The sequence below is a fragment of the Strix aluco genome, chromosome 1 (genome assembly GCF_031877795.1).
Source record: "Strix aluco isolate bStrAlu1 chromosome 1, bStrAlu1.hap1, whole genome shotgun sequence".
In the NCBI taxonomy this organism is placed as follows: domain Eukaryota; kingdom Metazoa; phylum Chordata; class Aves; order Strigiformes; family Strigidae; genus Strix; species Strix aluco.
This window is the reverse complement of record NC_133931.1, coordinates 65,381,593-65,483,002: the sequence shown is the minus strand read 5'-3', so window position 1 is coordinate 65,483,002 and position 101,410 is coordinate 65,381,593. Positions and strand designations below refer to the sequence as shown.

The 101,410-nt window shown below is 38.3% G+C and overlaps 1 protein-coding gene across 10 annotated transcripts; it reads right to left on the bottom strand.

Moving 5' to 3' along the window:
* Positions 1-3,042: 3,042 nt before the first annotated feature.
* Positions 3,043-99,456, bottom strand: ZNF236 (zinc finger protein 236). 10 transcript variants are annotated; one of them, XM_074823213.1, is made up of 33 exons: positions 99,394-99,456; positions 87,846-87,988; positions 86,420-86,584; positions 81,934-82,112; positions 78,667-78,791; positions 68,834-69,006; positions 66,273-66,419; positions 64,263-64,334; positions 55,883-56,086; positions 54,732-54,960; positions 52,777-53,049; positions 50,448-50,651; positions 47,124-47,268; positions 44,022-44,282; positions 43,527-43,777; positions 42,737-42,838; positions 37,584-37,735; positions 36,330-36,433; positions 36,083-36,234; positions 35,755-35,967; positions 34,987-35,266; positions 34,456-34,559; positions 31,228-31,593; positions 29,179-29,324; positions 27,673-27,916; positions 27,020-27,199; positions 25,576-25,728; positions 24,897-25,087; positions 23,096-23,227; positions 17,079-17,276; positions 11,387-11,516; positions 5,219-5,395; positions 3,043-4,790 (listed from the first exon to the last, which is right to left on the bottom strand). In XM_074823213.1, exons 1-33 carry the CDS (start codon positions 99,452-99,454, stop codon positions 4,663-4,665), a joined length of 5,784 nt encoding a protein of 1,927 aa, XP_074679314.1. In that variant the 5' UTR covers positions 99,455-99,456; the 3' UTR covers positions 3,043-4,662. The 10 variants fall into 10 exon arrangements, with proteins under 10 accessions (XP_074679314.1, XP_074679340.1, XP_074679324.1 ...); XM_074823239.1 differs by having other exon boundaries at positions 24,897-25,027; XM_074823223.1 differs by having other exon boundaries at positions 29,179-29,294.
* Positions 99,457-101,410: the final 1,954 nt, after the last annotated feature.

The window sequence follows — 101,410 nt, the reverse complement described above, 5'->3', positions numbered from 1 at the left end:
CCTTCAAAAATGGGAAAGAATATTTAAGGCAAAAAAAAAAAAAATTGAGAAACGCATCTTTCAAAACACTGCACTGTAGAACTATGGAACTTATCCAAAACGTCTTCCTTGCCTTCACCACTCTGCCTTCCCCTCAGTCACCTTTTCCAGAAGCTGGAAGTGGCTTTTTTGGATTTACTTCCTATAGAAGAAAAGGTATGGTACTTTAAAGCATTATTTTACCAACACAAGTCTCAAAAGAGATTAAAACTTAGACTGAAATTTCTTATAATTACTCACTAGTAGTTTTGCTGGAAAATAGTTTAAGTGGCTATCTGGTTTGTAACCAAAGGATTTTTCCTGAAACAAGAATGCACAACCAGTACTAGGAGTGTGTCATTGCTTATACTGAAGGAATGGACATAAACCAAAAAGAAATAAACCAAAAGAAATACTTGAGCAGACACAAGCCAAAAAGCCTGAGACTAGCATAAGCCTACTACTGCATCAAACCAGAAAGAACAGACATTCCTAAGCACTATTCATTTACCCACTATGCAATGTGGCTCTTCATTTCATAGACTTCATAGAATGGTTTGGTTGGAAGGGACCTTAAAAAACATCTAGTTCCAACCCCCCTGCCATGGGCAGGGACACCTTCCACTACATCAGGTTGCTCAAAGCCCCATCCAACCTGGCCTTGAACCCTTCCAGGGAGGGGGCAGCCACAACTTCTCTGGGCAACCTGTTCCAGTGTCTCACCACCCTCACAGGAAAGAATTTCTTCCTTACATCTGATCTAAATCTGCCCTCTTTCAGTTTAAAACTGTTACCCTTTGTCCTGTCACTACACTCCCTGATACAGAGCCCCTCCCCACCTTCCCTGTGGGCTCCCTTTAAGTACTGGAAGGCCGCTATAAGGTCTCCCCAGAGCCTTCTCTTCTCCAGGCTGAACAACCCCAACTCTCTCAGCCTGTCCTCATAAGGAAGGTGCTCCAGCCCCCTCATCATCTTCATGGCCTCCTCTGGACCCACTCAAGCAGGTCCGTGTCTTTCTTACATTGGGGGCCCCAGAACTGGACACAGCACTGCAGATGGAATCTCATGAGAGTGGAGTAGAGGGGGAGAATCCCCTCCCTTGACCTGCTGGCCACACTTCTCTTGATGCAGCCCAGGATACAGTTGGCTTTCTGGGCTGTGAGCGCACATTGCTGGCTCACAGTCAGTTTTCCATCCACTAATACCAAGTCCTTCTCCATGGGGCTGCTCTCAATCCACTCATCACCCAGCCCGAATTTGGGATTGCCCTGACCCATGTGCAGGGCCTTGCCCTTGGCCTTGTTGAACTTCATGAGGTTTGCACAGGCCCACCTCTGAAGCCTGTCCAGGTCCCTCTGGATGGCACATCCCTTCCCTCCAGCGTGTCGACTGCACCACACAGCTTGGTGGTGTTCCCAAACTTGCTGAGGGTGCACTCAATCCCATTGTCCATGTCGTCAACAAAGACGTTAAACAGCACTGGTCCCAACACCAACCCCTGAGGAACACCACTCCTCACTGCTGTCCACTTGGACATCGAGCCGTTGACCACAACTCTCTGAGAGTGACCACCCAGCCAATTCCTTATCCACCAAGTGGTCCATCCATCAAATCCATGTCTCTCCAATTTAGAGACAAGGATGTCGTGCCTTAGCACAAGAGTTCTTTCTGCTACCTAAAAATGTAATCTACTTCAGTATTGCTTTTGAAAATATCAACATATTGGTTACAGTGTATTTGTACTGAACATCAACAGATGCACTGATCTGAAAACCTCTGACTCAATCGTATCCAGGAAACTGGGCTGTAAAAACCTCTGTTGTCAGGATACTCAAGAGTGAATTCTTGAAGTTCATGGTGGAAGAGGATGCAGGGAAGCAAATCAAATACCATGTTACAAAAAAGATTTTTAAAAGTCTATTTACTGTAAGTGACCAGACTCCAAGCACTGGAGGAGTAGCAAACCAAATTCAGGAAAAATGTCAGCTGACTCTGTAATTCATGTTGCTTATTTAACACTTCCAAGACTTCCAACACACACTCATTGCCTCTAATCAAGACATAACAGTTTGAGAAGTGACCATTTAAAAATTGCATCTTTTTACTCATGAGATCTGCTTTTAGCACATGCTCACCCGAGTATCAACCACTACCAGTTTTTACTTGCTGGCAAAACAATCACAACTAGAGCAGACTGAATGCTTTCAAGTATTCAGGAATCACTTTCCCATTATGAAGGATGGATCTGCACCTGGACGTAACCAGCTGTAAATCAACTTCTGTCAAACTGGATTTGGCAACCTCTGGAAAGAGTCATCTCCTGTGCAGCAAATCAACTCCAAGAAACTTTGCTGTGCATTTACACAGTATTCTCTGAAAGAATGGGGAAAAGGTTTTATACATGTGTGGGAGAGAGGCAAGTCGACATCGGCCTGTCAGCTCTGCGAAGCCCCTGATGAGCAGCAAGGCTCTGATGAGAAACAGGCCTTGTGAGAAGAAACTGCCAAGTTGTGCCAAGGTGGCAGGGAAAAACAATGGACAGCTGCAACACTGAACTGTGGAAAGTTACCGCTGCGTGAACAGCGCGTGTTAGAGTGGTCTTATGCTGATAGGAGAAAAGGTAGATAGCTGTCTAATTGCTGATTTGCTAATTATGAAGTAAGTGGTTTAACCAGAGCATAAGTATGTACTATTGTAATAATAAAGGGTCTTTCCTTTTGCACTTCATGAAGAATTCGTGCCTCAATTGCCACATACATGGTACAGGCAACGCAGGACATTGTACTGGATTATTACAGATAAACAGGGTGCTATGCCATGGGGCCACTATGCCTTCAGACAGCTGTATAATATAATGTCTTTTTTAAACAGCTGAAACACTAACAGGCTGTCCAGAAGGAAAGGCACTGCTGGAAGAACTTCACATACATTCTTTACATTCTATATTGAGACACGCAATATTGTGGTGAAAGGAGTTTTTAGAATTTCCTAGCCAAATGCTTAAAAAAAATACACAAAACAGAATTTGGAAAAAAGTAATATTATTTAACATGTTTTTGAATTAAATATTCCACATAACAAAAGTGTTATTTTCATGTCACCAACTATATTACTTATATACATATGCCAAAGAGTTAACAAAAGAATTAAGAGATGCCCTATCAAAACCAACAGTGACTTCTTGCTTCAGCAATCTGAAATAACTAGTTTGTATCATAGACAAAGTATAGACAATATTTACAGAAAAGGGCTTTTTGGATCGGAGAGCAATTATCTTTCAGAAGGTAAATTAAAATCCAGCTCTGTATTATAGTACAACAAATCCACCACTGATCTAGAAGTACTTGCAGCAAACCGAAAAGATGAACTTCCTGCAACTGGGATTAGTATTTACAAAATATACTGATCAGCCACACAGAGGCTCATATAACTTTAAATATACATATACATACAAGCACACATATATATATATCTATATATATGTAACATATAAATAAAATTCAAAAGAACAAGGTAAAAATAAGAGCTTCTGTCTTTGGAATGTCTAAAAGATGACTATGTTTTTACTCCAGTGTTTCTTTGTTATGAATATACTTAACAAGTGGCACCTTTCAAAGCATTACTTAGTCAACTAGGTAGTTTTGCTGAAACAATGACTTAACAGCAACAAATAAAAGTAACATTTCCAAAATTCACAAATAATGAGGAATTTACAGATTTAAAATGATAACTGTTTACAGCACTGGGGAATATTGTATATTATAGGTGACCTAGTGTGCATTTAAATTTCTCACTGCTAACACAAAATTGTAGGTTTACTTCCCAGATTTAGTATATGGCTGCGTTTTCCACAGATACTGAGAGATGTACCTGCTGATCCAATACAGCAAACATAAAAGAAGGCTTTCGCTGGAACTTCTTCTAATTGGGATTCTCTTTAAATAATTATTGCTGAGTTTAAAACCTCAGACTTTTAATGTAAAAACAACTAACTGCCTCTACGGTTGGAATGGAAATGAACATGCTCCCTCGCATGAGTTTAACTCAAGAAAAGCTATAAATTCATGGCATTTTATTTTTTTCAACAAAATCTCAAAATGTACTAAAAAAAAGCTTAAAACAGAAATACAGAGCTTTCTTGTGCCTTGTAAAAAAACCAAAACTATCTTATACTGCATGCATCTACTGTGTAACATTTTGTATCCAACCTCAATTATTTCTCTAAGCACATAAGAAAGAAAGCTGACCGACAGTTTCATGGTTTTCCCACAGTTATTCTTCACCTCCTTTAAAAATGGGAATCATTCTAGTCTGATATAAAGTTCCAGTTTATTTTTCAAATAGATATACTGGCTGTGAATTAGAAGTTGAAACTGTATACAGTATTACCTGAGTTCATTGATTCACAGACAACTTAGCACACATTAAATGATGTTTTCCCAATATTCTTCTACAAGCTTAAAAAAAGAATGATTCTTTTAGGTAATTTTTGTAAATAATTAAAAAAACTATAATATATTATTCTATTGTTAATATTTTCAATGCTTGAAGCTTTAACTGTAAAAGCTATCTTTTACTTTTCTGAAAACTTGTTTTGAGAAATTCGAGTCCCAGAAACATTTTTAGTTTTCAAATTTTAAGGTGTCATCGAAAAACATTGCCTATACTTTGCCATTCATTTGAAGATTCTTGTACCACTTCTTCTAAATTCAAAGCACGACTAATATCTTCCCCTTCTTGTTCTTGATGACTAGCAGGCTCTTGTACAGGACCTACCAAAGTTCAAGAGAAAAAGATAAGTGAGTATGATTTGATGTATAGGCTAAGAAAAATGCAAATACAGCACTTGGGAATAAAGGAATCATGCTGGGAAAGGTATTACAAAACTACTTCAGATTCTGTAAATTCATGAGACGCTCTTTGAAAAATTTCCAAAAAAATCTAATGATTGCCTTTAATAGTTTTTGAACTTTGTATTTCTGTACTACAGAGCTCCACATAGAAAATAAGGAACCATAAGCAGTAAACCAATCTCTGTTTCAACCTGCTTTTTGGGTTGTATGTGCAACTACTAGCTCTTCAACTCTGGTCTTTGACTTTTAGTGCCTAATTCCTCAGCAACCTAAGGGAAGTGCTTTGTGCTTTCCTGGTAAAGCATATGGTTCTCTGCACTCACCATTACTATCATTATGCTACATACCAGTATAACCATGAGCCCGCTTCATATGCAGTTTCATATTGCTTTTCTGTGTAAATCCCATTGCACAGTAATCACATTTATAAGGCCTCTCCCCTGTGTGCTTTTTCATGTGGACTTGAAGAGCACTCTTCTGGTTAAAAGCCTTTTCACACAGTGTACACTGAAATGGCCGTTCACCTTATAAAAGAGAAAAATGTATTTAATAATTTCTCATTTCAACATAAAAATACAGCTCAGAATTCAGTAAAAATCATCAAGATGACCTAGAAATTAAGTAGACATGATCTTTTTCCTTGAGACTTTCTCAAAACAGTGCTATGGCTCCATATCATCAGCAAAACATCCCAAATTAAATGTCAGAATATTTACATAAGTCATAAACCACTTATATTGTTATCTTTCCTACCCGATTTATTATCTAAGTAAATTATTTAATAGAGGTGCAAAAATCAGTTTACCAGTTTCACTTTTCTGTACCCAAGGGAACCATCACCTTTTTACATCATTCAGAATAATGTAGATAAAGCAATATTCTAGAATTAACAAAGCTGATGTCTGTAAGAAACTAGAAAGTCAACTGTGTTAAAAAAGTTCTGCTAATTCTACATGGGACCTGTGGCCTCCTGTGCCAATAGCTACTAGTGATTCCCATATTTTACCAAAGCAGGCATATTGTTCTTAATCTGCTGGAATACTAATAATTTCTAAATTAAAACTCAGGAACATATTCATTATAAAAATACTTAAAATTCAAAAATACCTACTTTGCAAAACCAGACTTTTGCTTCAACACTCAAGACCACAACCCTCTGACATCAACAGAAGACACACTGCTGTATCTTTAAGGACTTCTAAAAGCATCTGCTGAACTTACAAATACACTTTGCTCTTAGTCAGCACCATAAAGCACAAGCAGGAGTATAAATACTTTTCCACAGTTTTCCTTAAAGGACCGATTTCTCTCTTCCTTCATTACCTGTATGTTAGTGTCGCCACACGCATTGTAGCTTCCATGCTAAAATCAACTTCTCAGACAACCAATAAAAGGTCCTTTAAAGCACAGAAATGTTCTTTTGATTTTTGTTAACAATGGTCTCAATAGTTTGAAGTGAAATCTATGTTTCCTCAGATACTTTTGACTCCAGGTTTTCTACTCTGTTAAGATGAACAGCCTTTTTGTGGTGTGTAATAAATTACCACATGTTCTTTTTGTAGAATTGGAAGCATCAGCTTCCCTCTAATTTCGGCAACGTTTCTCCAAACTGCTCTTCACTGATAAATCTGAATGTACAAGGTATTTAGAGCTATTAAGAGAAATAATGTGTTTTCCTTCTGGCCACTGACTCAGTAGGTATTGACCATTATAAATTGTTAAAAATGTTTAATCAAGATAGAAATCACAAACACTTTCTCACAGACAAGGTGCATACATTTAGGAAAGTGAATCAGTTCAGACTTACATTAGCCTTTTCTATCACCATTTATGTAAGAGGACCCATCTAAAAACTTTTGCGCAGCACGTTTTCACTCTTTTGGTTTTAAGGGATTTTTAAAAGAACATTCTCTTCTGAAAGAATGACTATCACATGGATTGATTTGCTGTTTCAACAACATCAGACAACAGTAATATAAAAATGAATTTAGCAAGGATTGTTACAGTTTGTGGGCATTACTAGCACATGAGCACCCGAGTACAAGAGACCCAAAAACATTTGAGGATTTACTGAGTAAATTACAAGTCATTCCAAAATACAAAGAATTTTTCCTATGATGGCGCAGATTTATGAGAAACAGATGCATAAAGGGACTCTGCTCTGCTCTCAGCCTTCCCAAAGTGCTCCGTGTCTATTACAAGGGGTGGCATGAATCAAAGCAGGAGAAGGGAAACCGGCCTTCTTCTGTGCTTTCAGATTATTTTGTGGAACTCTTAACTAGAACACTGCCATTCTTTAAAGTCTGTAATTCTTTAATTCTTTAAATCAGTTATGCAGAAAGAAAATTATTGGGGAATTCTAAAGACTTTTAAACTCCTTGGACTGTAATTCCTGCCTCTCTTTTCCTGCCCCCAGTATAACCAGAATGTTCCTTTCTACCACAGTAACCTCAAAGCAGCTCTATGCCCCTTCCTCAGTTCTTCTCTCAAGAAGAGCAATCACCATTTCCCTTGGGGCAGGGGGTGAAGGGAAGAGAAGCATATACATTCCACCCATTAAGTGAGAATACACAGGGTCAGCAGAGACCCCTAACCCATAAAAACAGCCCCAGTAGATCAGATCTAAGTTTCCTCCCATGCTCAGATGAGAAACCACCTTCAACCAGTTGGTATGAACACCCCTTATAAAACATGCTTATACACACACCCATCATACGGTAATTGCAACTAGCAGCAACCAATCAGCGATGAATGCTGCTAGCTGACACATGGCTGCAAATACCCATTATCCTTATCAAGAGTTATTGCTTATCTACCAGAAGTTCAGTTTTGCTGAAAGTGGATGACGCAGACCACTAAAATTAAAGTCTATCCTACCATAATAACTTCCCCTCCTGTTACAATACTCTCTAGTCACTGTAATCGATACGTATCACCCACACTGCAGTATTTCACAACTTGATCCATAAGGATCTCATCCCTTCCCAGCTAAATGATCGCCCATGTTCTTCACTGCTTTTTACGCTCATTGCCTCTCCTGTCTATCCATGCCTTCCCACTGCAACATCTCTAAACATGCTCTTAGGATTCCCAAATCTCAGAATTTCCTTAGCAAAAGAACTCAAACCATAAATTCACCAAGTTCATGAATCCTCTCTATCCAAACTCCTATCCTTTCCTGCTAGAGAGTTCTCAGCAACTGAATGAAATGTAAAAAAAGAGTCAGGGCCTGGACCTGGGACCTCTCTGGCTTTCAGCTGCTGAGCAAACCCTAACACCTCAAAGCGCAAACACTCATGAAATGAGGTGCTCCTGCAATTACTGTTCCTACTTTACCTTTGACAGTATACAAACCGTGTGCTGAATTAGGCAACCAAAATGAGCCAAATTCATTTTACCAGAACAAATCAAAAAATGCCACAGTAGGCTACACACTGTATAGGCCTCATCTAATTCATTCACATTTGGAATCACTGACTAATTATTCTCCAATTCTTCTTTTTTTCCATGCTAAAACAAGTATCAGACTACAAAAACAAGTACCGGACTACATTAATTTCTTTGGAAACCTTGACTAGCTGTCTCAGTATCTGCTTATGTGCAATGGTCAGTATGAACTAATTTAACTCTAATGGAAGACAGACTCATTCATCACCTAACAACGACTTCTATATGGCCACTCCTATACGGGACATTAAAGCAGTTTCCTAGACTGTGACAATCTTAAAATGTTTTCAGCCGCATCTATTTTTTTTTCCCTGTCTTCCCTGGAAATCCTTTTAACATTTATTATTCATAACATCACAGTATACAGCCTTAGACACAGACAGAAACTCTACCATATAACTGCTTCATGAAAACAGAGCAAAGAGACAGACCCTACCTTTAAGAACGTGACATAAACATAATGTAAGAGAAAATAAATTAACCGATACACAAGTATATAAGGACATATTAAGATAATGTAAATTATCAAGACATCAACAGCCTATCAGATGTCATACAGACACATAAAAGAATTCAAAGATACTACTGAATAAACATTTACAATCCTTCCAAACATTTGGAACAGCAAGGTAGAATGCATGTGAGAGCATGTGTCTGTTTATAAAAGACTGCATTTGTCAAAGACAGAGAAAAGAAAGTTTTGATGCATGAAATAACAGCATGCACAAGACACTCAGATATAGACGAGTCTATACTTCAGAGATGCAGTCCTAAAAAAACTGCAAGGACTTAATCTGAAGATGCAAAGTGAAGGTCCATTCAAAGATGAAACTCAAATTACATGTCACAAGACCAGCAAGTGATGCTAACCAAGGAAAAATGACAGGGTTAACAAGATAACTTGAAGGAAGAGATTAGGAACTTTGCTTTAAATGAACAAAGAGCAGCCAAAAGCTAACAACCAGAAGTTGACACAGGGGAAAGACAAAGCTCTGGCTGACTCACTGAAAGAGAGTTACCCTTTTGTGGGAGTCTTCTTATGCTATATAGCACATCCAGTCAATTCCTTGGTGCCCTCCAGCTTTGTAGCAACACAGATAACCTTCCCCTGTCTTTAACTCTAGCAGCCATGACAGCTCTTAATTGGTAGCAGTGGTACGGAAAAGAGAGAAGTTTCAGAGAACCAACTCCTATATTTAGAACTCATGTTCTTAAGATACAGAAGGTGAAGGGGAAGGCAGTTGGGCTATCCCATGTACAGCTTTCAACTTGTAGCAGGGCAGAAGCTGCAACCTGAAAAGCACTTCTATCACAGAAAATGTGTGCTCCCTAAAAGAAATCAGTATAGTCTTTTTATACAGTAACAGTGGAAGAAAGTAATTAAGCAGAAAAGAACACAAAAAACTAAAAGCACTGGCATTAGAACCAGATGAACTGAGTAGCTCAATGACAATGAAGCACTGCATACAGCAGTCAGTATCAGCAGTCAAGACTGTCCCTTATTTAACATCACTGAGCACACCCAGTCATTTGTACATTCTCCTATAGACTTGAAGATGATCATATCCAGTGTCTTTACACCACTTTAAATAATGCTTTAAAATATGCTTTTATTAATCTGCTTCAAAGACGACAAACTTTTAGATACAAGCCCATGCATTCACATAACCTCAGCAGTACTGCCAACCCCAAAATACAGAGAACCTTAGTGAAGTGTGATGTTCTGGCTTTAAACACAGTTTCTGAGATTTCAAGTCTGCTGTTCATTTTAATTTCACAGAATCACAGAATCATTCAGGTTGGAAAAGACCCTTGGGATCATCGAGTCCAACCGTCAGCCCTACTCTACAAAGCTCTCCCCTACACCATATCCCCCAGCATCTCATCTAAACGACCCTTAAACACATCCAGGGATGGTGACTCCACCACCTCCCTGGGCAGCCTATTCCACTGTCTGACCACTCTTTCTGTGAAAATTTTTTTCCTAATGTCCAGTCTGAACCTCCCCTGTTGGAGTTTAAAGCCGTTCCCCCTTGTTCTGTCACTAATCACCTGTGAGAAGAGACCAGCACCAACCTCTCTACAATGTCCCTTCAGGTAGTTGTAGAGAGTGATGAGGTCTCCCCTCAGCCTTCTCCTCCTCAAACTTAACAGTCCCAGCTCCTTCAGTCTCTCCTCATAGGATCTGTTCTCCAAGCCCTTCGCCAGCTTCATTGCCCTCCTCTGCACTCGCTCCAGCACCTCGATATCCCTCTCGTATTGAGGTGCCCAGAACTGGACACAATACTCCAGGTGTGGTCTCACCAGTGCAGAGTACAGGGGGACTATCACCTCCCTACTTCTGCTGGTCACACTATTTCTAATACAAGCCAGGATGCCGTTGGCTTTCTTGGCCACCTGGGCACACTGCCGGCTCATGTTCAGCTGTTTGTCAATTAGAACCCCCAGATCCTTCTCTTCCAGACAGCTCTCCAGCCACACCTCCCCAAGCCTGTAGCGATGCATGGGGTTGTTGTGGCCCAAGTGCAGGACCTGGCACTTGTCCTTGTTGAAGCTCATCCCGTTAACGTTGGCCCACTGATCCAATCTATCCAAGTCTCTCTGTAAAGCCTCCCTATCTTCATGCAGATCGACACTACCACTTAACTTGGTGTCATCTGCGAACTTACTGATGATACACTCTATGTCCTTATCAAGATCATTGATAAAGATGTTAAACAGAAATGGTCCCAACACCGAGCCCTGAGGAACACCACCTGTGACCGGCCACCGGCTGGATTTAGCTCCATTGACCATCACTCTCTGGGACTGTCCATGCAGCCAGTGCTTGACCCAGCAGACTGTTTGCTCATCCAGGCCATGGGCAGCCAGTTTTTCTACGAGAATCCTATGGGGAACTGTGTTGAATGATTTTCTAAACTCTCTGGGTTAGAAATTTACTTGGGTTTTTTTTAAGCTTAAGTTGATATTTAAATGCAGTTACCTGAAACCCTGAGCAAGGAATCCAAACATAACACCCATTTATTCACAAGAAAATCTTGCAAGATAAAAATAATTTCTGGTATTACCTGTGTGAATGCGACTATGTCTCTCCAGCTGACTTGGCTTAGCAAAAGCTTTTTCACAAGTATCACACTTAAACACTCTAGGCTTCTGGGAACTCAGTGAAGGTCCAGCCTGATGGGTTTGCATGTGTTCCTAAGCCAGTATAGAAAAAAAATACATTTCAGACCATTTAAAAGAACTTCAGTATTTAACATAAAAATGTATTCACACTTTGAAGACAAAAACATAGGATCTTAGTCATCACCAGACAAGCTGGAGGAAGATGGAAGCCTGCAGGTTTTTTTCTTTTCAATGAGAGATTGTTTTTGTATATCAACTCGTTGTAAGGCTGATGCAGCAGTATCTTTAAATTTCTGAAAACCTCTGTCAATAACTGTATGCATTGCTTTTTTTGCATACATTAGTCCCTTCACTAATTATCTGAAGCAAAATAAATAAATAAAAAAAAAGAGCTCTTGAAATGCTTTGTTCACTTACAAACACAGATTTTGGACAACTGTGCACACTGTAAGTTAACGCTGACCTTTTTCCCTCCCCTCTGCAGTATTCATCTCCCCTCCCCTTGCCTGATACATACATAATTCCTACTCAGCACCTGAGTATCACTGTAAAACTGTACAGGCCTCAGAGGGGACTATCACAACATACACACAGGCAGCTGCACTGTGTCAAAGTGCGAATAGAACCACTTCACAATGAACTCAAATTAATAATAATTTAAAAAAAAAAATCACTAAGGTCCTTGCAGACAAGAAAGCAGAATGAGGGTATGACATGTTTCATCTTTATGAAGAACCACTAGTAACAGTTCTAACTTCAGTGTTTTTAATTCACTGATGCTGGGCCCATAAGTTTTGCAAATTTAGAGTATCTTATGTAATCTATTAACTTCTTCATTTAAATCTCTTCAGTAATACCAAGATACAATTCAAATTACAAAAGAAAGCAAATGCAAACATATTTAATTTTAAAAACTAATCAAGAACTGTATGTGAAACAGTACTGAGTACTTGTCCCCTTTCTAAAATGCATGTGGATATTCTCTTCTAGTCTGTCCATTACAGACTAGACTATTAATTAGTCTTTACTACATCTAAACAATAAGTCTTTACTACACCTAAACAATAAGCCTTTTTGATGTCTATGAAGTCCTATTCCTCACTCCATGAACTGAAGCAAATTGTGTCTGCAGAATTTGTTTTCATTGGTAAATCAGCAAGACAGTTACAGGGAAGAATATTATTATCATAGTAATTATAATAATATAGTATTATAGGGAAATAATAAAAGGTCTTCTAAGAAAATCACAGAGGAATCATAAACCACAGCTTAGTTGGAGATGAAGAAAATCTTTTGCTTTTATCTTGTTCATTATCTCCTGAAGCACTGAAATTGTAGAAGTAGGCTATGACCTACTCCAGAAAAATTATCTGAAACTGGCTGCTTTTTTCTGTCCACCACAAAAAAAACCCCAATCCAAAATAACAAAAAAAACCCCCAAAACCCTAACAACACCTCATGCTCCATTTTTTACTTGAAAGTAATCAGGAGAGCATTCAGATAGCTGCTATAAAATTTTCTCTGCCACCTTTCTCTGAACAAACAGTTTCTGATGCAATTCTGTTCCACTGATCTGCCAAACCCTTACATCTTACCTGAAAAATATATGCTTTTGAAAATATTTCATAGGAATACAATGCTCTGAAGTGCAAGCACTTCTTTATAGACACCCTTAGTATTTCTTTGATTGTTCATATGCTATTTACAAGTTTATTTGTGTAATTCTCATATTTTTCAGACTGGAAATATCTTGGGGTCCCAAACAATCATTAAAAATAGGAAACATCTGAAAGGGCCCTTTACCCCCCAACTCATGTACTAGTATGCAACTCTCATGCCCCACCAATCTTGAACCATTAATTATAACCACCTCAAAGTATCACACTAAAAAGTTTGTTTCATTCCATTGTTTTAATAAGATCACAACCTCATTCTATTTTCATTTTAGAATGATGTCCGTCCTTTATGTACTATCTAAAGTCCTGCAGGTATTTCCACTATCTAATGATATGGAATTGGACTGTTTAGTAACTGTGGATGTCTTTTAAGATTCTCCTCTCTGAAGCTCTAAAATCAGGACAGTCACCAACACCAGAAGGGGAACCGAAAACACTGCACAGAAAATTTTTGACACCAGGGCTGGGGTAGGTGGTGGGGGTGTTCATACATAATTTCTAAAGAAGCTTTTCTTGCCGATAATTGTGAAATTGCTGGTGCTGATGCCTTTCGAGAAAACAAATACAGTTAAGTATTGTCATCTAAACATTGGTACCCTTACCTCCTATTGGGTTTTTCTAGAAAGCCTGAAATTTGGCAGTGCTCTTAACATTTTTGGTGATCTCCAGAATACCATCAGTACAAAATGAAGATCTTGAGTAAGAGATCACTGAACACTGAACGCTTCCCCAAACCCTAAGCCCTAAACCCTAAAATGAAACCCATGGTTTCATTTATCTTTGTTGAACTTCCTGTTAAAGACTGCTCACAGCTGATGTTCTGGAACACCTGATGAAGAGGACGAATCTGTTTTAGGACATGATGGCTAAGTACTAAATGAAACTGTCTTTTTGTTTAAAACACCCTCTCCTCCATCTCACCAGAAGTGAAAAATGATGATTTGGAGATTCATTTTGACTTTCATCATCAGAAATCTTGGATTGGGTTTGTACAGGATACTGAGAAAACCCTCCTGAAATAAGATTTATCAGCTTTCATAGCCACTAGTTGGACTGACAAAGATCAAACTGTTATGCTGGTCAAAAGAGAGTAATAGTGCTTCCACAAGATCAGCCGTATCAAACTGTAAACTTCTGCCCCATTTTTGATGAATGTTCCGAGAACTTAGCTGGTCATTCTGCTGGTTTGTATGTGTCTGTATGTGTATACGGGAAAAGAAACTGTTGAAACTTCACCATCCAGTGAGGTTCACTCTCCAATTTTTACATATACATGCAACATTATCCTCCTTTCATAGAAACTAATAAATGTGATCTTTTGCAAACGCTGGTATCTGTGGATCTGAAGGTTGAAAATGGTCTACTGCAGTGAGCAGGAAGTGCTTCCTGGTACAAAGCCATGGATTCAAGAAGCATCCCAAATAAAGCAAGTAAGACTGTCTTTTACATCAGAAAGTACCCATTCAAGAAATCAACTTTTAAATATAAATGCTTTTCTATCATCACCCTAGCCTTATTTAAATAGCAGGTTTTTGTCCACTTTGTTTCTGATCTGAGTTGGACTGCAAATTTTTTTCAAATCTCTTTTGCTGAGAAAGTTCATAGAATCATAGAATCATTTAGGTTGGAAAAGATCCTTAAGATCATTTCGTTCATCTAACACTGCCAAATCCACCACTCAACCATGTCCCTAAGTGCCACATCTACATGTCTTTTAAATACCCTCAGGGATGGCGACTCAATCACCTCCCTGGGCAGCCTGTTCCAGTACTTAACAACCCTTTCAGTCAAGAAATTTTCCTAATATCCAACCTAAACCTCCCCTGACACAACTTGAGGCCATTTCCTCTCGTCCTATCACTTGCTACCTGGGAAAAGAGACCGACACCCATCTTGCTACAACCTCCTTTCAGGTAGTTGCAGAGAATGATGTCTTCCCTGAGCCTCCTTTTCTCCAGACTAAATAACCCCAGTTCCCTCAGCTGCTCCTCATACGACTGGTGCTCTATAGACCCTTCACCAGCTTTGCTGCCCTTCTCTGGACTCACTCCAGTAATTCAGTGTCCTTTTTGTAGTGAGGGGCCCAAAACTGAACACAGTATTCAAGGTGCGGCCTCACCAGTGCCAAGTACAGGGGCAAGATCTCTTCCCTGTCCCTGCTGGCCACGCTATTTCTGACACAAGCCAGGATGCTATTGGCCTTCTTGGCCACCTGGGCACACTGCCGGCTGAAATTCAGCAGACTATCAACCACCACCCTCAGGTCCCTTTCTGCCAGGCAGCTTTCCAGCCACTTTTCCTTGAGCCTGTAGCACTGCATGTGGTTGGTGTGACCCAAGTTCAGGACCCAGCACTTAGCGTTGTTGAACCTCACACAGTTGGCCTCAGCCCATCGATCCAGCCTGTCCAGATCCCTCTGTAGAGCCTTTCTACCCTCAAGCAGAGTAACACTGCCACCCAACTTCACAGAATCACAGAATCATCAAGGTTGGAAAAGACCTTGTAGATCATCCAGTCCAACCATTAACCTAGCACTGACAGTTCCCAACTACACCATATTCCTAAGCACTATGTCGACCCGACTCTTAAACACCTCCAGGGATGGGGACTCCACCACTGCCCTGGGCAGTCCTTTCCAACACCTCACAACCCATTCTGTAAAGAAATACTTCCTAATATCCAGTCTAAACCTTCCCTGGTGCAACTTGAGGCCATTACCTCTTGTCCTATTGCTTGTTACTTTGTTAAAGAGACTCGTCCTCAGTTCTCTGCAACCTCCTTTCAGGTAGGGCTGTACCAGGGTAGGAAGTTACCTTGTATCTTTAACCTGGGCCCAGTATACAATGGAAGGTTAATAGAAGGTTAAGGTTTAATTATGAACAAAATGTAATACCAGCCAGTTCTAAAAAAACAAATTGAAGAGAGACTGATATTTACGTTTTGTTATCATTGCTTAAGGAAAACAAGTATCAATATTGTATTTCTCTTTTTTTTTTTCCCCCTGGAAAATTTCTCCTAAACCACAGGCTAACAGTTTCAGAACACCACATTTTATGACAGTTTCCCCAAGGACCAAGAGTCTGGTTGACACACAGGATCACTCCAAAGGAGTAAACTTCACAAACTGGGCATATTTCCTCAAAATATGATACTAGAGTGAAAGGAAATCTATTGAAAAACTCTCCTAAGAGCTATTTAATATAAAGACATTGCCTCTGGCTCCAGAAATTTCCTCGTAAAAATTCTGGGAAGCTGGCAAAATTCTGGACAAGTTACATGTTTGCTCTTTCCATAAAGTATTTCTTCACATCACTGCCTCTTAGTATCTCTCAGAGATAGCATACTGGCCTGGACATACTACTTGTCTAGTACAGCCCAATATTCCTAACATGAACACTCTATAATCTCATTAAAAAATTAAACACACCACTGATTTTTTTTAAAAGACTTGGAAGTATTGGGTTGTTCATAATATAGAGAAAACTGCATCAAAAATATCACTAAACAACAGCAATAATATAAGGATATTTAAAACAAATGCTTCCTCTACAGACATCACTTGTACTCACAAGACAGAGCATCTAAAAATCAAGTGATAGAGTGCAAAGCAAATAGCTTCCTATAATTCCAAAAGCTTGTCTGGAAATCAGGACTAGCAGTGATGACATTCATAAGCAAATAAAGTAACTGAAATCTTTCTCTGGCACTATTATTTGCATGACAGGCATTCACATTTTTCATTCTGTGGTCAATACATTAAAACCCTTTCCATACTCCAGGAGAGAGTCCTCTATCTGTGTATACGTTATCACTTCGACTCCCTCTCTCAGATGCACACCCTTCACACTGTAAAAGGAAAGGAAAGGTAAAGGGATAATAGGTACCTTTCATTAATATCATGAAAAGTCCAAAACAAAAGAAGGAGTTAACAGAACAATCAACTGTTATTACCAAATACCTTGAGATGTGTGGCCCGCTTAAAGGCTTTATTGCAGACATGGCAAACGTGTATTCTCTCCTTGCCATGAACCTCTTTACTATGGTGCATCAACATGGTGGCTGAAGAAAAGGTTTGACTACACTCAAAACACTGGTGTACACGACCTTCTTTTTCTGCTTGACTGCTTTTAGTCACATTGGGAGAAACCTCTGTCACCTGAAACAATTTACAAAAACGCTATCAAATAATCTCATAGGCACATCCACAATAGTGATTTATTTTTCAAAATCTACCCCAATATGACCAATTTTTGGAGAGTACTTGTAGGCAACTTACCAACACAACAGAAATTAGTGAGTTGTATATAAATATGATCATGTATTTCATTGATCTTAAGAATGACACATATATGTATTTTAAGAAAACAGAAATATTATAACTATGATCAAATTCATGTACACATTATAAATAGAATGTGTTTGTATCAGTATTTTCCTACATTCAGTTTTATATTCCTGACCATCTCAGATGATTCTCACATTTCTCACTGAACAAAATTCAAAGCCAAAAACATTTCAGACAAAAAAGAAAGTATCTCTGATTTTACAGAGGAGAAGAATATTTTCTATTTGTTTAATTTTCATATGGAAGTAAAGCTCTGAGCTACCAATGCAAAGTTCCAGAAGTACTGAAACACAATAAAAAGTTGATAGACTTTGGATGGAGTTGTGCTGCATTTTTGTTTTGCTTTAATCAATGACAAGTGTTTGGAAAATTTCACTTTCTTCAAATAAAATAACACAAAATTCCTTCAACTTTACAGATACAAAAGAATCTTAAATACAATAACTTATAGAAAGGAACAAATGAAGATGAAGATAAAGGAAGCAGTACTCTACATGAATTATTCAGGATGAACTAAAAAGACACAGAACATAGTAGGATATTATCCATACTAGAAAGCAAAGAAGCAATATAAGGCACATTGAATGAAAAAAATCCTGTGTGTGCACACACATGCATGTGTTTGTTTCCAACTAGTTGGAACCTCTCAGGAAAAGGGTGAAATGTTGAAAGGTCAATCAACGTAGTCACCATGATTAAATGAAACACACATTACAGGGAATGACAGAAAACTAGTTTAGTGTTACATCTTGACTGTTATTACAGTAGTGCTACTCATAGTCACACTTTACAAGTGACTTTAATAAGTCTTATGAAATGGCACCCTGATTTATGAGAGAATATAAATTGAAAGACACAAAAAATCTAGTTTTAAATTCAGAAGAGTAAGAAAATATGTTCATATTAAATTTTAAAACACCCGTTTTCAGAGAGTATTTGAACACTAAAATTGTTAAAAACTCACACTCATAAGCATCTGCAAACGTAAAAATCATATGCACAAGATGTTATTAGAAACATAAAATAGTTCAAGTTGGAAGGGATGGCTTGAGATTGTCTAGTCCAATGTCCCTAGAGCACACTCAGGGCCATGTCCAGACATGTTTTGAATGTCAGCAAGTATGGAGACTCTATAAGCTCTCTGGACAACCTCTTCCAGGGTTCAACCACCCTCACAGTGAAACCGGGTTTCTTTGTGCTCAGATGGAATTATTTTAATTTGTGCCCATTGCCTCTTGTCCTTTCACTGGGTATCACTGAGAAGAGCCTGGCTCTGTCTGCTTTACTTCCTCCCATCAGGCACATATGGACATTGATAACAACCCCCCGACCCAGAGCCTGCTCTCTTTTAAACTGAACAGTCACAGCTCTCTCAGTCTCTCCTTCTATGCTGGATGCTCCAACCCCTTAATCATCTTTGTAGCCCTCTACTGCACTCACTCCTGTATATCCATGTCTTTCGTACCGGGGGGCCCAGGACCAGACACAGCACTCCAGATGATGTGTTCTCACTGCCACTGAGAAGAGGGGAGGATGAACCCTCTTGATCAGCTGGCAACGCTCTTCTTAATGCATCCCAAGATGTTGATGGCCACCTTTGCCACATTGCTGGCTCATGGTCAACTACTTGTCCACCAGTGCCCCCTGGTCCATCTTTGAAAAGCTGCTTTCCTGCTGCCCTCAGTGCGTACTAGTGCATGGGGTTGTCCTTCTCCAGGGACAGGACTTTGTAGGTCCCTTTGCTGATCTTCATGAGGTTCCTGTCAGCCCAGTTCTCCAGTCTGTTGAGGTCCCTCTGCATGGCAGCACACCCATGCAGTCTGTTAACTACTTCCAGTTTTCTACCACCTCTAAACCTGCTGAACATGCACTCTATCAGGTACATCACTTAATGAAGAGTATCAATTAACAGTACTAGCCCCAGTATGTGAACCCGGGGGTAACACCACTAATGACTGGCCTTGAGATGAACTTTGTTCCGTGGATCACAACCCTTTTGAGACCAGCAGTTCAGCTAGTTTTCAATCCAACTCACTGTTCCATTTTGCTAACCCATACTTCATCAGCTTGCCTATGAGGAAGTTAGGGGAGACAACATCAAAAGTCTAACTAAAGTCAAAACAAACCACATCCACTGCTCTCCTCATCGACCAAGCCAGTTGGATCTCCTCATGGAAGGTTCTCAGGTCAATTACGCACGATTTCCCCTCCACAAATCCATGCTGACTACTCCCAACAATCTTCTTGTCCTTCATGTGTTTGCAAATGCTTTCCAGGATTATTTGCTCCATCACCTTCCCAGGGACTGAGGTGAAGGTGACTGACCTGTACTTCCCCAGGTTCTCCATCCTGCCCTTCTTGAAGGCAGGAGTAACTTTTGCTTTCCCCCAGTCCTCAGGAACCTCTCCCAGTCGCCCTCACCTTTCAAAGTTAACAGACAGTGGTCTCATGACAACATCAGCCAGCTCCGTTAGTACTCATGAGTGTATCCCATCACCAACGGATTTGTGTATGAACCTACTCTACTGAGGGCAAGTATTCAGTGCTCCACCCTTTGCCACTGATCCTGGTGATCTGGGATTGAAGAAGACAAATCTTACCAATAAAAATAAAGCAAAGAGACACTCAGTACATTGGCCGTTTCCAAATCTCCTGTCACCAGGTCCTCTGCCCTAATCTGTAGCAAGCCAGCTCATCTTCCTTTTGCTGCTGATACACTTGTAAAAGCCTGTCTTACTACATTTTATGTCCCTTTAAGCTCCAACTCCAGGTGGGCTTTAGGTCTCCCTAACTCATCCCTATCTCCTTGAATGATGTCTCTGTACTCCTTCAAGGTCATTTGATCTTGCTTCCAATAACGTATGCTTCTTTTTTGTCTTAGTTTTGTCAGGAGCTTCTTGTTCCTTCACACTGACCTCCTGTCACCTTTGACTTCCTACACATTGGGACTGATGATTCTTGAGCTTGGAGGAGAACAACATTTAAAATCAAGCAGCTCTCCTGGTCCTTCTTCTCTCCAGGTCCGCTTACCATATGATTATTTCAAGCTGTACTGGGTTTGCACGGCAAGGTTTTGGTAACAGGGGCACTACAGGGGTGGCTTCTGTGAGAAGCTACTAAAAGCTTCCCCTATGTCAAACAGAGCCAGTGCCAGACGGCTCCAAGATGGACCCACAGCTGGCCAAGGCCAAGCCCATCAGTGACAGTGGTAGCACCTCTGGGATAACATATTTAAGAGGAAAAAGCTGCTATGTAATAGCAATTACAGCCGAAGAGAGGAGTGAGAATATGTGAGAGAAACAACTCTGCAGGCAAAGCTAAAGTGAGGAAGTCAGTGAAGGGAGCTGTCAGTGAAGGAGGAGAGGGAGGAGGTGCTCCAGGAAGCAGAGTAGAGAAGCCCATGGCGAAGACCATGGTAAGGCAGGCTGTCCCCCTGCAGCCCATGGAGGTCTATGATGGAGCAGATACCCACCTGCAGCCAGGCAGGTGGGTGCCTGAAGGAGGCTGTGACCCTGTGGGAAGCTCACGCTGGAGCAGGCTCTTGGCGGGACCTGTGGACCCATGGGGAGAGAAAAGCCCACGCTGGAGCAGGTTTGCTGGTAGGACTTGTGACCTGGTGGGGGACTCAGGCTGGAGCAGTCTGTTCCTGAAGGACTGCACCCTGTGGAAGGGACCCACACTGAAGCAGAGGAAGAGTGTGAGGAGTCCTCCCCCTGAGGAGGAAGGATTAGCAGAAACAATGGGTGATGAACTGACTGCAACCCCCATTCCCCATCACCCTGTGCTGCTCAGGGGGAGAAGGTACAGAAATCAGGAGTAAAGTTGAGCCTGGGAAGAAGGGAGGGGTGGGGGGAAGATGTTTTAAGATTTAGTTTTTATTTCTCACTATCCTACTCTGATTTGACTGGTAATAAATTAAGTTTCCCCAAGTTGAGTCTGTTTTGCCTGTGAGGATAACTGGTGAGTAAACTCTCCCTGTCCTTATCACGACCCATGAGCTTTTCGTTATATTGTCTCTCCCCTGTCCAGCTGAGGAGGCAAGTGATAGAGCAGCTTTGGTGGGCACCTGGCGTCCAGCCAGGGTCAACCCACCACTTAAGTAGATCCCTGAACAGACCAAAGTCTGCTTTCCTGACGCCCAAGGTTGTGATCCTGCTGTTTGCCTTAATTTCCTCCCTCAGGTTCCTGAGCTCCACAATCTCATGGTCACTGCAACAAAGTACGTCCCTGACCTTCATATTCCCAATCAGGTCTTCCTTGTTTGCAATTATCAGGCCCAGAACACCCCCTCCACTTGCTGGCTTCTTAGTCATTTGTATCAGGAATTTATCATCAATGCACTCCAGAAATTTCCCAGATTCCTTGTGTCCTGCTTGTTGCCCTTTCAACAGATCTTAGGCAGGTTGAACCCATGTGGACCAGGGACTGCGTATCACAAATTTGTTCAGGTTGCAAAGGACCTCTTGAGATCACCTAGTCCAAATCGTCTACTCAAGAAGGGTCAGCTAAGGCAGGCTGCCAAGAACAAGGAGAAAGCCTCATCGTCATTTCTTCCTGATCAGGCGATCTGTAGCAGATGGCTAGTATTCACAAGTGTCACCCACGTTGGTCTGCTTGCCAACCCTTACCCATAAGGTCTCAGTTGGCTCACCATCCAGGCAGAGCTCCATGCATTCCCACTGCTGTCTTGCCAGTCTGTCCTTCCTAAAGATCCTGAATTCAGCCTTGGCAGCGCTTCAGTTGTATGAGCTGTAGCATCTTCTCTCTCTGATTCCAATGAGATGGCAGCCCTGCAACTGCATTCCTCCTGTTCATCCCCCATGCTGCATGCATCAGTGTACAGGCACTTCAGAGAGACACCCAATTGTGACAATTTTTCTAAGAACAGTGTTGAAGTTTCCTCTATTATATTGTTGTCTCGGCACCTTTATTGATACGCATACACTTAGGTGGGCCCCCTCCCTTCAGTCATTATTTTTGAGGTTTCTCATGCCCGTATCAGTCACAACTTGCCCACATCTTGCCAGTCCAGTCCACCACTTCTTAACTTGATTGTGGGTCACCATCTGACTCATTTTTCCTATTTTACAGCTTTCATTACCAGGTTGGTTGAAAACATTCATTTTGCCTTCAACAAGAGAAGTCTAAACTACTTTTTCTAATAGTAATACTGTATTATATATGTAAAAGCTTCTACTGAAATTCAAATACACAGGAGGTTGAAGAGACTTTGTGATGCATCACTATTAAAGCACTTTGGTTACAAAAAGAGAATGGAAAAGGTGTAGCAATAGGTGTTACTTTTTTCCACATCTCAACTTTGTCTATTTTTATTATCTAACTACAAACTTACTTGGAAATTTTTTGAGCAGTCTGTGTTGAGAGCAGGACTATGTAATTTGTAGAAAGAAACACATTATTACTTGCATTTCTTTTTTGTATATGAAAAAGTGTTTTTAACTCAAAACTTAGAATCTAGGTGACTAGGAAGTCACAATGAACCTCTTCCCAATACTCTTATTTGGGAATGACATCAGCATTCCTGCTTCAGGATATAGCAGGATGATTCCAGTATTTTGATTAAATAATGTCCTTTACCTATAAAAGATACAGAAATATATTGTATCTACCTGATACGTTATTTCATCGGAGTTTGCAGACGCTGAATGGGGTGTATGGCTCACCAGTATGACTTGCTGTGAGCCTGACCCACTTTGGCTAGCAAGACTGGAATCTGTGAGTATAGCAGGGAACTGCTGACCCTGTTGAAGAGGAGAAAAAAAAAAAAAGGTAGAATAACTACATTTAAACAACTAACTGTAGTTCTGTAAGTTATTTTTACACCTCAAAACTACTTTATTTTTCCTTGCAAAATACCATTCCAGAATCCTATCTGAACAAATGCCACTGTTTTCTCTCTTCTCCTTTCATCTAAGTCTAACAATTTAAGGGTAACAACAGCTGGAAGTCTGTAAGAGTAGAGATTCAGTTCTGATTCATTTTTCCCAGCCTTGAATCAACTGCTGAATGTTTCAGTCTTTCCTTGTCTTTGTCTCTCCAGCTGGTACTTTCCTTAACCCCTATATTCTGCTTTCTGCATAGTCTTCCCACAATATTTTCCTTTTTTTTTTTTTTAATCTTTTCATTAAATCTAATTTCAAACCACATGAAATCAAGGCACAAAATTACTACTTAAGATATAAGATTGCTAATATGATACGACTACTTCTATTTCTACATTATTGTAAAAGACTTTTCAATTTCCCCAGGAAATGCAGTATCTTCATGTACTACCTGTCTATTCATCATGATTCCTATAAGACAGACTGTGTTTTCATAGTGCCCAAAACAATGTTTGATTTTTATTTATGCCTGCCTTAACATTAGGCACAGTGTCTTATTAATAAATATCAACACTCCCAAATGTAATTGCTTAAATTATTACAAAGTCTGAAATGAAACAACATGTTGCTTTGTTACTCCGTGATGCCAGATATCAAAAATGTGTCATAAATCTATTTAAGTCTTTTCTTCCCCATCCCATAGCAAAACTGCAGAGGGAAGCATATAATCATCCTCATGGACTTTGCTTCACCAGGTTTAAATCACACATATGATAGACAATCTCATTTATATACAATTACTCATTGTAATTCAGGTCAAAAATTAAGTAAAAATCAATCTAAATCTATTTAAGCTAAGAAAGTAGAAGAAACAGCCCAAGTTTTCATATGTAAAATCTACACTGAAATGCCAACCACACAATGACCCTGAATTTTCACTTTCCAGTCTTCTAATATTATTTGATTTTTTTCCTCTCTCCCCACTCCATACATTCTATTTGCCAACATGGTTTTGGCTCCTGATGACACCACAAAAGTCTTAAATTATACTAAAAATTAATCTAATGCTAAAGCTACTAGGGAGATTATAGCCCATAGAGCACTATTCTTATAAAATTTCTTATAATGCTACCTGTTATTAAATAAGTCAATTTAGTTTAAATTCTGTCCTTTTATTTGCTGCGAAAGGAACTGTCACAATTGCTCCTCAACTCTCATGTTCTCAAGGAGGAAAAGAAAAATTCACCATAATAAACAAGTTTAGGAATACTAAGCTGTATTACTGAATAGTAATGATGAAGTACACAGTTTAGTTTATCACTAAAAATTGATCTCAAACGTTTGAAACAGCAGAACCTATCTGTTCACTGAAAAAACCACCCGGCAAAATTTACCTGTATTTCTGTTTAACTAGTTTATGCTTCTAGACGCCAGCATGCACACCGTTGGCAGAAAGAAGGAAATTTAACTGAATTTTCAGATACTATGTATTTACAGGACAAAATTATTTTCTAAGCAAAATCTCCAACTCCTGCCCTGTAAAACAGTAACATAAACTGATCTGTCAGTTCAGAAAAGCATTTCTTACCTGTGAAGTGATATTAAGTGTAACTGCATCAAGACCACCTGACAACATTCCCTGAGTGTCAGCAAGAGTCAAGGTGACACTACCATCTCCTCCAACTCCTGATGAAGACATTACCAAATTCTGGGCAGAAACTGTAGATTGAGATATGGGTGTTGTTGAAGGAAGGTTTGTTCCACCTGTTGTACTAAGTTCTGAAAATATGCAAAATAGTAAAAATAATAACCTGTTATACATAAACTCCCAGCTGTGAAGTTATTTTAATTGAACTTAATTTCTTATTTGCTAGGCCTTTCTAATTTGGAAGCAAATAAATCGGTGAAACAGCTAATCACATGTCAAAAAGTGTCAGAATCAGATGATAAAATTAGAAAAATTACATCTAAATGTAGCTTGATGGACATAACTCTGTAAAATGGGACATGGGAAATGACTCATTGCTGAAAAGACACCTGAAGATTTTAGATATGTCGTCTTGTTTTCATTTTTTTTTTAGTATGTGGAGTAAAGTTCATTTAAATTGGCATAACAATTTAAAGCTAGTGAGAAAACACACAAAGCCATGTAGTTCCTGAATCATAATGTATAAGATTATACTATTTCATATTTAGTTACCTGTTCTAATATTTATTTTTTAACAAAATGTTGTTATTTTTAATTAGAAAAATCACTGTATGCATACCTGGAGCATTTAGTGAAGTGCCCTGAGAAAGAAGCTGGTCGTTGCTTATAGTTAATGTAGCACCTGAAGTCTGACTGTTGATGGTTGGCGCTGTCAGCCTTAAGCCATTATTCAGATCACTGCTTCCAGAATTATGCTGAATAAGATCTTGGCCTGAATAGGAATTAGTCCTGTTATAACTGGAAATGTCTCAACATAGTCTGTTACTGTACTTAGAACTCTAAACAAGTGATCATAAAATAATAAAAGGAGCAAATACAACCAAAATACAAACTTAATTTCTACACATGCAGATTTTTATGCAGAGGTTTGTCAAGTTTTTAATACAGCTGTGATTATGCATATCTAGATACTAACATGTAGAGAAATACCTGAGATTATTAATAATTTAGACAAATATTGATCTTACTTATCTAGATTCAAGGAACCAACTTTATGAAACTACAAAAATCTAGCAAACTAAAGGCTAATGGTTAAAAATGTGATTTTTTTCAATCTACTATATGAATAATGAATTGCATTGAACCGGTCCTCTTTTGTAGAAACATCACATGCTGTTAATTTTGTGGAACGGTCAACAAGCATAGAACATATAGAAACTGAAAGCAGATTCTCTCAGTTGTTGGACACCTATCCTCCCTTTTTCTTAGATGAGTGAACATCCATTAACAAGCAGAAAAACAGAGGTGGGGGACCCGGACACCTTAACACAGACATTATTGTCATGACACTTAAAAACACTGAACACATTATAGAAAATGGAAAAAGAGAAAAAGAAAAGGAAAAGAAATTAATAAAGAAGAAAAAAGGAAGAGAAGACCACTAAATATTATACTGAATCGATCAAATAAATGCTATGATACAAAATACAAACTGTCTTTGGGGGAAATAGGAAGATATTTGTATATAGGATTGGTCTGTTAGAGGCAGTAAGAAAGTCAGTCTAAATTTATTCAAAGAGACCTGAAGTATTAATTTACGTATTATAAAGACTGTATACCTCAAAGAATGATCAGAATATCTATCAGAACACTTCCACAGGCATTTAAAGAAAACTAGATTATAAAAGCTCATTGCCAGTGCCTGCCCTGATTGTTCCCATCCCAGTACTACCCAGGAGTTGAACTACCCCAAGTGAAGGGGTAGGTACAGCAAGGAAACAAGAACTGGTTATACGGGCTTTGCCACTAAGATAAACATCTGCTGACTCAAGGCAATGAATAAAATAGGGAACCAACCTAACGTGCGTCCTCAAAGCAAACATATTTGGTTTTCAAAAGCAGATTTGTGGAATATCTTTTAAAGATGATGAATATAGACAATACACCATGGGAAAGCTGTGGGCTGTGAAAATACCCTCAAGATGCTACTGTAATGTTACCTTATAAATGCTACCTTACAAAATGGAGATCTGGTACCATTAAAGATCATTAGAAATACCAACCAGATATTGTAAGAGTGATTTCTTGAGGACTTCCTGATGAGCTTGTAGTAGTAGAACCTGAAGCATGAGCTAGAACTTGACTCAAACTGGAATTATTTATGGTCAACATTATCTCATGTTGTCCATTTGAAGATGATACCATACCCTGTGAAGTCATGACTTGAGAGATGTCCTGTGCACCTGAATATAAGCAAGTAGAACAAAAAAAATTTCATGAAGATCCTTTCTTTATAATAGACACAGCTTTTTAAAGCAATTAATACATTATTTTCTGAACTACTATAAAAGATGTAGCCACGGTATGATGCTAGAATTTCTACACTAAAGAAACAATTATTTTCATATCGAATTTACTCCTCTGTAGGTTAAGACCTTCAGAACAAAGATTTTATATTTTTCTAAAAACTATAAACATTCTTCAATATTTTCTGAAAAAATATATTAAAAAAGGTAACACAAAGTTGTATTATATTAAAAAATGCTAACACAAAGTCATAAAATTTGCTGAAGATGCTCATATAAGAACTGTATGCATATTTTATTAAATGAGGTATTTGGTGAGGGGGGCTGGGGGCAGGATTTTCTCACTGTGGGTAATACCATAAGTAAAACTAAGAAATTCAAAGCACAATACAATTATTGACACTGCTTACCACTAGCGCTGGTTGTCAACACAGACTCTTGATCAGATAGGGATCCTATTGTCATATTAGCAGATGATGTTACTGTGGGCTGCAAAGACAGGCCTGATATAGGCTGAATAACTACATTAGCTGGCACTGCATTTTCTGTTGCCTGGAGGGAGGGATTCTGTGGAGCCATACTGGGATCTCCAGTTAGCTGCTGAGCAAGTAAATTGCTCTGCTGTAATGTCTGCTGTAGAATACTTGGATCGATCTGAAAAGCAAGTGATCAATCTGAAGTGAACAAATGCAGATTATGGGAATATTTTTAACATAAGAATTCACATTCATTGCACATATATATACATATAAAATATTTACACTTTATAATTAACAATTTTGAACTTTAAAATTTAAAGTATCTGTATATAGCCAGTCTCCAAAGTCACTATCTAAGCAGTCTATTAAGCTTCACCTGTAGTTTTGTCCCTCACTTCTCTCAGCAAAATGTTTGGGAACTCATGATCGTAGTTACCTATGAGCATTCTGGGCACCACATACCCACACTGCTGGAATTCTGTACTGTCCTACTGTTGTATGTAATGCTTATCACTATCTTCAGGTCTTTGAAAGGGAAAAGGTATGGAGCAGAGAGAAGACTGATACCAGAAATTATCTATTTTTTTCAGCTCCTAGGGCTCATTAAGGTCCCGGTTCACAGTCAAACAGCTGTTCTTGAGAGTTAAAAGACAGACATTTTACTCTTTAGGGATGACTGGTGATTGGGGAAAACAAAACTAAAATATAGTTTTCTTCGTTTTACCCAAAGAACTTCTTGAGTAAAGAGCCTCTGAGGAGCCCAATGCAACTCTGAAGACGTCCCTTCCCTGACCTTGGGGTTGGACCTGGTGACCTCCAGAGGTCTCCTCCAACCTCAATGGTTCTGTGAAACTAATCAAACACAACCAAGACCATGAAAATCATTCTTTCACATAATTTCAAATATAAATTTTTAAATGTAATCATCTCACCTTTTTCTGTCATGCATTTTACAAGCTCAATGGGAATTTAAATTGTGAATCCAAATATTAGAAGCTTGCCAAATAACACAGGTGCCTTATGTTAAGGAAAAGAACATTCTGTGCAATAATTTGGGTTTGTTTATTTCTAGAGGGGGGTTTCTTCTGGGGGGTTGGGTGGGGAGCCTAAAATGTTTTTGGAGTAAAAAGACAAAATGTAATGAAAAGGAAAAAACCTCACATTTTAAAGCAATCTGTCAAAATCCTAGAGGGGTGAAACAACCTGAAAAACTGAAAAAGAAAGAAACCAAACCAGAAAAACAAACAAAAAAAAACCAACCCACTGTACAGCTATGCTTCAAGCCTTCTAACATGATACAACTTATGCAGCATGGCACTGCCGTATGCCTCACTCGACTCAAGGGATCTCTTTCAGAATTATGTATGCTCCTTAAACTTCCTTCAGCCCTCAAAGTGACTCTATAAAATTAAAAGCAAGAAACTGTGAGCAACCTACCTGTAATGTTATGTTGTTAATACTGGTGGCATCTATTCCAGAGATTTGAACATTTTGTCCAACCAGATTAGCAGCAAGTTGTAACTGTATTCCTTCAAGAGTGGCCAAGCTACCATCTGTCAAGGACACAGTTAAGTCACCTCCAGCTACCAAAGAAAACAGTTATATTATAATGTTTTTCTTTATCATTACTGACTGCCTCTTTTAGCTTATTTTTATAAATTAATACAAAAGCTATACACACACACACAGAATTTATGCCAAGAAAAATAATTTTAAGTAGACGATTGCCTATTTTAAAGCTTCATAAACTCTATGTAATTTAAGGATTATTATTAACATCTTACAAAACAAGAACCACTCCAGAGTAGCTTTGGAAACCTGGAGAAATTTGGTATAAATTTCCTTGGAGAGTGTGCCGTGTGTAAATACAAGCAGCACTCACACATGATATGTATACTCTGACTCTGAACATACACATGAAAGCTATCACCACATTTTTGCACAGCACAAACAAGAAGGTATCAAAGTTCATCCTATGTACTCGGATGGAAATAAAGGTGAGTTAGCATTTGAATTCCAAAATCTTTCGAACTTAGAAAGCTCCTCATTTCAAAAGCTGAACAGACCATCTCTACTTCTTGAGGCACTATAAGGGAAAAGTCACTTTGTGTTTGACATACCTTCTTCTCCAAACACCTTCAGTATGATCAACCAGTTTCCTTTGGTTGATGCTTCAAAAACATCTATGTAATCTTCCCCTCTCCAAAATCCTTTAGTATAATAAATCTGCTTTACAACACACCCAAGAAATACCTGCTCAGGGCAAAACCCACATCACTGATCTTGATTTAAGAAGGTTCCCACCCCTTTCTAGGACATCTGAACATGCTAAAGGCTCCTCCTTATTGGGTTCACTCAAAAATCCGAGCAAGCATCAGACAGTTTTTAATCAAAATTTATCACTAACTGTGCCTGTCAAATAACATTTACCAGTATCTTCCAAACAACCAACAGTTTGTTGGTTTTGGACAACAGTTTAGGTCAAATCAGATATGCTGGAATGGTTACAGTTAAATACGAGACTGATACATTACTGTGAATGTGCGGGCATACCTTCAAAATCAGACATGTACTGAAACAAGTGCCAAACAAAATCAAAGTCTCCCTTTCAGAAGTGTCAGACAGATAGTCCAAGACCCACAATTTAAGAAGTAAATTTATCAGTACCAGGGAACATTTCCAGACACCTGAACACTATTCGCCTCTTAAAACCGTCCCTGTTCCAACTTTGCCTGAGGACAGCTAGCACTTAAACAAACAATTCCCAAAAGCAATTTAGAAGTTAGCAAGAATCATTCTCAAAAAGTCATTTTCTTGCAACATGAAGCATGTTGAGTATTCTGTGCCAGTTGGCCTCAAAGAACGGTCTGTGGCACATTTAATGAACTAATGCAGCTGTAGTGACTGTCAACTGGTAAGACTTCACATCCTAGGCATTTAATTACTTAACATACATGCTGACAGTAGCAGTTTTTTGTATTGCTAAAGCGTTTTCTGGTTGGGTTTCTCGGGGGTGTTTTATTTTGGACTATTAACTACACACATACAGCAGAGCATGTGCACTGAAAACACACCCTTCATTATTCATGCAAACAGTGTAGACAAACTCTTCTTTGCAAAGTAAATCTTATGGAATGGAAAGCTTACAGAATAACTGTTTTGCTCTCCTTTTTAAGAAAAGGCAACAGAGTATTACCAAAAAGAATACAAGTACTCCAGCTACTTGTTATCCGTATTTTCTTCCTTTCTGCAGTGTAACACCACAGCAGAACTGAAGAGATCTTTCTAGGTGAACAGCATACATGTTCCCCTTCATTCTTAAATAAATAAATTTCCATTTATGTCACCACTGTGTATTGAATCATGAAATCAGTACAACTCTTACCTGTTTGGAAGTAGTGTTTGGCATAATTTTCTGAACTCTAATAGAAAGCAAAGTTCAGCACTTGATCTCAACACCACCACCAAAAAGTCATCCATCTTTACCTGACACTGAAGCAGGCAGGATAGCCTGGCCCACAAGTCCTTGCTGAAGTAAATTTTGATCAAACTGACTCGTCAAAACGGAGTTATTCATGATGAAAACATTAGGATCTGTTGAGGATGAATTAAGAAGACTGACTGGTTGTAGTCCCTCAGCTGAAGTACGGGCAACAGGTTTCCTAACTTTCTTTGTCTCTGGTTTGTAATGACACTGTATGTGGGTTTTTCTGCGCCCTGAAGTACGAAACCGTAAATCACAGTGTGGACATTTAAAGGGCTTTGCTCCTGTATGCAGACGCATGTGGACTTTTAGACTCCCTTTTGTAGAAAAAGAATTACTGCATACATGACAACTGAAGAGCTTCTGGCCTGGAAAAGTTTCAAAAACAGAAAGATAAGTGATAAAACCTCTAAAAATCAATAGCATTGTACCAACAATTTAAAAAACTACAGATTCTAAACCATTTGAACAGAATAAATATGAAATAGCTAGCCTTTTTCTTTGTAATTTTGGCTGTTTTTCAAATTAATTATGGATCTCAATGAAGGGTATCTTAATTTTTTCCTATTTCTAAAACTCAGTATGCTGTTAAAACTTCCATGCCAAATCTTACTTGGTCACCTTGATGCCTCTGTCCTCCTCATCATCTCACCTTCCTGACTAACCAAGTTGTTTCAACTACACAGCTCATAAAAATGGAGAATTAAGTTTCATCTCGACCTCTTCAGCATTTGGCTTCTCCTTATTTAACCACTTATTTCCTTTTTAATTCCAGCAGCTTTATTCCTCAGTTTTAGACTTTACCTCAATACTGACTAGTATCAATGGATTACAAGTAGGAAACTAATAAAATTTATAAGTGAGATAATATTCTAAAACAGAATACCAACCATGTCAAAGTAATCTAGAAATACAGAAATCTGGTCTATACACATACAGGCCTCTTTCTCTGCTCTCCTTGCAGATTGCACGACATTTGAAAAAAATCCTTGGTCTCAAGTGGAATTTTTAATGTACTACAAATAACAACAATTAACTACAGAGTTCATTTCACTAACCATATGCACAATTGTACAATTCACATAAAGCATAATGTAAATATAAAATCATAGAATGGTTTGGGTTGAAAGGGACCTTAAAAACCATCTAGTTCCAACCCCCCCATCATGGGCAGGGACACCTTCCACTACATCAGGTTGCTCAAAGCCCCGTCCAACCTGGCCTTGAACACTTCCAGGGAGGGGGCAGCCACAACCTCTCTGAGCAACCTGTTCCAGTGTCTCACCACCCACACAGGAAAGAATTTCTTCCTTATGTCTAATCTGAATCTACCCTCTTTCAGTTTAAAACCATTACCCCTCGTCCTATCCCTACACTCCCTGATACAGAGTCCCTCCCCACCTTCCATGTAGGCCCCCTTTAAGTACTGGAAGGCTGCTATAAGGTCTCCCAGGAGCCTTCTCTTCTCTAGGCTGAACAACCCCAACTCTCTCAGCCTGTCCTCATAAGGAAGGTGCTCCAGCCCCCTCATCATCTTCATGGCCTCCTCTGGACCCACTCAAGCAGGTCCATGTCTTTCTTACATTGGGGGCCCCAGAGCTGGACACAGCACTGCAGGTAGGGTCTCACGAGAGCAGCGTAGAGGGGAAGAATCCCCTCCCTCGACCTGCTGGCCACACTTCTCTTGATGCAGCCCAGGATACAGTTGGCTTTCTGGGCTGTGAGCGCACATTGCTGGCTCATATTCAGTTTTCATCCATTAATACCCCCAAGTCCTTCTCTAAAGGGCTGCTCTCAATCCACTGTCCTTTCATGAATTAAAAATAGTTATAAAACTGAAAACAGAAGGTAGGATTATATGGACAAATTTTCATAAGACTGGAAGTCAGCAAGGGAGTTCTTTAAGCACCCAAGCAAGGACCCAAGCTAGTCAATATTGTAATATACATAATGTGGAAGAGGGGATGAACAACAGGTTGGAAAAATCTGTTAAAATTACACAGTTCTGTTACAAAGTTCTGTTTTATATTATTAAAAAGTGTAAAATCATAAAAAGTTTGGAAAAAGAAAGATGGGGAACAATTTCTCATTGTTTCTCAAACAAAAGAACTAGTGGGCTTAGGAACAAAATCATCAGATGGCACACTGAAAATCAAATTTGCAACAAGGCACTTATTGCTACTGGATGTACTGAAGGGCATTTATTTTTACCCAGTTTTTCTGGGTTCAAAAAACAACTGGATAAAACTAATGTAAAACGTTCCATTAAAGGTAGTGAGCAAAAAGATACAATCTCTAGTTCAGAGTCCCACAACTTGCAAACTGCTTGAACCTGGAGGATCATCAAATCTCTACTTTGTTCTCCTCATTATCCTTAGCATCTGCTACTATCTGAGACAAGATACTAACCTACACAGATCTGGTGTAACACAAGAGCGTAGTATTTCTTACTAAACAGCAGTAGAAAGTACAAATACACTGAACTGGAAGGGGAGCTTCCATCAGCAAATTAATTATATATTACAGCATTCTTTTTTTATTTTTGAAAAAAGCTTATAATGCACCTTTGCAAAACTGTAGCCAGTTTTAGAAATTATTTAGTTTAGGATTGGGTTTAGTACAGAAGTTCAGTGGTAAGAAGAAAATAAGTATGAAAGATCTAAAAAGGTTTTTCTTCCATTTACACAAAACTGGGGTTGAAAAATACTACTATTAAAATCTCTCAGGAATACAAAGAAACTACTGTAGAAACCTAAATATTACAGAAATTAGGTTTATATTCAACTTGCATGATTCAAATAGCTGAATGGTCAAATTTTTTGTCCTCTCATTTTTCAATCTACTTATCAGCACAAACATTAACATCTATATTTTTTTTCTTTGACTTAATTTTATAAAATCCTCCAACTCCACCCTCTTGCTCAGGAAAATCATTTAGCATTGAAATGCTACAGCAGATCTGAAATTAAAATATTACAGATACACACATGGTTTTTCCATGAGCTAAGACTATGACTGCTTTACAAGCCTACTAATACAGAAGGCTGTAATAATATGGTTTATTCAAAATACCGTAATATCATTCGATGATGTCGTAAGTAGCACTGTCATTCACAGTGCCATTTCCCAGATCATAGTGAAACATACCATTCCTTGCAAAATCTTTAGTTAAAACAGCCACTCAAGAAAGTAACTAGTTTCTAAACAAAGACATTCAAAATCTTACTGACCTGTGTGTGTTTTAACATGACAATCCAGAGTGGATTTTACAGTGAAACTTTTTCCACATTCTTCACACTTATACGGTTTCTCTCCAGTATGGATACGAACATGCCTAGTAATTCCAGAATACATGTATATGTGAATTTCTACTTTTATGTCAGTTTGTAGAAATATTTATGTTGTATCTTACTAATTTTAGAATTAATTGCATACTTATATTAACATTACATTAAGCAGAACTAGTAAAACTGATTTTTACATGTTCTTATATGCAAGTCCTACAGCAAGAATAAAAAATTTATTCTAAAACTTCATAATGATCATTTTAATGCTGCTGGAAAAGAAATATGAAAAGGCTGGTTTAGTCATATTCAGAACACTTTGACACATATTTTTATATCATACTGAAAAGAATAACGTATGTAAGTATGAGTCAAACTTTAGCTTAGGCATAAAAATGTTATATGAAACTGTTACTGCTAAGTTTCTGGCGAACAATTTAGGAAACTGAAAATATGCAAAACACTTCTATACCTTACCTGACTAAATCACTGGGTTTTTTAAAGCTTTTGGGGCAATAACTACAACAGTTGGCATATTTGGGCTCTGCTTCCAGTTCTGCTTGCTTATCTTTGATTTCACTAATTCTGTCTTTCTCTGCAGCAGATTGGACAAGAACTTTTTCTGAGACAGTGGCACTTTCTCGAGGTCTAATCTTTGCCAGTTCTGCTGTTTCTTCTTCTGTGAAAGTTATGACACCAGGACGAGATTTTCTGGAAGTTCTTTCAGAGTTTTCATCATCGTCTTCAACACATGCAACTATTAAAAAAAACAAAAAACAAAAAACCCCACACATCTGTTTAGTTTAATCTGTCAGCTGAAATTACAAAAATAGAAGGGTTTACTATTAAACACATAGCCACTACATTATGTGCTTGGACTTAAATCTCTTTCAGAGGCCTAGCTACTCATGTCTGTACTTCTTTTAAATAAAGCTGGATTTACAATTCTTATTTTTACAATAATTAAATATAGGTATAAGTAATTTAGGACAAAAAATGTTCTACTTCAGTGACACACTAAAATAACTATGTAACATACAATACCTTGAATATACTGACTCCTCGAAAATTGATTTCTTTAAACAATTCAGATAACAGAGCAATATCAGTGGCTCTGGACATTAGAGATTGTTCATGCTGGAAGGCTAATTTGTAACATTACTGTTATAGCATTCATGTAATCCACTGAAACATCTGTACTTATTATGTAGTAAGGACTGTAAGAGTAAAAATGAAATAATTTACCTCCCCCTCCTGTTTCTGTAGCTGCTGCTACAGCTGAGGAGACTGCCTGATGTTTTTTCATATGTTTTTTGCAGTGAACAGTTGTTCGAAAGCTTTCATCACAGAATGGGCACTTGTAAGGCTTCATGCTCATGTGAGTTGCCATGTGCCTGGTAAGGCTGCCATTAGTTGTGAAGGAGGTATTGCAAATGCTACAGCTGAATGCTTTAACTCCTTAAAGTAACAGAAACAAATAAGTAGCAAGCCATTTGTTTAAGTTTACTTATAGAGGACATTTACAAACCCCAAATGTGAGTTAAGCTAATATAGAGCTGGTATACTCTGTTACCTGTATGAGTCTTCTCATGTGACTTAAGAACTCCTGAGGAAACAAAGCCACGGCCACAGAGCTGGCATTTATAAGGTTTCTCACCAGTATGTGATCGTACATGTTGTTTCAAATGGCTGGATTTCTTAAAACCCTTGTTGCAATATTCACATCTATTAGAAGAAAATTGTTTTCATTAGTTGCATGTAATTTCTAGCCATAAAAAGATTCAGGAAATTCTGTAACAGAACCTAAAAGCGTAACAAACCTATAAGAACGCCTGCTTTGATCTTCATTATCCTCAAGAAAATGAGACCGTTGGGTATGCAATTCAAGTTCCTGTGACGACTGATCTTGGATCAAGCGAGTAGTCTAGAAATCAAAGCCTCAAGTAAATTTCAATAAACAATACTGAAATAAAATCACACAAACAGGCAAGAAAAAATTACAGCATTTACAGTCAACACAAGTAATGAAATTTATGCTTTCAAAAATTTCTGACAAGAAATTAAGAGTGTAATATGATACCTCACTCTTTCATAGTGAGAAGGAAAGCAGCAAAATGTGCACCTACTGAATGGGAATACACAACGTGGTGCACTTACACCTCCCTGTGAATCTAGACAAAAACATGTCTAGAGTCTTGTAGATTTTCTGGTGTTTGAGGGGTTAAATTTAACACTAAAGCAACTATTTCAAACAGTATGAGCCCCACACTGACTAGCAAAATGCACAGCGGTGCTTGACAGACTTCACTACTTTTTGAACAGATTTTTCCTCTAAGCAAAAACCACCACAGAATAATCCTTGAGAATGACAGCATGTTTTAAGATCTGAAGACAAGAAATCTCCAAAGCCCGTAGGATGAAATTACTCAAACTCTTCCAATCCTAAAACCCACCTCAGTTCTCTGACTGACATTTGCCCCTTGCAAACAAGCATGAAGGGACACTAATTCATACAGGTCATTATGGTAGACACATTACTACAGATGGTCTTCATGCTAAGTACTGGTACCATCATAAAAAGTTACATTTAAACTGTTGGCAATTAAGCTCTTTTACAAATTTAACCAGATGAGAACCACAAAAGCACATCATACATTGCAACATGCAAGCTCCATGAATGATCACTACACATTTGTAATGTTATTTTTATTGCTTGATCAGATCTGTATCCATAGAAATTAAAAAATTAGGACAGAATATAGTGCGATAATGTATAATTATTTTATAACATTACGTATTTCCCTTCGTTTGAGACTTACAATCCAACCTTATAGCACGATATTATTTTTTAAGCCTAGAGCATCAAAATGTACAATTTTTTTTTTTCCCCAGAAACATGTAGCCAGATCACTTATCCTCCCCCTGCCCTTTTATTTTCCAGTTGTTAAACACAAACACGCAAAAAAAATAATGAAACTTTTCTGACTTCTCAGTCTACCTAATCACCAATAAAATAGTTCAAAGAAACTCAGCACTGAACAGAATGATTATCTCTGCCTTCTAGCAGTACTTACTACGTTAATAGTGTCTGTACTTGGAACCTGAAGAAGGGCGGGTGGATGGTAACTTGTTGAAAGAGCCTGAGATTCAAGTGTGCTTGAATCCTGCAGCTGCTGTACAGCTGGAAATTGAGTCTGTTGATTGTAGCTGTCATTCACTGTAAAACCTGCCGAAAATTGAACAGTCACAAACCTGGAAAATACACTGAATTGGACTTTGAATAACACCACACTATTTTGAAGACTACCTTCAAAAGAGATTAAGTAGTATTACCATATAGTAATACTCATTTTATACTCTTCACTGTTGAAAGTCAAAATATACAAGTGTTTCTGGCATCTATGTAACATGCATAATAGGGTTACTTACCATTAGCTGGAATTCTATTGGAAAATCTCCTCCACAGAAAAACACTGTTTGAAGTTTCTTCGGGGTGCCACAATTACCTTAGAGCCATTGAAATTTTGAATTTCTTGTATGTAAGCATGCATGTGTCAAACAGGTTGACCCATCTCCCTTTATCCACGTTGGTACCACGCTCCCTTAACTACACTGGAAGCCGATCACAAGGATGCAAAGCTCAGTGGGGAGGATGGCGGGTGAGTGGAGGAGATGACCCAATAGGAGAACTCCAGTTTCTGATAAAGTAACCCCATTTTCTCCTACTTTGGATCTCCTCCACATATTCCCACTCTTTAGATAATAGTAAAGTAGAGCCTCTCAAAGGCAAACTGCAAAGTAAAAAATAAACATATTTTTATTCACATTTCCAGTATAAAGACCTGTAATTTGTATTCAGTTTTGTTCTTCTGAAATATCAGATCTTAATCACCTCCTTTTCTAAATGAATGAATGAAATGATAGTATCAATGATTCAGAGCCAGGGAAGTATAGCTCATTGCAGGGTTTTTTAATGCTATTAGAGATGTCCTTCTATCAACCCCTCTAAGCCCTAATACTTCTACCAGGAAAAAAAAAAAAAAAAAAATCAATGTTATGTGGAAAAAAATGAAACCACAAGTATCAGTAATTAAGGTAAGGGCAGCAATTTTACTATTTCTGTGCAGTTTGCCTTTAGTGGACAAAAAGGGTGAAGATTATGAAAACAGGGTAGAAACAAACCCACATCAGATGATCACAGCATCAAAGGCCAAAAAGCAATGCTTAAAGAATGTCTTGAATTACAGTACATCAAAAACTGGGATGTGTTAAGTTTAAGCAGAAATTTTCCCAAAAGACACTTTTCACAGCAGAAGAACACTGTTATCCATATAGGAAAAAAACCCTACTTGTATGCTATTGCTTACAGCACAGAATGAAAACTAACAAATGCAAACAAATCTTGAAAGCTTCATTAGTCAGGTTGTAACTTATCACCAAACCTAATGCTGCAACTTGTATATTATTTTCTCTCCTAGAACTACCAAGATTACAAGGAAAAAAGATTCAACAACTTGAACTTGCACCTCAATTACTCTTAGTGAAATGACAAAAAAGTAGCCTGAAGAACAGCAATGCAAAGCTTTATGGTGATAAGAGGGCTGCTAATTTCTATTTTCAAATACATTTTAAAAGCACCTTTATGGAAAAATGGTATTCCCACTACACTTGATGAGAACACAAAAAACCAAGCCTCAAGAAACTGAAGTAAAAGTGATGTCACTTCCATGCCCCACATTAAAAAAAAAAAAAAAGGACATGACTAACATGACTATTAAATGTACAAAGAAACAGCTATCTAAAAGAACTGAACCTTTTTTTAATCGGAAACTAATTTTTACTAGCTAAGAACAGAAAAAGAAATTACTGTACCATGACCTATTTCACTTTACAGTGTTTTAATAAAAACAATTATCGACATCCTGAAAAATTTCCCAGGATCATGCAACAAAATGCTCAGGAAGAACAGTTCTGAATTTAGAGATATTTTGGGACAAACTGAAGAAAGAAATACAACTTCTGAAAGCAGTTCTGGAGTAAATGTAAACCAATGCCATAACAAGAATATACATAATGCAACTCCATTTTGCTCAATACCTAGTATGAAGGTCAATTTCTACTAAAAATTTTAGAAAGATCTGACAATTTTGAGCATGCTAAAGGCATTTGCTACCACCATACTATTTCTACAGAACAGCATTAAAAAAAACCCCACAACATCAAACACCAAAAAACAGACATTCAGTCTGAGAAAGAGACAGAAATAAATTTCAGAACCCTCATTTTCTGCTCATTTTCATCATTATATATTGTTTCTCACAAGCTTCTGCTTAATCTTCAAAGAACAGAGAGCATCTTAAGCTCTGTATAATAAGGGGAATCTCTTACTACTTACTACTCTTAACTTGGAATTAGGTTTTGTGTTATTTCAGTACAAGTAATCATTTGCATTGCTTGTTTTTTCTTGGTTTTAGGACATAACTCAACCTATTCTCTTCTACCTTAACAAAACATACTGAAAAAAATAGAGGACTCTGGAAATCAGTTTACTAGTGGAAAGATGTGTCTGACACATGAGAATGAGAAAACAACAGTATGGTAGTTCATAGCAAATACAGTATTTTAGCTTAGTAAAAACTTGAAGTCTTTACTGACAGATCATTTGAATTCTAACATTACAAACACATCTACATGCACATGTGCATCTCAGTGGGGGTCAGTGCCTAGCAATTAAATGTTCTGCAGGTTTGCTTCCTAGGTAACTTTTGGAACCAGCTGAACAGTACTGACTGGAATCAATGTGTAAATAGGTACTGAAAGAAGTGGAATTCCAAGTCCTGAGAATTCTTAGGAAAGCAAAACAGCAGTCTGGTAGCAAGGCCACATTTGCATGGGCTACAGAATAACAGTATTTGGACTTCTAGTTTTTCAAGATCACTCTCCTATCACCACTAATTGAATTATTAACATTCAACCATGCTTACAGAAAGACTTTAAAGAAGAAAAGGTGACATAATCTATATGAAATCACATTTCATGACAGATGATATTCAATAACCCAAAGACATTTTCTGATAAAAGATCCATTCAGTTGTTCTGACCTCCCTAAAAAGTCTTCAAATGAAGACGCCTGAATATGTAAACTACAAAGAACACTGAAGTCCTTTTTCTCAGTCTTCAAATCTAGCTCAGATGAATAACAGATTACGATACAGCAGTACCCTCATAAGATCTGCACTTCTTTACACGTCTGAACATATCAAGAAGAAAATCTATCTGAACAAACCAGAAATTCTGTGGAAGTATTACAAACCAACCTGAAAGAATAAACAAAGTTCTGACAAGGTCTGTGAAGACCTAGAGATCAGCCTCATCTGTCTGAAATGCAAAGATTTCCTTTTTTTCTTAAAAAAAGGAAAAAGAAAAATCAAAAACCTATCGAAGATTTTTTTAAAACTCCTACGTTGTTTTATTAATAAACACTGAGCCAAAATATTTTAACATGATTACAGTCTATGAATATCAAGGATAAAAAAGACATAGTGTTTTAACCTTGAATCTTTTGCCTAGCTGATAGGAAAAAGAAATTAGGAGCATGAAGCACAGATGCAGACATAGGGAGAGGGTCGACCAATTTAACGCATGCATCCGCGCAAATGCTTACCTACCTGAAATTCAAAAATTTTGAAGGGCTCCAGGATCTTCAAGGAAACTTCAAAGAGTTGGGAATCTGTGGATGAGATTCCAAGTAGAATAGGAGACATCTTATACAAATGAGACTTTAAAAAAGCCACACTACAGAAGTTCTGATTCTCTGTACCAATTCTATAATGTACCGATGATCAGCCTAGATTTCTGATGATGAAAGAATTGTTTTGTGAGATCTAGAAGAGTCTCCCTCCTTCCCAAGAAATCACTCAGCATTCAGTATTTATTTAATGGAGAAGATACACATACATAGAAATGGAAGTCTAAATAAGACAACAAAACAAGGTTTACTATTGGATTTTCAAATTCAAAGGAGCTGTAAAAATCCAAACAAAAACCACCACCACTCTTGAGAGTAACACAGAGTGAAAGGTTGCACTTTTTTTCTGTAGTCTCTTTTCATTCATTTGGAAAACTGTAAGAGGTAACCAATGAAAATAATCCACAGGGTTTTAACAGAATCAGCTTCAAACTTGTTTAATAAAGGCGGAGACTTTAGGTTTTTTTCTCAGTTACATAGAAAGCAGCACAACCTAGAGAATTAAAATCGGCAACAAATTATACTATTTCTTCACAGTGTCATGCAACTTAGCACAGTCAATTACGTTTTTACAAAAGGCACTATACAACTAAACAGGGAATGAAATTAAGAACAGAGGAGTTTAAGCACATTGAAAACCAATTACTGGTTACCAGTTATATAAATATGAAGCTATTTGCTGAAGTCAGAAACAAGGAGGAAGAGATCAGCTGGTCAGCCAGTGAGGTCCACTTCCCAACCAAAACATATGAAAACCCCTTGAACATACACGCCTTCCCTGCCTGCCCCCTCCACCCCCCCCCCCCCCCAAAAAAAAAACCCTCTCAAAATAACAAAACTACTAGCTTCATACCAAGCAACAAATTCTAGCAGTGAAAAGCAAAGGAACACTTCATTCTCTGCAGGCTACATAAGCCTTACACATATTTCTCAGTATTTTGTATGGGGCAGGGGGGGTTGTCCAATTGTTTACAGTCTCTTAATTTGTTACTTGCATAGCTTTATAAAATACAAAAGGAAACTGCTGTGGTTAGGTGAACATATGATTTTTACGTGATTATATTTTGCATTGTCTTTTTTTCATAATGAATCCCAACAGCTACTCAGTCAAATTTTAGACCATGATTCTGATCATCTCAGGTTATGAGCACGTATATTTAAGGGGAAAGTTGTATAAACTGCCTACTGCCACAGCAATTTCAAACACAATCAAGGAAAGAATATGAAATGCCTGTCTGTAAACTCCATACTGTCATGACTAAACATTGGCTCATAAAAGCACGATCCATTTATATTTAAGTATTGAAAATATTCTACCAAATATAGTTTCAAAATAGTAATTTAAGAAAAAGTTTTTGCAAGTTCTCTGCATTGCAGTTACTTTGATTGTGGATGCCCACTTTTGAAATGCGTTATGATAGCTATGTTGTAAAACCAGATTTATAAAAATGACTTTGAAAACCTTTATTTATTACTAACCTTGTGATAAGCCCTGTTGATCAAATGGCTGCTGTGTTATAGCTTGTTGTTCAAATTGAGTGATGTTTTCCTGTAAAGCATGCTGAGATGTCACAAATCTATCTGAAATGGGGAAAGGAAGAGGACAAAAAAAAAAAAAAAAAAAAAAAAAATCAGGAGAAGATGTAATTAACTGGATAATTCAGTTATTCCTAAAAACCTACATTTTATACTCATCTGAATTTTTACTGCATTAAAATAAATAAAAAATTATGACCTGAATAGGTATTCAAATCTTTGCTTATTGTAGGCTTTATTTAATTTCTCTGCAGTACTTGCTAACTCATTACATCATGAAAAAAGCAAATAAGTAAAACCAAAATATTTTGTTCCACTATTATTAATAGAATAAGTACATGAAATATTTTGTATTCTCCCACCTCAAAACACAGGTATTACTTCTCAAGTAGACTATTTACCAGTGCTTTTTATTAATAACAGAAGTGACATGGTAAAGTTTTGTATGCATAGTATTATTTTTCTGAATGTTGGTTTAGTAGTTTTGTTTAATACAACTAAATGGTGCAAACCTTAATCAATCTTTTTATATTTTTAACAGTAAACCTAAACACCAATGAATGAAATAAACTGTACAATATACTTTAAGGAGTTATTTTTCACTCTATGCATTTTTCTAGCTGTTTACTTGCATTGTCTTGAAACTCAAATCACTGAAATTTGTGAAGAAAAAGTTATCTGAGAACTTGTAAACTTACCTCATTATAAAGCTTACCATATTTCAAATACTCACCCTCATCTTGCTCTAAAGGTTGATCAGTCAATTGTTGTTCTAGTGCTGTTTCTTCTGTGCCTACTACTGGCTGCTGGTCTAATTCTAAAATAGCCTGCTGATCTGTTGCAACAGCTTCTGACTGCTGTAGCTCATCACTTTCAATCTCCACTTGCATCTGTGTAGAAACATGAATGCTCTGCTGATCTACTGTAGAATCATCTATTGAAGCAGACTGCTGATGCTGCTGAAGTTGCTGTGCAAGTTCATATCTGCAAAGAAAGGTAAGAAGGTCTTTCTACGGCTTCAGTTAGTTATCCTAACTATTTACATAAATTTTTATAATACACCATAATTTACTATACCTTCAGAGCTATCCAAGTGTTTGCTACCCATAAATAAACACTCTTATTCAATTGTTAGTATTTGCTACAGAGCAAAGATGCCTTTCCAAGTATCTTTAAGGAAGGGCTACTGAAATACATTGAAGGATTCATATAAAAATTGTAAACATACCTGTGAGTCTTCATGTGTTTTTTACAGTTTAGTGATGTTTTGAATGTTTTTTGACAATATGGACACATATATGGCCGAAGGTCATTATGGATCCCCATATGTCGCCTGAGGCTACCACCAGTAGTGAAGGCCCCGTTGCATATAAGACACTTAAAAGCTTTCAATCCAGTGTGTGTTCTAATATGTGCTTTCAGAACTCCAGCTGACACAAAACCTCTTCCACACTGAGAGCACTTAAATGGCTTTTCACCAGTATGTGACCTTTTTAAGAGAAAGCAGAAGTTAAATCTACTTTAACAGCCTGATTTACAAAGTTATTAAAAGACTGTATTTTAAAATGAGCAAAATAAACCCAATTAAGGCGACTGCTGTATGGATGGAAGAGGCCTCAGTTAAGAAAATCCAGACATTAAAGCTTTAATAAATTATAAACAACCTGCATGTCAACAGTGGCAGGGCTAGAAGCAATACTGTCTTGACAGTTTTAATTATGTTCTACAGTCCCATCAAACCAACATTTGGGTTGAATTTTTCCATGCCAGATAATATACTAGTTCTTCAGACTAGTATATTATCATTCACATGTATTTTCCTCAATTAAGCTAAAACAAAAGTTTGGAGAAAAATATACAGTCCTCCTCATATTATATAGTACTACTATGTTTAATCACAAAATTTTTGGGAAAAGAACTGTGTCCATCCTGAATACCCCCTGAACAAGGCACAGTACAACCAGTCTTTCAGGCTAGTTGAAAACAATATTCAAGTGGGGAAACTCTCTCACCTATGCTACCAACATGTTCCCCTCACTATATATCTTTCCTTTCAGAAGTGTTAGAGGAGATATAAAGCAGACTGAAGGACAGGTTAGGAAATAGAGAGGAGTGAAATGAGAATTTTAAGGGTTATGACTGTAGCATCCCTGGAGCGAGAGCTAGGAGGAAGGCAATGTGAATGCTAGGAAATGGAACATAAAGGAAGCAGGATTTAATAAAATTGCAAAAAGGTAAGGATGGCTTATGATTACAGTAACCTTAGAAGCCTATGACCACCACATCAGATTCCATAATAAAGAAGTGTGACTGAGATCAAGATTACTGTTTTGCTACCAATATACATCTATGGAAATCAGCACTAGGGTATCCCAACCTTTGCTTGGTGTGCCTGGGAGAATCTGACATACTATTCAGTCACTGCTCTACCGAAAATACCCCTACTACAAGCTTTGAAAGAGAGAAACAAGCTTTCTAAGCAATGATCAACATCATTCCATGAAGACAGACTGACCACACAAGTGTGAAGTCTAGTAGTTTAGGTATAGCAATGCCAACTTATGAAGAACAAACATGGAAAAAGGGAAAAGTTTCCAATTCCTCTACAAAACCCCTAACAAAGGCTAGCTTCACTCAGCACTCTGTTGCAAAGATCAATCAGAAAAAGCACAGTGGCAAGTGATTGGTACCTCCATCACATCTTTATATTTTCAGTATAGGAGAAGAAAAATAAAGATGCACTAAGTAACAAGGATTTTAAAGATGGTTTATCCTGAGCTGGAGTACGTGTATACCAAGCAGCAGAATGAATTCAAGCACAGCTATCTGAAGAACAGAATTTTCAAACACAAAATGTATTCTGACAAGAAAAAAAATAACTGTATTCAGTGCATGTAAACCAATTGTTTACCTAAGAAGCTGTTCATGTTCTGTGTACTAAACACTTTCAATTTCCATGCGAAGAATTCTGACAAAACTGTGAAACAAAAATTAACTAGGCCAATCAGTCAAGTGCATTTCTCTAAAACAAATGAAAGATGAAAAACTATGAATCTGAATAAAACTGTAAACTACATAAATGCTTCAGTAAAATATGCATAAATTTAGCTTATATTTAGGCTAAATAAGGCCATCTTTAGGCAGATAAGGCCCTCTTTAGTGGCAACTAACTTTTTAATGGTAACTAACTATTGGCAGTTACACTCTAAGAAAATAAAGAGACAACTGTGAAACACAATTAAAATCAACTATTACAATGAAGGTGGCAATGATGCAAACCAGCAACATTTACTAATTTAAAATTATTTTGATTTAAATCAATCCAGCTTGAGTCTACAAATGACAGTGAGAAATCTAGGTAGGATATTACAAAAGGAAAAGATGTAATATTGCAAGGCTTCCTCCCCTCCCATTAAGACAGCATAGAGAAACCAAGAACTGTTTCAAGCCAGTTTGAGAACCTACCAATACTGAACTTGATTTCTCAGGAGAACATGAGGAACTCACCATGATTTGAACTAGAGAAAGCAAGAAAACGGTAGAGCTTACATTGCAGGAACAAGCAGATTGCCACTTGCTTGTATGGAATCTTTCCTTAGATTCCAGTGAGCACCTTTGGTGGGTTTTTTCACATTTTGTCCTCCAGTTATTCATAGTTTATAAATCAGGGAGTAGTGTTTGATAACTTGACTAAATGTCAAAGCTCACTGCCTATAAAACTGCAACCCAATCTGACTTTGAAGCTACTCTTTCTTTTGAAAACAAGATTGGATTAGTTACCTCCAGTGGTTCCCCTCCAACGTAAATTTTTCTGTGACTCCATGACCTTGTGGATGTAACAAACACCCACTATATGGAACTTGAACTGAACTTTGATAAACAAAATGATCCCCAAGAACATTTACTCAATTACAATGTAAGCCTAAATTCTTTTAGGTTTAGTACACAGAAAAGAACACACAGAATAAAAAGCTTGTTTCCTTCGGAAAAAACAGGAGTTGCATACAAAGCAGATGATCTGGAGTATGTAATTACAAAATTACAACAAGAATTCCCATGCAACATTTGCTATTTATATACATAGTTTAGGAAAAAAGAGTCCAAGAGTTAATAAGCCAAACTGCACACTAAAAACAACCACTCGTACTGCTAGGACTGCACATACATATGAATTAGTCTAAAGCCTCCTCCAACTTTACCAGCAAAAACCGATTACCACTGGTTCACTATTTAAGAGACGGTAAATAAAGTTTCTTCAGTGAATACTATATAAATTTCATGCTTTTCTGTAAATTTGTTATTACATACATTTCCTTTGTATTTATTTTACCTGATGTGTTGTTTAAGATGACAAGATTTTTTATAGGCTCGATGGCAATAAAAACATTTGTATGGTCTGTCTCCATCATTCACAAAATTATTGTTAAAATAATTTTGGAAGAACTGGCTATTCCTTGGGATTGGCTGGATAAGACCTGCACACATAAACACACACACACAAAAAGGAAAAATTAATTGGTAAAAGTTATTCCAAAGTTACAGCAGTCTGAAGAGCTAGTATTTGAAAAGAAAAAGGGACTAAACTCTTAGAATACAAGAATATAAAGAAAACGAGCATGTTTTCAGCACTTATTTAAAATTATGCATGCATCTATTTAGCATTATACATATTACATTACACATGCTATCTGTTTTAGTGATAGCTCTTTTTTATCCGTAAGTCCACCTCATTATATTAAGCCTGAAATATGTCCAAAATAAGCATTAACTTTAAAAAAAGTTGGCAGTTATGAATTCACTGCTAATCAAATAATATTTTGCTCTTCCAACCTCCACCTTAACCAAATGACATTTATTCAGTGTAGCCCAGATACACAGTGTAACTTGACAAATATGTAATATGCATTTTGTGAAAAGTACAAAACACCACGATATATATCTGCCCTTAGTTAAAAGGATAAAAAAGTCCATTAAAAATTGTTGTATTGGCACATCATCTACTTTGGTTAATCAGTCAGTTTTGCTAATTCTCTGGGAACCTCCAAAAATGTATTGGGAAAAAAACAAACCCAAAACCTCAGACCAACTTATTTAAATAAATGCTCTTTATATACTGGTCCCTGAAGTCAGTCAAGTATCATTTTGGAAAATCAGTTAAAAGTTCCTGCTACTAAATGTCCAACTGCTGATGCAAGAGTATGCTGTCTCAGAAGCAGCCAATAGAAGGGTGTGACAAAATGAGAACAGTAGCAGACTTCTCAAGTAAAAAAAACTCATCATCATTCACACATCTGTGAACTCAAAAGTGCTCATCACAATACTAACACACAAGGTTGAGGGAGTGGTGCAAAGTTTCAACAAATATGCAAAAGACTCCTTTATGGTCCTAAATATTCACCACAAAAGCCTTTTATGCCGTCTTTTCCTTCTTCAGACTGCTTCATCTAGCATGCTTATGTTTCATATTCAGAAAGGAAAGCCTGAAGGGTTTCTGCTGACTTCCAAATGTAATTGAAAAGGGCAGAAGACAAGGAGAGGGAATTCTCTCAATTTTGAGAAGAGATGGCAACAATGAAAAAAGAAGTTTATCTGTCTCAGAAAAAGTTTTTTATATATATATGTTATACATACATATATTTATAAATACCTATATGCCAAAACTTCCTCCACCTTCCCCAACTAACTCAGTTGGTCTCGAAAATATTTTTTCTTAAAAAAACCCAAAAAACATGCCCCCCCCAAAATAAAAACCCAAGCCAAACAAAAAGACCCCAAACTAAACCCAAACAAAGAACCCACCAAAACCAAAACCACAACCCTACTTTCTAAATTCCTTCTGGCATTCTTCTGTGATGATAATTAGTAGCAGTGTACAGGAGATGACAAAAGTCTTCCAAATCAGAGAAGGAACTCCGTATGACAAATATTTACTCTCAGTTATTTTTGATCATATAAAAGCAGAATAATTTGGTTAATTCTTAGAAAGAATGATAGCTGACTAACTTGTGAGCATATTCCAGGTTACAATGGTTCTGGTCTGCAGAAGCACTGCAGAAATTCCTGTTCAACTTGGATAAATGAAACATTTCTCCAAACTGTTGGAACAGTTAAAGGTGGCTCTACACTGTATATAGCAAGTCAGCAAAACAGTTCTCAGTAGGAACATTCTATAAAAACATATTTCTTCTCCCACTAGTTCCACCTTTGCAACCACCGTACACACTAGAAAAATTACAGTATTTTTCTTCATTTTCTAGTCAATAAACACCAACAACTAATGCAATAAAATGAAACAAACATTGTAACAGGTAGAGAACAATTTGAGAACTTTTTTTTATAGACTTTTAGAATACTTTAGATTTTATTAAAAAGCAAAATATATATAAACTTTTTTTTTTCATCAAAGGTGCCACTCAAAAATTAACACTAGTACAGAGCAACAATACTAGCTCCTTGACATCTCTAAAAGAAGTAAGATTTTTTTCTGGCAACGGTGGAAACATGTCAATGGGTTGAAAAAACATGATATCTTCTAGACAAATGGTGGGAATTCTTATTTTTACATTGAATATTCCAGTATCAGCAGAGTTCACATGTTATCAATACATGTAGGAAACCACTTTTATAGTCTTTCATCTTTGTTAATATTAACTTTTTTCCAAAAATGGGAATTTCACTGCACAGATCTTAATTGTATTGAATTACCTTTTTCTTTAAAATCGGGAAATAGGACTGTACCTGTTTCCAGGGTTCACTCAAGAAAGAAATATTGTGTGATCTGAATATCTAAAGCCGTCAGCGAAGTTTTTTTGCTACTCTGAAAATTTAAGTTTCTTATACCTGATGCCAAAATAACCATTACTCTTGCATACAGTAATTCTTGGAAGCAGTGAAAGCAAAAGGATTTTTAGAGACTGATAAAGATTTTAGGCTAAAGATATTACCAGTATAATATTCTACTATACAAAGATGACTACACAACAGACAAGGCACGGGTTAGCAGACTAGTAAGTCAAATAACAATGGAGAGTAAAAGCCTTGCCCACTACATTGACCTCTACGTGACAACCATATATATTGTCTTGATAGTGCTGTACTACAACTTACCTTCTTCCAAAAAGTGGTTTTATGTAATGTTGTAACAATTATTCTACAGTAGAATTAAAATAACTGTATAAATTTTCTATAGTACATTCCAGAATTATTCTGCCCTTTTTCGAAATATTACCACTAATTCAGCTGAGGTCACAATTGTAACCAATATACTAAAATCATATAACACACCAACTCATTAATATATGTAATCTGAATAAACATGATCATCTTAAGAAGAATCTAGGTCATGAACTCTGTCATCTTTTCTACACCAACAGGCTAGCAATAGTTAAACTCCTAACCTAATGTAAAAATGCACACACTTTCTTCTGGTAAGGATTATACAATTTCTCTGTAAATAAAAAAAGACTCTTCTTATTAATTCTAGTGCAAGCAAACTATAAAATATGGCACTTTTCTGAAGCCTGATTATTTGATTACTTATTTCAAAGTGCATCTTTCTGAGTAGGCTATGAATGTGTTTGCTTTATTAAACTGTGACCTCTGTTTTCCAGTGAAATCCCAATTTCAAGAGAGCACAGATTTACCCGCTCTTTACCTAAATCAGTTATGAGTATGGGCTCTTGTAAAGGAATGTCTGGTACTGGAACACTTGTCTTTCCTACTCGAACTTTTGCAGGTTTACGTTGATGCCGCAGCTTTCTTAGTTCAGTATGTTTAAAGTGTGAAGCAATGTGAGTTTTCCGGTGGCCCGATGTTCTAAACTTTTTGTCACAGTGAGGACAAGCAAAAGGTCTAACACCTGCAAAAGATTTAAAATAATATTAGTTTGTAATTTTATTTCCACAGCCCTGGAAATGTAGCTTTTGAATAGATTCTCTTTTCTGTATTTTCTTTTTTGTCTATATCTGCTTATTTTGAAAATAGATTTTCAAAACAGATCCATAAAATCCAATCAAAAGTAAATATGAAATTGCTGAACTACTAACTGGTTGTAACACATCACTTTAAGCAAGCTCATCATCAGGAAAATGGATGATGAAAAAGTGACAGCAATTTTCAAAGGGTTCCAGAAGCTATCCTAAGAGCTGCAGATAGCAGGTCAAATGTTCTTCCAAAACAAACTGTTAAAAAACTGTGAGAAAAAAGAATCAGCAAACACACAGACAAATGATATATAATAGGATAAAACAGAGGAACAGTGATGTGACAAAGTTTAAAGAAATTCTAGATCGGTCTCTGAAAACGTCAACACTGTTTGATGGCAGTCAAAAAAGCATGCCAATAGGAATTATTAAAGAGAGACTTTTGCAATGCAAAATCCAGTAGAAATCTCTCCTTCGAAAGGACGCTGGAGAACCTAGTAAGTTACAGAGACAGGTGAAGCTGATGAACTTTCAGCTTTTGTTCAAGGGGAAATCCTGGACTTAGAAGGCTAGGAAACATGACTGTGTATTATGAAGAAAGCTCTGTAAAATCACAGGTGGAACAAATGAACAAGAATAAGAATGAACCATTCTTCACAACACAGTAACTAAAACATTACCTGAGATTACTGAGCAGAATATTTAAAGCAACAGAAAGTACTTCACTCAACATGCAGTTCAACATTTGAATTCATTATATTAGGTTGTTCTAGTAGTAAGTTCACATGGTTTCAAATTCAATTAGCTAAGTTCTTGGGAACAAAAATCCACACAGTGCTGCTTAGTGCAGAGGTACAGCCTGCTTCATAAAACCCTCAACCCAAAGATTAGTGGAAGCTAGTTGTACGCTGCTAAGAAGCATCACTGTAGGCTTCCCCTTTTCCACACACTGACATCAGAGACAGAATACGAGGTTAGATGAACTTCTAACCTGACCCAGTAAGCCTAACCTGCTAGACAGAGCAAGCAGCAAACATCTCTGACAGGAAAAATAAGCATGCCAAACGATGGCTAACTACTCACAAACACTGGACTACCTATTTTTCAAGCCACCTAGTGCTTTTGCCACTTTCAGTGAGTTTGACTTCGTAAATGAAATGAGGGTGACTTTAAAGTAACAGAAAAAATACTGGTTTACAACTTTAAAAATAACAGAGTGAAAAACTTTCTGCAGACAAATCCAACATTGATATTTCATGGATTAAAGGCATCTGACTATAAAACATATTGAACATCAAATACACATGCCAATGAAAGATACTTTTGCAGAATGTAAATACATAAACAGGAGTGAAAGGGAAGAGCAGCACGTTTATGAGCTTATTTTACTGAAAACTTATTTACCTGCAAGAGCAAAGAAAGAAAACTGGAAAACAACCAGGTAGTCCACCAAGAGTGGAGAATTCATTTTTCTCTATGCAGAGGACAGAAGTTCAGGCACAGAAAAATGGGTATTGAAGACATCATATATGATGTAAACAAGGACCATATGAACAGAGGAGTTTTAGGGTATGCAGTGTGAGATACTGAAAACACATGTACTGGTGAAAACACCAAGCAACACCTTATTGTTTAAGATAAAATGGGAAGTAACCAAATTGTCCTGAGTGATACAGTGAAATTATCAAAAAGTGGGGGGAAGGGAAGATGCAGAATCAATACGAAAGATGACTGGGGAAAAGTAAAATCAGAACTCAAATCCTAACAGTATGACTCTTTAGAAAGCACAATTAAATACACTCACAACAGCAATATTAAAAAGGAGTAATAGCTGACTCATCATCGGAAATCTAAATGCCCATGACTTTTCTAAGAGCCCAAAGTTTCAAAGCCATGAAACACTAGAAAGTTCATCACGTAAGACCCTAAAACTGGTTCATTCTCTGACAGGTATCAATGACATGATGGACATCTCTACAGTTTAAGCACTTCACATTGTCCTTTTTCATTTAAAGTTTCACCCACATCATGGAAAATACAAGAGTAATTTTGAGGCCTTACCTGTATGTAGACGAATGTGAACTTTTAAACTCCCTGAGGTGGAAAAGCATTTCATACAAAATTGGCACTTGAAAGCTTTAATGCCAGTATGTGTTTTTATGTGTGCTGTGAGAGTACTCTTAACTGCAAAGGCGCGGAAACACTGGGGACACTTGAACGGCTTCTCATGAGTATGAATGCGAATGTGGCGCACTAGATCACTTGGTTTTTTAAATTCTTTAGAGCAATATGGACAAACATGCCACCTTATTCCATTTTCTTCACGTATAGAACCTAAAATAAGGAACATCAAAATGAATGATGAATGTGTTTGAAACATTTTAACAGTTCTTCAAAAATTCCACTACACTGATACCGTTATTCAAAGCAATCAAAACATTTTTTGAAATAGATGCGATTACAACAAACTTTGTAGACAATTCACTTCTCTAGCAGATACATTCTACTTCACAAAAATAGTGATGGGCTGGAATGATTAAAACAAAACCCAAGAGACTCCTATTGAAATTCAAACACTTTTATGCTACTGAAAAGGAAGAAGATAAAAAGAAGACAAAAGCCAAGAAATGTCTGACTTCACAACATAGAAAGAATGTAGTCTGTATACCACTTAGAAATACAGAATGTAGTTGTAATGCAATATAATATACCAGTTAACTTATAAGTACCATATTGAACACAAAATTATCCAACAATTAATATAACTCCCCAACCATAACCACACCAAATTATTTTAAGTACTAAAAACTTACCTAATTGGAAGTGATACTTTATATGGCCCTCTCTTCTACAAACTCAGACTTAAATTACATTTTATGAAATTTTAAAGGAGCAAAATTTCATAGTCCTTCTGAAAGATTTACAATTCAAGGCTACTTTTTCACAAAATTTGTTTTATGATCCAACCTTAAGCTCTGTCCTAAAGCAACAGCATACCTTTTCTCAACAAAATTGACAAAAGCACATTCTAAACCCTATCAAGGCTTTTTATTCATACATGTTGTTCAATGTCAGATGGTCACTCATTTAAATCAGTTCACATAAGTGGTTTTTTCTGTAAACCATGTCCATACACTGAGGTTATGTTATTTTATCAAAAAATAAAGGAGGTTGTGTTCAACTGTACAGCAGTGACCTTTTATTTTTATTTGCAGTCAGAGTTAGAGAGTTGTTACTGTTACACACCAGGAACAAAACATTTATTATTCCCAGAGGAACAAGTTAATGTTGATTTTTAGCACAGTTATGCTGGACAAGATGAGTTTTTGACTTTGGATCAATTTCTGTATTCCTTGCAAGGAAAAAAAGCAATGTATCTATGAAGCTATTATGGACAGAGCTCAATGACTGCTTACGATAGAGCTGTCTCCACCAGGCCAGTCATTAAAGTATGATGGCTATACTTGGAACAAATCACTTCTAGCAACCTTAAAGCTTGAGTAACTTTAAAGTAGCATTTAAGCACACACACAATGCCACCATCATCCTTCCCTACATGGTCTAGATCAGTGAAGATCTGCATGAGGCAGCAGCACTGCACTTCTGCCTCTGCAAGGCCTCATTTCCAAAGAGGAAGAGTAGAGCTTGCAAGAACCCTCTGCTCCAGGTCACACCATGAAATCCCAATCCTCCTCAGAGAAGGATGATGGGAAAAAGAGGGAAAAATATTTATATTTTTTCTTTTTTGTGCTCCTCCAAAAACTCCACCGATCTACATCTAGAAGATTTAACAGTGTAACTTCACTTAACGCCATCCTGACACATTTTGGTATGAGTATAACAAAAATTATAAATGCTACATCATAACATGTATACATACTGTGTTTTAGATAAAAGTAGATGAAGATAGTAACTGATCCACAATGTTTTGGAAAATCCCTTTATAAAGCCATCAACACACCCACAAATACTGCAGTCCTTACAGCACAAAAAGTAACAAGCAGTGGCAACATTACCAGGTAAAAACGGTGATTTTTTCTTAATAACCTTTTTTTCTTTTTTATCCAGTTTATCTGTACTCTCTTGCTCCTTATTTTGTTCTGCATTATTAGAGTCAGCCTGATGATTTGAGAGAGTCTGGACATCTGGGTTCTGATCCTGGGCCCCAGGAGTCTTAGCCTGGCTGCAGTCAGTAGAATGCGCAGAGACGGGAATCGAAGACAACCCACTATTCTCTAAAGCTTGCTAAAAGGGAACAAAAAACTTCTAGATTAAGAAGGAAACATTCCACAGTTGCTCCAACTTTTCTCAAGAACTACCTCGAAGATACAATGCAAATATAATTAAAGGAATTAAATGTCTCATCCTCCCAGAATTTCAGCTGGATTGCAAACTTGCAAAAACATTCTCACACTACACTGACTTCTGATTGTCTGTGAGATTTTAAATTGGATTTCCTGCACTAATACATGTGCCAACAACTGCCTTTTCGAAAAGTGCCAATTGTTTCTACAGAATCAAGCATTTGCCAGGAATACATAGCTATCTCTTATGCCTACTACATGAGAGCATAGTTCCCCATAAAAGAACAAATTTGAAGCCCACAGGCTTGTGGAGAAGCCATAGATGATTTAAAGAAAAAGGAAAAATGATAACCAAAGGCATCTCTTGTGTTACACAGCATCTCCTACTGTCAGTATCAAGGACAGAATAATGGGTTAGACAAAACATTGGTCTGACCCAGGAAGGAATTTTCTTTGCACCAATAAGAAGTATTCAAATAGCTCTTATTAACTAGAATGTCATCATGTTTTAAGCACAGCATAACTTAAGGACGTGCCACTAGCTGCTTCTATGCAACAGGAAAAAAAAAGCCAAAGGAATCAATAAAATGTCCCATGTATGGGTGTGTGCACTTAAAACTTCCTTCTAGGTCATGTGATCAGTATCTATAACATTGCTTCTGTAAAATTATATAAAATGCTATCTTGATGGGTTCCACAGTTCCACACTCGTTCAGTAGACCTTTACAATTCTTTCTTGACTGATAAATCGTTTAGAAATGCAGAAGGAATGCTATCATTGAAAATACTGAGAACAATTTTACTAAAATAAAAACAAGAAAGAACCACTGAAACGTAAAGCTGTTGTCACCCACAGCTCTTACCTGCAAAATATCTCTATTGATTCCCACTGCAATGTTGAGTTGTTGACCAGGTTGTTGAGGCTGGTTATTTTCTACAGGACCTGGTTCTGATAACTCAAGGAGCTGCTGGATGACATCAGTTACAGCCTGCTGACCCTGATGAGCAGTAGCTGAAGACACCTGGTTTTCTGTCTGTTGAAGAAGTGGAGACCGAAAATGTGTGGCCTGAAATATACAGCAGTACATTTGTAAAGGAAGATGAAAAGTATATATGAACCGATCTGGTCGGCTCCCTTATCTGAAATGTCTGTTAACTGTCCACTACAAGGATGTCCACCTGTATAAGACAGAAGGATTATACAGAGCTGTCATTCAAGGTCTTCTCACTCCACTAAAGAATTGCTTCTGTATATCCCTTTCCTGAAGTTCTTCCCAAGTCGCATAACTGTAAACTTACAGCTTGAATTAAGTTTATCGTAACTACTAAACCTTCAACCAGTTTACAAAACACAGGGATCAATTACTGAATTCCACATGTAAAGGCCACATCAAAAGCAATTCCAAAACAAACAGCACTGACATGGTTGTCTTTTTAAAGGTCACATTTAACTAAAGCAAGTCCTTTGGAAAAATAACCTTCTGTTAGTTGAGATTATTTTGTATGAAAACATTTTGTGTTGTTACATCAAAGCCTTTCGGAACAGTCAAACTACTTTTTCCCCTTCATCTTTCAATCTTCTAAATCTCTTAGCTTTAGAAGAAGCTCTTTATACTCTAAAAATTTAAATACACATGGAGCTGTGTCAAAATACTGAAAAATCTTAAAGTCTAAAAATCAAATTTCTTAATCTTTGATTTGATAATTGTATCTTAGGCAACCTTAGTAACAAATACAAAGAAAAAAAGTGATAAAAAGCCTTGGTATTTCTTTTAAAAATCAGAAATAAAGACTCCTTCTGTTCTCCTTTATTTATAAAGTTCTCTTTGTTATAACAAATAGACTCCATAAGTATACCATTACTGAAACAACTGCTTTAAATCATTTATTTTACTGCAGAAAAGAGAAACTTATATTTATATAATGGCTAGCCCCATAATTCTGTTTCTTAGAACACACTGGATATTTGCTTCTAGTATTCACTCATGTTCTCTAAAAATAATCACTTGCAGATGCACACACACACATATATATACACACATATATGCGAAACGCTATCTTCTTTCAGATGATTTTTAACAAAGAATAATCTTAGGCTTCACGTGTGTAATATTTCTTCCAATCTGAAAACTCTCGAGATTTTCTTCATACTGACACATTACACTGGACAGTTAAAATGACACTGTCGCCAGATTTAAGGATGGTTACAAAGAAATATATTAAGAAAAATTAGCTCGACTCGAGTTATATCCTGTGAATTTGATGAAGAGACAATATGAAACAAACCCTTATCTCATTTCTCTTGCATGCATGCAAGAACAGCACTTGCTGTTTTGCTGATTTAACCATTATTACTTCATCATTTTTCACCTCAACAGTGGGACAGATGGAAAGACTCAATCTCTTCAGATTCCAATTTAGCAAAAGTGCTATAAACATTTCAATATGTATTTTACAAAATAAAAGATGCTATATGCCATTATCATTGCAGTAAACAGGAACTGAAGCAAACCGTTTCGCTAAAGAGTATAATAGCTCTTTATGGATGGAGACCATTCATTTTCTTAAAACAGAATGCAGAGAAGCGCTTTAGTAGTCTATAAAATTCTTCCAGGCTTTAGCAAGAGAAAAAAAATTTGTTACTGACGGAACTGCTCAACATCACCTTTGATGTGAAAATTACAGTACTACATGTAACTAGCCAGTGTGTTCACGTATTATACAGCAGTTTATATACAGTCTCGTGGAGGTCATCTTTTCTGAAAAATAATATATACATATGCATGCATATAAAGTTTGTTACCATTAAGATATCCTTATTATAAAAAGTTTCAGAGGTGTCTCTGTACGTCTCACTTCAAAACCAGATTTTAAAAATAGCATAGAGAACGAAGTGTTTTATTACTACTTCATAATTCCACATTTGTTCAATTATAATAGTGGACCTTGTGATCACCCTTAGTCTGTCTGATCTGCTGCGTAATACAGACCGTGTGACTGCTCTGAGTGAATTACTCCTTCAAGTAAAGTAACTGTACAGAAATTATAGCAGTTCTTTAAGTCAATTCATTTATTGTGGTAAATTTTTCTGTTGCTATCCAACTTCAACAACTCTTCCTACAGTAAATTATCCACACTAAAATTCCATACATTATTTCAAAGTGTGAATTTGTCTAGCTGCAACCCTCAAAACTTTTTTTCTCTTCTCTATTAAAGAGGTTACAGATTTTTCCCTTGTCTTCAAAACAGCAGATCAAGTCATCCTTAAATATTTTATCTGATGGGCAAAATATATAATAAACCTTGAATGTCTTCAACAATAAAATACATCTTATCATACTTTAAGAATTCTACTGGCTCTGATTCCTCCTGTATCTTTGAATACAGTTCATGAATACTGAACACTATAAACAGACAACCAATAAACACAGTAATTCCCAGAATGAAATACAGAGGACATACAAGCGCTTGATTTCTATGTGAAGTTTCTTCTCTAAATAAAAAGACCAAAACTAATCTTTCTAGGCAAGGAAAACCTAACTTTTAGCTGATATATCAATTATTACCTCTTCCATCCCTATTTATAAGGGGAATTTAAAATCCTTGAAAACTCCTATCGTGTGAATATGGCTTACTTTTGCTATATGTGATTTTATTCTTGGCCATGTCAGAACATACGTTGCTTGGTGCACCCAGCTCACCAAGAAATTCAGATCACTCTGTATCAGTGATTTGTCCTCTTCATAAATTATCTCAATCTTTGTATCATCTTGATCAGTGATGATTTTATATTTTCTTCCAGGTCACTGATAAAATGTTAGGTAACACAGGGTCAAGAATGAATTTCCAGGGGGCTCCATCAGAAACACAATAACAATGGTGATTCCTTGTGAATCTCTTTTACAAGTTCTCTCAGAAAGTTTAACAAAATCATTAATGACACCTCACATTAATTCCAGTATGTCATTCTATTTGAAAATACAAAAACATATCCCTGCTTTTTATTACCTCTTCCTACCTTAATGAAGATTCATTAAGGATGCAATTAGCTCTACTTACCAAAAAAGCAAACGTTAAATAAAAGTACCTATACATTTTCTTAAAACCATGTGTGATACATGGTGCAGTCCCATGGAGGAATCTGAGCATATATCCTAGTTCAGCAAATGGACAACAATGCACATAAACAAGCAGGCTGTGCATCTGCAGGCACGGAAACAAGCACGTAGTGCATCAATGGAGGAGTATCTGAAAACATGTAACAAAACTGCTGCTGATTCACCTTAGCATTGAGGTCTGTCTGTATTAACTCTGAGGTGATGCCACACATTCCTTTCCCACAAGATTCCCATACATGTTACAGTATATAGTTACTACAGTAGAAATAGAAGGTACCCTAGCAAGTGGAAGAATTGAGGTTTCTGCTCTAACTGCTAAACTAGAAAGTCAGGCTTCTCCTTGCTTGGTTTCCTAGATCCACCACATGTAAGCTGAAGTTAACTTTGTAAAGGTTCACACTTAAAACTGCTTAGTGGCCCAGCAGTTACCAAGACTTTCTCTGGAGAAGAAACAGTTTTGAAGACTCTAAGACTAAGGATGAAACCGGAGCAGTTCTCTCACTTGCTAGGCAAGAGTACCAGGCAATTCTAGGAAGAGGGGGCAATGGGATCCATTGCTCCCAACTGACACTTCTCACAGGGGGAAAGCCTGGTACTTTGCATCACAGAATCATAGAATGATTTGGGTTGGAAGCGACCTTAAAGATCATCTAGTTCCAACGCCCCTGCCATGGGCAGGGACACCTTCCACTAGACCAGGCTGCTCAAAGCCCTGTCCAACCTGGCCTTGAACACTTCCAGGGAGGGGCCAGCCACAGTCTCTCTGGACAACCTGTTCCAGTGTCTCACCACCCTCACAGGAAAGAATTTCTTTCTTATGTCTAATCTAAATCTACCCTCTTTCAGTTTAAAACCATTACCCCTTGTCCTATCATTAACTCCCTCATAAAGATTCCCTCCCCACCTTTCCTGTAGGTCCCCTTTAAGTACTGGAAGGCCACTATAAGGTCTCCCCAGAGCCTTCTCTTCTCCAGGCTGAACAACCCCAACTCTCTCAGCCTGTCCTCATAAGGAAGGTGCTCCAGCCCCCTCATCATCTTCATGGCCTCCTCAGGACCTGCTCAAGCAGGTCCGTGTCTTTCTTACATTGGGGGCCCCAGAGCTGGACACAGCACTGCAGGTGGGGTCTCACGAGAGCAGCGTAGAGGGGAAGAATCACCTCCCTTGACCTGCTGGCCACAATTCTCTTGATGCAGCCCAGGATACAGTTGGCTTTCTGGGCTGAGTGCACATTGCTGGCTCATAGTCAGTTTTCATCCACTACTACTCCCAAGTCCTTCTCCGTGGGGCTGCTCTTAATCCACTCACCCAGCCTGGATTTGGGATTGCACTGACCCATGTGCAGGGCCTTGCCCTTGGCCTTGTTGAACTTCATGAGGTTTGCACAGGCCCACCTCTCAAGTCTGTCCAGGTCCCTCCAGATGGCATCCCTTCCCTCCAGCATGTCGACTGCACCACACAGCTTGGTGGTGTTCCCAAACTTGCTGAGGGTGCACTCAATCCCACTGTGCATGTCGCCAACAAAGATGTTAAACAGCACTGCTCCCAACACTGACCCCTAAGGAACACCACTCGTCAGTGGTCTCCACCTGGACATCAAGCTGTTGACCACAACTCTTTGAGTGTGACCACCCAGCCAATTCCTTATCCACCAAGTGGTCCATCTGTCAAATCCATGTCATGTGGGACAGTGTCAAATGCTTTGCACAAGTCCACACAGATGACGTCAGTCGCTCTTCCCTTATCCACCAACTCTGTAACCCCGTCGTAGAAGGCCACCAAATTCATCAGGCACAATTTGCCTTTAGTGAAGCCATGCTGGCTGTCATCAATCACCTCCTTGTTTTCCATGTGCCCTAGCACAGTTTCCAAGAGCATCCGCTCCATGATTTTGCCAGGCACAAAGGTGAAACTAACTGGCCTGTAGTTCCCCAGGTCTTCCCTTTTTAAGAAAAGAGGGTTATGTTTCCCCTTTTCCAGTTAGCAGGAACTTCACTGGATGGCCACAGTTTCTCAAATATGATGGATAATGGCTTAGCCACTTCATCCACCAGTTCCCTCAGGGCACACCCATGCATCTCATCAGGTCCCATGGACTTGCGCACCTTCAGGTTCCTTAGATGGTCTTGAACCTGATCTTCTCCTATGGTGGAGAGTTCTTCATTCTCCCAGGCCCTGGATTTGCCTTCTGCATCTTGGGTGATGTGGCAGGAGCACAAGTCGTTGAGTACCTCAGTCTTACCATATCCTGGGTAACCAGGTCTCCTGTTTCCTTCCAGAGAGGGTCTGCATTTTCCCTAGTCTTCCTTTTATCACCCATGTACCTATAAAAGCTTTTCTTGTTGCCCTTGACATCCCTGGCCAGAATTAATTCTGTCACGGCTTTGGCCTTCCTAACCTGATCCCTGGCTGCTCATACCATTTCTCTGTGTCCCTCCCAGACTACCTGTCCTTGCTTCCACCCTCTGTAGGCTTCCTTTTTGTGTTTGGGCTGGTCCAGGAGCTCCTTGTTCAGCCATGCAGGCCTCCTGGAGTTCCTTACCTGACTTCCTCTTTGTTGGGATGTATCTCTCCTGAGCTTGGATGAGGTGACCCTTGAATATTAACCCACTTTCTTGGGCCCCTCTTCCCTTCAGGACTTTATCCCATTCTACTCTGCCAAGCAGATCCCTGAAGAGGTCGAAGTCTGCTCTTCTGAAACTCAGGGTAGCGAGCTTTCTGTGCATCCTCCTCACTGCCCTAAGGATCTTGAACTCCACTATTTCATGGTCACTGCAAGCAAGGTTGGCCTTGAGCTTCACACTCCCCACCAGTCCCTCCTTGTTGGTGAGAACAAGGTCCAGCATAGCACCTCTCCTCATGGCTGCTCTATCACTTGGAGGGGGAAGTTATCATCAATGCATTCCAGGAACCTCCTGGATTGCTTATGTGCTGCAGTGTTGTCCCTCCAACAGATATCAGGGTGGTTGAAGTCCCCCATGAGGACCAGGGCTTGTGAACATGAGGCTGGTCCTATTTGTCCATAGAGGGCCTCATCTGCTTCCTGGTCAGGTGGCCTGTAGCAGACCCCCACTATAACATCTCCTGTCCCTGCCCTCCCTTTAATCCTGACCCATAAGCTCTTGGTCAGCTCCTCATCCATCCCCAGGTGGAGATCCATGCACTCCAGCTGGTCACTGACATAGAGGGCAACACCCCCTCCTTGTCTCCCCTGCCAGTCCTTCCTAAAAAGCCTGTCTCCTTCCATTCCAACACTCCAGGCACAGAAGCCATCCCACCACGTCTCAGTGATGACAATAAGGTCACAGCCCTGCAGGCATGTGCACATCTCTAGCTCCTCTTATTCATTCCCAATGCTATGCATAGTTGCATAGAGGCATTTAAGTTGGGCCCCCCATGAAGCTGACTCACTGGCTGGAATCCCTTTGTGCTGCTCTTTAGGTGCTCTCCTGCTGACCTGTGATCCCCCTCCAGGCTCTGGGCATCTATTGGTGGCACTGGCATCAAGCTGGTAGGAGTGGGATGGATTGAGGTTCCCCTCCCCCGGCAACTTTAGCTTCAAGTACAGGGAACCACACAATATGACACCTTGACAAAGGAGCCTAATTTCGATACTCAGATTTCAATGAAAAAAAGACAACAACCTCTTGACTCTTGAAAAAAGGTATGTCACACCAGTTCCTCTCTGGAACTTGATCTGCTGGAGAGCTTTTGAATATAAACCACCCTACATGAAACAAAGTCCATTTATTGAGGGGTGGTGGAAGGTGGTGTGAGAAATGGGGGGAGGCTATGCAAGACTTGAACTTTAACATCTTGTTTTTAAAGTGATTTTTAAGAGATCAGTATGAACTGACAGACTACATTCTACGCAAGTTTCCCCCCCTCCCTTTCTAGAACATAAATCTGACACAATTATATGCAGATTGTAATTTTACAGAACTTCATTATTTAGGAATATGTTATGTTTAATCCAGTATATAGTAAATTATATATAAATTTAAATTTAATTATATATAAATTTAACCCAGATACAATAAAGCGTAGCCTAAATTGATGATTTATCTTTTTTCCAGACCTATGCTTTCACATGCACAGCACCCCCTAAAAAACAGGTGTCACCTCTGATACCATTCCTTACCAAGGAAAAGGATTTCAACTGGCTAAAGAAATGAAAGTTTACTCAAAATAAACTCCTTTTGAAGAACAGCCATTTTTAATACTTTTTATAATGTCAGAAGAAACATAGTATAACTATTTATTTAATACAGCAAATCTTAGTAACTAATTTACATCAGTTCTGTTCAGCTTTAAGTTAACTGGTTCTGGAACACTGAATTCACAGTAAAATATAAAAAGAAAGTGGATAGACTGGTTATGGTGGCTTTAGAGCAATTCTGTCACATTTCCTAGCCTTTGGTTTTGTGGATTCTAGTACCTGGGAAGATAATCCGTGGCTGAAGTTGGGAAGGGGGGGAATCTAAATCAAATCAGTCTGACACTAAGATGCCATGCTGCAACCTGTAGCTGACAACCAACCTGCTACATAGCTGCAACAAAACACGCTAATGCTCTCGCTGTGACTGGCACATCAAGACCTGCCTGCCTGTACATCAAGGCTGCTTGCTACCAGGTTCCATAAAGTCAGCCCTGCATTGCCCTTCCCCAGCTCCACAGGCTCCTCCTGAGCCCCACGGCTCCACTGCTGCCTCAATTCCAACTAACTCAACCAGCATGAACACAGCTCCTTCCCTCTCCACCCAAACCATGGTGTCCCTGTGAAGTAAAGTTGGAGGGGCAGAATATTCCAGTATATTTAAGAGTTCTTACTCTCCTTTGGTCTTTTTATACAGTAGAGTATTTGCCTCCATTTTGAAGAACTAATGAACAGAATTATACGCAAAATCATGAGCATATAACAAATGAGGGAATATAATCCATTCAAGACCTGTTCCATTCCTAAATAACCAACTGCATTCACCACGAAGTTTGCCTTCTGATCAACTTATCGCACAGGAATGCTGCATATCCTTTTTCACCAGTTAAATGAAAGTTTACAAAATTCTGTAAAGTTTCTCCCACTTTTAGTCTTGACACAAAAATATGACAAGAACTCTATACTTACATTCTTCCATTTGTTATCAACCGGTTGCAAAAGATTAGCAGGGGATGTTGTTAAAGGCTGGGTGACAGAGTCCTACAAAGAAATGAAAATAAAGTACTTCAAGCCTTTGTACAAGAAGAAAAATGCAGCTAATACCATACAGAAAAGCAGCACAGTTCATTTTCCCACAGTATGGAGACCAGGGACAGAAACAATGAGACTATGGGAGAGATGCAAAAGTACACAGAATCACTAACGTTGCTTCATAGTTTATATACATTAAATAAACACAAGTTATAGAGACCAATACCTTAGCTATAAGCACTGATGCAGCAAAAGACAAATAACAGCCTTACAGTAAGTATATTTTACAAGATTTACTCATATATCACACAAGAATGCATTCTTCAGTAGCACAGCACTTCAGGAGACTTCAACTTTTAGAAAGCATATTTATTAAGGACATAATCATTGTTCATTCCCAGGTACACAAAAAGGAATGACAGAGACTGGTCTCAAACTTCAGAACAGAACTATTATACTGGATATTTGTTGTTAAAGCAGCTCTGCAAGTTTTGCACAGAATGAAGAAGTCAGTTCTAATCTAAGAACGCTAGGGCTAATCTAAGAATGTACCATCTTCCTATAGCTTTAAAAAAATAAACCAATCATTAAATATCTGCAGTTTCAGATATAAAATTAAAAATAAAAAGCATAACACTTTTAATATGCAATTGACATGTTATTATCTTTATTCTTCCTTGTTAAACTTCTCGGCATCTGTTTTTAGAAAGAAATTTTTTTCTCCCATTTTGCTTATACTATTGTATAGAGGTATTCTTTACTTTTCCCCTTTTTCATTCAAGCAGAGAAGTATGCATGCAGCAAAGATAACAACATACTGCTGTAATATCAATATGCACTGCAAATGCAAAATATTCAAGCAAATCAAAACAAGAAAAATAGAGCTGGCCAGGGAAAGCAAACATGAGGTAGTACGAAAGAATTCTTTTCCACCCTGCTTTTAAGATTAGGCTTGTGAATGTAGAAATGTACAAAAATATAGAGAGATTTTATGTACTTGCAAGCAAATAGGACACATTAGTCATCTTTATTAAGCTCAAGAGACAAATAGCATCTACTATACAAAAAACTTTATGTAATCAAAAAGAAAAAAAAAGGGTTCTCCAAACAACACTGCTAGACACTTGTTCTCAGAAAGATACAGCTGCATAATGGAGTTCATACTTTTAAATTTTAATCCTCCTCTTCAAAGTCTGGTATTACTTGTCATTCATTGAACGCTAAAGCATAATAGTTGGAAATTGTGTAAAACAAAGTGGAGTAAAAGTAGAAAAGGTAGTTTGCAAAGAAAAAAATACTATGATATGTTAAATATGCACTGGCTCAAAAAATAAAATAGTTTTGTCAAACCAGAAGCATTTTCTGAATTTTAGCTCTTTCTTGTATCTTGGTAAAGAAGAGCATTCAGTTCTTCCAATAAAGCAAAGAGTTTTCCCTTATGAACTGTCAAATAAGAAGCTAACATTTAAAACAAGTTATCAGAAATACTCGGAAGGAGAATTCACTATGTGTTTATATGGACTAGAATTATAAAAACAATTTCTGAAAATTAGTTGAAACTAATATATAATTTGAATAGTTCTAAATGTCAGTGTTACAATAAAACTCCACAATTTTTTGTGGTTTATGTTATCTGGGAGGAAACCTCTCCTCCCCACACAATCTCTAAGCACCAGAATTATATTTTACTTAGTTACAGAATTAAATTGTTGTTATTTTCAACCAAACCCTCAAATTGTAAATCCTTTTTTGCATACACTTGGCTAATTTACATTCTGTCAATATTTAATCATGCAAATCAATTCCAGAAATGACACAAAACCTTAAAAACACAAAAGACAGCTACAAGTCTTTAAGTTCTAACCTATCCGAAGGATTACTGGAATTAAAATATAGACCTAATTAAACTCTTAAAGGCATTTTCACAATATACCAAGCATAGCTTACCGCTGTAACATGAGATACATCTGCTGAAGCACTCGCAGAATTCTGTGGACCACCCATATGCATTTTGCTGATATGTGTATTTAAACTACCCAAGCTTTTGAAGACACAGCTACATTCTGTACAGTTGTACGTAGGGCCATTCTTCACCTTCAGTAAAACAGAGAAATTAAGTAAATTTTCCCTACTTGTACCAAATATTGGTTTTCATTATTTATGCACATAACAAATATGCTATGGGATGAGAGCTAAAATGGTTTATTTTTCCAAGTTACTGATATCCATTTATGGAATCAGTCTGGAATCTCTCAGATACCAAGTCAACTGTAATCTACGTGCATGACTGTCATCTCCTATTATCACTTCTCAACGTTGGGAAGCACCAGAAAGCAAAACAAATGTCATCTGGCAAACAAGGCCTCAGACTTTTCTCTTCTTACAATGTCCTACCATTACACACTTAGAAACAAAACTGAATTGTAGCTTTATCTATTAAGATGTGCCTGAAGATGTAGCATCATACATAATACAAATGGAAGTTTGGAAATATGAAGAGAAAAACTGCAGATAATTTATCTTCGAATTTTGGCTCTCTTCTGTTCACTTTTGAAAAAGTGTCTTTTAGAAATTTCCAAGAAAAAATAAAATCCATTTTTCAGGTCAAAGTAGAATGAAGGCAATAGACTGTGCCAAAAGCCACAGGGACTGGATGGAAGAAAAAAAACCCCAAAACAACAAAATACACCAAAAAAACAACATGGTGAAAAGCAGGGAAGTTTAATATATAGTTTGAACTGAATTTGAACACACAGGATGATAAAGTGATCAGCAGCAACTTGTTTGGGACTTTCATGGCAAGGGGCTGAGGTAATTACACTAGCTAAATTTGTGGATTCCAACCATCCTCACTTCCCCCTCCTCTCCAGTCTATCACATAGCAGTAACATCCAGTGCAGTACTTTCAATATATAGGGAACAACAAAGTCTTCAAAATAAAACATGCTGCGCTGCTTGCAATATAGTATGGAATTTTCTATCTTCTGACAGTAGCTTAAACTGTTAACAAAACATTCAGAAAGAGGCATCAACCAATAAAATACTGGTACAACTAAACCGTGATATACGAAGTGAGAATCAACCTGTTTCATTATCACCTGTAATGTTATTTTGTGACTGTCTCACAATAAAATGAAGAATTAATAGAGTTCTGCATGCAGTCTTGAAGGAAACAAAACGACAGCAAGAAAGAAAAAAAAAATCCACAAGTGATCCAGAGCAATCATTAAAATGTAAGCTCAGGATCATGAAACATATCATAAGATGTAATCAAAATGTAGCATTTATTTAAAGTCCCTTATCCCACAACTTCACTTCTTTTTTTTCCTTACAGAAAAACAGAGTAACAGAAAAAAGTGACAAATATTTTTGGCTTGATCCCCAATGATCTTGTAATATTGAAAAAAATCAACGTAAATTATGAAATTAATGTTGGTACATTTTTTTATGTAACAAAAACTATCACATATAGGGAGCTGTGAACAGTGAGGAAAGACTAGTCACACAAAGTTGTATGAAATGTAAACATATGATTTAATATAATTAAACATAATACAAACCACTAAGCCATATTAATATACTAAAACGTATCCTAAAAGTAAGGAACCAACACACTAAAAGAGTCATTAGTAAAAAAAAAAAATCCAATAAATAAGATCTATCGTTGTAACATGAAAATGGAAAACAGGAAAGCAAATTTCAGACAGTTAGGAGAAAGTGAGAGCAGAGATGATATTCTGCATGCGGGGAAAAAAAAAAAGAAAAAAAGCTGCCTCTATCACTTCATACCTTACAAATCAAAACTAGGTCTCTTTTCTGTGGGTATTTCCAACCACAAATCACTAAAGTCAGCAAGGAAATTACTGAACAAAGTTGCATAGTCAATGTTGCTCAGAAGATTATATTACATTATCATAGCAGTACCTTTTGAATCTTAAAAATTGTCTGTCACAAAGAAGAAGGAAAAAATGGTATAAAGAGGTCTGAGACAACAATGTTTTTTATCTTATTTTGTCTTTTTCTTCTACCTGTAACTGCAAAACCTCTGAAAAGGCTGTATGATACATACTTCAAGGACAAATTGCAAGTATGCTCTACGACGGAGTTAGTGGGTTGCTGTTTGGCCTTGAAATTTTTCACCATTTTCTGCTTTGCTGCTTTTGGCTTACTTTCATCTGATTCTAGCCCTTGTTCTCCCAAGACTGACACAGGTACATTTTTATACACCTAAAACCACTAATAATTTACTAATCTATCAATGTACTGAAAAAACAATGGTAAATTAAGGTTTTGCTACTTATCCTAAGTATACATTTATTCAGAATGAGCTATTTTAGCGAAGCTTGCAGATAAAAACCAACAAACTAGAATCTATACTACAGCAGTAAATCTATATTGGCTACAGAAAGCACCAGAGAGCATAGGAATAGCAAACAGGACAATTTAAATACTGAAAATGAAATAAGCAGTATATTAGCACCAACCACTTTATGAATAATTGTATTTACCTCTGAATGAACTCTCTGTATGTGTGACTGAAGATTGCCTTTCTGAGAAAAGGCTGCAGGACAAAAGGCACAAGCATGGGGTTTTTCACCAGTGTGCTTGATCATATGGGTCTGCAATGCCCCCTTCTGGTTAAAGGCTTTTCCACATTCACTGCATTTGAAAGGTCTTTCACCTGAAGGAAAAAAGGAGGAGGATGTGGGGAAAGGGGCTTTAAATAAACACTGCCAGTTTCCTGTATCTAAATGAAAAATTTTATCAGCTAAAATAAACTACTGCATATAGATATCTGTACACACACAGAGACACATACTTTATTAGCCGTTTTGACAATTAAATTGTTTATCTGGACCACCAATCTCAGCATCTACTCTGATGAAGATGTAGCTTTGTGAAAAAGTTTTATGACCTAGCTGATGATTATCAGTTAAAATGGGTAAAATAAATGAAACCTGTATGAAACAATTATTTAGAAGAGTGTCCCTCAACTTGTGGTTTGGAAGATCCCTGAAGTTCCTATGTAAAACCACTGGAAGAAAAGAAAAAGTGGAAAAGAAAACCAAACCCACATACATCACTGTTTTACACCAAATCCTATAAAATGCATATACCTGCACAGAAACAAACAGGGGAGCAGAGGGTAGAATGGACAGTAATAAATAACTAACAGTCAAAAATTTAATCTTTTATTCAGTCTAAAATCAGAAAGTCTTACAGCAACGCTGCAGAATACGGCTATGGCTCCTGCTCCCCAATGAATAGCCATTCATTCTTTACTACCACTTACTGAAAACGCGCAATAAAATAATGTTTTTATTACATGAGACATTGCACTGCCCTGCTCAGAAAAAAATTTTAAAACCTTGAATGTTCATGTTACTACTGAACATTAAAGAAAAAGTAGGCAATACTGTTACAGGAATGCTCTGTCATTATTTCCTGATTTTGGTGTTCTCAGTGCTGTGCATACTTAAGTTATTTGTACATTAACAGATTAAGTATGAAAAACTCCCCAGAAACTGTAAGTGACAAAACACAACACAACTACATAAACATATTACAAAGCTACATATTTTTAACACACAGATACTAAGAACAAAGTTCAGTTTCTTACAACCATGTGTCTTAACTGACTACTGGAAATCTTGACTAAGAACTCAGTATTATCCTTTTTTTTCTTGTAGCGAAATAGTTTAGCTGTGATAACTCCAGGACCTTGAAAACATCTAACGCTTTGCCTTTGCACGTTTCTATAGCAAAAACACTATGAGCATATGTCCTGGGTTTGGCTGGGATAGAGTGAATTTTCACAACAGGCTGGGAGGGGGACACAGCCAGGATAGCTGACCCAAACTAGCCAAGGGGATATTCTATACCATATGATGTCATGCTCAGTATATAAATGGGGGGAGCTGGGATTGTGGCATGGGAACAGGCTGAGCGTTGGGTTCTGGGTGGTGAGCAATTACATTGTGCATCACTCGCTTTATATATTCTTTTATTATTAGTAGTAGCATTTCTTCTCTCCTTGTGTTGTACTATTAAACTGTCCTTATTTCAATGATAACGACTCCTGTCAGATTTTACCTTTTTCTTCTGATTCTCCTCCCCATCCCACCACGGGGGAGGAGTGAGTGAGTGGCTGCATGCTGCTTAGTTGCTGGCTGTGTCTAAACCATGACAGTCCTTTTTGGCACCCAACACGGGGCCCAAAGGGTTGACATAACAACAGATCTGACCAGAGCGTGTGAAAACAAATTTGTTATACACATTTCTTATATTAGTTAAATAGTCGTTGGTCACAATGTTGGTTCATTTGTTCACACGGTGGTGTTACATAAATTCTTATATGCACAATGTATTCCCTGTAGTGATGTTTATCACCTCTGGGAGCGGGATCAGGACTATCATTTTGTTGTACTGGGTAATGTTGACTTACAATATGGTTACATCACTGGTCATGAGGTGAAGCTGGTATTTGTATGTGGCACTGTTGTCAATCCCATACCTCGGGTGCCTTCTCTCAGAATTTGTTAGTAATCGCATCCAATCTAGGGGGAAGACAGAGGGAATACTTTTTCCTGCTCTTTCACCTTCCCTTTCTCCTTCAGGCTAATTACAGCAGCTTTTGAGAATTTTGAATATCCTTGGGATGTTCAAGCCAGCATGCTCTTATTGCTATGTCTCCTGAATGCATTTCAGGTCTTGTTTAGGGTTACACATGAATTTTTTAAGAATATCACCCAGAGTGGGTATATGACTATCCAAGGCTGGATAGTGATGGGTGGCATGGCACGTGCAGGAGAATACAGGCCGATATCTAGAGAACTTCTCAGATCCAGTGGTTTGGAACTTTACTCCCGAACACCTACAGGACCCCAATGAAGTGATAGAAGCCTTGAAAGGAAAATGCTGTAGCTATTCCAGAGAGGCACAACTTCCGACACCGTGCTGGGCCCTGGCCAGTATCTACCAAACACTGCTTGATACAATGCAGCACCCGCAGGAGGAAGGGTGGGAAAACAAACCGACAGGCTCTGAGGCTACTCCAACCCTCATAACAACACTGCAGCTACTCAAATGCCGGCTACAAGCACAGCAGCTGAACCAGAGAAACAACCTGTGTCAGTATCAGTCACCCCTATACAGAAGTAGAAATACATCAAAAAAAAAAAAAATCAATTTGCTCAGTGAGGGATGAAAATGAACCAGGGTCATCACAAGAACAGGAGGAAGAGGCAGAACCAGAGATAATCACCTGATCCTTATCCCTGAGTGAGCTGCGAGATACGTGAAAGGCTTTCAGCCTCCATTGTCACCTGGCTGCTCCGATGCTGGGATAACCAGGCTCGTAGCTTGGAATTAGAGGGTAGGGAAGCCAAGCAGCTGGGATCTCTGTCTAGGGAAGGGAGCATTCACAAGTTGACTGTAAAAAAGACACAAGCCCTCAGCCTCTGGTGGTGACTTCTGTCAGACACGAAGGAAAGGTACCCCTTCAAGGGAGATGTTACATGTCACCCAGGCAAATGGACTACTGTGGAGAGAGGTATCCAGTACCTGATGGAATTAGCCATGCTGGAGGTGATCTATAATGATCCAGATAACAAGTAGTTACCCACAGATCCAGATGAAATCCAATGCACACAACCCATGTGGTGGAAGTTTCTACAAAGTGTACCACCATCATATGCCAACTCGTTGGCAGTAACGTCCTGGAAAGAAGGCAAGGGACAAACGGTGGATGAAGTGTCCAGTCAACTCCGTCAATAAGAAGGAAGTCTCGCTTCTTCCCTATGGGCCTGCATCTTGGCTGTGGAGAAACAGCCAGACATGCTAGCCAAGAAACTGTCCCAAGAATTCAAAGAATTCGAGAATAAGTTCCACTCCCAACCTGTACGGGCCCATATCTCAGCTATTAGGAGCAAGGGTTCCTCTGCTCGAGAGCGTATAGAAGGTACACACCACAGGATACCCTGTGGTTTCACATGAATGACCATGGAGAGGACATGACAAACCGCTTAGGGATACGGTGCAGTTGAGAACGGTCAGTGTTAGGTTAGGTGGACTAGGTGATCTTCAAGGTCTCTTCCAACTTAGATGATTCTGTGATTCTGTGAAATGGGATGGAAAACCTACCTCGACACTAGAGACACGAGTATGTGACTTGCATGGAAAAACAATCACAAAAGGGGGTTCTTCCTGGAAAAATGCCGCTCCAGTTTCCAGCGGGCAGTTACACAGAGTAGAAGGACTGATGTCACTTCTCATCCTCTTGAAAGGACTTCTGATTCATGTTTACAAAAAGTGAGTAACAAATACTATGACCAGGACCAGAGGGGCCCTGTCTCCAACCAAGTGGAGGAAGGGGACGACCAGGTTTGCTGGACTGTGTGGATTCAATGGCTTGGCACGTCAGACCCACAGGAGTATAAGGCTCTGGTGGACACCCTAATGCCATCAAGCTATAAAGGGAGCAAACCCATCCGTATTTCTGGAGCGACAGGGGGATCCCAACAGCTAACCATACTGGAGGCAGAAGTGAGCCTGACTGGGAATGAGTGGCAAAAGCACCCCATTGTGACTGGCCCAGAGGCTCCGTGCATCCTTGGCATAGGGTATTTCAAGCACCCAAAAGAGTATTGGTGGGCCTTTGGTATAGCTGCCTTGGAGACAGAGGAAATTAATCAGTTGTCCACCTTGCCCAGTCTCTCAGAGGATCCTTCTGTTGTGGGGTTGCTGAGGTTTGAAGAACAACAGGTGCCAATCACTACCACAATGGTGCACCAGCGGCAATATCGCACCAACCGAGACTCCCCAGTTGCCATCCATAAGCTGATTAGTCGACTGGAGAGCCAAGGGGCGATCCACAAAACTCACCCACTCTTTGACAGTCCCATACGGCCAATGTGAAAGTCTAATGGAGAATGGAGACCAACAGCAGACTATCGTGGTCTGAATGAAGTCACACCACTGCTGAGTGCTGCTGTACTAGATAAGCTAGAACTTCAACATGAACTGCAGTCAAAGGCAGCCAAGCGGTACGTCACAACTGATACTGCTAACACGTTTTTCTCAATCCCTTTGGCAGCAGAGTGCGGGCCACAGTTTGCTTTCACTTGGAGGGGCATCCAGTACACCTGGAACAGACTGCCCCGGGGTGGAAACACAGTCCCCCCATTTGCCATGGGCTGATCCAGACTGCACTGGAACAGGGTGAAGCTCTGGAACATCTGCAATACACTGATGACATTACCATATGGGGCAACACAGCAGAAGTTCTTGAGATTATAAATGGGACCCTGAGCAACAAGCCTTTGAACAAATTAAACAGGAGACTGTTCATGCAGTAGCCCTTGGGCCAGTCTGAACAGGACAAGATGTAAAAAAATATGCTCTACACTTGCAGTCAGGGAGAATGGCCCTACCTGGAGTCTCTGGCAGAAAGCACCAGGGGAGACCCAAGGCTGACCCTCAGGGTTTTGGAGTTGGGGATACAGAGGAATCAAGGCCTGCTATACTCCAGCTGAAAAGGAGATCTTGGCACCATATGAAGGTGTTCGAGCTGCTTTGGAAGTGGTTGGTACCACAGCACAGCTCCTCCTGGCACCCTGACTGCAGGTGCTGGGCTGGATGATTAGAGGGAGAGTCTCCTCTACACACCATGCAACTGATGCTGCATGGAGTAAGTGGATCGCACTGATCACACAGTGGGCTTGAATAGGAAACTCCAGTCACCCAGGAATCTTGGAAGTGATCATGGACTGACCAGAAGGCAAAGATTTCAGAATATCACCAGAGGAGGAGGTGACATGTGCTGAAGAGGCTCCATTGTATAATAAACTGCCAGATAATGAAAACAATATGCCTTGTTCACTGACGGGTCCTGTTGCACTGTAGGAAAGCATCAGAGGTGGAAGGCTGCTGTATGGAGTCCTATATGACGAATCGCAGAAACCGCTGAAGGAGAAGGTGAATCGAGCCAATTTGCAGAAGTGAAAGCCATCCAGCTGGCTTTAGACATCGCTGACCGATGAAAATGGCCAGTGCTCTGTCTCTATACTGACTCGTCGACAGTGGCAAATGCCCTGTGGGGGTGGCTGCAGCAATGGAAGCAGAGCAACTGGCAGCACAGAGGCAAATCCATCTGGGCTGCCCCACTGTGTCAAGATACTGCTGCTCAGCTAGAGATGGTTGCAAGAGTACATCATGTAGATGACCACGTACCCAAGAGGCAGGCCACTGAAGAACATCAAAACAACCAACGGGCAGGTGGATCAGGCTGCTAAGATTGAAGTGACTCAGGTGGATCTCGACTGACACCATAAGGGTGAATTATTTATAGCTTAGTAGGCCCATGACACCTCAGGCCTTCAAGGAAGAGGTGCAACATATAGATGGGCTCGTGATTGAGGGTGGACTTGACCATGGACACTATTGCACAGGTTGTCCATGAATACAAAACCTGTGCTGGAATCAAGCAAGGCAAGCGGCTAAAGCCTCTTTGGTGTGAATGACGATGACTGAAATATAAATATGGGGAGGCCTGGCAGGTTGACTATATCACACTCCCACAAATCCGCCAAGGCAAGCACCATGTGCTTACAATGGTGGAAGCAACCACCAGATGACTGGAGACATACCCTGTGCCCCATGCCACTGTCCAGGCCTTGAAAAACAAGTCTTATGGTGACATGGCACCCTAGAAAGAACTGAGTCAGATAACAGGACTCATTTCTGAAACAACCTCATAACACCTGGGCCAAAGGGCACGGCACTGAGCGGGTATATCACATCCCCTGTCAGGTACCAGCCTCTGGGAAACCTGAATGGTACAATGGACTGCTAAAAACTACACTGAGAGCAACGGGGGGTGGGACCTTCAAACACTGGGACACACATTTAGCAAAAGCCGCCTGGTTAGTTAAGACTAGAGGATCTACCAATTGAGCTGGCCCTGCCCAATCAAAACTTCCCACGTACTGTAGAAGGGGATAAGGTCCCCACAGCGCACATGAAGAATATGCTGGGGAAGACAGTCTGGGTTATTCCCACCACAGGCAAAGGCAAACCCATCCACGGGACTGCTTTTGCTCAAGGATCTGGGTGCACTTTATGGGTGATGCAGAAGGATGGGGAAGTTCAATATGTACCTCAAGGGGATTTGATTTTGGGTGAAAAAAGCCAGTGAATTAAACTGTATGATGTTAATTGCAAAATAGCCCTGCCACTGGATGTCATCGCCACTACAGCTGCTGTGTGCCACATCAATGGTATTACAGTAAGAATCACCCAAATCAATGAAGGATAGACTTTGATGAAATCAAGCAAAGTGCAGCGGTGATGGAACTTGAACTGGCTTCAGCAGCTGGTGCCCAGCAACTTCCTCAAGATCAACATTTCCACCCCACAGACCGTGGGCATGGGCCATGCCAAATACCCCAACTGCAAGCTCCAGATGCAGCATGCACCAATCCAACATCACACACCATCTCTCCTGCCCTGAAAGACTGTTATGCCAGATGGACCCCCAAAGTCAGGGATTAGATGAACTCAATGGACACATTAGAGGGATGGCCCATAGATTAAGGGAGTGGTATCTGTGTATATATACATCTATATCTATCAAAGACAGGGAAGGAGGTGGCAATTAACTGGGAAGTGTAGGATCTGGGCATGATGTAGACAATATAGAATAAGGGATGAATAATGTTCTGGGTTTGGCTGGGATGGAGTTAATTTTCATGGGAGGCTGGGAGGGCACACAGCCAGGATAGCTAACTAGAACTAGCCAAGGGGATATTCCATACCATATAACATCATGCTCAGTATATAAATGGGGGGCAGGGGGGAAGGTGGGCAAGGAGGGATCACTGCTCTGGAATGGGCTGAGCACTGGATTCCAGGTGGTGAGCAACTGCATTGTGCATCACTTGCTTTACACGTTTTATTATTTCTTCTCTCCTTGTGTTGTCCTATTAAACTGTCCTTATCTCAACCCATTAGTTTTTACCTTTTTCTTCCGATTCTCCTCCCCATCCCACCAGGGCGGGGAGCAGTGAGCAAGTGGCCATGTGGTGCTTAGTTGCCAGCTGGGCCTAAACAATGACAGCATGCTGTACATTATGTTTGCTACACCAGTAAGTACTAGAATGCACTAAATATTATGCACACTAAAGCAGTTTGAATGAATATTTTTGTATGACTTCTAATTATATAGCTGTAATTACATCTAGTTTAAAATTATTAATTCTTAATTAAATTCACATTGTTTGAAATAAAAGCAGCCATTTTCTGAAATAGATTACAAGCATGTAACTCAGTATCAACTGAAGGAATGTACATTTTCTGTTCTGCTGCTTATGGCTTTTGAAGATGCTTTAAGATCTGTGGGTTTTAACTGTATATTTTTTCATATAGATTAAAATACAGAACACTGATTCAGGTCTTCTTGAAATACAGTGACAAAATTCATACTGGGCTTTCATAGGTAAAGGCCTAGCTTCCACTAATAGCTGTCAGTAGACACACAGAAGTATTGCTTCAGGTTAAGTTTGCCTATTTAAGTGAATGTCATTATAAAAACTAAATCTTAATTCTAGTGTGGAAATGTGGAATTTCTGTATTTCTTAAGTCTAACTTAATAAAATACAAATTTGGGAGTGGGAATGGGGGGTTCATTACCTAGTTATTAATATGGGAATTGCAATCCCCAAGACTTAATTTTTTTTGCCCAAATGGTGTAAGTGCTTGAAATTAATAGCTATGAACAAAAAATGTATTGCAATTAAGACACTAACATAATGCTGTACACATAGCACAGACATGCTCTTTTAACAATTAAAGACTTAAGTATTCTAAATTCTTTAGTGTTCTTCTTTCCTACTTATTTTACAGTCCCTCGAGCAACTGGATGCCAGACAGATTGTCTGCAGATTTCAAGTAATAACATACTTCACAAATTAAATGAGTATTCTAGCTACTTGGAACTTAAAATGACCTACTGTCATGTGCAGACTGGGATTACATTTTTTGTCTCTTTTCCCAATAGCCAAATGCCTTCAAAAGAACTATAAAAGCTCTTGAACTTTTTGAAGCTTTAGAAAAGCATACTCGACCACCTATAATCTTGTTTCTTTAATTCTGACTAGAATAAACTGAAATAACATCTCGAAGAGATACAAAATTCTAAAATAAGAAAGTTAATTTTCAATGACTTTTTTCTACATTACTTTGAGGCAACTTTTAAAGCAGGTACAAGGGTGACCTCTTGTGTTACTATTTTACAATTAAATTATAAAACTTAGATTCCTAAGAAAGAGTCATGCAACGGGATTTTTACTTCTCCATTGGCAAACAAAGTAATTCTTGTACGTGGCAACTTATGTTTGTATTAGCAGGCTGTTCAGATGGTGACAACATTGCACACTTTAATAATTTACTACTTTAATTAGGTAAAAACTAGACAAAGCGATTTATTCACAAGATGGATATATACTGCATATCACTGAAGCACTTTCAATGAAGGTTTTGTTTAAAGTCAAACTTACGCTATATTATGCTATATTTGTCCGGTTAAAACCTGAGAACTATTCTTACAGTTCTCTGTACACTTCAAAAACTTTTGTATTATTTTATACTTAGAATTTTTCCAGTTATTTCAGTTGCCTAAGGATTAAACGAATGCACATATCTATTACAGTAATTTTGCAAAAACCATCTGCTACTCATTCTGCAAAACTGAACAGTCACTTGCTCTCCCTCAAGTATCAAAATTACAATCTAGGCTTATCACCTCCCAAGTTCACTTTGGACATTCTGAAAAATGGCAGTCACAGTAAGTACAGAAAATCTATGGCAGTAACTTTAAAAATAACAATCTAAAACCAAAAGCAAGGCCACTATGTTCATAGTATTATTCATTCTCATGTATTTCTACTCTTTTGTGATTGTAAATTTTAGAACCTGTTCTCTAGAGTATGTAAGATCTTATTTAGCGTACCTGACTGGCCCTTATCTAGGTATTCCAATTTTAGGGCCCATTGAAACTTTAAGTACCAAAACTGGTATTCTGCAACAAATGAAACCTGTGAAGTACTTAAAATTTCCAGATGATTATCATTAGAAATACTTAACAAGATTTTCAGAAGCATATAAATTTCCTAAGCAAAGAAATTACATAAAGGGTGTTTTAAACCAACAGGCAACAGCATCTAATGAGCCAGATGTATTAACACTATTTCAAGTCCCAACCAGAAGAAAAATATTTAGCATTTCACAGATTAACTGAATTTTGTAAAACAAACGCAAACTAAAATAATTAATTCCACAGTCTTACCTGTGTGTATCCTAACATGTCGTGTTAACTGACTCGGCTTCTGGAACGTCTTTCCACAGTGAGGACAGGAATAGGTAAACCCACTTCTGTCAATATTTCTGTTATAAGATCTGGTATTTGATACCCTGTCATTTTAAAAAAAAAAAAAAGTAATTTAAATAAAATTCTCTTAATCCTAATATTAAGCATTATTTTGAAGAAGCTGATTTTACCCCATTTTTTCACATACCGTGTAAATTTGATGACAATGTATAGTATGACCTGTGACAGCTAACAAACTCTTTAATGATACTAAAAGAATAATGTAAATGGAACACTTTTCTAAGATCCTATAAACACCAAGAATTTTAGCTATTTCTGTAATAAAATTGATACTTCTTAGAGGTTCTCTGAAGACTTTTTCACTGTAAATTCTGCTAGAAGTATACAGTGACTTCATAACTACTGTTTTGGAGAGAATTTTCACCTCTGTGCAACTTTATTTTTTTCCTGAACACAGCAAGGCTTTCATTCTTAACTAGAATAGCAAGATCTCATGAACTAGGGCACAAATGCAGTTGCTGAGGTCTAACAAAAACAGGTTAAGAATTTAACAACCCAAATATTCACCACTGCTCCTCAAATACAAATCACAATCTCCACAGAGATATGGTAACAGATGATAAAAACTCCCATAATTAATTTCTCTACAAATAAAACTAATCAGTTTAAATGACTGCCGAAAAACAGCAACATGGAAAAAACAACTGATTTTATGCTGGAAAAAAGAAAAAACTGAAACTTAGGGGATATTAAAAGACCATTACAACAACTCAGATTAAAAAAAGGTGAAACCACAAGGCAGCGTGGTATCTACAGCACTTCACATTTTCCATAGCACCTGAGTATTTACACCTATACAGTAATCCAGCTTGTCAGTACTGCTTAAAGCTAACTGAAATTACACAAATTTAAATACCTGGTGTCTTTCTGAACAACTGAGAAATAAGAATTAGCTAATGTGGAGCAGATGTCCAAAATACACCACCACCTTGAAACACAGGCTGGTATAACAATATAAAAATTAGCACTGCCAAGTAACAGTCCATGCATAACATAGGAAATCATTAAACTTCTGCTCAAATGAGGCATCTTTCTACTCTAAAACAACATAGATATTCAGTGTACATTTAAAGGAAAGCATATTTTCCCTCACAGTTACTTCAAATATTACATGCGTTTTTAAAATCTTTTTATACTCTTGCAGAGAGAGCACAGAGTTTGGTTTAATATATTTTATTTGTACATATTAATTATATCTACCAAAATTTACTGAAGTATCCTGAGTAAAATCAACTGAAGATTGAAGAGTAGGAGACAGAACAGCACAGATGTTAGAACCAACTCATCTCTCCATCTCAGGACAGATCTAGATCAGCCTGACTGTCAGAATATGCTCTCTGATGAGCAACATCTGTTTCAGCTACAGCTGTGGTATTTTAATAAATGAGATAATACCCAATTTGGAGACAATTGTAGGGACAGTCCTTTAAGCTCAGGTCACCTTCTAAAATAGTTAATCATTTAGATTTATAATGACCATTTTCGTTTTAGCAAAAGGTAGATACTAAATTTAAATTATCACTTCATAATAGATCTCCATTCAAATGTTTGAAAGACAAAATAAACACCTTTTTGGGAAGGAAAAGTACTTTATGAGGAAAAACTTAAGGGAACAAGACTTTTCATAATTTTAAATCCTAAAAATTTTTTGAAGCTTGTTTTACAATGAAAAGCAGAAATCAAATAGTAAGATTTTTAACTACTGATGTATGCCTTTGAGCTTTATATAGTCAAATAGCTTAAGTCAAATGTTAAGTTTTCATAATTCATCTGAACAGTATGAGAGGATTCTGCCAAATAATAAATTTTTAAAAAATCAGAATGTCCATGTTTTTCCTTTCAAAATCATTTCTACTGAAACACAGACAGTGGAGCGGGATCACTTACACAAGTCATTAACCTGGGTCACATACTTGCATTGTATTGGTATCGCTGGTGAAAGGACAGTAGAGCACCATTATGCACAGTAGTTTCTTGAATACAAATGCTACATGTTTCTACATCTGAACTGATAAATAAGGTGAATCTCATATAAGGAAGCTCTGAATCCAGAAATAATTCACAATTATGAAAATAAACAAATTATCGCAGAGCACTTACACCCCATTTATATCTGAACGTAGCATGTATAATACTCTTTTAGAATCCCAGCCATTATATTAGATTCACTCATCCATTCTTTATTTATTCATCCTAACTTACACGGATGTCCACAACAAGAACACTTTTTGTGTGTAATATTACATAACTCAATAGAAACCTAAAAACTACCTCAATTTTCAGTTTGCAAATGGAAATCGACAACAATTTTTTAAAACCTTCTGGAACACAGCTATTAAGATCTCACAACCTGCATCATCTGCTAATAAAAGTAATCAGAAATACACGATGTTTCTCATTTTTAAATACATATTTTTTCCCATCTGTTTTTTATAGAAACAGAGTAAAGATTAAAACAGTGATCACCTGTCAAAAACCTTAGGCTTTCTTAAAGTACAAACTAAACCCATAGAAGCAAGTTTTTCTTTCTTCTAACTTAAAAGTAATTTTCACCTTCCTAAAAGTAAAGTTAAACTAGAGAGCTCAAAGAAAGGACAGAACAAATTTTAACCAAAAGTAAGAACAGCATTTAGTAGGCGTGTTTTTTCCCTTCATTTTGTGTTTTTTCTGATTTACAAGAAACTCACGGCAGGCTGTGGTGAGGACTACTTGCAAAAGATGATTAAACTGCAAGGAACAACTTCTTTCTTTGCAGAAGGTAAGTATTAGGATTTTTGCACTTACAGTAACTGGTATGTAAAATTAATATATATTTGCTTCAACGTACTGCCATTAACCTTTAAAATCACACATAAACACACTTCAAAAATCACTCTGTATCAGAAAAACTTAACCTGTGCTTACAAATAGCTAGCAGATGGAACTATGCTTAGTATGAGTGCCTGAATACAAAAGCAGCAAAAAAAACCCAAGGCCTCCAAAAATAACCACCTACTTTAGTGAGGTTTTAAAAAACAAATGCCATTTCGTAACAGCATACCAAAGAAAATAAATGATCTGCATAGATCATGGCACTTCGCTGACTGGAAACGCTACTCTTGCTTTCCCCAGCTATCACCATAAAAGTAACATCTGCTCATTTTGTTACAATCCCGTGATTGTCACCTTATTTTATAGTGAGTTTTCATATGCTCCTTTAGCTGTGAGGAGGTTTCAAATTCCTTTTTGCAAGACTTGCAGCTGTGGATCCTACTGCCTGCCAATTCTTGACGATGTTCTTCCATGTGTATGGACAGCTGACTCTGTAAAGTAAATTCATCTCCACACTCCGAACAGATAAGATTCTGAAAGAGATAATGAGGACTGATTTTTCAAAAGATTCTCAAACAGCGGTACACGTGCATCAGCTCTGCTCAAGTAGATGAACGTATCCTTCTATGAACATTAGCAGCTGGAAGTAAGCAGCAATAAATGTATACAAGCAAAAAAAAGTTCATGAGTCCCATAATATAAACCATGAACAACAATCACTGCAAACTTATGGTAATATTTACATTTTAAGAAACTTCACTGAAACTGAATTCTGAAAAAGTTCCTATGGTAGCAGAAACTAGCAGTTCAGTACAATCACCACCACTCCCTATTTCCTTGGTATGCTAGTTCATGATACAGAGACTTACCTCATTGCCATTATACTATGGTCTCCCTAAAGCTTTGTAAAAAATGCTAGCTTCTAAACAAAAACATCTTAACTGTAGATTCAGGGATTTTACACTTCTACTGGTTAAGATGATACAGATTGTCATTTACTTTCTAACAGTAATCCCACCAGTTACTATTGACTTTTCTTAAACTATCTTCACAGAAAAGATGACAGAAATAAATAGGGACACATAATGTTTTTGACAGATATCACTCCAACCCATTAATTTTACAGCAGTGTTAAACATACCACTTGCCATTTTTATTAGCATTCCACGTCATTTAGAATGGAAATTATACTCGTGAAGTTTAATGCAAAAGCACTGCCATTTCTCTGAAAGAGGAAGAATCAAAGTCAAATATTGTTTAAATGAAAACTAAGAGTTCTGCATTTATTTGACTTCCTTTTGCTTTTCAAAACCATTAATTTTATTTCTCAGTGTATCTTTATTTTACAAAATCTAAGCAGAGAGTTAAGATTAAATGGCTAAAAATATTCACCATCTCTTTGGCAATATATCTGTTACATGTTCCTTACTGGTGTGCATAAGAAACTTCAGACAGTTTTTGTTTCAGTTCATTTTTCAGTAATTGTGATTATCACTGCAAATGGAAATGTTTTTTATCTCCCCCCCCTTTTTTTCTCCTTCAGTCATCAACAAGGGGGGGGGGGGACGGGGGGGACCCAGTGTTCATTTAAATAAAGATATTGACAAAAATGTTTCAATCAAGAGGAACAAAAATATGCATTGGTATTTCTAAAATGCTTTGACAATATATTTGTTCCCTAAGTCTGAAAAAAACAAAAATTCTGCAGTATCACCAGACAATATTTACACATGAAAACTTAAAAATCTGAAGTCCTTTAATGAAATTAAATACTACCTCAAAAATTACTTGTTAATGTAACCTACAGATCATTATTACTGGACTCAAGTTACAGTGTGGGACAATAATTAAATAAGCATTACTTGCTTTTCCAAGATCCACATTCAAATCTGAATAAAAATACTTTATTTTTGATGAAAAATATACAACAAATTTCTTTAATGACGATCCTTTTGTATAAGTGGGCAAAAGTTACCTAAAGAGAAGCTTATAATGTATGCTATATCAAGTTCATGGTTCCCAAAACTGAGTTCTTCAAACGCTTCTCAGCATTTTTCAGATAAACATTATCTATGATATTAAGTTGCTATTACACATATTCTATTAAGCAACTTCTACAAACAAAAGAATAGCCTAAGAAGTATTTTAGACAACAGAAGTCTATGTATTTTTATTCGTTCCTTTACAATTTGCTGTAGAAAAGTAAGGACATGGTAAAATACAGAAACTATACAAATATCCAGTAATATATCGAGCCTAATAGCCCCTCTCTGGAATAGGCAGTACCAGATTTATTTTTTTGCCCTCAAGCAAACAAAAAATCCCCAACCACACACAGAACAAGCAATTTCACATTGTTAACCTCACTATGGTTAAACCTACCTTCTAACATTAAACAAAAGGGGCTGCTGTACATTGCTAAATAAAAATCCTAAACTCAGAAATAATTTTATAAAACTTTACTCATCTAATTCCACCTGTATTAACTATCTTTATCTTATCAGGTGCAATATCTGAACAAACTGTGGAACTCACCATCTTCACCTGCTTAGTATCACTGACTATAAATGAAAAAGTGCAAACTAAAATCTTCTAAGACCATTGCTCCCAAATTATAAGACAGGACAAATCAAATACAGTAAACATTATTTAAAAAAAAAGAAAAACACCAACAAAAAAAACCCCACACCTCAGGATTTTTTACTTACTGAGTTTTCACTTTATGTCCACCAAGTATTAGTTTTAACTTTTTCAACATATTAAAGTTTTCCTAAAGCCCAAGAAAACCTCGTGCTCACGGAGAAAGAAGACATATTAGCAGTTTTAGTGCAATACATTAAACATTTTCAGTCTGTATTTAGCAGGTCAAAAAGTAGCTGTGGATATCACTGTCCGTTTCCACTGAGGAAACAGACAAACCCAAGAATCCTCTACAAGGTTGGGCATATTTACAAAAGGTATGTTCTTTATGACTTCTTAAAAGCAAGCTACCTGGAAGCGATGAATTTCAAATGTGGTTTTTTTCTGTTACACCAGTTCTTCCACAAACAAATCACCAAAGAACTGAGGAGAAAAGTTAGTCTCTTGAAAGCTCGACTTCAATAGCCCAGGAAATTCCTTATGGAACCTCTCACAGGAGCAATCAATCATCAAAATCTGCATTTCAACACAGACAGACACTCTTTCCCAAACCTAATTGGAGAGCTCAAGAAGCTAATCACACTAGTTTCTTATTACTGCCCTTCTGCACTCATCTGTAGATAAAGCTGGCTGATGCAGCACAAAACAAGACTAAGTTATCCAACCCTCAGCTCTGTGCAGCAATCTTCTCAACTGCTACGTATGTTCCCCAAGTGAGCGTGTATCTTTGCTCCGTTTCCAGATTTTCAACCCTTCTAACAGAAAAAGTAAGAATAGCAAACAGGAGGGAGACTGTACTCTGCTTACAACTTAACTTCTTATCCTGCACATTATGAAAAACTCCTGATGTCAGCCAGGGCCATCGTCAAGACCCTCTGCTTCAAGTTCAAATTCCAGCTCTCCTACAGGTCCTGTGCGTAACCGAGAAAGTCATTCTTGCAATTCCCTGTGAATTGTTACGTTCATGTCTGTTTTATCACAGAATTATAGGGTGTTTTAAGAATACATTCATTAGCAATTGAAAGGTGTTCATATTTTTATAAATTTAATTTTCAAGCTGCAGATTGAATTCTAAACTGGAAGGCATCACACAACCTATTCTTCTGACATCTGCACCAAGTATGAAAATCAGAGCTGCTTAAGTGGATAAAAAAATCACTTAGTGATAGAAATGAATACTAACAATCACTCTTAGGCATCTTTCTCAATGCTCAGTTTCCTTATTCTAATGGTTTTAGCAATTCATAAGTCAAGTTTCCTCAACAAATACCCATTAAGCTATGTATCGTTACAGATACATTAACATGCAACAATATTGTACTCAAGTCCTCTCACTTTAACACGGTTGTGTACATGATAAAACATGAACTGATAACAAGGTTAAAGGAATACCTTCTCTACAGACAGCATTCCCTGCCTGATTTAGGGAAAAATGCAAATAGGTCTACCATCCCAAAACTACTGGTCCAAACTGCTGTAAGCTGTCTGCAGTTGGTATGGAGAAACACAGAATTGTTACATTTATGATTAGAAGTCTGGCAATAAAAGCACATATTTTACTCAGCTTCAATTCTCCAATGCAAAGCGCAATTTTAAAAAAGCCTTCACAGAAGGCAGAGGTAATTATATGATTGACAGGTTGGTATTTCAGGCAGTACAATCAACACTGGCAACTGCCGTAACGTAGTAAAGCGTCATACTACTATGCCTTAACTGTTTGCTAAGAATTTAACCAATGTCTTATAAAAATGGAAAATGAAATTTTGAGAGGGAAAGGAACAGTAAGTTCTCTCAAGCGAAAAGAACCACTCAAAAGAAGAAGTGGGAGTTCTAGATAAGGGAACAGCTTCATGATGCAAGAAATAGATTGTGAGAGTGCCTCACCATGCCATCACCATGACATTCAAGACTATTGCATGTTGGTTTATCAATGTACAGCAAATTACAGAAACTGCTTCAAAATAAAATTATTTGCAAATAACTAATTAGTTAGCAAAGACAGGATGGGAATGCTTGCTTATGTCCAGTGTATTAATTTCTGCTACTGTTATTAAAATAAACACCCCACTAAAAGTTTTATATTTCTTCTGAATGAGACCATTTATTCAATCCTCCAATCTAAGGCATATAGGTAAGGGATTAAGTACAATCCTTATGACATGTCTTTTCAAAATTTAAATTATGAGGTTTAATGAATTACCTCTTCTTTCTCATGTAGCATTATATGAGCTTTCAGACTGGCTACTCTGGAGAATTTCTTGTTGCACACAGGACACGTAGGATCTTCACCATTGTGAGTACATTTATGAAGTGTCAAGTTGAATTCAACATTAAATGACATCGGACACTGGTCACATCGGTGAGGCTGTTTGTTAAAATCACAAAAATAAAGACAAAATTCAATCTTCCCAGAAGTTACATATACCCTAAGTGACATATATATATATATATATAACCATACAAATCAAAATGTTTTAAATAAAAAAAGAGCAATTCAAGTACCTACATATGATAAAGATCCTTAATAATACCAGTCAATTATTTTATCTTCTTTGCATCTCACTACTGAAAATGCAAATACAGCATTTCAGGAGCATATGGTGAAAGACAACAGGGGAACTAAAGAAAGCAGAAACTCAAAATTGAGACTGTCCAAGGAGAGAAAAATGAGCAAGAGACAGAAATAAATTTTTCTACTTTAACTGAGATCGTTAACTCTCCTAAAAGCAAAATTAATAATTGAACCAACAAAGAGCTTAGTTTATGCTAGGATTGACTGCTCTTCAGTTGGTATCTGCACAATCCGTTTTCATTCTAAGTGTACCTTCAGTTTACACAAGTGTGCAATAGCATGGTTTTAACAATATCTTCTTTTATAAATTAACTTTACAATGTTGAAACTTGTGTAAGTAATTCTTTGAATACATGAATTATCATGTCAAAGTCCTACATTTTGTAAAAATTAATCTGTGTCTACAGCTACATCAAACAGTAATAAACTTATTGTTCCATCACACGTAGTTTTAGCTTTCTGAAATAGAAAGCAAGGAACAGAAATTAAATGCTTCAGATTACAGATGAAACCTGTGGCAAAAGCTTAATTTAAAAAGTCAGTCCAGTTGTAATCACATATCTGTATTTTTCTCATTCTTTCCCAAATTTGATTTTTAAGCAGCTAAAGTCATGACTAATACATACATACTAATTAGGTTGCTTGACGTTATTGAAAAGACACTAGCGGGTCCAGTTAATCAACATAAGCATTATTTTCTCTTTATTGCTAGTGTGTAGAATCAGTTTGCAAATTCCATTAAAAGAAACCCACACATTTTCTCATCTACCTGAATATTCTACAAATCAAAGAAAATGGCTAAAATTAAAACTTACTGAACTGGAAACAACAATCTAACTAAATGGCATCAAAGTAAGGCCCTATCTCAAAAGGAAACATGAGGAAACATGAAAGAGAAACTTCATAAAACTCTGAGATCCCCCAGTAGTAATTATTAGTGATGTGATTAAAAAAAACCCTGAGAATTATTTCTTGTGTTAGCTCTACTTGTCAGTGTATGAAAATATCAATGTACACTGGTATTTTCTAAGTTTTTATCTACTAAAATTCATACCTTGTCATTTTGCTCATGATCCCTCATATGGCGCTGGAACTGGGTCTCTTTTGGAAAAGACAGCAAACAGATCTCACACTTATGGAAGTTAGGTACTTGGTAGGGAAAATTGCTGTTCTCTATATTCGGTGTCAGAACATCATCTACAAAACAATCATCGAAACGTTTGTTAAGTCACATTTAATTTACTTATAATTTATTGTAAAGATCAGAATTCTCTGAAGCAGAAACTATTAAAACTCCTGTAAGATTCTGACTTATACAAGATTTGAGCTTCACTGGATCTTGAAGATCTCAGGCATAAACATTACTGCTTCCATTGACACAGAATCAAAGAAATACATCCATCCCTCTAACTGCCAGTCGCTATAAATAACCACCTTTTCCTAGTAATTTGAAATAAATTATTTCTGTGATTCATAATCACCCATCAAATTTGCAACAAAATAACATGCTGCCAAATACACTAGGTACGAGTAAGATACTGTCAGGGGTTACTTTTAATAATATTACATCACATGTTTCTAAAAAAACCCTTTTAATATGACATACTCAGCAGTTCTGACTATACAGGTTTACTGTCCACCCCTCCTCCTTTCTCTCTTTTTTTTTTCCTTGAAGAAAAATTTAGGCCTCATTTCTTCTACTTCTGGCAACGCAAAACCTTTATCAGTTACCTTCACAGTTGTAAAACCAACACCAACATTTTGAATAGCTGAGAGATGCAGTAAACTGCAATTCAAACTGTGTACACATGCATTCAATGGAGAAAAAATTTTTTTTGATAGACCTAGTCTAAGCCCATACAGTTTTCTTGTTTTGAACTCCCAGTCACGCAACTTTTGACATACAAGTTGAAAGCTTCTATATCCTCTTCCTCAAATGGCTGAAGCCTGTCCTATTAATATTTTCCTTATTATCTTAAATATTTATCCTTATTATCTTAAATATTATCCATTTTATACTTGACAAGATACTACATTACTAAGGAATTTACGCTTTTTTCTTAAATAAGGATAAATTCCTTAGTAATACAGTATCTTCTCAAACTTTAAGAAAAGCAATTGGCAGGAGGGGTTAAAATATCTAAGATCATTCACAGTAATATTAATAAAACAACAATAAAAACCATCTGTCTCATGCTGCAGATTAAGGACACTAAAGAGAAAAAAACCCCATAGAACTCAGTTTCAAACACTGCCACAACTCAACGAAGTGCATCAACAACAGAATGCAACACGATGCAAAAAAGAGGGACAGTGTCCTTTAAGTGTCCTTGTGATAAACATACCTGAGTAGAATAAAGGACACAAAATCATTTCCTGTAGATACTGGCATGACAAGGAAAAGGGAGGTGAAAGAAAAATCTACTCCAGTACTTGGACTATATGAAAACTTAATGCAAGAAGCCTTCATTTCCCCTAGTAAAAGGCATAATTGTTCAACCCCATGAAGGCCTGACCTCTCACTTTAATTGACAACTGAAAAATGATCTAATCTATGACTTTAGAAAGGCCTTTAAACCTTCTCTATGAACTAAAGAGATTATTATCTTTAAACATTCACTCTCAAGATCAAAGACACCGGACAACATACGAAAACAATGCCTAAGTAATTGAAGTAGAGAAACTGTAATTTTGAAATAATCCAAGGTGCTAACTTCTCTACCATTTGAAACACAGCAAAAGCAACATGCTCACTAGTGTCTGCATAATATTACCAAGCAACTTACTTTTAGGTCAATAACATTTCTATATATAATTTTTATCAAAATGTGTATCGTATCTGTATTAACCACAATATTGATTAATCTACATGCTATTTCTTCTGGAATTCAAAAAGGAGTTTAGATTAACTATATGTTAATGAAAATTTAAATATCTTTGTGATGTTTCAACAGAATTTGATAACTATAAGTGTATGAAATCATACCACTTGATGCAGAGATATACTGGAAGAAGATACTTCAGCTATTCTTTAAGAAGGAAATGATCACCGCTGAAATAAACAGAAAAGGGTAACAAAAGCGTAATCTTAAACTATTTCATAGGAAAGAACAGAAAAACAGCCTAAACTTTGGCAAATGAGTTGAGCACATCGCACCCTGTATCGAAGTATAAGGAGTTTCTCAAGACTAGTTCATGGGTGATTATAAATCCTGAGCTACCTGCAAGCCTTTCCACCTTCCTAACGGCCCTCAGACCCCAAGGAAGACGACATAGATGGCACGCATTTAGAACATTCGTTGCTTATGTCTGTAACATCTTAAGCATTGGTCTTTCAAAGAAAACCTTTGTAACTCTTTGCAAAGCCAAATCTTATGCTGTACAGGCACGCTTAAAGAAGGCTGCTCGGCAGAGGACTTTTACTGCAGAAACACATCTAAAGGCCTTTAAGGATAAGGCACAGCAAATCAATTCAGGTTAGATTCCAGAAATCTTCAAAGGCTCAACTACTGGAAGATCAGGCTGAAGACTGCTCTGAGTATTTACAGCCGGTATGAATAGAAAAACAGTCCAGTTTGGATTTAAAAGAACTCTGAAAATTCAGTTGCTTCACTCAAAGGGCAGGATTGAGGTCTAAAACAAATTAAAACACAAATTCATTTATTCGTTAACACTGTGTCTGAACTAGCTTAAGGGAAAAATGAGACTATGATAACCTTTTTCCACTTATATTTTCACTAAAATACAATTTGGTCCTCTATTACCAGCCAAATACCGGGTGATACTGAGAGTTGCATGGCTCACTTTTATTAAAGATGCAGGAAGTGACTTTCTATTTTATTTTTCCAGTAGTAACAAGGAGAGAGTATTCAGAATAATATCCTTATTGAAATCAAGCAATTGGCTAACAGAAAGGACAAAACCGTTGTGTTTAGAATTGAGAAAACAAAATATAGTGTCCATTTAAAAAGTAACAAGCAAGTGAGCTATGTTTTAACTTTTCAGGCAGGTGTCACAGACTCATAAAGTATGACTCGGGTATGTCTTCATTTCAGTGTAAAAATGAAATAAGTTTGACAAAGTTTTTCATTAGAAGAATTAATAACCAGACAACATTATTTACACTGATACCTCTATATCATAGCAAGTCAAAGTAATAACCTACATTAAAACCCAATTGTGCAATCACCTTTCCCTGTATCAGGGAAAAAACACTTTCAGACACATCGGCTTGGATCACGAAACAAGCCAAACACTGCAAAATACTGAACCTAGCTTAAAGGCCAGTATTTTTGAATACCCCAAAACACGCAGATGATGCCAATTCAAGAAGTTGGCAGTGGGGTATGGATCCTGTACTTTTAAAAGCACTAAGAAGTTTGTTAATTTAAAAAAAGAAAACAAAAAAAACAACTCTAAACAATCCTTATGTACCAAAGGGAAACAAAAGTACTGACATACATGACATAGCATTTGATGGTCACCATTCATCATTTATCAGATTAGCAACCCTATCATAAATAGCTAATATGGTGCCTATGCTCACAGAAAAATATAAATACTAGGTACACAGATTAAGCAAAGTATTTATTGTCAGATATACTCCATCCAGATGAAAACACAAGTCTGCTGTCTGTTAATAAACTAACAGAATGCCATTCAAGTCAACAACACAGAATTAGAAGTTTGAGTTTTTAGTTAACTGATTAAGCTGTTAACTTTAGTTAACTGATTAAGACATTAACTGATTAAGCATATCACATCAAGAAAATCACATGAAAAACTGGCATGCTCTTACTAGAGAGAAGCTACATTCATAAACAAACACACAAAGAGAGAAAACAGAATGACTATCAGAGTAACAAATCCCCTGAAAAGTGATTCTTTCAAGTCTGCACATTACAACAATGATAAACCTCACTGAACAGCTGCAAAGTTTAAAACACTGCCATTTATTAATATTAACTGCATGGAAACAGTGCAAAAAGACTACTGTCTTTTTTTTTTTTTTGCCATTTGCATGTTTGTCTCATTGCAACATAAATCAACCCTATTCCATCACAGCTTGAGAGACAGTCAAGTATCAACACAATTAAACTACAGAGAGCACTTATTATGCACTGTCAAACATAGTTTTGTCTGTATTCTTACACTTTGTCCAAAGTGCCCAAAAATATCAGAATCAGATTTGCAAAGTACCTATCAGTGATAATAAACTTTCAGTTTAAAGACAGACTGATTTAAACACTCTCCATGTTACAACCTTTAAATTCTTTTCAAATTAATTGTCCCTCACGAGCAGCAGCAACCAAGCTTCCGGTTAACTTAGCTACAGATTTCTGTGATACGGCCTTCATGAAAACTTGACCTCGGGAGTTGAGTCAGCAAGCAGGTGCTCTCTGCCAGAAGCCACTGATGACAACTCAACGTGGAAGGAGGAAGACAGAATTAGAGCACTCCCAACCATTCCTTCCTTCCTTATGTAAGCAGCACTGTGCCTCATGGCAGCCTGCAGTCCTCTCCGCAAGGCGCAGATGGACTCATTCAGCTGTGAATGCAGCACAGCCGTATTGGATCTCTAATAGCCTACTCGCACCCGACTGAGAGGACGCTGCGAATACAACACTGAAGCTTGCAGAATTCATGGATGAAAACTTGTCAGATGAAGTTAAATGGCAGCTGGCAAGTCCGGAGACAAACGGGTCTGACCCTATCAAAACCTATTTACTAATTTATGGGTGGAAAGGAAGTGGTAGGACAAGAGAACAAAACAGGGATGGCAATGTTGACATTGCCTCATACTACACTTGAAGTCATAGAACACAAATGATAATGAATCATTGAAACACTTTGCTTAGTTCTGCAATCATAAAAGAATCAGGTTAGTTTAAACCTAGCTCAGCACTTAAACAAAACCAACAGTCATTCCTCATAACTTCTAGTGAGAGAAGCAGGAGAAAGAATCAACTCTCAGTCCAGCATATTGGACCAAAATCCAGAAATCAAACAAGATTTGCTCATATAAGACAAGGTAGTTTTATTATGTTTTGGTCAATGCTCAGTCTGGAATTTAAAGCAGTATCAGTCCAAAGCTTTCAGGAGCACACTGCTGGGACGGATGTCCAGGTGCCAGTTGCTCAGCATTTGCCAACACAAAGCAGCTGCACTCCTTTCAGGACCACAGATGACTCCAGAAGTTGCCCAGCCACACTGATGCGCTGCAGGCAACGGAGAAGCCTGGCAACACACAGAATTAATAGCTCCACTGTAGCTGGTTAGATGCTAAATAGATTGTACTGGCTCTGGCTGGGATGGAGTTAACTTTCTTCATCACAGCCTGTGTGGTGCCGTGTTTTAAATTTGTGACTAAAACAATGCTGATAGCACACCAACGTTTTAGCTATTGCTGCACAGCACTTCTCCGGCGTGAAGGCCTTCTCTGTTTCTCACAATGAGTAGGCTGAGGGTGGGAGAGAGTTTGGAGGGGACAGCTGACATGAATTAACCAAAGGGATATTCTGTGCTGTACAACACTATGCTCAGCAATACGAACTCGGGGGTAGTCCATCCAACGTAGTCTTTGCTCAGGGACTGACTGAGCATCACTCTGCTTGTGAGAGGTAGTGAATGTTTGCCTTTGCATCACTTGGTTGGGGTTTTTGGTTGGTTGGGGTTTTTTTTTTTTAACTTTTTTTCTTCATTTATTAAACTGTCTTCATCTCAACCCACAAGCTTTTTCTTGCTTTTGCGATTCCAGTTCCTTCTCCCACCCTACTGCAGGAGGAAAGCAAGTGGCTGGAGGGTGCTTACTTGCTGGTCAACCCACCATATAGATATACCACCCACATCATCTTAATCTACACAGATAACTGAAAATTAGCATTTCCTTAACCAACTCTGATAGACTCATCTGAAAATCAGGTAAATATCGATATATTTATTGCTAAATACTCCAAAACAGGAGTTACACTTTTTTTGACAACTGCATATGAATATATCAAGCTAGCCTTTTTCAGCTGTTTGTTTTTACATGATTTGCATGTCTCATGCTTGAGACCTTGACCCTTATCTATGCCCACCCACTACACTCTTAAGAGAAACTTCAGAATGAACTAAATGATTTGCTAGATGATCTTCCCTCTCCCCGAGAGCGAACACAATCCAACTACAGCAGAAAAACTCCAAAGAAGAAGACATGAGAGGTCTCAAATAGAAATTTAATTATATTTGGAAGCACTTAACGCATAGGAATGAATGAGCTATGAAGGTATGAGTGCAACTGCAATAGGGAATGAAACAATGAGGGCCTGCAATTGGCAGAAAGCTATGGAGAAGGGACAGAACAAGGGCTGAAGTTATCACACAGCCAGAACTGTAAACACAAGTTATTTAACTGCATAGATTACTGGGGAAAAGGCATAGACATATTTCAAACATAAGGAAGAACTAATGGGGAATTAAAAGTACACCAGCGTAATCCATCTTCTTCTCATCGAGACCCAACACATCCCTCATACATAAACTTAAGATTCTGTTACTGCAGAACGGTGAGATGGCCAAAAGTATCACTATTAAAGCCTAAAGATTATCCTTTCTAAGGCTAAAGTTTGAGCAGTTGTCCCTCCTGTATGTTTTAAAAAGGAATTACCTGTACCTATCACATATAAAAGATTTAGCCCACATCACAGAAGCAGTACCACAACCTCTTCATCCTCGTCTACACAACATCACTTACCTAATCTTCTCTTATCAGATGGAGGTCACCACATAAAATCCTAGTGCACAACTACTAAAATAATCTACATAATATCAATTCATGGAAGACTTAACCAGTGAGTTCAAACTGCATTTTTCTTCAAGAATACAAAGTTGGAATGTAAAGTCTCAGAACTGACTTTCCCCTAATTCAATACACCTGCACCCTAACTGATGCTGGGGGACTGAGGGCCAGCAAACAAAATACAAACAGCTCTGCAGAGGCAAACTTAAAGCTACAGTGCCTCCTCTGTGTTTCTTATCTTTGTGTATTTAATGTTTACCACTCTTCATATGTGAATTCTGTTAAAATTCAGGCCCTCTGAAGGCACAAAATACTCATTTTTAACTGCACTCATAAAGGAATTCAGTTTAAACTTGTGTAAAAGTAGCCTTTGGGTTTAAATACAGGACATACATTCTAGGCTTAAAAACTGCTTCAGTTCAGCCTGCAAATATTTCACTTTGCTCTTCAAAGAATTCCTCTTCTGCTATTTGAAAATGATCAGACAGTCATTAAAGTCAAAACTGCTCATTTCATGTTGCTGCTATTCTAACAGTGACAAGCAGCACTGGTACAAATAGAAACGACCTTCACTATGGGGAAGGAAGATTTAGGGGAAGACGACTGAGAGCACAAACACTGTAACAGAGTCCTCAAAATCCTTCTCATACACCTGAAGTGTGTATGTAAAGCAGTGACTACCAACTCATGGTAACAACTACACATTTTATTGGGACAAAATGGAAACTCTCACCAATTAGCAGAAAGAACCAGCAGCAAAGTCTCAAGTTTTCACAGGACCTACAGAAAACCTTTGTCCACTACAGTAGCTAGTAAAATAGCCATAAGCATGCAAAATGTTGCTCTGGATCTGTAACAAATGTATCTTTAAACACTGTCTTTTCATTAGCTATCTAACTGAACAGTAAAAGCCTGATATTTCTTTCAATTCCATCTTAATAGCAACTCTTCATTGGTAAATTCTAATCAAAACAGAGTTAAGTTAGATTTTTCAAAGTAACAGCCTTACAATATGAGGCCTACCATATTTTTGAAAACTTTTCTCAAAGCAAAATCATACTGCACCTTCCGAAACACTTGTGTTTCAAGGCTTTTTCTTTTAGATTTTTAGGCATTTCTCCCAAGCTCTACAAATATTTAAAATTATCATCTTCTAATATGCCAATATCTTAGAGCATAAAAATAATACTTTAAGTCAGTTAGTAAAATTAAAAGCAGAGTTTAACAGTTTGAGGGATTATTACAAGCAAGTATGGCCAAGATAAGCAAACTTAAATCAGAGAAATAAATACATTCAGAATGAGGCATGAGAAAACATATACCAATATAAATATAACACAATAAACGTTCCCCTGCATGTTTTCTTTGTGCTACCTTAGCTGAACAATAGCACTGGAAATCACTTTCCAGTGTCTTACAGAGACTCCCAAGGGAAGAGAGTCAACGGACTACAGAAAATTCACATGGCCTAAAACTCTTGACAGTTGAAATGCTGTAATGTGGGTTACTCAGAATCACAGCAGCCATCCTGGAAACTCTGAGGCCACACACATGAATAATTCTCTTTTAACTTCCTTCTCAGGTTAGAGGCTGTGCCACAAGAACCTGTGCAAATGTGTTATTAGTGTGTTAACACCAATTATGCGTTAAAAGCTGCTTCTGCTTTTCCTTCTTTAAAAACATTCGCATGGAGTAGCACTTTTTCTAATGCATTCTTCTTGTTTCAAGTATATTCAAGGTCTCATCCTGAAATTTTCAGAATGGCAAGAGCCAAGGACCCACTGCACCTCTGTAAAAGTATTTGCTGTACAACCACTGCTAAGCAGCCAGAGCAAGAATCAAGGAGCACCAAAATCCCGTATCACAGAAGATTAGCTCTTTTCAGCTTCTTGAGAATCATACCCTATAGTTCATCCACCTCAGAGGAGAATCACATAATGGTTAAGGTTGGAAGGGACCTCTGGATGTCATCTTGTCCAACCCCTCTGCTCAAGCAGGGCCACCTAGAGACAGTTGCCAGGGATTGCATATAGATGGCTTTTGAGTATCTCTATGGAAGGAGACTCCACAACTTCCTTGTGTAAACAATGCCAGCGCTCAGTCACCCTCACAGTAAAAAAGTGTTTTCCCTTTGCTCAGACAGAACCTCCTGTGTTTCAGTTCGTGCCCACAGAGATCAACTTGTACAGTTCAATGAAGTTTTTAAAAAAAAAAAAAAAAAAAAATAAATCACAAGACATTTTCGGGAAAACTCTACCAATGCAAAAAAAAGTTCTAGAGTTCAGGTTTTTACCTAATATGTTTAATTTTCCTAGAACAGAGAACATGTTCTAGTATTTGACATGCATAGTGGTTAAAGAAGTCTAAGGAAGCTGCACAACAAAACATTACTGATTCACCTTTATTTTCTTCCAAAGCTGTATTACCATAAGCATACAGACTGTACAACTACAGAGAGCAACACTTCTCTTCCATGAAAGACAAGCATACCAGGGTTGTAGGAATTCTGAGGGTCACACTAAACATGAACACCACCTAAAAACATTCAATTTCCTAAGTAAAAGATATGAAATTTATTTCTGTAAATAGCTATTTTCTAAATAAAATTCTTCCTGCTAAAAGTGAAGCCTAAGGAATTCACAACCGTTTTTCAAAGTCTGTCAGGTTGTATCTGAATGGGACAAACAGCCAAATGTCCTGAGAACATAAATTTCCAGGATTCAAGCTGTCCTGCTCAGCCAGAGCTGCTTCATTCATGACCTTTTAGTCACATATAAGGGTAGGAAAAAAGTGACGCTTGTCAACACTGACTTTGCCATTTTCCCAAACTGCTGAAATCTCAAGGACTGAAGACTCCAGAACCCACAATATTTGCCTATACAGGGCAGAGCCCTTGCAACTGCAGACTGCAGAAGTCTCTGAATCCCTGTAGTAGCCCTAGACCCTGTAATTCTAAACTGCTGTCTAAAATCAAACTACCTCTATGAAACAGTTTCATTAATTAGAAAATTTCTTTTTAAAAAATTAAATACATGAAAACCACAAAACACGATCAAACTCACAGTAAGTCCTGTCAGCAAAGCCTCTTACCATAGGAAGGGTCTAAGATCAAGGTCCAACTACAAGCAAAAGGGATACAGCTACTAGGCACTTTTTGTGGACAGCTTGTCTCAGTCTTGATCTTTTTCTCATTCATACATCGTGCCATTATTACATGTACATGATACACATGTACCCTTGCAAGAACTACTAGAGAATTAAGTAGACATTTTAGTTAAACTTTTAAAAAAGCCTCAGCTTCCAAAACTGCTAATAGCCAATAGACCTTCTTTATATACTTATTAGTGTTCAAAAGCTGAGATCAATGGCTCCAACAACAACAACAAAAATTAATAAAAGCTTCTGGTAGGAACCTGTGGCCCATTTGGCTTTCTATACTGGAGAAAGCATTTTACCCAATTTCCCAACACTCAGGTAACAGCACAGCATCATTCTTTTTTCCTGACAGCATGTTTCAATTCTACAAAAAGTATTCTACAGAAGGCTCACCTACACACTCCTCCTGAAGAGCCGCAGCTCATCTGCAAGCATTCAGAAATACAGACGTTCTAAATATACACTGAAAATATTAGTTGACTTTTCATTACTGAAATAACCACGGTATTCTCATATTTTATGAAATCTCTCCCCATTCTATCTGAAAAAAAATTTTTAAAATCTACTGCTACATGTCTGTGCTGAAAGAGAAGTCACTGACAAGGGTTTCGGGTCTACTGGAAATGCAGTATTTGTGCACTTTGTGGGCTTTATTCAGATACTGCTCACAGATCCTTAGTGACATCAGCAGGAATGAACTACACAAAAGAGCCATAAAACTCACTAGCTAAAAATTGCTGTCAAAAAAACTCAAGCCCATCAAACCCATCCTGCCCTGAAGTATCCTCTAGCCATCAACGACGCTAAACGCAAGCAAAAATTCAAAAATTGAAGCGTGAGACAGATTAATATATGCTTGGGAAGGAAACGTTTTCATACATATACTCACAAAGAAAACAACAAACATGTTTTTTAACTCCTCAAAAAAAGAAAGACCTCCTTCTTGTAATCAGACAGATGGAAGAGTTGAATCTGATTTTCACTCGTTTATCATCCTTTATTCGAAGCTCTCATTAATTTGGCCCTGGGGGAGGGGAGGCAGTGCGAGGGGAAGAAAAAGAGCGGCGGAAGGACCGGGGAGCCCTCCCGTGCCGGCTGCCGCAAGCCCAGCCGGGCTCTTCCTCCGGCCCTCCCCAGCTCCAGCCAGCCCGGCGCCGGCATCTGTCCGCGCAGCGCCCGCACCGCGGCCGGGGGCGCGCCGGGAGGAACAGGAAGGCAAGGCCGCAGCCCTGGGCCGAGAAACGCTTCTCCGGCGGCAGCCTCACCGCCGCCCCACGACGGGGCCGCAAGCGAAGGCAACGGCCGCGCCGCGACCGCCTCCCCCGGGTGGGTGAGGGGCCATTACAGCCGCCGCTCCCCGAGAGGGAGGCGAGAGGCTGCTGGCAGGCGGCGGGGCCTGACGTGCCGGCCCGGCTCCCCCCACCGCTGCCGCCGCCGCGCCGTGTGGGGCGGCGGGCGCTGCCCGCTCGGTATCATTCCGCAGGGCCGGGCCAGGCTCCCTCCCCTCCCCTCCGCCCTCTCGCCTATACACTCGCACAATAGACCCGGCCTTCCTCCCCCATATCCGGGGACTATATGCGGAGCCCGCGGAGGCTTTTCGCCTTCTCGCGGCTCCCGCGCTTCCACCCCCGGGCGCGGATCGCGCTCACCCGGCCGCGCTGTTTACCTGACTCGGTGCCGGCCTTGCTAGTCTCCCTGCTGGGCTTGGGAGGCCGCCCCCTCGGCATGGCTGCCCCCTCCCTCCCCCCACCCCCCCCCCTCCCGCCCCAGCGCGCACACACACACACACTTGGCAACGGCGGAGGAAGCGGCGGTTGGTGAAGGGGGACGAGGGGGCGGGGACGAGAGCGCCAACCCGGCCCTACACACGGGCCGCCGGGGACTCGGCGCGGCGGGAGCGGGCCAGGCCAGGCCGGGCTGGCGCAGGCGCACACAGGCCCGCCGTGGCGGTGCGGGGCGGGGGGTGGCGGTGGAGGAGAAGGGCGAGCGGGGAAGAGGCGAACTCACGGCAAGGCCGGGCGGCGCAGGCGCAGTGAGCGCGGGGGGGGACACGGCGGCGGGGCAGAGGCCGCGGAGGGGCGGTGGCGGTGTTTGGTGCGCATGCGCGGGCGGCGGATGAGGGGCGCGCCTGGGCCGGCGGAGGGTTGGGCCGCCCGGGTAGGGCCGCGCATGCGCGGTGGGCAGCGGAGGGCGCCGGGGTGGGCGGGAGGGACGCGCCGGGCCTCGGCGTAGCGGAGCTGTGCCCGACCTCTTCGGGGCCCCCGGTCCTTCCGACCGTACGAAGCGGCGTGGCGGGTCTGCGTGCGTGTCGCTGCAGCAGGACGGCTGAAGTTTCCCTTTCAGAGCCCAGAAACAGGCGGGGCGGCCTCAGGCCGGGCTCGGCCAAAGCCGCGGCGGTGCCGTTCCCGCGGGGCGATCCTTCCCTGCTTCTTCCCCTCCTGCGCCCTCCGTGAATCCCGGTTTTAGCCCGAGAGGTGCAAAAAGTGTGCGGGGCGGACGTGGGGCTCACCCCGGCCTCGGAAAGGCGTTTGCCTCCAGCACGCAGCCCGGTCAGGGCTGGCGGGGTTTGCTGCCTGAGCGCCGGCCGGTGTGTGACCTTCCTGAGTCACGTACGGCGTGAGGAGATCGGGGGGGCGGGGGGTGTCATGGATCATTTAATAGCGGGTTTTGGATATCATAAGCCATAATACTTAATTCTATCACCTGTAACTTGTGTGCGGTGGAAGTGAGCCCTCTGGAAAGGTGTTAGTGAAGATGGAGGTGTTTTTACTGATAGCTTGTTCCAGTGCTTCGTGGCTTTCACTGCCTCCAAAGGCACTGCTGTATGTCATCCTTGAATTCGTACGGCTTCAGCTTCTAAAATGAGATTCTTATTACACCTCTTTCTTGCTAAATAAAAACTACTTTCAATGCAAAACACTTTTGATTAATCTTTTGTCATTATCTCAATAGTTTGACCTATTTTAAGATTCCAAACCTTTCTACATTTTCTTTCTGTGCCTTTTAATTTTTAAATACCCTTTTAAAATGGGTATATTTCTATATGAAGGGAACTGCTATGAGAATACTGCCTACAGTGATAAAACTACCTTTTTTTTTTTTTTTTACTTTTGTCTGCTCGTCTTTCACCCAAAGATTGATCCATAACCCACTTCTTGCTGAACCAGTTGCAGCTGCTTAGTTGCTCAACTGATAAAATGCTGAAGTTCTCTCTGCTTTCCAGAATATCCCTTTTTATCTCGCCCCATCCCATACGGGTAGCATCTGGCCGGTTTCTTTATTTCAAACCATATAGTGTTTCAGTAGCCTGTATTAAAACACATTTAATACGATGTAGGCTTAGTTAAGGAAGCTGGATGACCCTGTCCTCATTTATTACATTAATGTCACTTTCTGTAGTCGCTGCAAATAGCATTAAGCCGGTACTTCAGGTCACTGATCAAAACAGTAGGGCAGTCTGGGTACTGATACCTGTAAGCTATAGTAGCAAAACATTAGTTAATAGTTTTCTCATCGTTGAATGTTAATTATCACTTTGTTAATTCATTTATCTTTTGCAAATGTTTGGAGCTATTTTTTTCAGCAGTTCTAAGTTAAATGCCTGTCAGATACCTAATTAAACTACATCTAAAAACTTGCCTTTAGCTACCAAATTTAACCATATCAAAGAATGAAATCAGGTT

Bases quoted from the DNA above. Each gene is read 5' to 3' on its own strand.
- ZNF236 (XM_074823213.1), bottom strand. From the start codon at position 99,454: ATGCCGAGGGGGCGGCCTCCCAAGCCCAGCAGGGAGACTAGCAAGGCC. The intron at 35,968-36,082 runs GTAACAGAGTAT...TGTTACTTTAAG, and splicing joins ACATGAGAAGACTCATACAG to GAGTTAAAGCATTCAGCTGT. The intron at 29,325-31,227 runs GTAAAGATGGAT...TTTCTTTGGTAG, and splicing joins CCTGCCTGCTTCAGTGTCAG to CTGGAGGTGACTTAACTGTG.